The sequence below is a fragment of the Prunus mume genome, linkage group LG8, assembly GCF_029339155.1.
Source record: "Prunus mume cultivar Tortuosa linkage group LG8, ASM2933915v1, whole genome shotgun sequence".
Lineage (NCBI taxonomy): Eukaryota > Viridiplantae > Streptophyta > Magnoliopsida > Rosales > Rosaceae > Prunus > Prunus mume.
Window position 1 is genome coordinate 17,236,225 of NC_142705.1, and position 143,418 is coordinate 17,379,642.

The 143,418-nt window shown below is 37.3% G+C and overlaps 9 protein-coding genes, 2 long non-coding RNA genes and 3 pseudogenes across 15 annotated transcripts in view; 7 read left to right on the plus strand and 7 right to left on the minus strand.

The window, feature by feature from the left end:
* Nucleotides 1-1,987, minus strand: part of LOC148914883 (putative disease resistance protein At1g51480) — a 5,012-nt gene extending 3,025 nt beyond the window's left edge. The window contains 1 exon segment of the mRNA XM_089043325.1: nucleotides 1-1,987. This exon segment is cut by the window's left edge and continues 818 nt beyond it. Coding sequence (XP_088899451.1) covers nucleotides 1-1,939 — 1,939 coding nt within the window. The 5' untranslated portion in view covers nucleotides 1,940-1,987.
* An 11,483-nt stretch (nucleotides 1,988-13,470) lies between these two features.
* LOC103339203 (gamma-tubulin complex component 2) lies at nucleotides 13,471-22,138 on the minus strand. 2 transcript variants are annotated; one of them, XM_089042503.1, is made up of 21 exons: nucleotides 21,696-22,138; nucleotides 21,559-21,617; nucleotides 21,411-21,456; nucleotides 21,185-21,319; nucleotides 20,969-21,100; nucleotides 20,587-20,670; nucleotides 20,402-20,500; nucleotides 20,144-20,235; nucleotides 18,729-18,801; nucleotides 18,501-18,653; nucleotides 18,267-18,386; nucleotides 18,051-18,104; nucleotides 16,909-16,992; nucleotides 16,738-16,812; nucleotides 16,520-16,651; nucleotides 15,994-16,119; nucleotides 15,801-15,908; nucleotides 15,092-15,154; nucleotides 14,848-14,922; nucleotides 13,996-14,195; nucleotides 13,471-13,901 (listed from the first exon to the last, which is right to left on the minus strand). In XM_089042503.1, exons 1-21 carry the CDS (start codon nucleotides 21,777-21,779, stop codon nucleotides 13,775-13,777), a joined length of 2,121 nt encoding a protein of 706 aa, XP_088898629.1. In that variant the 5' UTR covers nucleotides 21,780-22,138; the 3' UTR covers nucleotides 13,471-13,774. The 2 variants fall into 2 exon arrangements, with proteins under 2 accessions (XP_088898629.1, XP_088898630.1); XM_089042504.1 differs by lacking the exon at nucleotides 20,969-21,100.
* Nucleotides 22,139-39,246: 17,108 nt separating this feature from the next.
* LOC103339202 (Peptide chain release factor 1) lies at nucleotides 39,247-42,688 on the minus strand. 2 transcript variants are annotated; one of them, XM_008242483.2, is made up of 12 exons: nucleotides 42,467-42,688; nucleotides 42,162-42,274; nucleotides 41,973-42,073; nucleotides 41,738-41,836; nucleotides 41,460-41,643; nucleotides 41,298-41,346; nucleotides 41,135-41,213; nucleotides 40,898-40,972; nucleotides 40,750-40,827; nucleotides 40,386-40,544; nucleotides 39,625-39,720; nucleotides 39,247-39,538 (listed from the first exon to the last, which is right to left on the minus strand). In XM_008242483.2, exons 2-12 carry the CDS (start codon nucleotides 42,247-42,249, stop codon nucleotides 39,347-39,349), a joined length of 1,200 nt encoding a protein of 399 aa, XP_008240705.2. In that variant the 5' UTR covers nucleotides 42,250-42,274; nucleotides 42,467-42,688; the 3' UTR covers nucleotides 39,247-39,346. The 2 variants fall into 2 exon arrangements, with proteins under 2 accessions (XP_008240705.2, XP_016651670.2); XM_016796184.2 differs by having other exon boundaries at nucleotides 41,973-42,079.
* LOC103330946 (Pentatricopeptide repeat (PPR) superfamily protein) lies at nucleotides 42,678-48,565 on the plus strand. The gene is made up of 5 exons (XM_089043030.1): nucleotides 42,678-42,792; nucleotides 42,883-42,903; nucleotides 43,557-47,055; nucleotides 47,129-47,324; nucleotides 48,327-48,565. Exon 3 carries the CDS (start codon nucleotides 43,765-43,767, stop codon nucleotides 45,919-45,921), a length of 2,157 nt encoding a protein of 718 aa, XP_088899156.1. The 5' UTR covers nucleotides 42,678-42,792; nucleotides 42,883-42,903; nucleotides 43,557-43,764; the 3' UTR covers nucleotides 45,922-47,055; nucleotides 47,129-47,324; nucleotides 48,327-48,565.
* On the minus strand, nucleotides 48,167-49,788 carry LOC103339217 (polygalacturonase-like). Its single transcript, XM_008242497.2, has 4 exons — nucleotides 49,324-49,788; nucleotides 48,904-49,193; nucleotides 48,570-48,798; nucleotides 48,167-48,460 (listed from the first exon to the last, which is right to left on the minus strand). Exons 1-4 carry the CDS (start codon nucleotides 49,786-49,788, stop codon nucleotides 48,242-48,244), a joined length of 1,203 nt encoding a protein of 400 aa, XP_008240719.2. The 3' UTR covers nucleotides 48,167-48,241.
* Nucleotides 49,789-52,431: 2,643 nt separating this feature from the next.
* Nucleotides 52,432-57,386, plus strand: LOC148914884 (uncharacterized). 3 transcript variants are annotated; one of them, XR_016122507.1, is made up of 3 exons: nucleotides 52,432-52,649; nucleotides 56,578-56,630; nucleotides 56,955-57,386. It is a non-coding gene; the product is annotated as an uncharacterized LOC148914884 (long non-coding RNA). The 3 variants fall into 3 exon arrangements; XR_016122506.1 differs by lacking the exon at nucleotides 52,432-52,649 and adding an exon at nucleotides 53,412-56,312; XR_016122508.1 differs by lacking the exons at nucleotides 52,432-52,649; nucleotides 56,578-56,630 and adding an exon at nucleotides 53,412-56,312.
* Nucleotides 57,387-58,559: 1,173 nt separating this feature from the next.
* LOC148914885 (polygalacturonase pseudogene) lies at nucleotides 58,560-59,196 on the minus strand (annotated as a pseudogene).
* A 7,427-nt stretch (nucleotides 59,197-66,623) lies between these two features.
* Nucleotides 66,624-79,817, minus strand: LOC103339215 (polygalacturonase-like; annotated as a pseudogene).
* A 2,869-nt stretch (nucleotides 79,818-82,686) lies between these two features.
* On the plus strand, nucleotides 82,687-84,265 carry LOC103339200 (large ribosomal subunit protein eL38z/eL38y-like). The gene is made up of 3 exons (XM_008242482.3): nucleotides 82,687-82,843; nucleotides 83,582-83,765; nucleotides 83,966-84,265. The coding sequence occupies exons 1-3, from the start codon at nucleotides 82,841-82,843 to the stop codon at nucleotides 83,986-83,988; spliced, it is 210 nt and encodes a 69-aa protein (XP_008240704.1). The 5' UTR covers nucleotides 82,687-82,840; the 3' UTR covers nucleotides 83,989-84,265.
* Nucleotides 84,266-86,553: 2,288 nt separating this feature from the next.
* On the plus strand, nucleotides 86,554-89,384 carry LOC103339214 (putative Peroxidase 48). The gene is made up of 4 exons (XM_016796019.2): nucleotides 86,554-86,940; nucleotides 87,670-87,867; nucleotides 88,225-88,390; nucleotides 88,519-89,384. Exons 1-4 carry the CDS (start codon nucleotides 86,599-86,601, stop codon nucleotides 89,073-89,075), a joined length of 1,263 nt encoding a protein of 420 aa, XP_016651505.2. The 5' UTR covers nucleotides 86,554-86,598; the 3' UTR covers nucleotides 89,076-89,384.
* A 2,432-nt stretch (nucleotides 89,385-91,816) lies between these two features.
* On the minus strand, nucleotides 91,817-100,371 carry LOC103339198 (protein kinase family protein / protein phosphatase 2C (PP2C) family protein). The gene is made up of 12 exons (XM_008242481.3): nucleotides 100,034-100,371; nucleotides 99,752-99,869; nucleotides 99,459-99,625; nucleotides 98,752-98,819; nucleotides 98,432-98,655; nucleotides 96,932-96,983; nucleotides 95,338-95,881; nucleotides 95,136-95,205; nucleotides 94,817-95,036; nucleotides 94,626-94,730; nucleotides 93,035-93,130; nucleotides 91,817-92,213 (listed from the first exon to the last, which is right to left on the minus strand). The coding sequence occupies exons 1-12, from the start codon at nucleotides 100,146-100,148 to the stop codon at nucleotides 92,019-92,021; spliced, it is 1,974 nt and encodes a 657-aa protein (XP_008240703.2). The 5' UTR covers nucleotides 100,149-100,371; the 3' UTR covers nucleotides 91,817-92,018.
* Nucleotides 100,372-105,914: 5,543 nt separating this feature from the next.
* LOC148914886 (uncharacterized) lies at nucleotides 105,915-108,434 on the plus strand. The gene is made up of 2 exons (XR_016122773.1): nucleotides 105,915-106,050; nucleotides 107,983-108,434. It is a non-coding gene; the product is annotated as an uncharacterized LOC148914886 (long non-coding RNA).
* Nucleotides 108,435-115,733: 7,299 nt separating this feature from the next.
* Nucleotides 115,734-122,032, plus strand: LOC103339213 (disease resistance protein At4g27190-like). The gene is made up of 5 exons (XM_089042183.1): nucleotides 115,734-118,546; nucleotides 119,231-120,001; nucleotides 120,091-120,731; nucleotides 120,841-120,894; nucleotides 121,771-122,032. Exons 1-4 carry the CDS (start codon nucleotides 115,787-115,789, stop codon nucleotides 120,878-120,880), a joined length of 4,212 nt encoding a protein of 1,403 aa, XP_088898309.1. The 5' UTR covers nucleotides 115,734-115,786; the 3' UTR covers nucleotides 120,881-120,894; nucleotides 121,771-122,032.
* A 2,080-nt stretch (nucleotides 122,033-124,112) lies between these two features.
* On the plus strand, nucleotides 124,113-129,053 carry LOC148914887 (uncharacterized; annotated as a pseudogene).
* The last annotated feature ends 14,365 nt before the right edge of the window (nucleotides 129,054-143,418 follow it).

Here is a 143,418-nt window from a genome sequence, read left to right on the forward strand (position 1 = left end):
TGCGAAAACTATTTTCCATATACAACTCTTCAAGACTAGATAAGCTCGATAAGAGACCATGTGGAATCTTCTCAAGACGATCACAATTCGTGATATCTAACAACCTTAAATGTTTAAGAAGTCCAATTTCCTTCGGCAACTCTAAGATTCTAGAGCATTTACGAAAGCTGAGGATCTCTAAATTTTCCAATCTTCCAATAGCATCAGATATATCTGTTAAATCATAACAACCATTTAGGGACAAGGTTCGAAGGCTCTTCAGTAGTCCTAGTGACCTTGGCAAGGCTGATATCCCACCCATGTCTACCACTGCTAAAACCTTCAGCTCTTTCATCCCTTTACACATGATTTCCAAGCTATTTTCCGAATAACGTTCGCCTTCTAAGTGTAGAAGCTCAAGTTTTGGACACTCCAGGCCAACTGGGATCTCATCAATATTAATTGGTATCAGTGAGATTGTTGTGCAATGGTCGTATATCTTTGGCCACCCTTTCTTTTCAGCATCGCATCTTATTAGAAATCTATGTGGATCTCTTGAGGCAATTGATATGGCAACATCACGAACTATGTCATGCATCTTGGTATGGTATCCCCATTTGCTCTCTAGCAACAAAAACCTTCTTTGAAGTTTGTCAACCAAAGAATGCACTCTATTTCTTGCTTCTTCCACTGAATCAATGTTACTAAAATACCCTCGACCCCATCCATATCTAACCAAATATTCAATTGGAATATCATAATCTTCAGGAAATAAACAACAAAGCAAAAGGCATGACTTCGCTTCATCACTCTCCAATCTATCATAACTCCATTGTATGCTTGAATAAACTTTGTCATTCATCGAAGAGATGCTTCCAGGAGCTGAACTTTGTAGCTGTTTGAGGGCATCATCCCATTCATACTTCCTCTTATTTTCTAGTGCTTTCGCAACAGTTAAAATAGCAATAGGTAAACCTGCACACTCATTTGTGACTCGTTTAGCCAAATCAGGATGGTCCAAGGGTTTACCTATGATTTCACGGAAGAGTTCCCATGATTCCTCTGGTGTTAAAACTGGGATTGTAAAAATTTCTTGACTTCCCATTGCATTGCACACTTCCGAGTTTCGCGAGGTCAACAGAACTTTGCACCCTTTATGAGAAAGTTGAGAAGGAAGTCCTATAGCCTCAAAATCAAGCTCTGTCCACACATCATCTAATACAATTAGGATGCTATTTATTTCCATGAGTCTTCTGTAGAGCCTTCGTGCTCTTCCACTTTCGGTATTCTCGTCATATTTAAACCCCAGCTCCTCTGCAATTTCTGATTGAATCTTCTGAATGCTTGGGCTTTGGGACACAACTGCCATCACAATATTATCGAATGCTTTCAATCCTTCCAGCCTTTTGATGATTTCTTTCACCATTGTGGTTTTACCCACACCCCCCATACCACAAATCCCAATCATTCTAACGTCTTCATTCTTCAAAACCTCTATCACCCTATTCACATGTGTCATTCTGGATTTAAAATCCTTAAAACCTTCTTTGAATGTTGACCATATCATCGGTGGAGGTGCAGGATGGGCAACATTATTGAATGTTCCTTCTTTTTGGAGATAAAGAACATCTTGTGTAATCTTAGTGGCTTTCCTACTTATGTTCCACCGGTACAAGCATCGCCTTTTCATGCTGACTTCTTCCTCAAAATGCGACACATTTTTAATTAACTCGTTAACACTTGTTAGCCAACTTTGAACATCAGAGTTGATAACTTCACCATTCCTTTTGGCAGCATTAACCAATTCTTGCACCCCATCTTTCTTCTCAAAAAGCTTTTTAAGTTGATTCTTTAGATCTTTCATGTTGGTATCATAGTAAATCAAATAGCCAGATTCTCTGCCTATTGGTCTCACCAAGGACTCTGCAATTTTGGACGCAATTGAAATAACAATATCCATTTCCTTGTGAGATCAAAGACACGTAGATGAAATGGTTATCTCTGTATCTTGTCTCCCAATCTGTACAAAGTCCAATGAAAAATAGATCAATATAAAAATAATTTGCACACTTTGTACGATTTTACCATTATCAACGAAATTTTTATTTATTCCTATAAAAAAAATGAAATTTTTATTGCCTTAAATGTCACATCTTCTGACAATTGTTTACTTTCACACCTTTCCGAATATTATGTTTTCTTTAAAGGGATTAAAATTTTATTTTATTTGACTACGCCTTTTTTTTATTATTAGCTGGCCTCCATTGGAACCAAAAGGAATAAGTTTTATATAGGCTGTGTCTTAGCTATATTAAATTAACAAGTTAATTTGTTAATCTCGTTTTCCTATTCTTACTAAGATTTGGTTGAATTTCTAGTTTTATTGGTTTTTAATTTCCTTTGCCAATTAGGTTTTCTTAAGAAACCAAGGGATAAGATTGCTAGGCTGCTTTACTCTTGTATAAATATAATTCTAGACTTTAGTCGCTACAAATTCTTTTAGGAAATTTGACCTAGAACTCAATTATTTTCGTTCTAACTTCTATTTTATAGCTTTATCCTTTTATTCTATGTATTTTGGGATTGTTTGGTTCATTGGACAACTACTTATAGATGCTACCCTGCATCAAATTGGTACCAGAGGCTAGGAAAATCCTTCCTCCCCATCATGGTTGGTCATGGTAGAGGTTGTGGACAAGAAAACCAAGCCTAACACACATAGATGACTGAGATACGGCGTATAATAGAAGATATGTCTAGAGGGATGCACACCCTCCAAAGACAGGAATTCATCATGGATGCCTATATGGAGATTCTGGAATGCAACCATGGTGATGGTAATCAAGGTGGAGTGGAAGAGCTGTTGGTTCGTGCATTGGGTTTGAATGGTGGAGGAATTCCAATTGAAGTTGCTGATTTTTATGGAAATATGTATGTAGAAGATTATTTAGATTCATAGGCAAGTCTAGAGAATGGAAACCTATGGAAGAAGTGTAAGACATTACATTGTCTCAAACCACATTAGAATGATCTTCTAATCACATAAGGAGTTGCAATTTAGTATTAATTAAGAAACAAAACTCAAGCATATCTATAGTTCTAGTTTAAAGTGCAATTTAATTAGAAAACTAGAGCTTTGAGGATTCCTATTCTTACATGGATTAAAACATTCTATTCTAGTGCAATCAGAATTTGTTTAAGTGTTCTTCGATGGGCAAAATACTTAAGCAATGCTTATATATAGAGGTCCCTTTCCTAGTAGTCAAGAGAGACTCATATTGACATCTCACCCCATCTAGAGGGAGTTTATGGACTACATAGGAGAAGAAGATTTCTATACCTTCACCACAATCATGTCAGACCAAGGTTAGTGTCGGGTTAGTCTGGGGAGAAGCATTGAAAACGGAAAATTATATATTGAATAGAGTACCTACTAAAAGCGTAAATGCTATCCCTTATGAAGTTTGGGTTAAAAGAAAACCGAGTTTGAATCATCTCATAGTGTGGGGCCGTAGAGCTGAAGCAAAATTATACAATCCTATGGAAAAGAAGTCGGATTCAAGAACAAGCAGTGGCTATTTTGTTGGCTATCCAGAATGAACTAAAGGCTATAGATTTTACTGCCCTCAAAATACAACCAGATTTATAGAAACTCAAATAGCAGTGTTTATATAATATAAAAAATGATGCAACAGAAGAAGAAAATTTCAATTTTTATGAAGTTATAATAGAAAATGGAGACACAATGAATTATAATGTTACCTAGCTTTGACTTGCGTAGCATCCAATCTGTAAGGAAGATGAAATAGTTGGAGATCCAATGATACTTGAACAAGAAATTCAAGAACAACAAGTTCTGCCACCAGAAACACAAATAAAAATCAACCAGCAGAACAAAACCATGAACAAATGGACATAGAGTTGAGAAGATCACAAAGACAAAGGAAAAGAGCACTACATGATGACTACTACATATATTTACAAGAATTTGAGCATGATGTGAATGTAATTGAAGATCCCATGAACTATAAGCAAGAAATGTCCAATGAGAGAAATGAAAAATGGTGGGGAGCTATGAAATCAGAATTAAGCTCTACAAAGAAAAGTGGTGTGTAGGAAGTAGTGAACCTGCCACAAAATTGCAAACCTATAGGTTGCAAATGGGTTTTCAAAACCAAGAGAAACCCTAAGGGACAAAATAATAGATATAAGGCAAGACTAGTTGCCAAGGGATACACACAGTAAGAAGGGATAGATTACATTAAAACTTATTCACCAGTTTCAACCAAAGACTCATTTAGAGTAATCATGGCATTGGTATCACGTTTTGATTTACACTTCATCAAATGGATGTAAAGACTGCATTCTTGACTAGAAATCTAGAAGAGGAAATATATATGAAACAACTAGAAGGTTTCATTCAAGAGAAGGGAGAAAATCTAGTATGTAAACTGTGTAAATCGATTTATGGTCTTAATCAAGCTTCTAGACAGTGGTATATCAAATTTGATGAAGTTGTTAAGCATTATGGTTTTTACATAATATTCATTGGATGAATGCATTTACATGAAGAAGAGTGGGAGGAATTTCATCATATTGGTATTATATGTGGATGACATCTTATTGGCATGCACAGATTTATCAATGTAACATAGTTGTAAAGAATTCATGTCTAAAATTTTGAAATGATAGATCTTGGTGAAGCATCCTATGTTTTCGGAATTGAAATTAGCAAGAAGGAATTTCATCATATTGGTATTATATGTGGATGACATCTTATTGGCATGCACAGATTTATCAATGTAACATAGTTGTAAAGAATTCATGTCTAAAATTTTGAAATGATAGATCTTGGTGAAGCATCCTATGTTTTCGGAATTGAAATTAGCAAGAATCAATAGAAAGGGGTTCTTGGATTATCACAGAGGAATTATATAGAAAAGGTACCTGTAGAGATTCAATATGCAAGGATGTGGTGGAACTGAAATGCCTATTTCAAAAGCAAATAAGTTGAGCAAGGAACCGGCACCAAGGACTGAACAAGAGAAAATTTAGATAATGACAAACCTTATGCCTCCTTAGTAGGCAGTCTTATGTATGCACAAGTCTGCACTAGACTTGACATAGCCTTTCCTACTAGAAGGTGTGGAGATATTTACAGAGAACTAAAGATTACAAATTGGTTTTCAGAAGAAGCAACAATTTGAAATTAGAAGCTTTTGCGTATGCTAATTTTGCAGGTTGTAAGGATGATCTCTGATCAACATCGAGGTATGTGTTCATATTTGTAGGTGCTTACCATTGGTGATGGCATGGGGGCGGGTGTGATCCGTCTGTTCAACCTAGAAGATGCTTGACAACATGCCTTAATGGAAGAAAAAAAGGTATCATGTTGTGGCAGTATGCGATAAATTGGGTTGGCAAAGAATATAGTTGCTCTTCATAGTGTCCAAAGTGATCATGAAACCAATCCAAGTACCAAGTGTAGGAAGTTGGTAGGTGCTGATAAGAGTAAAAATGGGAGAAAATAGCACAATTTTATCCTCAAAACAATGCTGGTGTCAAAAATTACAAGGATGGGAGTATTTCACAAGTTTGATATTTCACTTGTGGAGAGGCATGGCATTTATCTTACACTTGCCAACAACGAAGAGTAAACTTGGCATAGGTTAAAGGTGATAAGATGAATTTTTAAAACCCATTTATGTCATAGGAAGTTAGTGATCTTTTACTGGTTGGAGGAGAATATTTGGTGGTAAGGCGAGTGATGACAACTCCAAAAATTGAGGTCTTCGGCATCCACATAATATATATTTTGAACCGCCTTTGTGTCAGAAATATGTGCAATGTGATTCTTGATAAAGGAAGTAGTGAAAACATTATCTTGAAGGAGGCAATAAAAAAAAATAAAGTTGCCAATTGAGAAGCATCTTAATCCTTACAAGGTTGCATGGTTTCGAAAAGGCAACGAGATACCAGTCACTTCAACGTGTTTGGTAAGTTCACTATGGGTAATACTATTAAGGATGAAGCTTGGTGTGATGTTGTCCCATGGATGCATGTCATATCCTATTAAGAAGACCATGGTTGTTTGACAAAGACATGATACATTCTACTAAAGCACACACCTATTCATTATATAAGGATGGGAGAAAAGTGGAATTTGCAGCCATGTGAAGGAAGATTCTGCAATGCTCCCAAATATGCCAAGGTTAATGGTCATTTGAGAGCCCATTAGTTGGAATTTGTGAGCAAGGAGGTGGGACAATTGTTGCTAAGAAGGATGTTGAGGGAACTTCGAATAAATTGGAAGATGACAATCTCATAATTTTAGAACCCTACTGTGTTTGACTGTTGTTTGGAAGAAGATTGTGAAGTTTGTTTGAGAGTTGGTAAAGCTTTTGACAGGGTATTTGGTGAGACTAAACAAGTTGAATTTAGTGTAATCTTTAAGGCAATGGACCAGAGGGGAAGTTGGATTTGAACTTTTTGCTTTTTAATTTCCTTTGTCAATTAGATTTTCTTAATAAACCATGGATAGGAATGCTAGGCTACTTTACTCGTGTAAATAGGCTATTAAAAGACTCTTGTATTTAAAAATTTATTAATATAATTCCAAACTTTAGTTAATAGAGTTGCTTTTGGGATTTTTGACCTTTAGAACTCAATTATCTTCAATTCAAACTTCTATTATATAGCTTTATCCTTCTATGCTCTGTATTTTGGGACTGTTTGGGACACTGGACAACAACTTGTTGCCACTGTGTTGCATCACAAGTGATGATTTGATATGATGTTGATTGGTGTATCTTTTCTTGATATTTTCTTGAGTGTGTAAAATAGAATTGCTTCATTGGCACATTACATAATTTATTCTCTTAGCGGTGGTTTGATCATCCCTCACCCTTTAAAATTTGTTTTTTTTTCCAAATGAATTAGTGGTAGAGACAATGACTAAACCAGTTCAGGTTGGATTATATGAGAATGATAAATCTTTATCTACTTATGGTATTTTTGAAAGATTTTGGAGTTATTTTATAAGAGATATTTATTCTAACCATAATTGATGTCCTTTTAATTTATATTTTATTTATCACACACTCAGCTCCAGATTTCTACTTTGGTCTACCCCAGATTTGGAGCGTGCCACATTAATTAATGAATTTATTAAATTTTTCTTTAACTAGACAAGTCTCATAAATATTTAATTTTTTTGTATAACCTGCTGATTTGTTGGAGGAACAAGAGCTTATTTGAGTAAAATTTTCACCAACCTACTGATACTAAGTAATCATTATTTGTTTTTATATTGGAGAGAGTCTACGACTTCATACTGTCAGTGTCATCCACGCATCATGCATGGATTTCTAAATTTAGAGATGAATTATAGCATGGATGCTGTGGTGTTGGCATAAGGAATAAGGGACAATTTGGTTCAAGTTTTAGGAGCTTGAGAATGCAATTATGGACATATTGGATGGACTTCTGTGTAGGGGGGAAAGTTCATACCCTTGATTGAACTTGGGATATTTTTTCCCCCGACTTGACAAAGCATTTAATGCAAATCTTTGGGACTAATCTACCCATGCTATAATTTGGAAATACCACTCCTTACCCTTAAAAAAACTCTTCATATTTCTTTTTTTTTAATTGTTTATTTTGTTTTAACCTACATACGCAAATTGTTTTTCATAAATCATGATGATCTTTTGAATTTAGATCATGAATATTGATATGGAATTTTAGATAATGGATGATGCTACAATTGGCTTAAACAGGAAGTTGCAACTTTTTTATATATGATTGTAATCTTTTTCTTTTGTGGTTTTGTTTTCATGGGTGTGCTTTCTTTGTGGGCTCTTTTGGCTTTGTTGCTGGCAGCCTGGCTGTATATGAATTGCACATATACAAGAGGTTGGGGCTGCTCTTTTGACTTGTCGATTGCTTCATATGAATTGCACATATACAAGAGTAAGGCAATTCAATGTTCATGACATTGGTCAATGTTTGTTTTTTGGTTAACGGAGTTTTGCTGCTAAGGTTTCTTTTGGATTGAATCTATTTTTTTTCTTCCAGGTATTTTAGGAGAAAACATTTGTTTAAAGTATTAATAATTTTTACTAAATTCAAGGGTATTGTTGAAAAACTGAACATTTTGTCATTCCTAATACAACACCTTATGTCAGTTTTTTCACATGAAATTCTAAGGTATGAAGAAGACAATGAAAAATATATATCTCACGAGATCGATATACTATTTGCATTTATATACATATATCAAATTATCTAATTGTGTGTGTGTGTGTTTTTCAACGGATCAGAGTAAAACCAACAACCATATAGTGCAAATTTAAGACAGAAAGTTTCCAAGATGTACTTACCTCTAATATCCTTGCATAAGTGTAGTTTCTCTCCACCAACTGTTATGAGAAACGTAACGTTGAATGAAAAATCACGAGGATGAGGCAATCAAGGAGAAGGCAATACAAACGACTGAATTATGAGAAATATGAAAGCAATGCATAAGCAGAGAACTCAAATGGAAAAACCACTATGAGTTTTCGTACGCTATAAATAGACAAGGGAAAGACAACGAACCAGGCATTGCTTCAAGAGAAGGTAATTCCAAGCAAATGGAATTTCCTAGAAGCATCTGATCCAAAGCTTAATTACATACGAAGTTTGCTTGTTATATATATAGAAGCATCTCATCCCCAAAAGCCCAAAAAACAAGCCTCTATGCCAAGGCAACGAAAAGTGAAGGACAAAGTGAAAAAGAATTGGATGCATTGCTTACAAATATGGACAAGAGGGGAAGACTAAGAAAGCGATGAAATTATGGAATTTGGGGTTATGGAGAAATCCTTGACCTCTTTTAAGTGGGATTTATGGAGGAAACCCTTTACTATAAATCGATTGAGATTTTACACTGGAGTCTAATCCAACTGAGTTCTTCACAGAACTAAACGATGAAGGACGTAATCTTTTCCATATCACATTAATAATATCTTTGATGAGCTTGGTTTGGAACCTGCAACATATTAGAAACTATATCAATCATTTTAATTGTGTGGACATAAAGATTCAAAGTTCAGATATGTTTTCTCTAGTTTTTAGAATATAGGATCTGACTTAAACTAATTAATTTAATCTTGATCTTTGAATAAAGTTAATTAATCTCAGCCATTTGTCTAATTAAATTTTGTGTGCTTGTGCATCTGAATGACGTTAAACGATTGCCTCGGATTTAATTAATCCTAAACTTTTCTTTTGGTACAGAATTAATCGTGACCATGTTTTAATTTCATAATCTTAATTTATATGCATAGATGAATCGTAGGGATTTTTAGTTAACTTATAAATTATATTTTTATTAAGGGTTCATAAGAGATTAACTACTCATGCATATATAACATCATCCACATTCTATATATAAACGTAGGGGTGACATTTTAAACTGAAAAACCGCAAAAACCAACCGACAATTTACTGCAATAAAACCACAATCGCGGTAAACCGAACCGCATTTGCGGTATTAAGAACCGAACCGCTTTGCGGTTGCGGTTCGATATTTGATTTTCAAAACTTGCGGTTACCGCAAACCGCAAAGTATAGCCGCACGGATGATGAGGTTGAATTATACAAGGAAATGGAACATATGACAACTTGTAAGTAATTAGTTTATTTATGCTAATGTTATTTATACTTCTTCTTATAATAAAATGTACTAAACTATGTTGTTTTATTTGTAGATAACATTGGTGCTCAAACAACACAACGGGATTCTTCAAATCCACTCACCACCAACACTTGAGTTTGTAACTTTAGTTTGTAACATTGGTGCATTGCATTTTCCTTTTAGTTTGTAACTTTAATTAACTTTGAATTGAATTTTTCTTTTTGGTTGTAACTTTAATTCATTTTGCTTTGCATTTTCCTTTTGGTTTATAACTTTAAAGGATTTGAAATTGGAATGCTTGAGAAGTTTAACTTTAATTGGAATGCTTGGAATTGTAACTTTAATTTTCTTAAGTTGTGAAGTTGAGGAGATTGTGAATTTATATATGTTTGAGAAATTGAGGTTGTGTATTTATTTATTTAGGTTGTGAATTTATATTTTTGTGAATGCTTGACAATCATTGGGTTTTAAACCGCAAGAATCGATCGCATTTTGCGATTTATCGAAATGCGTAAAGCAAACGCATCGGTTTGCGGTTTCAAAATCACCAAACCGCAAATAGTCGGTCGGTTTGCGGTTTGAGTAAAAATTGCATTACCAACCGCAACCACCCCTATATAAACGAACCCTAAAAAATTATGAACTTTCTAGGGGAAAATAATAGAAGTTTAATGTATACCAATCCTTAGCATTTCACCTAGAGAAATCTGCCACTTTTGCCAACAAGGGCGGAACCACAATAAGGGCTACAGTGGGCTATAGCATAGTGTGGTTTTTAAGAATAAAAATATAAACCCTATATATTTGACTTATTTTCAACATTAAATGTCATTGTCATTGTACTTTTATTTATTTTTATATTACTTCATTTTTATAGTACCCTCCATTTGGATTCAAATAAAAATACTAGAAAATTAAATTCTCACCAAATCAAAATATGAAAAATTAGTTTTAGTGCAAAATACGATTTAGACTAAAAATGATGGCTCATTAACTTAATATATACTTCATACTAAAATCCCATAAAATCAAGTTTTTTTATTCGATGTGTGAGGAATAAAAGCCGTTAAAAATTATCTTGAGAAAATGATTCTCCGAAAACCCATTTTTCATACTTAGTCAATATTTTTACATAAAACAACTTTTCATGTATAATATGAATGCATGAAGGAATCTAAGGTCAATCTAGATAAAAAGCCTTAGATGTTCAATCCACTATGGTGTTAAACCCTATTTGGTTTATGTTAAAATTTATTGAAAATTATTCTATGGAGTTATGAACTAGCTTAATTTATATGATTTAATTTACTTTTATTTCTAAAAGGACTATAGAAATTGTAAGTACCAAAAAAAATAATCATTAAATTTTAAGCTAATAACTTTAGCTAGCCCACCTGTTGAAAAATTTCTGATTCCACCCTTGGTCACCACCCAACCTCAGCCAGCCACTACCTCCCTGGAACCCAACCACCAATCGAGCCACCCAAGCCCACCCCATCCCCAAACAACCAAATCGCTTAAGAACCAAACCAAACTCAACAACTTGACTTCACACCAAACCGTTGCCGTCGGCGAACAAACCGAAGAGAAAACAAACCTAGACTTCACAGCAAACCAGATTAACCCCTCTCCCAACTTGGATCCAGCCACTTCTCAACAAACCAGATTAACCCCTCCCCCACCGCCGACCTGACCTCTCCCCATGACAAAACCACCTGACATGTAACCCAATTCCAAAGATCTGGTTATTTTATTTTTTATTTTGTTTGTAAGCTACTCAAACACCAAGCAAGATCTCACCCCCAGCCTATGATTTTGATGAAAGGGATGTCATAGACCCAAGGAACTTTGGCTCTTCCAACTCCAGTAGCCTATGCTTTTGGTTAGAGAAATATGACTAGACCCAAAAAGTTTGGTTGTTCAGGGCGATTTGGTTGGTTGGGGATGGGGCGGGCTTGGGTAGCTGCAGTGGTGGTGGTTGGGTTATATGGAGGCGGTGGCTGGCTGGGGTTGGGTGCAGACTGTTGGTTTGTGTAGGTTTGAGAGGAGAAGGGAAGGGAGAGGTTTCATTTTTATTTCAAAACTATTTTTATACAAATTTATATTTGTATTGTTTAATTTTAAAAGGAATGAAATTTGTAATAATTTGTGGACTGAATTGCCCCTCCATAAGTAACAAAGTTAAAAAATTGATAGAAATTGAGTATTGTCCTTGAATTACTTCAAATTGAAACCACAGGGACAAAATTGTCCTTGAATTACTTCGGATCTCTCTTTTCCTAATATTACTTGTATAAAAAAAAACAGTACAAAACATAACCATCAGTGTTAGACTAAGCTAAAACAAAATATTCAAGGTTCGAACAACTTGTTCCTACATTTGCATTTCCATGAGAGGAGATAATAGCCCTCATCTCCCTGATTTGTATTTGTTGCCTTGAGATTATTATTCTTATCAGGTGGAGAAACAACCTGAGTGGGCGTGCAAGGTATGCAACCCACGCACCTGTTAACACACCCAGGAGGCTTTGAACCCATGACCATCTTCATCTGCTTTTCTAACCGCTGATGATCTCCATCGCTTACTGCCATTGAATTAGCTTCTGAAACGGAAGAAAAGAGTGTGAGAGAAAAGATGATCACAATGATAGCAATCGTTAGCCCGTTCGGATATTTTCTTGAGGAAGAAGCCATCATGTGTCTTGTCTTGGAGTTGAAAAGAACGGAACAAGAGATGAGAAGCTACGCTATGGCGTCCAATATGATGGGGAAATAGAACAGGTTGATATTTCATCACACAATGTGCCCTATATATACTAGATTCCTAGAATTTCAAGGAAATCTAAATCCCTTTAATAACTGGGAAGTAAGAAGAAAAGGAACAAATTTCATTCTTGACTTCACCGGTTTACCTACTTACACATAAGTTTTTTGAATCCTACTTCAAAATTTATAATCTAATACAAGCATCCTCATTATTTGCTGTTCTCTTTTTTGTTTAACTGTCAGTGTGTCTGAGGATTATGTTTACTTTATAGGTTTCTTTCGGTTTGAATTACTGAAGTTACAACTTTTTTTTTTTTCATCTTTTTCTGCATGAATATTGACTTTTCCAACAGAACAGCTAAGACCCCAACAGTCTAAGAAACAAAAAACAACCACCGAAAGAAACAAACTAGGACCAAGAACTACCATCCCCATAATCGCAACAATTTCGGGGAGGACAAGGCAAACCGCCTCGGGATAGAATGAAAATCAGGGAGGTTGGAGGTTGAATGACCCAAGCCTCAGCGCACAACCCCCCTCCTTTTAACACTCGAAGCTACCCAATCTGCAGCTTGGTTTGCTTCCCTAAGGACCCATGACCATCGGAGGTAGGAGAAGGAAGTCTTTAGAACTCTGATTTCACAGTGGATAGGAAATAAAGACCACTTCGAGCATGACAGGTCCTCCTTAACAGTCGATAAGCATGCCTTCGAATCCACTTCAACAATGATATTCCTTAAGCCACGGGCCTTAGCCAACCTCAACCCATCAAGAAATACAACACAACTACTTCCCCCAACGCTTCCAACTCTCTCTCACATGAGCTGAGAACAGAGGTGGGTCCAACATATGGGAGAGAGAGAATTGGACTTTAAAGCCATGCCACTTGTGTTCCTCATCCCATTTGTGGCAGCAAATTTTGTTGCTGCTTTCCCAAATATTTCGCGTTTGTAATGGTTCTATTCTTTAATATTCACTGAATTGTTCTTCACTTGTTGCGACAAGTTTCTGTGACCCTTGTTTACCAAACAAGTTGACACTTCAACTGATGATACAGATGATGAAATTAAAATTCAGGGGATTACATTGTATATCATGGTTAATCTTTGCCAGAAATTAACAATGAATCTAAACACCCACCGGCCACCCGCAAAACAAAAATCAACAGAACAAAAAACCAAAAAAACAGAATTTCCCCAGTACACAGCACCAACTCAAAATTCTCTAACAAGTACCTAAACTTTAGACATTCTTGGCATGCTACGAACCACAAGCCTAGCACAACAGCAGGAAAACATTTTCACAAACCGTGACCTCTTGAAACCAAAGTAACAGAAAAGAAGCCAGAATTCATTGTTCGTTTCCAATGCCTAAGATGCACTTCGAAAGATGAGTCAAATATGGTTCTGCTTTGGAGCTACTGTTCAATATTGGTCCCAGGCTCTGAAGCTCTGCATTGAACTCCCTCTCGAATTTGCTGTAATATAAATGAGTCAGAGAGAGAGAGAGCGAGATAGAGGTGTATTTGTGTGTGTAATTATGTACGTACTCCATAGCCATTTCAAACTTACAGAATAGAATCAGCAACAGTTTTATTGCTGGAGCTTAATTTTAATGGCTGATATGGACGCCGTGATTTCGATTGCCTGGGTTTTTCTGACACAAGTGAACCATCAGACTCGACAAGGCTGGGAACATCAATAGAAGATGATATCAACCACTGAGTTGCAGCTGCATATTGTAGGCAAAGTGATTTCAGCCTCTCCACCTTCTGCATTCAGAGAACTCACTATTGAGGAAAATCACAAAGTCTACCCAAGAACTCCAGAACTTATGTTCTAAACATATGATCCCAAAGAGATATGATCCCATTTCAACATGTCCTGATCCACTGTTCCATAATAAATGCAACTTAGACGTATATTAAGTTCATTGTTATTCTCTATGTTGCATAATCAATTTATAGGTCTCATGACGAGCGTCTTTACTAGCATGTTAAAGTGTATTAATTGAAAGGAAATTTATTGAAGAATGTTAAAGTTAATACTGAAAGAATTTAAGTTCTCATGCTTGTGTGAGAGACGTGATTTGATTTGGAGCGAGTCCAAGATCTATAATGCTGAAGGCTGAGTGATACCTGAATTTTTCTAATATCTTACTAGGGCCTACATCAAACATGGAGGCTATCATCATCCTCACAGAAACATTCTACACTAGCATATCTCCCTGGCCTCAAGCATACCTAGTATGTTGCACATCCTTCCATTTTCCCTTATTAAAGTTTTTCTCTCTTTCAAATGGAAGAGATCTTCTCTCCAACCTCTTCTATATTTATTACATCCCTCTATTTCTAGTTACCTCTTCTACTATATATCCCTTTATGTCTAGTTATGCATGTATGCTTGGATGTAGTAAGAACAAACCTTGAGAAATTCAGGCAAAAGAAGCAAGCATCCCCTCAAACACTTGTCAAGGAAAAATTCATGGTGTTGGATAACCTGTATCACGAAGAGCCTTGAAAGTCAAACATGAGGTACTTCTACATAAAATAAATACTGCTGCCTCTATCAGAATGTCCAATAAGTGGCATTCTTCTTTTCAGCCAAACATTTCTTTTTTTCTTTGTTTCAAATGAAGACGAGAATTTCTATACGAGGAAGACCATACCTCATCTATGCTCTTTGCAGTTTGAAGTCTATTATGCATCACGTGCCAATTAGGCTCAATAACCTGTAAACAAGTTCTGTTGTCAATAAACATAAGGCCAGTTATTTTTTCAACATTGCTAGGAAAATATATTTCAGGAATGTAGAACTTGAATTGGATTTCTTAAGGTCGGACAGTATTTTATTATGTTTCCCTTGCGATCAACAGGACAGAATGAACCCCAGCCCCGTCAGACCTAGCCAGTTATTCTCTAAAGAACCTGAAAGGTCGGACATAACTTTGTAGATGTACATTATTTCTCAAGTACAAGCTAACATTACATACAGTGATTTGCAACGGGAGGCATGCAACAAGGATCATACATCAAAAAATAAAAATAAAAATTGTACACAATGCATATATAAGCCTGCACCACACAAGGGTGTTTAGGTGTCGAATGCAAGCATTCCCAGCATAAGATTCAACCATTCCCAGAAAAAATTTCAGTATTTGGAAGTGTCCGATGGAATGTACCATGCTGTGTTGTATCGACAACAGCCAAATAAAGAGAAAGGAAGTAAACCAATAAAAACCAAAACCATGAGAAAAGAAAAAAGAACTAAAGGAGTAAAAGTACTTAAATATAGGAAAAAACAAGCACATCACAAGCTACAACTATAGCATGGCAAAAGCATCTGGCGAAAAAGAAATTTGGTAAGGTAAAACCTGCCTCAAATGTTAGATAGTGTAGAAGGCTATTAATAAATTTCAGCATGCTACGACAGAGCAGAGATGATCTGGAGATAGCAGTTCCACGCATGTTGAGGGCACGAACTCCCTGCAAATATATATTTCCATTTAATTAAACAGGGAAATGAGGCTATTGGCCTGGCTAGATGAAAAAACAAAACAGAAACCCATACTTGATGTGCTTGCCATGCCCCACAAAGTTGGCGATCCACGTGCTTACAGTGGAAAAGAAAGCGGAAAATCAACTGGTACTTTGTTAAGGAATGTTTAGAGATAACAATAGACAATGGCCACCGAATCTGAAAAAGAACCAAATAGTCAGCAAATCAAAGAAAAATTGTTTGATCATGATGCAGGATGAGATCAAAATGGCATCATATGAAAATTCTCACGAGCTAGATCCATTTAAGAAAACTCAAACCAAGAACATTCACCAAATATGCATCTTGTTAAGTAATTTATACTATCTTTTTACTGCAGTAGTTGAGAGAAAGAGTCTCATTGAATCCCTACAAATACAAAACCGGGGAGGGAGGAGGGAGAAGGATTTGGATGATGAAGTCTTCGGTATAAATTATGCTATTTTGTGTTTTTTTTTTTTTTGGGTGCAGGTGCTGTTTTGGGTAAACACGTCAATCGTGTAGTTTGAACAAAGAAAATGAAAACAGTACTGAGGAAATCACTGTTTTTCTAACAAACCTTATAATTCAAAGAAAATGTCTCAAGTCCTGTTATGCTCACTGGCTCCTCTAGATCATTATCATCAGGAACATTCCTGCTCCTTTCACCATCTGTAAGTGTCCCCAATTTTTTAAGCAAAGAAGATGTTTCCTGAAGAAAAACGGTGAAACTATTTAATTGATGCAAAATCAATTCAGAAATTTTTCATATGCAAGAAAAAGAAGAGAGTTGCTTACCACGCAACATGTTAAGTCCTCATGGCAAGGATCTGTTGCAGCTGCTGTGGTACGCAAAGCAAGGTCTAGAAGAGACTATTTAGCAAAACAAAAGCTTAAACATCTCAGTTATTTCGAACTGTGAAAACATAGAGAAGTATTTGCCTGTAAGGGACTATGAAGAGTGAAGACCTGCAGCTTCTCCACAGAAATCTCATCAAGCTTTTTCGTAAGCTCATCTCGAGCAATATCCATGAAATGAACTAAAAAATCACCCTGTACAGACACCATCAGCTACTTGATTTTGAATAACACTATTTTTTTATATAAAATTGAACAAAAAGAAAAAGAAACAAGCTTTTTCCATGCATAATGTGATTGATCTTTTCTTAACCAGATCCAAAAAAATGGTACAAATATTTAACCATCAGCATGCCCTTCATGCATCCTAACCAAGATTTGCATAAGTACAATCATTTCTTCTTTCTCCAAAAAAAACCTATGTTTTTCTCACAAAAATAGATAAATAAGTACCAAATGTGTAATACAAATTACTGTGGTAAATCTTCTGGTAACTGAAATTAAAAAAGTAAACCTTGAATAACATAAATCATGAACATCTCATGTTCTAGCACCTTCTTTTAAGGAGTTTTTTTATATTTCAAGTAGCAGTAGTATACATTACTCTTGATTTTTGGGACCTAAAAAATTGGATCATAACACTCTAATGGTTTCTACTTCCTAAATCAAAAAGGAGGATTTTGATTTTTTTTGAAATACTCACTACAAATTAAACCAAATTCTTACATATGCATGTAGAAGAGAGATTATTATAAAGGCCTCTTCAAAAAGTCATCTATTCTCATAGAACCAACCTTACAGGCAAATTTGCTAGATTGAAAAGGTAATACTTTGACATGCACATAACTGTAGAGAAATCACCAAGTACTTCTGGAGGTACCAAGACTTAGAACTGTAAACCAAACATGCTCCTTCCTAGGGCTTGAAGAAATTAATGCGACCTTACACAATTACATTTACATGGTTGAAGAGGCAAAATGTGCACACACTTCCACTAAGTGTTGAAAGCATCAACACATAAACCATTACCATCGTAACCTTAGACAGAAAGATATGTATGTCCACTATGCTCATAGTATTATAAGGGACAGCTGAGCTAGCATAACCTAACGCCTCCTCGAACTCCACCTGGTATGGATGGTTCAACAATTTCTAGTCCCAATTGCAGATTAAACATGGTATCTCCATATTACAATGTATTATATAATTGATCTATTTCCAAGTTCACTGGTCACAAAACAATATACATATACCTGATCAAGAAGAAGATAGTGCTTTATAGATCGTAACTTTCCCATCAGATCATACTACACAAGAAAACAGAGAAGGATGGCTAACATAAACGAATTGCAATGAAGATAATGCAGCATGAATGTAAGCATTTTTTGGTTTTTTTTAAAAAAAAAAAAAACCAAAAAGCAAAGAAGAAAATTCAGGGGAAAACCAAATACTGACAAACTGAACCTCACCTTTTCTTTGATGAGATTTAAGAGCTCACTGCTGGCAAAGTCATAAGCAGATTTTATACACTCAAGATAGCGATGATTTGAGCCAAAGCTCATCAATTTTGAATTTTCTGATTGAGGGACCTATTCGTACAATCCAGTCAATGACATGTACTAACACAACCATATTGATGCAAAGGGATATTATAATGGATGATTATAATATAAGAACCATTGTAATGGATAATTAACCAGAACCTGAACATGGTGCCCGCATTCTCTCATGACATTTAGATATTTTCCAGTGGTCAAAATTGTCCCAGAAATATTTGCAAGGAAGCTAGGGATTCCATCCTTGAGGCTGTAACGTTGCGTCCAATACTTGGCATCATAATCATGAGTCAGGCTTTCCTGTAAGATTTTACAAACTGTAACATAATAAGCATAAATTTGATGCACTCATAATTGCGAACTCACAAAATATACCTTTTGAAGATATTTGTTCTCAGCAATGAAAAATTCACCATAAGGATCATCAATGACTCCTTCATAAACCCACCTAAAAGTAAGTTTTGATTCCGTACATAGGGTCAATCAGAACGAGTAATAAAGTATTGAACAAATGATACCTAAATCCACCACTGCCCAAGGAAAAGAAACAAAACAACTTAATCTGTCTTTCCACATTATAATAGATTTAAAATAAGAAATCCATGTCAAAACTATTAGAGGATTGAATATATATAGAAACAAGGGGCATAATACTATTCCTCCAAGAAAATGCACATGAACATAGAAAAACAATATCTTTATACACATAATTATTTCATAGAGAAGACAGCACAATAAATACAGGGTTAAGCAGGATGGGAAGGCAACAGGCATAACATCTTTAAAACGACCTGACATGACACAACACTATCAATGTTTGTTCCGCCGTGCACAACTTGTCCAACGGGTCATGCTGGGCACAACACATCATGGACCCAACCCATTTGACACCTACTGTAAAGAAAGATGATAAAACCTTGACATGCCGCACAGAAATTTCTTTTCTTTTATATAAAAAGAAAAAAAAGGGTAACTTTTATGTAAATAACACTTTAATTTCATATTTAGTGGGTAACTTTTATGTAAATAACACTTTAACAGGTCATGCTGGGCACAAGATTGAGGGGTTGAAACACGACCACATCCTCATTGGTTAGAGATTATATATTTTTTAACTATAATTTTGTAATTATAAAAATCCCATATGTCAAGTGGCATTTGGATGAGGTAAGTACGTAGTAGGACCTAAGTTCAAGTTAAGGTTAAGCAATAATAGGAACTTTCAATTAAACAGAATTCTTAAGAAAAGCTTGGGCCTCTATTTTCATGTACAGGTAGGGCTATGCCAGAAAACTTTGCCCAGGCCCTACCGAAGGCTCCCTGGTCCAAAAAGCTCATCAGGTTCAGACTATTTTTGCAAGACTAAGGTCTCCTAGCTTCTAATCCCTCTCCCAAGAATACACTAAAGTGTCAAATATGTGCCCATGGTAACCTTGGGTCTAAAACACGTCTTAGTACAGGACAATTTCCCAAATAAGCCTAAGTTGGCCATTCTAATAGACTTTTTTGGAACCTGCCCTTCCACCCTCCCCCAACACAAAATAAAATGAGATAACCGAGTGGAAATTAAGTTAGGCAGGGAGAATAAGGAATTACAGTTTACAATATTAAAAGAAAATGGAAGAAACTTTGTAGAAGGGAATAAAACTCTCTGTATCTTTGTAGCATATTATGCTTATGTAATTAGCTTTTCATGTTCAACTAGAGATGTATAACAAGTTGGCAGAGGAAGTTGCAATTTTAACACAAAATTATGGTTGCAACTTGACAGCACGCTTGCAAAAGAGTACCTCTCCAATATTCCAAGGTATGCATTGCTCGCACATTCTGCCATCTTTTCTAGCAATGACCTTACACCATTATCACCAGCCATGGCCTTAGCCTGGATATTTCAAAGAGCCATGGTATGCAGCAATGGCAACAGGACAAAAGGTAAGAATGAGAAACATGCAGTGAGAACAGTTATTACTTCCAAAGGGACCAACCAGAGGTTATGTAATTCCTGTTATCTCCAAAAAATACAGAGTGACTCAGACATAAGGATTAACCTGGCTCTGCAAGAGGTTAAGAACTGCAGAACCTGCAAAATTATTAGCTGAAGCCCTCTGTATTACGTTAGATAGTGCTTGCATGGACCCCATCATTGGCTGCAACGCAGATTAGAGAGCCCATTTAGGTAAATAAAAGAAAACCCCTAAAAAATAGCTAAAATTTGTCTGAGAGAACCTCAAACCTGACAGTAAAACCACAAGCCTTGTAGGGACAGTCTTCCAAGTCGAAACTGGTGTTCCAATTGTGCCACCATGGCCTGGTAATCCTAATACAGAAAAACCAGAAGGAGGTGTTCAATGGGGGAGATCACTTCATCCTTTTTTATATCCATACTTAATACTTTTCTTCGTCCATTAACCTTAGGTCTAGATGAAAGAAATGGAGTTGCCATCGAGTAACTTTTATGTTAAAATAAGAAACTCAAACTGAAAACAGATTTCAGTAGGAGAAAGAAATACACATCTTGAAGAGCGAAAAAATACCAAATATTCCAATCACAGGTTAGTGAAACAAACATAACATGCACAAAAAGGGCTTAAAACAGGGAGGGGAGGGAACCCTACTAGAAGGAGAGCCCTGAGTGCAGCAGCAAAGGCATGATTCACCAGACCATTCTTGAATTGAGATCTTGATTCAACAAACTGGTTAATGAGCATAAAGCTCTCACACAGAGGAAATACCCGTTTCGCCAATTCCTGAAGCATTTCAGTACCCAATAAAAAGTGATAAATATTAAAGTGCCAAGTCTAAAACAACAGAGAGATTGCGCCAATCCACACCTGGAGAGCTAAATCCATGGATGCATCAACTTGAAAGGTGAAATTATCCTCTTTTCCGTGGGCCCTTTTGATCGAAATGTAGCGTCCTTGGATCCCAACCATTGCAGACAAGAGGTCATCGATGACCACAAGTTCCTACTTGTGCAACAACCATCATAAGCACGACTACCTTTCATCCAAAATTGTAAAGTTCCATATTCAAATTCAAATTCAAATTCAAACTCACCTGAACAGCAGCATTGTAACAACCAATGGCCTTTTCGGATCCCAAGCTGCAAAATTCAAAAATTGTTTTTCTTTTTCAATTAAAAAGACAAAAAGAAGAAGAGTATGACCAGAAATGTAAATGGATGAAGATGTGACATGATGTTTACCCAAGGGAATCACCGGAATAGCCCTTGGTGTCGAAGAAACGCGACGTCGTTTTGGTTTCCTGAAACAAAAATGAAAATTTTGAACTGGCATTCGCAAATCTCAGAGAGAAAAATGAAGTGAAGAACATTAGAGGAACCTGATGAAAGCGGCCAGTGAGGAATGGCCTCTCGGAGTTCCAGCGAGGAGTTGAAGGACATGATATTGCTGAACTAGTCTCCATTGGAGTTGGGAAACTCACAAAACCCACAGCTCAGTCTGAATAATGAATCAAACCCAAAAAAAAAAAAAAAAAAAGCTTAGCCAGCCGATATTCAAGTTTCTCTCACTCTCTCTCCGTCTCTGGTTGATCCTGGTTGTGGGTTAGTGCTTGCTTCCCATGGAAATTTGACGTCTTGATCACTATTTGGTTAGATTTTGCAACATTGGAATTTGCAGTTGGTATGGTTCAGAGATTGATTGAGAGAGAAGGGGAGAAAGAAAATGGTGGCTGTGGTTGTTTTGGTGAGGGTGGTGGGAGGTTGAGAACGGGGAGCTGCCGAGAGTGAAGAAAGGGGGAGAAGCGGGGATGGGTCTTTTACTAAGAGCACTTCCACCAGTTGAGCATCTCCAGCGCATGGCCCAGCCCGGGGGAAAGGCTGCCAGAGGGAGCCTGAGGCAACTCAGCGCAGGGCCCGTAGCCCGGTTTGAGTGGGTCCCACCAGCCCGACGGCCCGGGCGAAATCTTGCCGGGCTGAAGCCGGGTTGGATGGCGTCGCTGGCGTCACGCCACGATAGCGATCATTTTTACGGTTGGCGCGTGAATTTGAGTCAAATTACACGCGCCAAGAAAAATTTGATTGGCGTCGGCGTGTGGCCAGCGTCATCCACCGACAACTCAACGGTTGTTTGCCACGTAGCGCGACGAGGGCTCTCAGATGACTTTTTCCGTAATCCGCGGTCCTAGTTTTTGGCTAAAAATTGAAAACAAATCGAAAAATTCTGAAATTTTTTAAAAAATACCCAAAAATTCTGTATTTTTTCTCTATAAATACCTAACCATTTTATTTACTTTCCACACTAAATCTTCATACAATTTCTTCTCCATCCAATATTTTTTACTCTTTACTCACATTTCTAAAACATTCCACACCAATTCTTCATACAAACTTTTCTCCTTCCAATATTTTTTTATCTCCACTCACATTTTTCACTTCCACACCAATTCTCCATACAAACTCTTCTCCTTCCAATATTTTTTACTCTCTACTCACATTTTTCTACTACTTTCCATTTGTATAAAAAAAAACGAATGACATCTTCTATTGAAGTCGGAGGCTCGTGGTCAACGAATGAAGATATTGCATTGTGTCAATCTTGGGTGAACATTAGTCATGACCCTATCACGGGCAATGAGATGAAGTTTCATCACATGTGGAGCAAAATTCATGGAGAATTTTGTCAAAGATCGGGTTCCTCGGACCGAAATGGCGTTGTCTAGTAGATGGAAACTTTTGAATAAAGAGTTAGGAAAATGGAGAAATGCCTTGACAAAAGCAAAGGCGAACATTCAAAGCGGTCAAAATTTGACCGATGAGGTAAAATATTTATAATTGCCATTTTAATCAATTCAATGTCACTTTTTTTTTTATTGCATATTCTATTTGTTTTTCTTGCATTTTTTTTTTCTTGGTGCACCTTTAATTTGTCTATATTTTCTTGCATAATCAATTTTATTTTTGCATTTCAAAGTAGTTTATATTTTCTTGCATAATAATTTTTGTTCCTTGCACTTCCAATTATTTATTTTTAATAGATGATACAAGCACAAATGTGGTACGGTGCCATGGGGCAAGGCAAAAAAAGTTTCGTGCATTTCCATTGTTGGGAAATTGTGAAGGATTGTTCGAGATTCAAAATTATTCCCACCGGTCCGCCGATTGTGATGAATGAGACGCCACTCCACGATTCTCCATCAACCGATTCTCCATTGGACTCTCCAATGGAAACGGAGTCACCATTTGTGCCACGTCCGCCAAGACCTATTGGGAGAAAGGCGGCAAAGGCCAAGAGAGGGGGCACTTCGACCAATGAATGTGTACAATTATTGGAGCAAATAGCTAAGAGCACCTCACTAAGAATGGAGAGAGACTTGAAAAGAGATGAAATGGACATGGCACGAGAGGAAGCATTTGTTCTGCAACAACAAATGGCACAAGAAAAAGACATAGAAGATAGAGAGATGAAAATCATGGCCATGGATACGAGCCATATGTCTCCCGAAACAAAAGCCTATTGGAAGCTACGACGAAGAGATGTGATGAGAAAAAAACTTTTCAATGACGACGGACCTAGCAATACGGATTGGTTAAATGATGAAAACCATTAGGTTGTATTGAAACACCTTTGCCATATGTTGTATTGTTGTATTATCCTTTAATTTGTTGTATTGTTTCCTTTTTATTCAATAAAAAAAGCATTAAATAAAATGACTATTTATTAAAAATATTTGAGCATCAAAACAAAAGTTAATTTAAAAAAACCTTCATTTATTGCAAACAACACACAAAACAAACCATACATAAAAGCATAATAATAAAAAGCATAATTCCAAAAAAAAAACCACACACAAAATAAAACATAATTAAAAACAAAGCATAATTCCAAACAAAGCACTAATCTTGACTTCATCCATTGTGATTGCCTTTCATCTCCCACAAGTGCTCGACCAAGTCACCTTGACGTATCTCGTGAACATATGAAAATTGCATTTCTTGATACCGATCAATCATGGGGTTGTTGAATTGACCATCCCGAAGTATGGGTTCAGGCTCTAGTGGTAGTCCATTTGGTCCAATCGGCCTTTCATATATTCTTGTCAACGATGTGTTCATTGGATCGGGTTCAAACACCTCTTGAGCATCATAGTCATACTCATCCTCCATAATCATGTTGTGAAGGATGATGCAAGTCATCATAATACTCCATGTACCTCCTCATCTAGCATCCGAGCAGCACCTCTAATAATTGCCCAACGAGCTTGCAAGATACCGAAACACCTCTCCACGTCTTTCCTGTAACCTTCTTGAAAGGAAGCAAAGTTTCTTTCCTTCTCGGATTGGGGATTCGGAATTGTTTTCACGAATGTCGTCCACCTAGGATAAATTCCGTCGGAAAGGTAGTACGCACCAGAGTAAACGGTATTGTTGATTTGGTACGTGACTTGGGGAATGACCTCGCAATACCTCATCGAACAGGATTGACCAAGGACATTGAGGTCATTCTGAGAACCGGCAACCCCAAGAAGGCATGCCAAACCCAACAATCGAATGAAGCTACGGCCTCCAAAATTATACTTTTTTGGCCCTTCCGATTCCCGTACTCCCCTTGCCAAGAGGATTCTTCCACTTGCCAGTGCATACAATCGATGCTTCCAATCATTCCTGAAACCTCGAGCCTCGCCTTTTTGTAGAAGCCGTTCCCAAGTCTCTTGGCGTTGGTTTCTGAAGGTACTCCCTCGTGTACAAATTTTCCACTGCATCACAGAATCTCACCAAGCACTCTAGGACAGTAGATTTTCCCATCCTTGCAATCTCATCCACCTGCTCTGCAGATGCCCCATAAGCAAGCATCCGCAGCATTTTTGCTCCGGATAAGACCTAAAGCTCCAACAGCATCATGCTTTTGAATGAAGTATGTGTCGTAATTACAAATATCATGCATGATTTTTTGGAACAAATGTGGTTGCATTCTATATCTTTCTCGAAACTTAGAAGCAGGATATAACGGATTTGGGATAAAATAATCCTCCATGAGATTCTTACCCCGAGACTCCCTACGATAAAATCTGTCATTTGTTCTACATCAGACGTGGCACAATTTTAGAGGGTGAAAATCTTATCCGAAAATTTAATTACAAAAGATTATCAAAATTAATGGTTTAAACTATAAAAAAATAGAAAATAAAGTACAATAAATAGTAATTGTCCTAGACTTGCCCTAGACTTTGCCCTTGTGGGTGGAACCACAAATGCAAAGGCTGACACTATTCATGTGAATAGTGGCAGCCCTTGCTTGCCCATACCTTAGACTTAGCCCTTGTGGGTGGAGATGCTCTTAGCCCTTGCCACGGCAAGGGGAGCCCTAAGGCGGGTACTATTCACGTAAATAGTGCCTGCCTAGGGCCAAAAAAAAATTGTGTTTCCAGCAATGCAAGGCTTGCCATGGCAAATACTATTCATTTTTTTTTTTTTCACAACTTTGTTTACTTAAACAATTAATTTGGATAATATTTTCAAATAAGAATTTTTGGGTTCCTATGTGTCAATACTATTCATATCGGATCAGATTTTCGGTTTCAAATTTCAGATAAATTTCAAATTTCAGATACATTTCAAAATTCAAATTTCAGATAAATTCAAAATGTCAAATTTCAGATACATTTCAAAATTCAAATTCCAGATAAATTTCAAATTTCAAATTTCATGTGAATTTCAAATTTCAGATAAGATTTTCACCCTCTAAAATTGCGCCACGTGTCATCTCTATCTGCCTAAATTTTTCTATAAATGCAGAGGCTTAGCTCATACCTCTCACACCATATCTTCTCTACATCTTCATTTCTCATATTTTAGATTTCATTTCTCATATTTTAGATTTCATTCTCTATTCTCAATGTCAGACGACATGGAAGAGGTTTTGGAGAGGCAAGAGCGAGAAAGGCGAGCAAGAATGCGTAGAAGAGCTGCAAGCAAAAGGGTGCAGAGAGAACTAGATGAGCAACTTGGTGTGGCCATTGCTTTGCTGGAGGAAGAAAACCAGAGCCGCCGTGGTTCACGAGAAGGCCGGGCACCGAATGTGGACAGACATAGACATTCTTGGGGTAAGAATCTTATGGAAGATTATTTTATCCCACAATCTCTGTACTCTGATGTTCATTTTCGAGCAAGATATAGAATGCAACCCCATCTGTTCAATAAAGTCATGCATGATATTGTAGGGGACTTTTTCTTCCTGCAGCTAACGGCTGCTTTGCAAAAGGCGGATTGAGGAGGTTGCCCTTTTGTTCAGGTTCGAAAATTTGCCCCTTTTGTGCAAAAGGCGGATTAGGAGATATTTTGGATAATCTTCACCAATGAGAATAATAGTGACTTGCAGATAGTTTTGGCATGCTTACAGATGGTTTTCAGCTCAGCATGAGTGGCATGAGGCATAGGGAGCAAAACCAACATGGGTTTAGCACTAAGAGAGAAATTAGGCTGGGTTTATGAGAAATGAAAGTGTTTAAGTAAGGAATGAGGTGTTTTGTGAGGAATTTTGACTAGAGAAAGAGAAAAAGAAAGGCGAGGTTTTTCCTGCAGAAAAACAAATCGGAGAAGAAGATGAGCAGTGCAGTCTGAGTTTAAGATAGAGAGAAATGCTTGCTCTCTGCAGGTTGTGAGTTGAGTTTGTTGGGTAGGGGAAGGCTCAATTTATAGCTGCCGAAATCACCATTTTTCAAGAAACCCTAATGGCTTCTACTTACTTTGGCTGAGCTTTTCTCCCTTTCTCCTCCCCTTCTCTGACTTCCCTTTCTTGGCAAAGATTGCTTCATCTATCTTCATGAATTGGGATTTGGGGCTCAACATCCCCCTTTCCCGCGGCTGTGCAATGAGAGCTTCCAATCTTGGTTTGCTGTTTTTCTTCTTTTCTTTCCTCTTCCTTGGCTGAATCTGATGAAGGAAAAGAGGTGCAAATGTATGCTGGTCCAAGGGATGCTTCTGACAGCATGCGGGATGGTATTCATCGGTTCTTTGGATGTCTTTGGCTTGGGACTGGTTTCAGCAGCTTTGCTTAAGGAGCCTGCCATCTTCACGTGTTCTCTGTTTTAAAAAGGCTGAAGCTCTTGTGGGATATTTTGGTTTTTTTCTAAGGGCCAAGATGGCTTTCTAAGCAAATGGGCTTGTTGGGCTTCTTGATTTGGGCTTATTATTTTTTGGTTGGGTTATCTCTTGGCTAGGTTATTTTGCTTGGGCTTTTGGGCTATTTTTTCTCTCTTGTGCTTACCCACATGTTTGGGCCTAAGAAATGGGCTTGAGTCTCGAGGCTCCCAAGCAACCCGAGACTTTCCATTTCTTGGTCCATCAATGGGCCTCATGTTGATTTATCACCATCCATGCCACAACCCACTCAAGCAAGCCCCGGGTTTTTTGAGTGGCTTGGGCCCACCTAGGCTTGTAGCGTGGTTGGATGCGAGATAATGGCATGGCATGTTGCTTGGCATATTTTAATTTATCGCCCTTGGGAAGAATTGTTTTAATCTTAGCATGAGTTAATCATATTTTATCGCGAATCATAGCATGATAATTTGTTTGTTTAGCGTGGCATGTGGATTATAACTCGCATGCGATAGATCCTTTTTTCCTTTTCCCTTGTGGAAATATTGTATTGGGCTGATAGTTGCTTGGGCCCGATCCATGGATTTTTTGGGCCTCAACAGATATTTGCAATTATGATGACTACTTTGTTCAAAAGAAAAATTGTGCTGGAGATTTGGGGCTGCTTCCCGAGCAAAGCTCACATGTGATACGAATGTTGGCGTATGGGTCATCTGCTGATCAGGTGGATGAGATTGCCCGGATGGGGAAGTCCACTATTTTGGAGAGCTTGGTGCGATTTTGTGATGCAGTGGAAAATCTGTACACCAGGACTACCTCCGCAGACCTCGCCAAAGACATTGGTCGCATGGATTGGCAATGGAAAAATTGTCCATCTGCTTGGCAAGGGGATTATGGGAATCGGAAAGGGCAGAAAAGCATCATCCTCGAAGCAGTTGCTGGTTTTGATACATGGGTTTGACACGCCTTCTTTGGAGTTGCCGGCTCTCAAAATGATTTGAACTTCCTGGGTCAATCCCCGGTGTTCAATGATGTTTTGAGAGGTGAAGGCCCAACTATTACATATCAAATTAATAATACCGTCTACCAGAACGGGTATTATCTAGCTGATGGTATCTACCCGAGGTGGACAACATTTGTGAAAACAATTCCACATCCCCGATCCCACAAGGAAATTTTTTTTGCTGCCTATCAAGAGGGGTACAGAAGCGATGTGGAGAGGTGCTTTGGTATTCTTCAAGCCCGATGGGCAATTATCAGGGGAGCGGCACGTCTATTTGATGAGGAGGTGCTTAGGAGTATAATGATGACTTGTATCATCCTCCACAATATGATTGTGGAAGATGAGTATGATTACGATGCTGCTGAAGATGAGTATGAACCAGATCCAATGAACACCGCCTTAACACGAATTTATGAAAAACCTATGGGGCCAAATGGAGAACCAGTGCAGCATGATTCGTTAGTTAGAGACGATAATTTCATGCATCGGATGATTGAGCGCTACACGGAGATGCAATCGTCATATATTCATGAACACCGTCAAATGGACTTGATGGAGCATTTGTGGGCGGTGAAAGGCAATGAAGGACAATAAAGTAAAGTGATGATGTGTTTTTAATGTATTATGTTTATGTTGTATTTTTAGTTATGCTTTGTTGTTTTTTTATGCTTTAGTTGTGGTTGGTTTATTTGTTATGCTTTGATTGTGGTTTGTTTATTTTTTATGCTTTGGTTGTGGGTTGCTATTTATGTATGGAATGTTTTGAATAAAAAGGAATGTTGTTGAATATTTTCTTCATTCACTAAAAGAAAATGAATACAACTCATAAAATAAAATACATGAATTCCAACTACTTTTTTAAACAAAACAAAAAATACAATGAAATGAAAGGCAAGCAAACTAACTTAATGGTTTTGATCATTTAACCAATCCGTGTTGCTAGGTCCATCGTCACGAAAAAGTCTTCGTCTCATAACATCCATTCGTTCTAACTTCCAATATTGTTTTGTTTCGGGGGACATATGGGTTGTATCCATAGCCATGGTTTCCCGATCATTTTTTTCAATCTTTCCTTGGCGTACATACTCCCTTTCTTTTGCATATTCTACTTCCATTGCTATATCGTGCTCTTGTTGTTTCATATCCATTTCAATTCTCATGGCTTGCATCTTTGAAAGCTCCTCCAAATATTTAGATGTATTCTTGGTAGAATTACTCCCTCTCTTCGCCTTTGCTGCCTTCCTCCCAATAGGCCTTGGCTCTTTTTCCATAGGTGAATCCGATGTCGGTGTCTCATGGAGTGGCATCTCGTTCAACACTATCGTTGGACCCGTTAGAATAATTTGGAATCTCTTACAATTCTTCACCACCTCCCAACATAGGGTATGGTTGAAACTGTTTTTTCCCTTGCCCAGTAGCACCAAAAAACATTTGTGCTTGCATAATCTATATATATAAAAAAAAAAGGTAAGGCAATAAACTTTATAAAATATCAAGAATGCAACAAGTATAACAAAAAATTAATGGAAACACAAGAAACTTTAAAAAATATTGGCAATGCAACAAGTATAACAAAAAAATAATGGAAACACAAGAAACTTTAAAAAATATTGGCAATGCAACAAGTATAAAAATAAAAATAAAAAAAGGAAATACAAGAAACTAAAAAAAATATTAGCAATGCAACAAGTATTAAAAAAATTAATGGAAACGCAAGAAACTTTAACCATTTATTAGAAATGCAAAACAAAATATAAATATTGCAAGAAACATTCATATTAATATTGGAAATACAAGAAATATTAACATAATATATAAATTGCAAGAAACATTTAAATAAAATATAATATGACATAGAAATTAATAAAGAAAAAAATTACAAATAATTTACCTCACTGCTAAGGTTTTGCCCGCTTCTATGGTTGTTCATCGCTTTTGTCAAGGCATCTCTCCACTTTCCCAACTCTTTATTAAGAATTTTCCACCTACTAGATAATGCTTGATCCGTACGGGTCGAACCAATTACCCTTTCACAAAATTCCTGATAAATTTTTTTCCACATATGACAGAATTTGATCTCATTGCCCGTTACGGGACAATGACTAACTTGGAGCCAAGCCTCACACAAGCTAATATCTTCCGTCATGCTCCATGCTCCTTCACCGGTTTCACTAGAAGAACCCATAACTTGAAAGAGAAAAAAACAACTTGAAAGTGAAAAAAATTTGACTACAAAGTGAAAAATAGTAGAATGAGAAGAAAATGTATGAAGAGTTGGTGTTAAAAGTGAAGAGTATTGGTTGGTATTTATAGAAAAAAATTCAGTATTTTTTTCGTATTTTTAAAAAATTTCCGATTTTTGGCCAAAAATTGCCCGTTGGATTCTTTGGAAAAAACCAATCGGGCGCCAGGAGCTTCCACGTGGCATAGAGCCGTTGGGGTTACTGTTTCGTTTTTATTCGCGAAAAATGGCTGCCGTTGGATAAGTTTAAAAGCGGTCGGATGGCCCGATGCGACACGTGTAATCATACCGTTGGCGGGTATCGTAGCGTCAAATAAAACCGGCGCGTGTATTGCACGCGCCAGCTTTAAAAAATTTAAACAACTGCGTTGACGTCATCGTCGGGCCAGCCTTCCTCGGGCTTGCCCAGGTTCGTGAGCCCCATTTGCCAGCGATTGTTGTTCTTTGGAAACCTATTTTTGGGTTTGCCCCCAACCCTTCCCTTGGGCCCTCTAGTGGCAATGCTCTAAAGGCTTATTAGTGTTTCACCACTGAAACCGACACGGTTCTCATTTTACCCCTTAAACTAAAATTTTCTCACTTAATTCTCTGAATTTCTAAAAAATACTGAAATTTTCTCACTACTTCCCTCCATTTTCATTTACAAAACCATTAAAGTATGCTGACATGGCATGGACATTCTAGTAATTTTAGCTTGTATTATTTAATTACTCGGCTATTTTATACGAGTTAGGCTTTTAATACTCTCCTTATCTGACTAACTAATACAACACACACACCTCAATTTAGATAATACACGCTTAATTATAAAGTTAGGAAAAAAGAACATGCATTCTACGAAAAAAATCAGACACTCTTTTCATCTTCTTCTCCCTAGGGTTCTTCTCTACTATCTTCTCCACAGGTTATTTTCATCACTCTTCTCTAGGTATCCATCTCTCACTCTCTCTTTTTCGTACTCTCTCCAATATGCTTCTTCTTACTTCTTCTCTATTCTTTATATATTTCAATTTTTTTATTAAATTTTTGTGGAAATTAGTTTATGATTTTTTTATTTATTTTTTTGACATTTTTTTTAATCGAATGTTTTCTATGTATGTGATATAGTGATTCAACGTTGTGGAAATATTTAGATTGTTGGTATTAAACATAGTAGTGCTAGTTCTCTTCAATATGCTTCTTCTGACTTCTTCTCTATTCTTTATATATTTTAATTTTTTTATTAAATTTTTGTGGAAATTAGGTTATAAATTTTTCTTTTTTGACATTTTTTTAATCGAATGTTTTCTTTGTATATGATATAGTGATTCAACGTTGTGGAAATATTTAGATTGTTGGTATTAAATGTAAGAATATTTTATAAATATTCTGTGTGGCCCACATGAAGTGACCTATGTGGTAAATAAATTGTTTAATTGGTTTAATAAATATTATTCAGAATAATTATATTGGTCAAATAAAGAGAAGTAGTTTCCTATTTTATTACTGTGATGGGTGGTAATTGATCATGAGCTTTACTAGGAAACGGGTCCTCTCTCTGCCTATAATAGTGAACATACCCATCTTATGTTTACACTGATGAAGACACATATTAGGGTTTTTTCTAAACGTGCAAAAGGCTAGAGAGAGAAATATATTTCATCCACACTGACGGCTCGCCTACGGATCGCTCAAGACAAATATCTTGATATGGTAGAAGACATTCAAGGTATGTGTGCAATTTAAATCTAATTGAATTTCCGCCTAATGCTATTGTGAAAATCATGAAGTTCAAGATCTTGGGTCATAGATTGGGTTCTTATGGTTTTACCCAATATTAAGTTTACATTAAATAGAGTAGTGCTAGTTTTCGTCCAAAAACAAACAACTATGCTAGTGTTGGTAGTTTAGTTGAATACATACATACCTAACGACCAGGAGAGCAAAATTACAAAATTAAAATGGTATAAACCAGAATTCTAGGAACCATTTTATTTTTTTGTCAATCGCTATTAGAAAAAGCAATTCAGTGAGTAGTACTAGCGGAGAAAAGGCTAATATAGCCCAACTCAAGCCCTACAAAAGTGCTCAAAGAGAAGATATGGACTTCCGGGTGACCATGGTCCCTTTCTTATGTTTTTCTATTGAACCATTTTCATGATTGATAAATTTTCTCTTTTCCTTTTCTTTTTACGATTCCCAAGCTTATGGCCTTGGCTCTATTGATTGCAATGCTTCTGTTTTACTACTGCTTATCACCTTAGTATGTGATCACTTTGAATTATATATTATTTGGTACTAATTTTATTAACGTATGCGAGTATGTTGGAATTTTTATGAGATACTACAATTATGATAATGGGTTATATGAAAAAAAAAAATCTTGGCATATGAATCTTACCAAAAAAAAATTTCGTGTCATTTGAATCTCAATTTCCATTAAAATTATCAAAGATTTTTTTAATTTTTAAAATAGTCTGATATGATGTTATCTAGAACATCACCCAACACAGTATAACTTAGTCAGACTATTTATCCGGAACAACACCAAACGTCTTATAATATTATGGATAAACAGTCAGATACTCTCCAGAATATATTAATACTATTTGATGGAAATTAGCCAGTACAATCCGACATACCAAATGAGCCCTTAACAGTTTTGTGGATGGAAATGGACAAAATTGGTAAAGTGAGAAAATTTTAGCAATTTTTAGAAATTCAGGGGGTGAAGTGAGAAATTTTCAGTTCAAGAGAGTAAAGTGAGACTAAGCTTTCGTTTTAGGGGGGTGAAACAGTAAATAAGTCTTCACTTAATTTTAATTTTGCAAAGAGTCATTTTAGGTGCCTCTAGTTTGCCCGTCAATGACTTTTGTCTTTGTATTTTTAATTTTGTCAATTGTATTATTGTAATCTTCAATTTGGAAAAATTTATAACACATCTCTTTTTCTGTCAATTATTTTGATCCATTCGAGCCAAATTCCTCACAATTCACCCAAATATTAACACAAATATGCAATTTTTTCAAAACTCTAAGTCCAAAAATTAGACCTAAAGTGAATGGAAAAAACTTCAACTTATGTTTTACCATTAGATGGTTTGAATTAAAGAAATACTTTGAGTGCATTTCTAGCGTCTGGGCCCAAGAATCTCATTTTTGGGTTAATTGACTTACCACGTAAATTAGATAGAGTTGTACTTAATCTTTTATGTTAGGGAACTTTTTTTTTTTTTTGGAATAGAATGTAACTTAGATAGTATGTAGGTGGTTATATTAGAAAATATATATTAGTAAACTAGTTTTTGAAGAAGGGTCTCCACAAATATTCATTGGATGTCTGGGGGTTTCGAATCTCTGTCCACATGAGTGGAGGTAGAGGAGCTCAACCAATTGAACTATACCCTACTGGCAGTAAATTAGTTGTTAGTCTTAGGTAAAGGTAGCAACGCTATGTTGAATGAGAAAGCCAGATCCCTCATTGGTGTACTTTTATGGATGTTTGGGGTGTTAGATATAGAGTAAAACCGTGTTATTAATTAGGGGTGGTTAGGGTTTAGTTTAGATTTGTGTTAAAATTACATTAAATCAATGACTATGTAACATATTGATTTGGTTCGATTTTAACTAAAACTATGTGTAAAAGAAAACCAAATCAAACCATTGTTGTGGGGTTTGGTGTGGTTTGATTTGGGCGTAAACTCGATCCTTTTTTTTATTTCGCATTTTTACTTGTTGATTAGCCTAATTCTAAAGCATGCTAATTATTCTTTTCACTTTGCAGTGCAAAGACACATTCTTTTCTAATTTCTAAATCTCTAAAACATCCTAAAATTCATCGTAACATCAAAGTAATAAAGTAACGATTTTCATATAAATACAAATGAAGTTTAACACTCAAATTTTGCAAGGAAGTACAAACAAAAGATGACATGTGAAGAAATAATAAAATAAGAAATGAACAATTTAGTTCGATCTAGAGCGGTTTATAGAGGACTAAAACTGTCACAGATTCACACTGTAATGGGTGGTTTGGTTCCATTTTGAGACGGTTTGACTTTTTAATGGTTAAAATTTGCAATGTGAGTGAGATTGGTTTCTGCGGTTCATGGGGGGATCGAGTAAGGAAATATTTTTACTCAGCACTTCAAACTCAAGGTGTACTTTCACTATCATTCTCAACACTCGACATGTGCCCATTAACATAACCATAGTTAACTATTTACTTTGTATTTGTGTAACTATGGTTATACCCATGGACACATGTCAAGTATTGAGAAAGGTAGTGAGGCATACATAGGGTTAAAGTGGTGAGCAAAAATGCGCTAAATCAAACAATACTGGGAAAATAACTATGAAATACCACTTTATTTCATTTTCCATGTTTAGTTTGTGTAGGAATGTAAAATAAAGTTTGATTAATTTTTTAATTATATCAATATTAGATAAAAATAAGAAAAAATAATATATTTAATGCTATATGGTAATTCTAAATTGTTAATGGGGACAACGTGATCATTAAATATGTGCATTTAATGTTGGCTTTAGTTTCCCAAGGGAAGGGAAAATGAAACCTGTTGAGGCCCAAAAAATCCACGGCTTGGCCCAAATGAATTATCGGCCCAGTGCAATACCTTGTTGAGAAAAAATCCGACTTGGAGCACACAAAAGTCCGCCATGCATGAGTCACACTCCACGCACCATGCCAAATAAATAATCCGTCATGCTAAGAATCGAGATTAAGATTATAAAATGCATTATCTTTGCAAATCCATGCTAATTATCCCGTCAAGTATAATAGTTAAAAGCATGCCAAGCGATATGCCATGCCAAGCAGGAAATCATTATTATACACTCAACCACGCTACAAGCCTAAGTGGGCCCAAGCCACTCGAATGCCCAAGGCTTGCTTGAGTGGCTTGTGGTATGGATGGTAATAAATTATCATGAGGCCTATTGATGGACCGAGAAGTGGAGGTTCCTGGTTGCTTGGGAGCCTCATAACCCAAGCCTATTTCTTAGGCCCAAACATATGGGTGAGCACAAAATGGGAAAATAGTCCAACCAAAATAGCCCAACCAAAATGATCCACTAAAACTAACCTCAATAGCCCAATATTTGATAGGGGTGGCCCATTTGTTTAGAGGGTTGACTTCTTATCCTAGAAAACCCATACAAATAGAGGTAGCAAACAAACCCTATCTATTGGCTGAAGGATAAAATCATGAAGAAGTCATGGAAGACCACGTTGGTTAACAGGAAGGAAGAAACAAGTTTCAAAGCAAAAGAAACATGCAAGGACCCAAGGGATATTAGCATGTAAGCTGCCAGGAAGAGAAGCACCCTTCGGACCAAGCATGTGCACCTATTTGCTTTCCTTCAGCAGATCTGACTAGGGAAGAAGGAAGGAAAGAAGAAGAAAGATGGCTGGGAATGAAAATCTCCCCTTGAAACAACAGCGGGAAAGAGGCCTTGAGCTCCAAAATATCTCTGATTTTGTGCAAATAGGCAGAGGAAATGTTACCAAGATAAGGAAAGTCAAGGAAGGAGATGAGAAAGGAAGGGAAAAACTTGGCCAAAATGGGTAGAAGCCATTAGGGTTTCTTGGGAAGTGATGGTTTCCAGCGCCTATAAAATAAGGCCTCTTCTACCTAACAAAAACAACCCACGCCTAGAGAGCAAGCTTCCTCTCTTACCAGCAATCTCGTGCGCTATTCACCCTCCTTCCCCATTTTCTTCTTCTGGCAAGCTGCAGTAAGAACATAGTTTTTTCTTTTCCTCTTCTCAGCCACATTTGCTTGCAAACCTCTTCTTTCTCACCTTAAATACTCATCTTTCTCCCTAGGAAGCCATATTTCCTTTTTGGTAGTCAACTCATGCTAATTTTGCTTCCATGCCACATGCCTCTCATGCCAAGCTCAAAAGTTTATCTGTAAGCATGCATAAATTACCTGTAAGTTGCTATTGTTTTGGCTGGTGAAGGTAACCAAAATACTTCCTAAGGCTCTGCTGCCCTTTCAAAGTATTGTTGGGGCTTAATTTTTGAACTCAGACAAAGGAGGCAATTTCATCGATCTGCCCTTTATGGCAGCCCGACCCGTTCTGACTGCCGGAAGAAAAAGTCCTACAAAACCCAACAGGCAAGGAGGCTTTCATTTTCCTCCTATTTTCCCATGCCCCAAGCCCCATTTCTCATGAACCAAACGCCCCTAAGGAGAACAAAGATGACTGTAACGAACGAGGATCAAGCAACTGTAAATACTATGAACATAAATCAAGGCAATTAGCAATCGAGCAATTTAAAAAAAAAAAATCATTGAACTGTTCGCGCATATCATATGCGTTTGAGCAAAATTCCGCACGAGCAATATTTGAGGGTTGATTCCTTGATCTTCAATCTTCCTTCTCTCTCTTCTTGGATCCCTACGAAATAAATATGAGTAAATATACCACACTTGGGGGTGTTGGCCAAAGGCCCTCTGATGCTTAAATTAGTTTGATTAGATCTTGATAAAGATACGACAATAGCTAAAGTGGATGAAGTTTTCTCTCACCGGGAGAACCGGGTGGCCTAAGCTGTGTGGGGGCGACGACAAGAGAGAGAGAGAGAGAGAGAGAGAGAGAGAGGGTTTTAGTAGGATTTTGGAATTTAGAGAGGAATTTAGAATTACCTTGAATGTCTTCTATAACAACGTATTTATAGTCTCCTTATGTGCTAGGATTTTGGGAGAATAATTCTTATTTGCTTAGAATTATTCTTCCCCAAAAAGATGATAGGAATTACTCCAAGAGATTTGGTAGAAATTGGTTCATTGATTTAGGAAGATATTCCTATCTTAAATCAAAGATACTTTCCCTAATTAAATATAATTTAATTAGGGTAATTAGTTTGACTTAAGGAATATTCCTTTTTTACGTGTCGTCTTCTTATTGTCCGGCGAAATATATGTTCCCACAATATGATTAACATGTTACACGTATCAGCATATGTCCATTAAGAAAGAGTGCTGCTATTTCCCACTTACTATGTAAATTTGAAAAAAATACAATCCTATCTTTACACTCACAATTATTCATAGAATACTATTTAATTATTAATTCAAGCAAAACTAGAAATGAAGCAAAAATTAAAAAAGATAACCCAGACAAACCCAACAACCTCATTCTATCCTTCTTCAACTTCTTATCCTTTTGAATTACGTTGTCAAAGGGAAGCTCTTTCCTTCTCTTCACGGCAGCACTCATTGGCCCATGTAAATCAAAACTCTTGCCCCATAAGGCGATTTTTTGGGTAGTATCTTTGAAAGTGATAAATGGGTTTTTGTAACTTGTTTGGGCTGTAGAAGAAACAGAGATTTGTATAAGAGAAAAAAAGGGATGAGGTGGGTTACGCGAGTTGAGATTTTTTTCTCTAAGTCCTTAGAAGTCATTTTACAAAAGGGTGAATTTGTCTTTAAAATTTTGAAGATAAGGTAGGTTGGAAAATAGAACAAGGGGGTAGAAATAACAACACCCATTAAGAAAATAACATGGGAATCATTTATGGTGTGTTTACTTATTAAGGACTTAAAATTCGAATCAGGAATTGAATTCCAATTGCGGAGGATTCCTATGTTTACTTCACATTAAGGAATTAAAAAAATAAATGGAGCCGACACAATATTAGAAATTGAATTCATGATTTTGAAGGAATTCAATTCTTGAGTGGGAGGTGGTATTCTAATTCAAAGAGAACTAACCCATTAGGAATTCATATTTTTACCCGTTATATCCTCACACAATTTTCAAAATTCCAAATTTATCATATACTTTAGCCTAACAACAATGACATTTTAGTAACTAGAATCACTTCTCCTCCAATTCCATATGATTTAGTAAAAAACTTCAATAGGAATATGAAATCTAACTCCTCTCAATCTATATGTTTAGTAAACAACTTCAATAGGAATTCAGAATCTAATTCTCCTCAATTCAATTCCCTCTAATCCAATTACGGATTAAAACATGAACTCCTCCTTAATTCAATTCCTCCTAATCCAATTACCGTAGTAAACATGCCATTATGGGTACCAAATTTAAATAGTATACAAGTCCACTAATAATAGTGTTAGATTCTTTATATGCATGTTATGGATCTTACACACAATCTATAATACGTATAAAGATGTGATGACGTACCTAGAGCCATCTTCCTTGAATACACAGCTTCTGAATTCATCCTATGCGTAGCAACAATAATCCCAGCAACAACGAGAACGGCTCAAGACTTCTGCTCTCTCTCAGAAACTGTTTCAGCTCTCTCTTTATGATGAGAATAGGTTTAGAGAACGTGTCTGACAAGAGTAGGGTCTTTAGCTTATATATGGCTAAGTCAAGTCGTCTCTACTCATCACCGAGGGCCGACTTGACTTATTTTTCAAGCCCACTTAATTGGTTCACGCAAAAAACAAACAAAATAGAACTCCTTAATTAGGCTCCAAAACCCTTCCTTATTCCACAAGGCTTTGGGCCTCAAGGCATAACTTAATTAAACTCTTATTAAACCTGATATGACTTAGTATCTACTACACCGATCTAAATAGGAAAACATAACAAATAGAGCATAAAAAAAATAGACTAAATGATGTAACTGCATAAAAGATGATAGCCACAACAACATTACATTATCAACACAAATGCAACGGTATACTATTGTTAGTCATCCTAGTTTCACTAGGAAGAACTAAAAGAAGCAATCGCATCCATCTCCTCCTGCAAAAGAAGTGCATCGATAAATACATCCAGATTCTCTCCTTGCATCACATCATTTATTGAATGATGAGTGATGCCAACACGATGATCAGTTACACGCCCTTGAGGAAAGTTGTATGTACGGATGCGTTCGGATCTATCCCCACTACCAATCTGTTCAAGGTGATGAAAGTCCATATCAATCCTGAAAACAGAGCAACCAATTGTATCAACTAAAATTTACCAAGTAATAGTCATACCTGTTGTGATCTAAGTTTTGACCGACTGCTCTGGATTCTAGACCTCTCTATCTCATAAAGCTTTGCACACAGCACCTTAAGCCCCTTGGCCTTGTTCTACAAAGGAACCCAAAAATTGGAAAAGAGAAAGGTGAAGAAAAGGAAGAGAACAAGACAAGAACAAGAACCAAAAGGAATACCAAAAAGAGAAAAAAGAAAAAGAAAAGATAACTAGAGTGGTCTACAATCATACACTTTATATCAGAGATATTTAGAAATAATACGAAGAATGCTAGGGTGATTTTCATAACCACTAAATCATACATAATACAACTAAAAACTTTGCCCTTGCCTACTTTGACCAGTAAAAACTTCTCACATCCTACAAGCACGAGTGATTCAAATTAGGCGGGACATGTTGAGAATCCAAAGAAGTTTGGGAGAACAAGTCGTAAAGATTTGAAGTTTAAGACTAAGTTGACTTTGAGTTGAGAAGACAAGGACAAGAGAATGGCATACGAATCAGTGAATTATCCTAATTTTAAAAAAAAAAAAAAAATGACCAACAGTATTTACAACACAGTGCCATTGCCAGTTAAAAGCACGATGCAGAATCGGTTCATATACATTAATACATAGATCAGGAAAATGGACCTTTTGTTGTTTTTCTGTATCAGGAAAATTATCAACTCCAAATAACAAAAGAAAAAGGTAAAGTTCTGATCCTAAGCTCGATGATGCGAAAATTGCAATTTAGTTTCGCAAAAATAGGCATTATATACCATATGTTGGGATCGCTCATCTTGTATGGCTACAGTCAGGCCAGTTGGAATATGAGTTATTCTAACAGCACTGTTGGTGGTATTTGCATGCTGACCACCTGAACCACCAGATCTATAAGTATCAATTCTCAAATCCTCGTTCCTCAGGTGGACATCTACCTGCAGCAGGCCCAAATAAACATGGTCAAAGAAAAAAATAAGAGACCACAACTGACAAAAGAACAAAAAATAACCACAAAGTTTTGTACGAATTCAAACATAACAGAGTGAATAAAAGGAACTTCTGTCCGTTAGGCTTAGATCCATTTTTATAAAGCATAAAATCACAGAATGTGAATTAAATTCAGAATCAACAGGTTAGCACCTCATCAGCTTGAGGGAGGATAGCAACAGAAACAGCACTAGTGTGAATACGTCCAGACTTCTCTGTCACAGGAACTCGCTGCAAAAATGAAAGTCAGCAATTTGTGAGGGCAACTATAAGTAATGTGTTGAACAGGCAGGAAGGAAACCTGAACTCTGTGAATCCCACTCTCAAATTTCAGTTTCCCATAAACATCAGCTCCTGAGATTGCTGCACTAGCTTCCTGAAAAGAAGTTATAATCAAAACATGTTATCACATACTAGGCACTGGCACTTAGCAGGTGGTGAATCCTGTAATACATTATCTGTTAAAAGGACCAGGCTTATTGGGTCCGTTAAAATGTGCGTGTTAGATTGAAAAGAGGAAGGAAATCACACACCAGACCTTATATCCTTTAAGATCAGACTCGGTAATATCCACCACTTCAAACTTCCAGCCTTTCTTGTGCGAGAATCTATCATACCTATGGCAATTTGTTATCCACACAAGGTAAGACTCTCGGAAGAAAACACATACGAAGAATTTACAAGTACTGATGCTAACTCACATTTTGAATATGTCCATTGCAAATAAAGAAGCCTCCTCCCCTCCAGTTCCTAAGGAAATCTTTTGTCAAACAAAAGAAACAGAAGACACATGCAATGGAATGAAAAATATTGTTGGTATGCGCATCTACAGGTGTTTCTGGGAGAGGGCGGACGCTCAATACCTGCTCTAACCTCCAGTATGCAATCCCTCTCATCAGCATCATCCTTAGGAAGCAGGGACTTAAGTAACGAAGCATGCAATCTTCTTTCTTTGTCAATGGCCTGACCCAATTCATTGTTTGCCATATCAATCATGTCTTTATCTTGAGAACATTCATCCATGAGAGACCTCAAACCATCAATCTCCTGCAGAGCAGCAAACACATGATTCATTTTGCTCTGTACTTTCTAGGTACAACTGTAACAGTTTCAATTGAAGTTTTTGTTCTAATTTCAGTACCTTTCTGTTGGATCTTAATTGATTTATAAGGTCCAAGGAAGCGCTGAGTTTCCGAAGCTCCTTGTTAGCCCTCACATAATCTTCAGCCGAGGCATCAGGCTGTCTTCAACCAAAAGGTCCAACACCATTTCAATTCCAAATTTTTTGTTTTTCCAAAACCATATCAAATTCCAACATAATTTTCATTCCTATAACAATTACCAAGCAAGCACATAGAATCACAAACATAGAGAACCTGGTTTATGAGATTTTGAAGACAAGCACTCCTCTGCTCGATAAGCGACAGCCTCTGCTCCATGATCTTTACGAGCTTTGGGGACAGTTGAGGCTCCAATTCTGCTCCTTTTCATATGCATAAAGTAAAATTAAACTAAATAAATAAAACCCAAATGCATGAAGAAGAAGAAGAAAACAACATACGAACCCGTTGAGTAAGAACGAAGAATTCGAAGAGGGCAGGAAAAGGCTGCCATTGCTGGTCGAATCAAACTACGCCAAGTCTCACTTCTCATTCTTACACTCTCAGAAGCCAAATCCCTTTCGTAATGCAAGCCCAAATTTACAGAAATTCAAGCGTGAGCTTTTTATAAATAAGCAAAAAAGAAAAAGAAAAAGCTTCAGAGTAGACTGAAACAAAAAGCTTGAAATGCAAGTTTACAAGAAATTAGAAAATTTCCATTAAAGTAAACAAAGAAAAATTACAAGGTTAAAATTCTAGAGAAGCAGTACCTTTTGGTCCTCTGGTAGTTGAGACTTGAGAGCAAATCAAGAAAATTGAAGGAAGAAGCAGCAGCAAAGCGAGAGGAAGGGCTTGAAAATATGCGGGTATTTTAATAGCCGTCCGATGAAATCACACGGTTAAATTTTAACCGGGTTAAAATTACCCATTTACAAAAACCATAACCCGAGAGCTCTCTCTCTCTCATTCTCTTTTCGTTGTATCACAAAACAAAAACCAGTTAGAATTATTTGAGAAATCTTCAGAGGAGAGGGAAAAGAAGAAAATTCGAGCTTTGAACAGCTTCCGGTTCTCTTCTTCATCTCCAACTACAATGGTAAGTCAAACACTCCAAATCCACTTCTCTTCGTTTCTCTGTTTCACTGATTTTGCTTTTAAAGTTTTCCATTTTTTTTTCTCTGAACAGGTGCGGCAGCCAAAATCTGAGGTACCCTTTTCTTTGTTTAGATTAGTTTTTCAGCCAAAACTGCTTGTAGTGTATAATATCAAAATCTACTGGCTGATTTCTGCTTTCTTTTTTCCGTAATCCATAAAATGTGGGTAAATTCCAAACTTAGATTCCCTTTCAAAGAACTCTGCCTATGCTACATGTACTTTTTATTTTACATTTTCAGTTTGCTGTTCTGTTTTCTTTTCCCTGTGTGCAAATACATTAGTTTGATGTATGTAGTGAGGCTTTACTAGACATGAATTACAGTGTCTTCGTAAAGTTTAATTGAAAAACTGGCTGTAATATTTAGTTAAGTTTGTAATTTTTGATGATGCATATTTGAGAACAAGAAAAATATGTAGTAATGTTTGAAATGATTATTTTCATAGTTTAGAATTATAGTCCTGTCCTGAATTGTTCCAAACATAGGATACTATCCAGCCCCTTAGTCCTGTGCCCGTTCAAACATAGGACAGAACTTAGTCCAAGCCAAGCCTATCCTAGATGTATGACTAAAACCAGTTTTGTCATACCTAGTTGGCTATCGATTGTAGTCATTGTGATATGAATACCTGGCTGGCTTTGGTTTTAGATTATTTTCTCACGTGTGTTACTTTGTGCCTTTTGATTCAGTCAGTTTCTATTTGCAGATATTATTACTAGTTGGGCATGTGGGCATAAGGAGATCATGCTGGATCCTCAAAGAATTGTCTTAGCAAATATTGGTTACTGTTTATGGCTTACATAAGTGAATATGCAATTGGTGCATGTTTTTTCACCTAGGCCAAAGTTTAGCAGTGGTTTGTCACGGTGATTATCCTTTCTCGGTGTTTTTTTCATTGTTATAATGAAATATTTATGGCACTAATAGTGACAAAAGAGTTTCTAATGCTTAACCACTTCATCAAGAGGCGTCCTTTGTGTTTTTGTGTGGCTTCAGCTATTCGGAGGACTATCTTCATATCAAATTATGACAGAGAATCAGTTCTGAGTAGAAAATTTGAAAAGCCTGTGGTTTCAAGTGTAAGATATGAACAGCATCAAATTTCATCTACCCGAGATTTTTGCGCTAGCGTTCAGCCGGAAGGGCTATGCTGGGAAGGTTCCTCTCATGCAATTATGTTGAAAAGGCTCAAAAAAGCCTTGAAGGAACACCAAGTTAATGAAGCATGGGAGTCCTTTATTGATTTTAAAAGGTTGCATGGCTTTCCTGAGGATTTTGTTATCCGTAAGCTAATCACTGAACTGTGCTATTCGTCTGACCCTCACTGGCTACTAAAAGCATGTGATATAGTCTTGGTTATTTTGAAAGAGCGATCAGACTTACTACAGTCTGATATCCTGGCAAAGCTCTCCCTCTCCTTAGCGCGAAGTCAAATGCCTAAACCTGCTACAATGATTCTTAGAATACTACTGGAGAAAGAGAACTTGCCCCCCATGAATGTATTGTGCTTGGTTGTTCTGCATATGGTAAAGACTGAGGTTGGGACACACCTTGCATCCAATTTCTTAGTTCAGATTTGTCATTGTTTCCAACGCTCCAGTGTAAACAAGAGCATCCATGCAAAGCTGGTGAAGCCTAATACAATGATTTTTAACCTTGTCCTTGATGCTTGTGTGAGGTTTAAATTATCATTCAAAGGCCAACAAATTATGGAATTGATGCCTCAAACAGGAGTTGTTGCTGATGCACACTCTATTATCATTATTGCCCAGATCCATGAGCTGAATGGCCAGAGAGACGAGATCCAGAAATATAAAAGTCACATTGATCAAGTTTCAGCTCCGTTTATGCAACATTATCGGCATTTCTATGATAGTTTGTTGAGCTTACATTTCAAGTTTAATGACATTGAGGCGGCCATTGAGCTTGTTTTACAAATGTGTAACTACCATGAGTCTCTTCCTATTCAAAGAGACAGAAAGATTTCACAGAATTCTTATCTTGTTCCAATTGGATCTCATAATCTCAAGTCTGGGTTGAATATGCAGATTTTGCCTGAGCTGCTGCTGTGCGATTCTGTCCTCAAAATAGAGGGTAAGCAAGAGCTTGTTCTTTATTGGAATGGGAAACTTGCCCTTAGTAACAGGGCTCTAGCCAAGCTCATAAATGGATACAGAAGGGGCAGGGATACTTGCAAGCTTTCAGAAATTTTACTTAAAATGCAAAAGGAGTTATGTTCATTAAGAGGATCTCGTTTGTGTTCTGATGTGATTGATGCTTGCATTAATTTAGGTTGGCTAGAAACTGCTCATGACCTTTTGGATGACATGGATGCAGCTGGGGCTCCCATGGGCCTTACTGCTTTTATGTCACTCTTGGAAGCCTATTACAGAGGAAAGATGTTTCGGGAAGCAAAAGCTTTGCTTAAACAAATGAGGAAGGCTGGTTTTCTTTCAAGTATACCTGATGAGATGATTGTCTCAAAATGTCAACCAATACTAGATACAAGTTCCACATGTACAAATGTTTCAAGCGCGACCAGTAAATCAGATCTGGCAAATGCTTTGGTTCAGGAAATGAGAGATGAGAAGGATGCTTCTGTGGTTTACCAGTTCAATTCTTCCATCAACTTTTTCTGCAAGGCCAAAATGATGGATGATGCTTTGAAGACATACAGAAGAATGCAAGAGATGAAAATTCAACCCACTGAGCAAACATTTACCTATCTGTTATATGGGTATTCTTCTCTGGGAATGATTCGTACTATCACGATCTTGTGGGGGGACATTAAGAGGAATATGGAGAGTGGAAATTTGGTGGTAAGCAGAGATCTCTATGAGTACTTGCTACTGAACTTTCTTCGTGGTGGCTACTTTGAGAGAGTGATGGAGGTCATTGACTTTATGAAGGAGCATGGCATGTACACTGACAAGTGGTTGTACAGGAGTGAGTTTGTAAAACTTCATAAGAATCTATATAGGAATTTAAAGGCATCAGAAGCCAGAACTGAGGCTCAAAGAAAAAGACTTAAATATGTTGAGAAATTTAGAAAATGGGCGGGAGTTGATTGAAGTTCCAAGAGAAGTTCAATATGAACTGGGATGATTTACTGCAAGATTCTTGCTGCTCTGACGTTGATGATTTTAAGGGCAATGTTAAAGTAAATAGAGGAGAGTTAAGAAGTGAATATGGGGGTAAATTAGATTCACTAATGTATCTGCACATAGAAAAGAAAAGCCATTTATGGTGCGTTGTGACTCTCTTTGACCTAAACCAATTACCTTCTACAGCTCCAAGTTTCCTATTTGAAGGTTTTGCAACAGCCAATATGGAAGATGCATTGTGGTGGTGAAACCAAACTCTTACTCCATTTGTAATGTCTGAATGAAGTCTTATGATAATGGAAAGAGTTATTCTGGAGGTTAATTGATCTATGAGGAGATATGTGAAGACAATTGTTTTTCTATTGGCATCACAACAATTTTGCTAACGCTTTTAGGTTATGTTTTCCAATTGCTGCTCTGCAACTACTTCACAATATCAGTACCCAGTGAGTTAGTGAGGATCAAAAGTTTGGAGGTGGTTTCACATTGTTGTTCAATTACAATTGAAATAGTATCCGTTTCTTTTTCATGCTGACAAATTACCCATCTTTCTTGGTATTGTCCAGCAATGCATACAGTGTTAATCATATGTTATTTGTTTTGATGGCAGAAATTTCTTTCACAGTTAACTAGGTGACGTATATTTTTTGATTGATAACCTGATGAGCTAGAAAGCTTCAAATAGTTTATGTCTATGTTGCCCAAACTCATAGAGGTTGTATGATGGAGTGAGCAGTTCTTCTATCTGTCTGAGTTTGTATCATGGAGCTAAGATTATTCTCTGAGTTGGTATGGTTAAATAATGAAAAAACTAAGCACGCCAGTGGACAGGCCCTCAATATGTTGATGAATTGGTGGTAATCTCAATCCAAGGTTACCGGAAACATTACTTCATGTATATTTATTTATTGACTGTATTAATGATTGCAGGATATTAGAGAACTTTTTTTCAACGTTAACTTAGTTTGGTGGAGCTGAATATTATGCTGGAATGAGTTGAGGCTCATCATCCGATTATTGGGAAGAAAATATACAGGTGGGGACCCAGAACTGACGCCAATCCATAAAGCTTGTTTTCCTGCTGCTGCTCATCAAGGGAAGGTTGGTTAAGGTTGTTGTGTATGGTTTTGGACAGGTTCGGTTTGATGGTTATTATAATTGTTTCATATGACAGGACATTGTTGGTGCTGTGGAAACAGGGGCTGGGAAGAAACTAGCCTTTGGTTTGCCCATTTTGCAATTCTTGTTGGAGGGAGGAGAAAACACTATGTAGATGCTTGAAGAAAAGGGGAAGGTAGAAGAAAACGTTTGCTCCAAAAGGAATTTTATAGGCACTTATTATTACTCCCACAAGAGAGCTTTCACTTCAGGTAATATAATTGCATTCCAAGTTGCTTCTCTTCGTGTGATTATTAGTTGGATGTGTGCTGCTGGAGGTTGTCTAGTTTGAGTTAAGGGGTTGGTAAGAAGTAAACCAAAGATAGATGGAAAACAACAGTTTGCCTTTTTCGAAAATCTTATTAATTAATGCCTTTGGTTTTAATCTCTAACCCTCAAAAGTATGAAAGCTCTGTTTTTGTAATCGGAAGTCAAGTACTTTCCTTAATAGTGGACAAATCATTTGAAAGAGGACTTATAAAATCGGGTGCACTTTTCAAAAAAATTATGATATGTTTACTTAGAATCAAAATGAGTAGGAATCAGAATAAAAGGAATGGCAATGGGAAGTAATCAAAACAAGGCATTTCAACTAATCTGAATGAGGGATTGCTTGAGAATGATTCCCATTCCATGTAAGCAAGCATAAAATTACAAACATTATTTTAATCAGACTCAAACTCTATTGTTTGTTTGAAACTTAGAATTAGGGTCTGACTTAATGATTAATTCTATAACATAGAATGAGGTTGGTTTTCTTGTACAGTGATTTTCAGTTATTGTTTTCATTTTCATTTTATGACTTAGATGAGGGGATTTTGAGGAGTGTCGACCATCTTTTGCAAACAAGTTTAAACCAAATAGTTAATCTAAGTAGATTAATGCTTCCGTATTATAGATGACGGGAATAAATGAAGTGATTTCCAATGTATTGAATTCATTTCAGAGGAATATAATTGAGTTATTATTAACTTACTAATGTATAAAAAGAATTATATTTATGTACAGACTCTTAGTGGCAATATTAATAGAATGCATACAACAAAAAGAATATTAATGCACCTATAATCACTAGAATTATTTGTCTGGACTATGTACATGTATTTCATGCCTAATCTCATCTTCAGTATTACAAACAATTGTTTGGTTGAACAGTGCCAACAATCTTTCCATTTGCATTGGCACAATGTGACTGAACCTCTTGATTCCTGCAGGTCAAACTCACGTTTTCGAGTCTTATCCCACTGCATGGATTTGTTGCGCTACAATCAAATTTTATTGCGATGGCCGTAGCCGATGTTCCTTGAATGTTCTGATACACGACATCACTGACTTTCACACCTGATACCTATATAATATTGAAACAAAATGAAATGTGCATTAGACATTTAGTCAAGACATACATTTATGAATGAGTACATGCTCAATTAATACATTCTTATTATAATTTTCATTACCTGAGCAGGGCAGTTGATGTTGTGTGGGCAATAGTTTTGGTCTATTACAATAGGATTTTGGACATTAAACATGACGACATCAAGGAATTGAACACCTTGAACAAATCCATTGCTCAGCCTCGCCCAAGACTTAATCCTCAAACCATTTTGAGTACCCTTGAAAATTGCATTTTTAACTGTCACATTTTGGACCCCTTCCTCTTCCAAGTCTTTGGCTAAACTCCCTATGCTGCAATCACCACACCCATGTATGTATAAGCTAACTATAATATTAACTGTTAAGAGGTTTTCATATGGAAGCAATGCAATATTCCTAAGAGCTATAAAATCTGACCTAATGCCATGGCCAGGACCACAAGTTATTTGCTCGATCCACAAGTCCTTTGTTCCGGGGCCAATCGAGACACAATCATCTCCAGTTTTGATAGAGGTATTGAAGATTGCAACATTTCTTGACAATTGGACATGGATACCATCAGTGTTTGGGCTATTTCCAGCTGCATTGACTTTGACCCCTTTGATGCGAACATCTTGGCAGCCGTTTATCACAATGTGGAACATCTGGCTGTTCAATGACATTAGTCCATTGATGTTAATGTTTTTGGAGTTCGTAAAACTCAGACTCTGCGTATCAGTAGGAACAAAAATATCAGAATTTAGGAAACAATAGAACATGAAGAGACTGGTAGGGTAAGGTAGACAACAAATTTAAACAAGATTTCACTTGATCGACAAGAAAGCATAAATTACTAACCGTTGCTCCTCCGTTGGGGCAATCAGTGCTTCCAGCTAACTTGCATGCCCACAAGGAGGTACCTTTAGCGTCAAGGGCACCTCCAATAATGGACACACCGGTAACTCCTTCGAAGCTTAGCCAGTTGTTAGCTTGGCCAAGGACTCGGTAATCAGACGAAGCTATCAATGTTCCATCAATTCGAAAAGTAATATCTGTGCTTTTGCAGTTATCACCTTTGAAAACCATAGCATTGGGAAGCAAATACCTCCCTTTTGGTACACGTATGGTAGTGGAATCAGAGGAGGCACATGCTGCAGTCCATACATCCAGAAAAGCTTGTGTAGAATCTATTACACCGTTAGGCTTGGCTCCAAAGCTTAGGACATTGAAAATTAATGTACTCTTAGCAACACATGATTGGTGTAGGATATATAGGATGAGTAGTGCTACTCTGCTAAAACAACTTGTTGTAACCTCAGCCATTTTCTCCTTTTCTATTTTTCCTTTCTGTTTGTGAGAGAGAGAGAGAGAGAGAGAGAGAGAGAGAGATTAAATTAAACAGATGACGTCGATGGTAACGAATGAAGTTGGGAACTGAGAGGTTGATGGAGAAAACTTGAACATTGTAGGGTACTTATACTCTTGATGATACATGCATGCAGTAAGTAATTAGCATAAGGGATGTTTGTATATGATATTATATATACAGAGAGAGGTGGTGTAGGTTTAAAGAAAATATAGTTATGGATGTATTAAGAAAGCTGCGCCGGCACCAATTTGGTGGCTACTCTTTTGTGTTTTACTGTATATATAAGTAATATGGATGAATAATGAATCATATAATATTATATGAATCGATGATAATTTAATTAAAATATTAGTTTGGATATGATTACTTTTGCCGTTGACAAATTTAATTAAAATATTAGTTTGGATATGATTACTTTTGCCGTTGACTTGTTAATGAATCAATTCATCCCAAGTGGGACACACTTCCTGTACTCAAATCCCTTCATGGCTACTCATTGCTCTCAATGGAGTAACGAGCAGGATAATTTGTAATTTCAGTATTCTAGAGGTAGTAGATAGATATTTGCTAACGAAAATTTTGAAATCACTACTGGTACTGGGTTGTCCTAATGATGGCATTGGCTTATTGTAAAGTCCCACATTGGAAAAATATGCAATAAAACCAGTGCTTATAAGGACTTACATGACATCTTGCAATTACCGAGTCTAGTAACGTGGGCTTGTAACTAAATAGGGCATTAAAGTGGTTGGTTATTTGAGAAAGCCTTGTTAGATGAGGTGTGGTAGTCTTGGACTCTTCACTTTGATGAAGTCGCACACAAGGCACGCCCCTTACCCTCGGGTTAGTAGGGCCGCCCATCCTCAATGGGTGGGTAGCAAACCTCAACTTGATATTAGATTGGGGTGTTAATACTACACCTCACGGGTCAAGAGCCATCACACCCCAGCGTGCTGCCTAGCTTGGCCTCTCATCACACAATCACTTTTTTGAGAAATTGGAATAATGCTGCCAAATCATCCTTCTTATTTATTGTTATTTTCTAGCAATATGTAGACTATGTACAGTATTAATTAATTATATATTCCTATATATTTGGTTTCATGGCAGAAATTTGTTTCACAATTTTTGGTGCAACATAGTTGTTTATAATCTAATGAGCTAAAAATTCAGATAGCTTGCTTGTTGATATTAAAAAAATTATTTATAATAAGTATTTTGCTTCTAAGCTTGAATTAGGGATAATATTATTGAATGTTAACGTTATTTGCTATTCATTGAAAAAAAATGTTATTTTTCGTGTTGGGTGTTACTAGAAAAATATAGATGAGAAAAGACCGGGGGAATAAACATTTAAGCTTTTAATGACATTCGAAATGGATCTGAAATAACTATATCCAAAGAATAATTTTAAATTCATTTGTTTTCTTTATTTCTTTATAGTACTAATCATGTCATTGAAGTCCAGACAAACATGAATGGGTGGTCCCATTTGGTTCGGGAATTAGGGCCACTGTTACCATGCTCGTTCTTTCTATATAATGTTCTATTTTGGTTGAATGCATTACTATTTTCTAAAGAATTAAAAAAACCAAATTAAAAAAACCATATTCATTACACCTTTTTATTTATTTAAGAATTGACGATACATTTCATTTATAAATCAAGCGCAAGCCTTCTAGCCATTTTATGTACATGCTTTTTTTATATTTTTGGGTTTCAAAGGAAGGAAATATATTTTGACCGCCAAAAAAAAAGCAAGAAGGAAAGACATAATTAGGCTCCATTTGGATTGATTGATATGAAAAAAATATTTGGATTTTACAACAATTTGCAACAAGAACAAGAACCCCATCAGATTGAATGTATATGAACTAACTAGATGATCGTTATGAGAACACATATTTCGGCAATCAATCATGAAGCGCCACATAGACAATTGGAATATTCCTTAGGTCAATAATTGTGCTCCATTTAATTGGCCAATTGTTTAGACTTAAGATAGGGATACCACCATAAATTAGGGATTTAATTTTCATTAAATTTCCTTGATTAATCCAATCTCTCCATTTAAGGAAAAAAATAATTCCCTTCCTTATTGGATTTGAAATTGGTAGGTGAAAGGGGTAAATTAAAATCTCAATGGACAAATCTAAGATCATTAGCCATAAGGCCCCGTTTGGTTCATGGAAAAGGAGGCTTGGAAATGGGAATTCAATTGTTTTCCCATGTTTAGTAAGTCCATGCATGGAAAATGGTTGTCTGGCACATGGGAAAGTATGGGGGAAAGTAAATGTAACAACCCGGTCCTTAATTAATATTTAATTATTAATTTATTCTGGTAAAAGACACTTATACCCTTAAAATATTTTATTAGTTTAAAAGTTGACTTTTTGACTGGAAAGGAATTTAGGAATTTCAGTTGTACCGTTGCATAGAGCGCAATGAAACAAGTCCGTAGACATGTAGTGGACTCGAATCGGAGTTGTAACGAAGGAGTTACGATCAAAAGAAGTTCAGTGGCATAACCGTAAATATTTCGAAGTTCAGATTTTATAAACCCAGAATTCTGCATTTCGGGGAGGGGAGCAGCCGACTTCTGGAGGTGTTTTCTCTCAACTCCGACTCCCGATTCGAGCAAGACCAATTTCGTTAGAACCACCACACTTCCCTCTTCCAGTCCCAACCTTTTGCTGCCCCGATCCGCCTTCGTGGTAGTCGGAAACAGCCAATAAACAGGCGGTGTTCGACAGTTGTTTCGTAAACTTTCGCCGGCTCGTTCTCCGTCATCCGGCCACCATTTCCGCTGATCCAGGTATGGAAACTCATCCATTTCTCGAGCCCTAGCTGCTGGTTGGGTAGGATTTCAGAAATTTATAGCGTAGATAACTCGATTTTGGATCCAAAGTTTAGCCGAATTTCGGGTTGAGATTCCGGCCACTTCCGGCCAGTTTTTGGGGTAGGTCCAAGAATAAAAGTGGCTCCAAATAGGGTGTTATACCTAGGGTAGGAGTCTTGAGCCGTGGTTTAGAGTTTTTTCGACGGAGTGTTATCGCTTTAGGCACCACGCGCTGCCGGCGTGTGGCGGCGCGTGGGCAGCAGGGTGGGGACCAGAGTCAGCCCTAAAATAATCTCCTAATCCCCACGAGCACGTAGGATTTCGTGGATCTTAATTCGGATAACGTTTGAACCCCGAACAGATCTCGCCTAGTGTGTGATTTCCGGGTTCAGCAGGTTTGAACCGTTGGATCGTAGTCATGTTCAGGTATGTTGATCTAGGTAATTCCAGGATCGTATACTATTTGACGGATCATAAAACGGAGTCCCGGATACTCCAGGAATGCCAACCCTAGGACTTGGTTTACAGATGCATTCGATTCTGGTCGAATAAGAAAGAACTACGTGTGGCTTGATCCTCGAGAAAGGCGTAGGCGCCTACGATTATCAGTGCAGCCACGAATCGAGTCCCTCGGTTGTATTCTTGTTTTGGACATTTTGGTCATTTACGACCCACGCTTTACAGTGTCAGTTTTAAGCGAGTTTCACCGGTTCCAAAGTGGAAATTGGGTCAGTCGTTTCAGTAAAGCCCTCCTCTTAACTTGAGTTTTGTTTTCCCTCCTTATGGGAAAGTTTGGGAAAATGAGCCAACATTCAATGCACAATTTTCATGACTGTTTTGTCCCTATGAACAATTTATAATTACAATATATCATTAAATGTATTCTTTTTTTATTTGATTTAATATGGGTATAATTAGAAAATTATACAAACTTTGTTTTCCATTCCTACTCAAAACAAACATGGGAAAGGAAACAAAGTGAAATCTCTCAGTTACTTTCCCGACATTACCAAACGTAAGAAAGGAATCTTTCATTCCCATTCTTTGCGAAATGACATGAGAAATGATTTCCCCTTAAATCTATTCCGTGACCAAACAGGGCCTAAGGGTAAATACAAGTGCCCACAAAGGGGTAATACAAATAAGGAAGTTTAGTAACCACATAGGGTTAATCCATACAACAAAGGGCCAGAGAAATTTCGGCATAAAAGCCCCATGCCTGAACAAACTAGACTTGAATCATAGCACCCAAATCTATCAATACAACTACAACTTTTACTCTCACAAGTACAAAATACAAGTAGAGACTAGAAAAAAAAAATCAAACACTCAACTCACAAGGAGTTGATGTAATTATTACAAAATAAAAAATGCAAACAAACATCCAAAAATCAACAAAGCCACTACCGCCGTTGTTGCCACCATCACCACAAATGCCGTCATTGCCTTGGAGACAGAAAACACCACCGAGATTGCAGCGAGTCACCTTATAACTACAACACCAACTAACACAACCACAAATTCAAGCATTTCTAGACACAACTAACCTCCCCACAATTAAACGCCAAATCTAGTAGATGGGAAAATGAAAAATAAGTGGGAAGGTAAGGAAAAGAGAGAGAGGGAGATTAAGAAAAATTATTTTCATTTGATAACTGTTTTTGTTGTACTTCAACAAAAACACTGAATTAATTCTTTAAATATGAATTTCCTTGTTTTGATGCGATATATGAGTGGTGCCAATCAAGGTCTAAAATATCGATGGTATCGAAAATATCGGTAGTCTAAGAACATGGAAGTTTCGATGGAAATATTGGGATATTATCAATATCGATAAAAATTGAATAAAAACTACGGAAATTTTAAGATGAACTTGGAAATTTTTATTGAAACTTTGGACGATATTTATTCAGTCAATTATGTATTAGTTTATTAAAAAAAAATTGAAAGGAAATGCATTACATGATGGGTTAATTGATTTAAATTGATTATGTTGCGAGCTGACAAACACTGTGAGTGCAGAAAATATGTAGTAATTAATGAAAGAAGATTAAACACACCATAATCATTTATATATAATGATTTACTACAATATTTTTACACTTTATACATTGTATGGTAAGATACATGAGTGACTTAGTACTACACAGAGTTCTTATGAGGTTGAAATTTTTCACTATCTTCATCATTTCTATATGTAGGGTAAATGTATTATGAAGAGTAGTCATCAAATGATAAACCCCCAAAAAAGTTTTGCATGTAATTGTTCAAAACAAAACAATAGAAATATACATATTTTAGCATATTATCATAAAAACATAAGCAATATGGTGGTTAAGGTATTGGAGAAGTGAAATGGCAAGGGTTTGAATCCCCTTCGTGTGTGCTTTGAGTTTTTGGTTTTTCCTTTTCTTTCATTACATCGATATTTTCAATATTTGTGCTATTATAGCGATATTATATAGCAATATTTTCGCTATTATAGCGATATTATAGCAATATTTTGACAAAATATTACTGAAGTTTGAGCGAAATTATCGATATTAATATTTTCCGATATCAATATTTATACGATATGTGTATGGATACATTCCGAAATATCCGTGACCTGAAAAATTGATAATATCCTCAATATTTTGTCAATATTATCGATATTTTAGATGATGGTGCCAATTAAGTCTATATGACCTGTCACCCTATTGGTACATGAATTAGGGACTTGAGAATGGATAGGTCACTATTATAATTTTGAAGAGTATTATTATTATTTTTCAAAAATATGAAGTTTTGTTTACACATTCTTTTTTCTAGATTAATCTTGATTGATGTGTACATATTATGCTCGTGGAAGTTTAAATTTGTTTAATTTGTAATAAAAATTACAATATTATATTAGTCAGACTCAAACTCTATTGTTTGTTTGAAACTTGGAATTAAGTTCCACTACTACAAAATAGTTAAACCACGACATGAAATAGACGATGGTGCATCTTAAAATCGTTGTGTTTTAAAAGGCGACGGTTTTTTCAAAACCATCGTGATATCTCATCTTATACACTCTTAGCGTTGGGTTGATTTTTAAAAGACGACGCTTGTCAATAACAAGCGTCCTCTTTTAAAACACGCTAAACACAAAAAAACAAAAAAACAAAAAAACAAAAAAAGCCGCATAAGTGAATTTGCGCACGACCTAAAATTTTCAGATTTCCCATGGGCTTTTGAAAACCTTATTTCTCCCTCCTTGAAACCCTCCTCAACTCTAACACCTCATGAAACTCTCTAAAACACTTCCTGTCACATATCTTGCGCACTCCTCTCCCTACAAAATCATCAGAAAATCGATATGAACAAAGGAGTTAAGAGATTGAGGTCTTCACAGATCCACAAGATGGAGAGGGAGGTTCTGGATATGAGAATCAAAGCTGGTTAGATGCGGTGAAGATCTTGATCTCCAAGTTCTTCAACGAAGATCTCCATCTCAAGCACTCAACTCACTCATTAACCTCAACGAGGCAATAATTTGAATGTTGGTGATATATGTGTCTTTGTGTTGATTGATGACACATACATCACTAACATCAAATTGGTGGCTCGATTGTGAAGAAGAACACAGGCTCATTTAGTACATAGCTCCCATGGGTACGATTTCATATGTCTTGGAATTTTTCAATATTCATTTTACTATGATTTCATTTTATATATCCTTGACCATATTTATTTTCCAGTTGATTTGCATCTATAACTCTTCTCTAGCTATCATCCATTGTAAGCAAGCAAGGCAAGCACTCTGCAAATATGGCTTGCTTGTCTTCTTTCTTTCTCTGCCATCATATTTACCTCTGTATTAGGTTTATGATTAGTTTATGATTAATTTTTGATTGGAGGCTGAAAAATTTATGTGAAGGATGAAGCTCTTATCAGAATACATGGTAGACCATATGACAGTTTGAGAATGAGGTTTTCCTTTTCTTTCCAATCATTAGTCCAGTAAATCCATGTTTATTTGTTTAAGATATTTGAATTAGCAAGCCTAAAAAGTTGCCATGGCATATTCCAGTTATTTGTTTAAGATATTTCCTGTTATTTGTAGCTTTGAAAATTTGCTTGATGTTCTTTTAGGTCTGATGAGCGTATGGAATGTTTCATTTTTTTTGATACCCTGCTCCCAAGAACTGGAGAAGTTTGCTACACACATTCAACAGCACATAAGTTTATACTAGCCTTCTATCTGCATTTTTGTATTAACTGCTCTTATACCTTCCAATTTTTTCTGCAATGTAGGTTGGCATGGGAAGTAAACAAGGGTGTATCAATTCATAGTGTGTAATACTTCCCTCATTTACCACTGTGACAATTGATGTATTTAGTCCTCAAGCTGTTGTCATTCTAAAGCTGCATAGATCTTTTTGCTAAAGTTAGGTTGCTGCTAAACAGGTTTATGTTTCAGAGTATTGGGGTCTCTTTCTTGTAGGTCCCTCTGACACCAACAACTTGAAAAATGTGCTAGAAGGCAGAGCTAAGTCAACCCAAGAACAAATTGATGAAGCTAAAATCAAATTAGTAGAATTCGTGTGAAGTTAAGATCAAATTAGCAGAATTTGTGAGCTCCATTATTTCTAATTATGGGTAGGAAGTATGTATGTAATAGAATAAAGATTGGCTGACTATGTAATAACCATTGAGTCATCAAGTTTTATGAAAGAAATAATTTTTGAGTGTAATATTCGTTAGTAAAGCATTATAATTGGTTTTCTAGTTAAAATCGTTGTATAGAACAAAAAACTAAAATGTAACAGCTTTGAAGCTTATTAGACGACAAATTTAAAGATAATAAGATGATGGTTTTATTGGAAAAACCGTTGTTTGTACATATCATCACTTACTGTTTTTAACACAATACTGTTGTCTTTATATACAATCGACGCCGCTTTTTAGAACAAGACCGACGTCTTTACCCATAAATAACGACGATTCTAATAAAATACCGTCATCTTTTAAACAAAAATCGTCGTCTTTACCAACAAATAACAACGGTTTTCATAAACCGTCGGCTTTATCCATAAACAACAACGGTTTTTAACAAAAGACTATCGTCTTTACAACATAACAACGAAAGAACGAAGATGAAAAGTCGTCGTAATTAAGCATAGAAAGAGGTATGACTTAGATGACGGGATTTTGTGGAGTGTCTACTATCTTTTGCAGACAAAGTTTAAAACAATTAGTTAATCTAAGTAGATTAATCCTTCACTATTAAAAACCAAATAGTTAATCTAAGTAGGTCTGACTCAGATGACGGGAATAAATGAAGTGATTTCCAATGTATTGAATTCCTTCAAAGAAGAATATAATTGAGTTATTATTAACTTACTAATGTATAAAAAGAATGATATTTATGTACTAAAAGAATATTAATGCCCTATACTCGCTAGCATTATTTGTCTAGACTATGTACATGTATTTCATGCCTAATCTCATCTTCAGTATTGCAAACAACTGTTTGGTTGAACAGTGCCAACAATCTTTCCAATTGCATTGGCACAGTGTGACTGAACCTCTTTATTCCTGCAGGTCAAACTCACGTTTCCGAGTCTTATCCCACTACATGGATTTGTTGCGCTACAATCAAAATTTATTGCGACGGTTGTAGCTGATGTTCCTTGAATGTTCCGGTATATGACATCACTGACTTTCACACCTGATACCGATTGAAACAAGATGAAATGTGCATTAGACATTTTGTCAAGACATACGTTTATGAATGAGTACATGCTCAATTACTACATTGTGATTATAATTTTCATAACCTGAGCAGGGCAGTTGATGTTGTGTGGGCAATAGTTTTGATTTATTACAATAGGATTTTGGACATTAATCATTACGACATCAAGGAATTGAACATTTCTTGATAGAGGTGTTGACGATTGCAACATTTCTTGATAATTGGACATGGATGCCATCAGTGTTCGGGCTATTTCCAGCTGCATTGACTTTGACCCCTTTGATGCGAACATCTTGGCAGCCCTTTATCACAATGTGGAACATCTGGCTGTTCAATGACATTATTAGTCCATTGATGTTAATGTTTTTGGAGTTTGTGAAACTCAAGACTCTGCGTATCAGCGGGAACACAAATATCAGAATTTAGGAAATAATAGAACACGAAGAGACCGGTAGGGTAAGGTAGACAACAAATTTAAACAAAGTTTCACTAGATCGACAAGAAAGCATAAATTACAAACCGTAGCTCCTCCGTTGGGGCAATCAGTGCTTCCAGTCAACTTGCATGCCCACAAGGCAGTACCTTTAGCATCAAGGGCACCTCCAATAATGGACACACCGGTAACGCCTTCGAAGCTCAGCCAGTTGAAAGATTGGCCAAGGATCTGGTAATCAGACGAAGCTATCAATGTTCCATCAATTCGAAAAGTAATATCTGTGCTTTTGCAGTTATATCACCTTTGAAAACTATAGCATTGCGAAGCAAATTTCTCCCTTTTGGTACATGCTGCATTCCATACATCCCGAAAATCTTGTGTAGAATCTATTACACCTTTAGGCTTGGCTCCGAAACTTAGGATGTACATGATTGGTGTAGATATATAGGATCATGAGTACTGTATACATAAAAGTAATATGGGTGAATCAATGAATCATATAATATTATATGAATCGATAATAATTTAATTAAAATATTAGTTTGGATATGATTACTTTTGCCGTTGACTTGTTAATGAATCAATTCATCCCAAGGGGAACACACTTCTTGTACTTAAATCCCTTCATGGCTACTCATTCCTCTCAGGTGGAGTAACGCGCAGAATAATTTGTAATTTCAGTATTGTAGAGGTAGTAGATAGGTATTTGCTAATGAACATTTTGAAATCACTACTTGTATTGGGGTGTCCTAATGATGGCATTCGCTTATTGTACAGTCCCACATTGGAAACATACGCAATATTACGAGTGCTTATAAAGACTTATATGACATCTTGTAATTGCCGAGCCTAGTAGCGTGGGCTTGTAACTAAGCAGGGCATTAAAGTGGTTGGTTATTTGAGCAAGTCTTGTTAGGTGAGGTGTGATGATCTTGTATTGTTCACCTTGGTGAAGTCGCACAAAACACGCCCCCTACCCTTAGGTTAGTAGGGCCCGCCATCCTCAATGGGTGGGTAGCAACCTCAACTTGATATTAGATTGGGGTGTTAGGTACGAATACTACACCTCACGGTTCAAGAACCATCACACCCCAGCGTGCTGCCTAGCTTGGCCTCTCATCACACAATCAATTTTTTGAGAAATTGAAAGTGGTCTCTCATTTTTGTTCAATAAAAATTGAAATAATGCTGCCAAATCGTCCTTCTTATTTATTGTTATTTTCCAGCAATACGTAGGCTATGTACAGTATTAATTAATTTTATATTCCTATATTTGGTTCGATATATGACAGAAATTTCTTTCACAAATTTTGGTGCAACATAGTTCTTTATAATCTGATGCTAAAAATTCAAATATCTTGCTTGTTGATAATTAAAAAGTTATTTATAATAAGTATTTTGCTTCTAAGCTTGAATTACGAGTAATATTATTGAATGTTAACGTTATTTGTTATTCGTTGAAAAAAAGTTATTTTTCATCTTGAGTGTTACTAGAAAAATATAGAAGAGAAAAGAAAGGGGGAAATAAACATTTGTCTGCACTATAAGCTTAGTTTGTGAAACATTTGAGCTTTTAATGACGTTTAACCATAGTGATGACACTTTTTTTTTTTTTTTTGTCGAGAACTAACAACATCGATATTGTCCACAACTTAACCACCTGTTTAGCAGGTGTGGGGTTTAATTTTTTAATTTGTGGTTTGTTTGATTTTTGATTCAATTTGGGGTTTTTGTTTGATTTGGGTTTAATCAGGCCCAGTCAACTGACCCGCTCTGATACCATGTTAATATTTCAGAGGGACGGACCCTTGGCCCACCACTAGCAACATCGATATTGTCCCCAACTTAATCACTTGTTTTGCAAGTGTGGGGTTTTATAAAAAAGGCCTCGATGTTATTAGGAGTGGAACCATTTATTATATGAGACTTTCTATTTTGTTAAGTTTCTGATGTGGGACTCGTGTATTCTTCAACAATTTAAGTACGTGCTTTCTTATATTTTTGGGTTTTAAAGAAGGAAAGATATTTCAACAAAAAATGACAGGAAGGAAAGACAGAATTAGGCTCCATTTGGATTGATTGATATGAAAGAGAAGATTTGGATTTCACAACAATTTGCTCCAAAAAAAAAAACCCCATTAGATTAAATGTATATGAACTAACTAGATGATCACATATACTCGAAATGGATCTAAAATCCAAAATATAATTTTAAATGCATTTGTTTTCTTTATTTCTTTATAGTACCAATCATGTCATTGAAGTCCAAATAAACATGAATGGGTGGTCCCATTTGGTTCGGGAATTAGGGCCACCATTAACATGCTCGTTCTTTCCATGTAATGTTCTATTTTGGTTGAATGCATTACTATTTTCTAAATAGTAATAAAAAAACCATGTCACTACACCTTTTTATTTATTTAAGAATTAAGGATACATTGCATTTATAAATTAATCACAAACCTTCTAGCCATTTTATGTACATGCTTTCTTATATTTTTGGGTTTTAAAGGATGGAAATATATTTTAACCAACCAAAAAAAAAAAAGCAAGGAAAGACAGAATTAGGCTCCATTTGGATTGATTGATATGAAAGAAAATATTTGGATTTTACAACAATTTGCTACAAAAACAAGAACCCCATTAGATTAAATGTATGTGAACTAACTAGATGATCGTTATGGGAACACATATTTCGGCAACCAATCATGAAGCGCCACATGGATAATGGGAATATTCCTTCGGTCAATAATTGTGCTCCATTTAATTGGCCAATTGTTTAGACTTATGATAAGGATATCACCATAAATTAGGGATTTAATTTTCATTAAATTTCATTGATTGATCCAATCTCTCTATTTAAGGGAAAAAAAAAATCCCTTCCTTATGGGAATTTGAAAATGGTACTTAGAGCACTTCCACTCATTTTTCATGGAAAATGGTAAAGGCAAGGCAAGGGTTATTACTATTCATGTGAATAGTGGCAGCCCTTGCAAGAAGTAAGGTGTGTTTCCACCCGTTGCCATGGCAAAGGGCAAATACTATTCACTTTTCCTTTTTTTTTTTTTTTTTAAATTTTAATTTTTTATACCTAAACAATTAACTTAGAGAATATTTTTGGATAAGAGTTTTGGGTTCGTACATGTCAATATTTATTATAAAATTCATATCTCATATCTTGATTGAATTTTTCGGATAAGATTTTCGGTTTCAAAATTTCAAATTTCAACTTTCAGATAAGATTTTCACCCTCTAAAATCGCGCCACGTGTTATCTCTATATGCCAAAATCTCTCTATAAAACCAAAGGCTCAGCTGATACCTCTAACACCAGATCTTCTATATATTTTCATTTATTAGATTCTAGATATCATACTCCACTCTCAATGTCAGACATGAGGAGATGCTTGGAGAGGCAAGACTGAGAAATAAAAGAAAAAAGGGGTAGACGAGTTGAAGAGAAAAGAGTGCAATAAGAAGAAGATGAAGCCATTGCCATTGCAGTGGGTTTACTCGAGCAATCAAGCCAAGGTCACAGCCGTGGTTCACAAGTCGGCCGTGGCCTGAACGTGGACAGACATAAGCATTCTCGGGATAAGAATCTTTTGGAAGATTACTTTATCCCAAATTATGTGTACGATGATGTTAAATTTTGAGGGTGATATAGGATGCAACTCCATTTATTCAATAAAGTCACGCATTTGATTTGCAATTACGATGCATACTTCGTTCAGAAGTGTGATGTTGCTGGGATTTTGGGGCTTCGTCGGAGTAAAACTTACGGCTGTTATATGAATGCTGACGTATGGTTCATCTGCTGATCAGGTGGATAAGATTGCTAGTCTCTACAGTAGGGACTACCTCCGCAAATTTATGCCTAGGGACCTCCAAAGACTTCTACAGAAAGCCGAAGCTCAAGATTTCCAAGCATGATTGGAAGCATCGACTGTATGCATTCGCAACGGAAGAATTACCCAACTACCTGGCAACAAGATTATGGAAATATGAAAGGGCAAAAAAATATCATCCTCAAAGCTGTTGCTAGATTCAATACATGGGTTTGGCATGCTTTCTTCGGAGTTGCCGGATCGCAAAACGACTCGAACGTGTTGGGTCAATCACCGGTATTCAACGATGTCTTGAGAGGTGAAGCCTCGAATATCTCCTATGAAATCAACAATATCGTCTACTGGAATGGCTATTATCTAGCATACATCCCTACCTGAGGTAGACTATATTTGTCAAATCAATCCCGCATCCCCGATCCGAGAAGGAAAACTTATTTTCTGCCTATTAGGAGGATTATAGGAAAGATGTCGAAAGGTGCTTTGGTAACCCCGAAGCTCCTTGGGCTATTATTAGGGTGTTGCGCGTATGTTTGATGAGGAGGTCTTGAGGAGCATCATGATGACTTGCATCATCCTCCATAACATGATTATGGAGGATGAGTATGATTATGATGCTCTAGAAGTGTTCGAATCGGATTCCATGAACACGCCCTTGACAAGAATTTATGAAAAGTTCATGGGTCCAAATGGACAACCAATGGAGTACGAACCGTTGGTTAGGAATGGTCATTTGATGAACTGAATGACTGATGGATATACAGAGATGCAATCGTCTTATATTCATGAAGGACGTCAAGTTGACTTAATGGAGCATTTGTGGGCTGTGAGAGGCAATGCAAGTGAATGAAGTTAAGTGAAGATGCTTTCTTGAAGTTTTATTTATAATTATGCTTTGGTTGTGGTTTATTTTTATTTATGCTTTGGTTGTGATTTATTTGTATTTATGTTTTGGTTGTGGTTTATTTTTATTTATGCTTTGGTTGTGGTTTATTATTATTATTTTTTTATGCTTTGGTTGTGGTTTATTATTATTTTTTATGCTTTGGTTGTAGTTTTTGCTATTTATGCTTCAGTTGTGGTTTATGTTTTGTTTGATGTATGCAATGTGTTGAATAAAAGTATTTTTTGGAATGATTTCTTTATTGACTTAAAGAAAAGCAATACAACTAATTAAGAATTACTACTAATTAAATAAAAGACAAGAAATAGAACCACTTTAATACAAAGCATTAAAATACAATTAAATAAAAGACAAAAATTAGAACTACTTTAATACAAAGCATTAAAATACAATTAAATAAAAGACAAGCAAACTAACTTAATGGTTTTGATCATTTAACCAATCGGTGTTGCTAGGTCTATTGTCACAAAAAAGTCTCCTTCTCATAACATTCCTTCGTTCTAGCTTCCAAAATTGTTTTGTTTTAGGGGACATATGACTCGTATCTATGGCTACGGTATCTCGATCCTTCTTCTCAATGTCTGGTTTGCATACATACTCCCTTTCTCTTGCATATTCTTCATTCATTACCGTCTTGTCTGCATCTTTTTTCATGTCTAATTTAATTCTCATGGTGACATTCCTTGCAATTTGCTCCAAATATTTTGCAGTATCATTGCTTGATGTACTCCCTATGTAGGCCTTTGCCGCCTTTCTTCCAATAGGCTCGACCCCTTTTGTATTAGTGAGTCTTGACTCATCGGGGAATCCAAAGGCGAATCTGATGGAGTTGAATCATGGAGTGGCGTCTCGTTCAACACAACATGCAGACCCTTTGGAATAATTTTGAATCTAAAACAATTCTTCACCACCTCCCAACATTGGTCATGGATTAAAGATTTTTTGCCTTGTCCAGTGGCACCGAACCACATTTGTACTTGCATAATCTATTACAAAAAAAATATTAGAAATGCAAGAAACATGAAATAAATATTAGAAATGCTAGAAATATTAACAAAATATTAGAAATGCAAGAAACAAAATATTGGAAATGCAAGAAACATTAACAAAATATTAGAAATGCAAGGAACATTAACAAAATATTAGAAATGCAAGAAACATGAAATAAATATTGTAAATGCAAGAAACATTAAAAAAATATTGGAATTGCAAGAAATATTAAAAAAATATTGAAAATGCAAGAAACTTAACAAAATATTGGAAATGCAATAAACAATAAATAAATAAAAATTAGGACATTCAAATTAATAAAATGAAAATTACAAATACTTTACCTCATTGCTAAGATTTTCCCTGCTTCTATGGTTGTCCCTCGCTTTTGCCAATATATCTCTCTATTTCCCCAACTCTTTATTCAAAAAATTCCATCTACTAGACAAGGCCATTTCCGTACAAGCTGAACCTAATCTTTCACAAAATTCGGCATGAATTTTTCTCCACATATGAGAAAATTTCATCTCATTGCTCGTGACTGGACAATGACTAATTTGGACCCAATACTCACATAATAGAACATCTTCAACGGTGCTCCACGCCCCTCCGATTTCAATGGAAGATGTCATAAGTTGATGAATAAAAATGAAATTTGAAAGTGAATAAAATGTTGAGTATAAAGTGAATAATAATAGAAGGAGAAGAAAATGTATGAGGATTTGGGTGTTGAAAGTGAAGAGTATTGGTAGGTATTTATAAATAAATAAATTACAGAATTTTTGGGTATTTTTTAAATATTTTTTAGAATTTTTTTTCATAATTTTGTTGCAAAAAAAAAAGGGAAGCCATTGCATTGGATGAGAAAATCCGATTAGAGCGCCCAGAGGCCGCCACATGGATTCTAGCCGTTGGCGAAAAGGAAGGGCTAACACCAGGTGACATTAGTGCACGGAAGTCAAATTTTTTACCTGTAAAAATTTAAACCCGCTTGACATCAGTGGTGACAGCCATGACGTCAGCTCGCCCTCGGGCTCATTCCACCTTCGAGCCAGCCCGGTCGATCTTGTGGGACCCATAGCTAGCTCGAGTAAAAAAAGCCAACTCTAACGCATGTTGGAGCTTGGGCCTCCTTACCCTTGCTTGGGCTCAACGGTGGAAAAGCTCTTAGGTGAAGGGGGTAAATTAAAACCTCAATGGCCAGATCTAAGACCATCAGCCACAAGGGTAAAACAAGCACCCACAAAGGGGTAATACAAATATGGGAGCATAGTAACCACATCACCATCCATACCGCAAAAGGCCAGAGAAATTTTGGCATAAAAGCCTCATGGTTGAACAAACCGGACATGAATCATAGCACCCAAATCTGTCAATACAACTACAACTTTTACTCTTACAAGTACAAAATACAAGTAGAGACGAGAAAAAAAAAAAATCAAACACTCAACTCACAAGGAGTTCATGCAATTATTACAAAATAAGAAAACTGCAAACAAATAACCAAAAATCAACAGAGCCACTACTGCTGTTGTTGCCACCACCACCACAAACGCCATCATTGCCTTGGAGACAAAGAACACCATTGAGATTGCAGCGAGTCACCTTACAACTACAACACCAACTAACACAACCACAAATCTAAGCATATCTAGACACAAGTAACCTCCCCATAATTAAACCCCAAATCCAGTAGATAGGGAAATGGAAAATAAGTCAGAAGGTAAGGAGAACAGAGAGAGGGAGATTAAGAAAAATTATTTTCATTTGATAACTGTTTTTGTTGAACTTCAGCAAAAAAACTGAATTAATTCTTTAAATATGAATTTCCCTGTTTTGATGCGATATATGATTGGACCAATTAAGTCCATATGACTCGTCACCCTATTGGTTCGCGAATTAGGGACTTGAGAACGGATTGGTCACTATTATAATTTTTAAGAGTACCGTCCTCTTTTAAAACATGCTAAACAATAAAATAAAATAAAAATACCGCTTAAGTAAATTCGGGTTGGACCTAAAATTTTCAGATTTCCCTCGTGTCATTGAAAACCTTATTTCTCCCATCTTGAAACCCTCCTCAACTCTAACACCCTCATGAAACTCTCTAAAACACTTCCTCTCACATATCTTGAGCACTCATCTCCCTACAAAATCATCAGAAAATCGATATCAATGAAAGAGTTGAGAGATTGAGGTCTTCACAAATCCACAATGACAAGACTCGACCCAAAGTGGGCAATAGTTTTGGCCTATTACAATAGGATTTTGGACATTAAACATTGTGACATCAAGGAATTGAACACCCTGAACAAATCCGTTGCTTGGCCTTCCCAAGACTTAATCCTCAAACCATTTTGAGTACCCTTGAAAATTGTATTTTTAACTGTCACATTTTGGACCCCTTCCTCCTCCAAGTCTTTGGCTAAATTCCCTATGCTGGAATCACCACACCCATGTATGTATAAGCTAACTACAATATTAACCGTTAAGAGGTTTTCATATGCAAGCCAAGCAATCCAAGAGCTATAAAATCTGACCTAATGCCATGCCCGAGACCACAAGTTACTTGCTCGATCCATAAGTCCTTTGCTCCGGGGCCAATCGAGACATAATCATCTCTAGTTTTGATAGAGGTGTTGAAGATTGCAACATTTCTTGATAATTGGACATGGATGCTGTCGCTGCTCTTTTTCGAAGAGGGACAACTTAGAGAGAAGTGGATTGTCTTCAGCAATGGAGAAGGTGAGGACCTTCGGTAAGGGGCTAGCCTACAAAAGACAAAGTATGAGAAGCAGTCGTTAAGCTTCGGACACGGTGTGGTGCCGGCCGAAGGCTTTCCGATACTTAAGTCAGATTAAGAGTAGTAACTTTAGCAAAGTAACAGTAAAAGTAAGAAAGTAGTTACCCTTTTTACTAGGTACTGTTCCCTATTTATAGGGAAGTGAAAGTGGGAGGTCTGTGTAGAATTTCGATGTGGGACTTTGTGCAAGTCGCTGTGGTGGTGACACATGTCATGGAGATTAGGTTATGCAGTTTGAGAGCTTCGGCAGTCAGGAGCTTGTAGGTGTCCGGCACCTTGGAGGAGTGTCTTCCTTCGGCAGGGGAGAAGGTGTGGCTGCCTTGGTGTTAGTTGGTTTGAGGGTGGATATGCTCGGTTGATTATGGTGTAAACAGTAGTCCCCCAAGTTCGCGGTCAAGAAGTAACTTATGGGTTTGGAACTTGTGAAATTTTTGTGTAATCATGACCGAGCAATCCACGTTCAGTGGGAGCCATAGGGCATTCCCTAGTCCCCCAAGTTGGCAAGCTAGAAGTTGCGTCAACACTTGGAAGGTGTGATAAAAGCTATGTGAGCTTCTGGAACTATTTGGTAGCTGGGTACTCGAGTGTTTGGCAGGGAGGCCGGGTCTAGGCTCTGTGGAGCTAAGCGTCTGTAGGAGCCAGAGCCTTGAAGCTTCGGCAAGAATACTTTGGTGAGCAAGAATTGTATGTGAGCTTCGGGAATGTGATTCCTGTCTTTTTCTTCTTTTTTCCTTTTTTGTACCTTGGGGGTCACGGTAGCTTTGGCATGGTCCTTGCCGTTTGGCAAAGGACCAAGGTAGGCCTAGGCTGACATTGAGCTCCCGGCTTCTGGTCCTTGTGGGCTTCAATTTGTTGTGGCCCGGTGTTTACCATTCAGTAAGAAGGTCAAGGGGGCTCGTGCTTCGGCAAGACAAACTCGAACCAGGCCTTTGTGAGCCTTCTCCTTCTAGGGAACAAGTGCCCGGATCCACCTGGCTTCGGCATGAGGCCACAAAGAATAGGGAATAAAACCGGGTTTGATGGGGAGGTGTAAGTCCCTCAGTTTTTACAGAACCTGCCGTTCGGCACCCTTGGAAGAATGGGTCTATACTCGGGTGTATCAGGGTCGTGTTGGGAATATTATAGTCTTTGGTTCGGCAGGGTATAAGGAGGGAGGAGATTTTGCAAGGGCTTTGCCATTTTTCAGCTAAGTTGCCGATCGGCAAGGAGTGGAGCAAGGTCAATTTGGCAAGGGGTTTTCCTTTGCCTTTGCGTAAGGTCAGTCAAGGTACTTGGAGCTGGGAATTTCGTAGGCCTCTTGACAATTCTGCACGGCCCTTGTCGTTTGGCAAGGGTGGCTGGTGCTTGTTTTTGGTTTCATGTAGGCTTGGGTTAGAGCTGGAGCTGCGTTTTCGATGCTTAAAAGGTCTTGGCATTTCACTTGTGTAGGCAGGGTTTGGAGTACTTTCAACAAGGTATCGAGCTAGTCTTTCAACAAAGTGTTGTTTTGAGTCCCCAATTGCTTTTCATGGGTCTTGTCGATCGGCAAGGCCTTTTTGAGCTTATTTCATGGTGGTGCAAACAAGGTTAGACCTTATTTCTCTTGAATTTGTGAATTGAAATGTCATTTTATGTATGAACATATTGAAGACTAGGATGAACACCTTGAATATTGGTATGAACATAATTAACACCTTGAACATTGATATAAACTTGTTGAATGTTGTTCGTAGATCAAAGAGCATATAGGTGTGCCCTTCTTTTTGTGTTCTTGTGCTTTCGATCCTCCTTGCATGTGCATTAGTTCCCTTTCCTTGTTTTTGCAAATTGTAGATGTCTAAAAGTTCATATAGAGAAAGTCATGACCCCCCTGCCTTTGGTGGGGAAGATACTGAGAGTGAAGAGCCCAGTGAATATGTTTGTTTTGAAGGTGAGAGTTCTTAGACAGAGGGTCTGGTAGAAGGTATCATAGAAAGTAGGATGGTAGTTCATGATGGTGAGATATATGAGCCATCAGTAGATTCCCAGGAGGCCGAATACAGAGAGATGCAGAGGAATTACAAAGTGTTAAAGGTTGTGGCTAATCGGGTTCTAGCCTTGCCTCATACACCAAAGGTGGGCTCGAGCAATCAGGCATCACCATCAGGGTCTGTGGGTATAGCCGTGGCTTGGCTTCAGAGGGTGGACATCCGGGTTGGTGTCCCTTTAGCTGGGCGGAATATTCTTACATAAGTAAAGTTGGCTGAGCTTCGGACAAATTATAGTGTTCCACCCTATGTGGGTTTGAGGTTACCCACTGCAGCTGATGTGGTCAGATACCCTCTGGAGGGTTCAGTAATGATTTTTACGGATATGTATCAGCACGTCTTGGACTACTGTTGCATCCTTGAGTGCATATGATGTTGGCCAAGCTGGGGTATGCGTCGGGGCAATATAATCCCAACTTTTGGCTTCTTCTTCATGGGGTGTATATTGTTTGGTGGTTGGTTGGGTTGGGGGAACCGACGTTTGAGCAGTTTATGTATCTCTACTCGATCTCAAGCAACAGGGAAGTTTTGGCTGGGTACAAGCCAATTGCCGAAAGGCAAAGGAGAGGGGTTACTTCATTGGTCACAAGCCTTCTACTCAGAGGTCTTGGAGAAACAGGTGGTGTTTGGCTTATGGTAATTGGGAGTGTCTGCCAGGGAAGACCGTCTCCAGACATGTTCCAACCCACTTCCAGTCTATAGGTCGTTAGCCCCATCCTTTAAGACTTATTATTATTTTGTAGAGTGTTTATGTGCTTTGACTCTTGGTTCTTCCACTTTTGCTGTGCAAGTGTAAGTGGCTGAGTAGCATCTAACCTTATATGCCGGTTCGGTGAAGTGGGGGCCGATCTCCAAGGAGCAAGAAGACGAGGATGAGAGGGTGAGGTCACTGCTGTCAGAGACCAAGCGTGAGTGTAAAAACCTAGTAACTCAGAAGAATCTTCTTGAGTTCGACCTTTTGCAAGGGAGCAAGTACTTGGGTCACCTTTGTTGTTTGTCTTCCAATTCCCATTTTGTAGTTGTGACTAACTTAGCTTTTGATGTGCAGTGGTAGGTATCATAAAGGGAAGCACGAAGGTGGCTGTGGATCTGGATGATGCCGAGATGCGAAAGCACTTAGGAGTCTCGGCGCAAATGGTGGGAAGGGGTTGCAGCAAGCAAGGGAAGCGTCCTAGAGATGACGATGAAGGCCTGGTTGCGATGTCTGGGAAAGAAAAGAGCGCTGGAGGAAGCTCACGAGTGTGACTGCGCAGCGCCATCGAAGCTCCTTGGGCATGAAGGACGCGTTTATGCCGAGGGGTAGAGAAGATGGACTTCTCCAGGCTGCATCGGCAGAAGAAGGAGGTGAACCTGTCCATGCATCGGTAGGAGGTTCCCTTGGTGAACGTCTTCCTGGAAGGCGTGAAGTGTGACCCTGAGGTTCTGGCGAGGACACGGGCCACTTCCTATGCAGATCGGGCCTATAAGACATTTCTTATCCATGCCTATGTAAGTTGTCTTGCTTTATGAATTTGTTCTTATCATTCTAGGTTGCCTTTGAGTGATAGTGCTTTATGTTGTAGGCCTATGGCGAGATGTACGTGAACATGGCCAAGGCAGATAAAGAGATCCAGATGTTGAAAAGGCACAATGAGATGGCCAATGACAAGATAGCGAAGGCGCAGGAGGCCATCCGGGAGAAGAACGCCTTCTTTGTTGCAAAAGCGCTAGCCAAAGTGGTGGAGAAGCTGAAGCGGTCGAGGGTAGAGGAGGTAGCTGCTGCCCGCGCGAAATGGAGCAAAAGGAGGTCGAAGAGATAGGTGCTGCCTGAGCCAAATCGATCGAGTCATTTCGAAGTTCAGGATGAGCTGAAGAGCTACATCATGGATCGGATGGTGGCGATGCAGCTGCGTTGGGAGGAGAGGTTGGCGAGGTTTAATCCTTCGGTAGAGATTAACTTTGATACGAGGGGCGAGCCTCCTTCGCCTAGTCCTAGCACCGATGCTGCTCTAGATCCAGAGCCAGAGCCAAAGCCAGAGCCAACTACTACGGATGCCCCTTCCACCGAGTCTTGAAGGCGTTGCCTTCTTTATGTACTATAGTTATGTTTTTGAAACATTTGATGTTTATTTCTATTATGTATGAACATTTTGCCTTGCCTAGGGCAATGCTATTTTGATTTGCTATGATATTAGACTTGTTGTCATTTGATATCAGTGGTGCTTAGCAAAATGGTAATCATATGATTGATGAGAAATAGCCAGGGTCAGACATTTCATTAAATAAGTTCCGAAAGGCAGAAGATACAAGAGATGGTTGAGGCAAGGCTCAAGACCAAAGTCTAAGAAAACATAATGTCCTAGGGTCTAGGTATGTTTACTTATAGTAGTACTTTAGGTTATCAGCATTCCAAGGATGAGGCAAGGTCTTGCCCTTGGGATCACAAAGCTGATAAGCATCGGGGCAACAAACTTTGGTAATCTCATATTGACCTTCCCATGTTGGGCCCAAGGTACCTTCAGTTGGGTTCTTGGTGGCCAAGGAAACCTTGCGCATGACCCAGTCCCCAATCTTGAAAGCACGGGTTTGACCCGAGAGTCATAGTACTTGGCGATCGTTGTTTGTACGTGATGTTGCGTATGTTAGATTGGTCACGGCTCGTCAATGAAGTTGAGGTTCAGGGCTAACTGCTCGTCATTGGCTTCGGCCTCATAAGTAGAGGTTCGGTATGTGGGCTGACCAATCTCCACTGGTTACATGGCTTCAGTACCAAAGGAAAGAGAGAACGGTGTCTCTCCCGTTGAGGTACGAAAGGTGGTGCGATAAGACCAGAGAACCTCTGGGAGTAGCTCGGCCAGCAGCCCTTAGCTTTGTCAAGCTTGGTCTTTAGAGTTTTCTTGATGATTTTGTTCACAGCTTCAACCTGGCCATTGGAGTGAGGATGGGCTGGGGAGGCGAAGCAAAGACAAATCTTGAGGTTTGAATAAAATTGTTTGAACTTGGCATTGTCAAATTGCCAGCCATTGTCTGTGACGATGGTGTTGGGGATGCCGAAGTGACATACGATATTTTTCCAAACAAAAGTTTCAATGCGGGCTGCAGTGATGGTGGCTAAGGCTTCAACTTCAGCCCATTTGGTGAAATAGTCTACAGCCACAACTGCATACTTGACTTGGCCCTTGCCCTCAGGCATAGGTCCAATGAGGTCAAGTCCCCATTGGGCAAATGGCCAAGGGCTGACCATGGCTGTCAATGGTTCAGCTGGAATTTGTGGGATGTTGGCAAATCGCTAACACTTATCGCACTTCTAGGTGAAGGTCTGGGCATCAATGTAAAGGGAGGGCCAGAAGTATCCTTGCCTAATGGTTTTATCGCTAGTGATGAGCGCTGAGTGATTGTTGCAGATGCCTTCATGGATTTCCCGGAGGACATAATTACCTTCCTCTGGTGTCAGGTACTGAAGGTAGGGGAGGCTAAAGCCACGCTTGTAGAGGGCACCATTAATGATTAGGTATCGGGCGGAGCTATAGCGAACACGCCGTGCTTTAGCAGGATCAGTAGTTAGGGTTTGATTTTGAAAGAATTGAATGATGGGGTCCATCAATGTAGGGCTGTGATCAATGGTACATATGAGTGGTGCCTGTGTGTTGGGCTGATCCAAGAACTCAAGGTGGATGTTGCGATCTATGCCCTGCTCCAAGGCGGGGCTAGCCCGCGCATCAACATGGCTGTTCTCTGAGCGTGGCACCGGCTTATAAGATGAGCGTCAAAAGTTCCAAGCAAGTGGCGGGTATGCTGGAGGTAGGCTGTCATAGAGATGTCCTTAGTCGTGAAGTCCTGGTTGACTTAATGCACAACGAGCTGTGAGTCGCTGAATATCTGAATTTGCTTTATGCTTATCTCCTTGGCTAGCCGAAAGCCAACTAAGAGTGCTTCGTATTCGACCTCATTGTTAGAGGCGTGGAATTTGAAGCGGAGGGCGTACTCAAGGACAACCTTGTGGGGAGATAAGAACGAGGCCGGCCCCACATCCTTGGGCATTGGATGAGCCATCCACATAAAAGGTCCACAAGGGCTGGGTCAAGTCGAGTTTGCCTTTGCTAGAGACGTGGAGCTGGCCCAAAGGAAGATTGGGTTGGTTACGATCTGGGTAGTGGCCGAAGCCTGGGGTTCTGTGAATTCTGATTGGAAGTCGAACAGCTTGACCCTTTGTAGCTGGGCGGGGTTTGTAGTGGATATCAAACTCACCAAATTCAATGGCCCATTTAACCAAACTACTAGAAGTCTCTAGTTTCTGCAATACTTGCCTTAGTGGCTGGTTGGTTAAGACATAGATGGTGTGAGCTTGGAAGTATGGTTTGAGGCGTTTAGCTGAAACTACCAGGGCGAATGCCAATTTCTCAATGTCTGGGTACTGACCCTCCGCATCTTACAATCCCTTGCTCACATAGTGCACCAGATATTCAGCACCTTCGTGTGGTCGATGAGTACTGAGCTAACCACCGTGGCTGAGACGGAGAGATAGATGGTGAGGACGTCCCCAGGCTCAGGAGTTGACAATAAAGGGGCTCGGCTCATGTACTCCTTAAGCTCGCTGATAGCCTTGTCACATTCGGCAGTCCATGTGATGTTTCGCTTGTTGCCCTTAGGTGCCTTGAAGAATGGGGCGCAAGGATCAGTGGCCTTAGAAATGAACCTGGTAAGAGCTACGACGCGCCCTATAAGGTTCTAGATGTCCTTGACCGTCTTAGGTATCTTCATGTCTAAGATGGTCAGATAAATCTCTGGGTCAGCTTCAATACCTCTTCGGCTGATCATGAAGCCAAGGAATTTGTCTGAAGCCACCCAAAATGCACACTTGGTGGGGTTGAGCCTCATCCTATACTACTTCAAAATGGTGAACATGGCAGAGAGGTTGGGGATGTGCTGGTCAGCAGTGCGACTCTTGACTAGCATGTCATCAACATAAACCTCCATGGTGTTGCCAATCTGTGGAGCGAAGATACTGTTCACGACGCTGATACATAGCCCCGTCGTTCTAGAGGCCGAAGGGCATGACTTTGTAGCAATAAAGGCCACGGTCAGTGATGAAGAATGTATGGGCTTAGTCCTCATGGTGCATGAAAATCTAGTTGTACCCTGAGTAAGCATCCATAAAGCTGAGGAAGGCGTGGCCAGCTGTGGCGTCAACGAGCTGGTCAATGCGGGGTAGGGGGAAGCTATCCTTTAGGCAGGCCCGGTTGAGATTAATGTAGTCCACGCACATACGCCAGCCCTTTAGTGGTTTACGTACCATCCCCACATTGGCTAGCTAGGTCATAGGCACAACACTTCGCCAAACGAGTCGAGCAGCGGGATTAATGCTTAGCTTGAAGAGATGATGTCGGTGATATGCCAAGCATGTCATTGTAGACCAGGCGAAGACCTCGAATTAAGGCGGAGGAAGAAGACGAGATCAAAGCGAAGCTCTGGTGGGAAAGAGGTGCCGATCCAAACCTGTAGATCCAGGATGTCTTTGTGGAGAGTGACTAGCTCAAGGTCTTCCACATGTCCGGCCTGTTAGGTGACAAATTCCTCCTTGGAATCTTCAGGTCGTTCGGTGCCAACTCGAGGAGGGGCTGGGACATAGGTTATTGTAAGGGCCTTACCCCTATATTGGCAATTGGTTGATTTCACTTCTGAAGCATAACGAGTGCCAAGTTGATCGTCGCGTACCGTGCTTGTGCCATGGGTCGTAGGGAATTTTAGCAGTAGCATATGTGTGGAAATGAAAACCTTTATTTGGGCCATGGCAGGGCGCCCAAGGATGACATTATAGGCTGTGGGGTAGTCAATAATGAGGAAGGGAGTGGTGACCGTCGCCCGTTGGAGTGCTACTCTAATAGAGATAGGAAGATGGATGCTTCCAATGGGCTGGACAACATCACCAGAGAAGCTTACCAGGGGTGTGACGCGGTCGAGTAAGTAAGGCGAGACACGGAGCTCGTTAAGCATCGACAAACATTACACTAACCGAGCTGCCAGTGTCCACCAAAATACGCCCAACATCGAAGTTAGAAATGTCTGCGTGGATAATGATTGGGTCATCATGGGGGAGAATAACACCACGCTCCTCCTCCTCGCAGAAGGTAATTGGGGCCCAGCCTGATTTTTGCATCTTCGACAGGCGTCCCTGCTCAGTCTGAAGACCTGGTGCACATAAGTGAAATGGACATAATGTTTGATAGAGTTGTTGGAGGTTCCAGCGAAGGTAGGACCACTACTGATGGTTGAGATCATGTTGATCTGCCGTTGGTGAGGGTTAGGTGGAGGGGGTGGGAGATGGTGCACACATTTGTCCAACTTGCCCTCACGGATGAGGCCTTCAATGATGTTGTGCAAGGAAACACAAGATTCGGTATCGCGGCCACCGAACTGATGAAAGCGGCACAGAGGACACCTGTGTTGGGCATAGGCTTGCTGCCTGGTCTCCAGGAAGGAGGCTTGGGTATGATAGGTGCCTCGTGCACTAGGACATTCTTGTAGGTGGTGTTGAGGGTGGTGAAGACCTCGAACCTAGGCTTGGGTGTGAAGGGGAGTGGCGCTCGATCACCTGTCTTGGGAGGGTTGCTTCCACTAGACTGGTGGTGGTGGCCATGCTGACAACGCTTGCTATTGCTGAAGGTATGCTGGTAGCTATCCTTCCTTTTTGGTTGTGGGGTACCACAGGGTACTCGGGCGGGAGTAGAATCTTGAAGTGGGGTGGTAGTCTTGAAGCGGGTGGGGATCGTGAAAGTGTTACGTGCGGGTGGCTGGACCACGCTTAGAATTGAAGTACTTAGCCTTGGCGTGAACTGTTGCATGCTTCATTAGCTCAGATATGTGTTTCAAGGGTTCTGTGGACCAGTACGGAAGTTGGACTCGCGGAGGCCATTCTTGAAAGCATCAAAGCGCAGCGTCATCGATCTCTAGGCGAGAGGAGTATTCGTGGCTGAACTCGGCTGCATACTCTCGAAGGGCTCATCCTCCCCGCCAAGCATGTACAGGTTGCCGGGAGTACAAGCGGTCGGTTTGGATCATGAAATGGTCCAAGAAGGCTGCTTCAGACTATCAAATGAGTTGATAGTGTGGGGTTCAGGTGTAGAACCAATTCAGGGCCGCGCCACTGAGGGTGGAAGGGAAGATGAGGCACATGCCTTCGTCAGTGAGGCCCTTGCACCCTAGGGCAGACTGGAAAGAATGTATGTGGGTAAGAGGATCCTCCGTGCCAGTGTAGAAGGTGATGCAGAGTGGCTAGATGTCCGTCTCCTAGTGGTAATTAAGGATGCGTTCGGTAAAGGGCCCAGTCGTGGCTTCGCCCAAAGGGGTTGGTGGCTGTGGTGCTGCTCGTTCTCCAAACGCCGAACCTTCTTGAAGAGAATCCTCAAGGCTGGGTCGGCATGAGGGAGGGTCTCGGGTCTGAAGGCCTTAGGTGCGGGTGGCCAGGGGCTGGGTAAGTTCCATGTTCTTCAAACGCCTCAGTGTGATAAGATTCATAGTCTTCTAAATAGTACTGCCCTTTTGAGTCACTGCACCTTCTCTAGGGTAGGTGGGTGGGCTTTGGTGGGGCCTAGGTGTGTTACTTTTGGGTCTTGGAGATTAACGGGGATAGGAATAGGGTCTGTCTGACGGTCCAAGATACGGTCCCTACAATCCCTGTAGACTTTCATTGGTTCATGGGGCTGGTTATTTGGCCGAGAGATGCGAAGGAGCCGCGACTTGGTCGTCTCCGGATGGAGGGGGCCTTTACCCTTGCTAGGCCTAGGCTGGATTGGGGCATTGTGGTGAGAGGGCACTGGCTGGTCTGGCTGAGTGTGGTCAATATCCTAGGTAAACTTATGTTGAGAGCCTGGGACCCGTGACTTCTCCCAGTTACGCTTCAGGGTGCGGTAGTCATGCTTAAGCTCAACGTTCTTAGTATGAAGATGGTCGTATTTCTCGAACATCTTGGTGACACTGGCGCAGAGGAGCTCCACCTCAACCTGGAGATTGACCTCTGCCAAAGGTTTCGGGAGGTACCCTCACGGGGGGTATGGTGCTGAGTATCATGACTATCCTCGATCGGCGTAGTATAATGTGGAGTGAAGAAGAGGCGACAAGGCCAGATAGAAGAAGGAGCTAGCTAGGCTAGTAGAGAAAAATGGGATTCAAGTATCGATTCCCACAGATGGCACCAAATTGTTGATGCTCTTTTTCGGAGAAGGTCAACTTAGAGAGAAGTGGATTGTCTTTAGTAATGGAGAAGGTGAGGACCTTCGCTAAGGGGCTAGCCTACAGAAGACAAAGTAGGAGAAGCAGATCGTTAAGCTTCGGACACGGTGTGGTGCCGACCGAAGGCTCTCCGATGCTTAAGTCAGCTAAGAATAATAACTTTAGCAGAGTAATAGTAAAAGTAAGAAAGTAGTTACCCTTTTTACTAGGGTATTGTTCCCTATTTATAGGGAAGTGAAAGTGGGAGATTTGTGTAGAATTTCGATGTGGGATTTTGTGCAAGTTGTTATGGTGGTGACACGTGTCATGGAGATTATGTTCGGCAGTTTGAGAGCGTCGTAGTCGGGAGCTTGGCGGTGTCGCACCTTGGAAGAGTGTCTTCCTTCGGCAGGGGAGAAAGCGTGACTGCCTTGGTGCTAGTTGTTTTGAGGCTGGATATGCTCGGTTGATTATGGTGTAAATAGATGCCATCAGTGTTTGGGCTATTTCCAGCTGCATTGACTTTGACTCCTTTGATGCAAACATCTTGGCAGCTGTTTATCACAATGTGGAACATGTGGCTGTTCAATGACATTAGTCCATTGATGTTCATGTTTTTGGAGTTTGTAAAACTCAGACTCTGCGTATCATTGGGAACAAAAATATCAAAATTTAGGAAACAATAGAACAGGAAGAGACTAGTAGGGTAAGGTAGACAACAAATTTAAACAAGATTTCACTTGATCGATAAGAAAGCATAAATTACCAACCGTGGCTCCTCCGTTGGGGCAATCAGTGCTTCCAAACTTGCATGCCCACATGGAGGTACCTTTAGCATCAAGTCAAGGGCACTTCTGATAATGGACAACCGGTAACTCCTTCAAAGCTTAGCTAGTTGTTAGCTTGGCCAAGGATTCGGTAATCAGACGAAGCTATCAATGTTCCATCAATTCGAAAAGTAATATCAATGCTTTTGCAGTTATCACATTGAAAACCATAGCATTGCGAAGCAAATACCTTCCTTTTGGTACATGCAGGGGCGGCCCTGGGGTGGTGCAAGTGGCGCCACCGCACAAGGCCCCCGATTCTTAAGGGCCCCCAAAAAAAAATTCTTTATATTATATATATATATATATATATATATATTGTAGGAGTTGTATATATACTATAACGTGCTAGACATTTGCAAAAAGGCGTCTTTGGTGGAGTTGGCTCCAGCGCTTCTTCATTTAACGAAGCGCCAAAGTTCGAATCTTGTTGAAGGCGGTCTATTTCCTATTTTTATTTTATTTTTGCATTATAACTAAAAACTTTACATAATTATTAAATAAATTATAAAAACAATTATATAAAAAAAAAAAAAAAAAAAAAAAAAACAGAAAGCCTTGAAATAAAAGGAAACATCGAAGCTAACCACAGGAGGAGTGCATATATCCCCCAAACACTTTCTACTCCTTACGTGTCAATTGTTCTTAAAATATAAAATTTAAAATAAAAAAAGCTTCATGGCTTCTTCTTTCTCTTAAACTCTGATTTTTTGGTAAGTAATCATCATCATTCATCAATCTCTCTTTGGTTCTTTTTCCAATCCTTTGACAATTTTTGTTATTCTTTCAATTTCAGAAATTTCAACACCAAAAAGAGAAAACCCTAATTCCTAAATTCATAAAGACCACTCAAAATCAAATAGTCATATTCAAATTTCAGGAATTTGTGTGCAACTACTCTTTAATTTGTGATTGCCAATTGTTTTCCTATTAAACACAAATTGCTTATTGGAAGCAGTAAGGGACCTTGTAGGGGCACAATGAGCTTATTTTTGTACCAAACATTTAATTTTATCAAATAGAAACATTTAAATTTTTATGAATTTGATTTCTAATTGTCATTACATATTTATTCATGGTGACTTTTAGTTATAAAAAAAAAAAATTATGACATTAAGTTATGGCAAATTTTTATTTATTGTATTTTCATATTAGATGTGAGGCCCCAATTTAAGTTTCACACAGGGCCCTCAAAATCTCAGGGACGGCCCTCGGTACATGTATAGTAGTGGATTCAGAGGAGGCACATGCTGTAGTCCATACATCCAGAAAAGCTTGTGTAGAATCTATTACACCGTTAGGCTTGGCTCCGAAGCTTAGGACATTGAAAACTAATGTACTCTCAGCAACACATGATTGGTGTAGGATATATACGATCATGAGTAGTGCTACTCTGCTAAAACAACTACTTGTAACCTCAGCCATTTTCTCCTTTTCTATTTTTCCTTTCTATTTGAGAGAGAGAGAGAGAGAGAGAGAGAGAGAGAGAGATTAAATTAAACCGACGACGTCGATGGCAAGTTGGTAAGGAATGAAGTTGGGAACTGAGAGGTTGATGGAGAAAACTTGAACATTATTGTAGAGTACTTATAATCTTTATGATACATGCATGCAGTAAGTAATTAGGTTGATATAAGGGATGTTTGTATATGATATTATAAAGCATATATGTATTAAGAAAGCTGCGCCGGCACAAATTTGGTAGCTACTCTTTTGTGTTTTACTGTATATATAAGTAATATGGATGTGAATCAATGAATCAATGAATCATATAATATTATATGAATCGATAATAATTTAATTAAAATATTAGTTTATAATTACTTTTGCCGTTGACGTGTTAATGAATCAATTCATCCTAAGTGGGACACACTTCCTGTACTTAAATCCCTTCGTGGCTACTCAAGTAGCATTTTGAAATCACTACTGGGGTGTCCTAATGATGGCATTAGCTTGTTGAACAGTCCCACATTGGAAAAATACGCAATATTACAAGTGCTTATAAAGACTTATATGATATTTTGTACTTGCCGAGTCTAGTAGCGTGGGCTTGTAACTAAGCAGGGCATTAAAGTGGTTGGTTATTTGAGCAAGCCTTGTTAGGTGAGATGTGATGGTCTTGGACTGTTCACCTTGGTGAAGTCACACAAAGCACGCCCCCACCCTCGGGTTAGTAGGGCCCGCCATCCTCAATGGGTGGGTAGCAACCTCAACTTGATATTAGATTGGGGTGTTAGGCACGAATACCACACCTCACGGGTCAAGAACCATCACACCCCAGCGTGCTGCCTAGCTTGGCCTCTCATCACACAATCATTTTTTTGTTCAATTGGAAGTGGTCTCTCATTTTTGTTCAATTAACAAAAATTGAAATAATGTCTATTTCTTTATTAATGCTGCCAAATCATCCTTCTTATTTATTGTTATTTTCCAGCAATATGTAGACTGTGTACAGTATTAATTAATTATATATTCCTGTATTTGGTTCAATGACATAAATTTCTTACACAATTAACTCGGTGACTTGTACATTTTTGGTGCGACATAATTATTTATAATCTGAAGAGCTAAAAATTCAAATAGCTTGCTTGTTGATAATAAAAAAGTTATTTATAATAAGTATTTTGCTTCTAATAAGCTGGAATTATGGATAATATTGTTGAATGTTAACGTTATTTGCTCTTCATTGAGGGTTTAGGGTTGAATGCGTTACCATTTTCTCAAAAATAAAAAAAATAAAAAAACCCAACTTGGACCTGGAACCAACCATTGCACCTTAGCGTTCTGCTTGGCGAGGTTTAATAATGGTTACTCGAGCAATAACTTTTTCGCTACAAACGAATGAAAGCAGTAGTAGAAAACTGCATAACTACGGTAAGGAAGAAAGAAAGACGAGAAGAAGAGAGAAAGAGAAAGAAAAAGGGAGAGATTTTCAGGGTCATCTCTCGAATTGGAATGACATTATTCAATTGATGATTTTTGAAACTTTTGTATAAATATGTATATATGTACAAGGGCTTTCGCTAGCAATAGAATTGATGATTTCTCTATCCTTCTGTTTGGATAAAGGAATTGAAAATTACATAGAATTCTAAACGATGGAATTTAGATTTCCATCATTTTAATTTCTGGCAATTGAAGATTTCAGTGTTTGAAATTATGTACGTTGAATTTTGTACACAAGTGTTTTTTATAGCATTTGACTACCTAAACATCCAAGGGAATGCACTTATACTAAGCAAATTTCTAAAGTCCCACATCGATAAACAGTTAATGCTTATAAGGGCTTACCACTTGTTATCATCACACAATGCTTACAAGAGAACCTTTTTTTTTTCTTCTCTTGTTTAAATCTCACTGTTTTGATGTTGATTATTTTTATGGGAGCTTGTTGGTATGGCTGAAGCAGAGAAAAGTTGGATGAAATTAACAAATATTTAGATCTGAATTTCCCTGATTTGATGAGATGTATGGGTGGTGCCAATTCCATATGAACCCTCTCAGCCTGATCTTGATTTGATGAGATATTACTTCATTTGCAAGTTGCAACCATTGCACTAATGATTGTGCACAGATTCTGCTATTGGAATAAATGCAAATTAAGCAAGCCTCTTTGTTATACCAACAGAAGTTCAGGAATTAATTATATAAATATACATATATCTGGATGCATATTCATAGAAATCATATTAAGAAATCTGCGCCACGCTTTTGTGTTTGACTTACTCTCTAAGGTATTTTTACTGTTTTATACGGGGAGGAGTGGAAGGGGAGGTGATAATGCTTCAAGGTTGAGTGACGGTAAGGACAGGATACTTTCTAAAGAATGATGTTTGCCAACATCCCACATTCGAGAAACACGCAATCATACGAATGCTTATAAGGACTAACGTAACAATTTACATTGCCGAGCTTAGTAACGTGAGCTTATAACTAAGTAGGGCATTAAAGTGATTGGTTGTTTGAGTTAAGCCTTGTCAGGTGAGGTATGGTGCTCTTGGGCTGTTCACTTCGGTGAAGTCGCACAAAGCATGCTCCCTACCCTCGGGTTAGTAGGGCCACCCAATCTCGATGCTTGGGTAGCAACCCATATTTAAGGATTTGATTGGGGGTGTTTAGGTGCCAAACCTGGAGCCCCCACAGATCAAGAGTTATCACACCTCAGCGTGCTGCCTGGCGCTTGGCCTCTCATCACACAATCACTTTTTGTCTCTCTTATTTGAGCCACAAGTAGCGCATAATGTAAAATGGGCTTCGGAACCCTAGACCCATCAAAGCCCTAAGGACAAATCGGTAATAAAAAAAGTTTTAAAATTAGGGTTTCAACTTTCGGGGAATATAGACAGATTAGATATAGCCTCCTCTCTCTCGAAGATATCCAATTCCTCCGGCTGCAGCTTCAGGTAGAGCATCGCCAGCCTCAAGATCAAACAAGAAGAAGAAGCAAAATGGTACGTTTTCTTTTATTTTGTTGCATTTTCCTTTTCACTAGTTTCATCGCACAGCCATTTCAGTAGTCTCGGTTTAGGGCTAAGTTTCGAATAACCCAGAACAATCTGTTCCTTTTGTCTCTCCATGGCTCTGATTCTTGATTCTCAGTGAATTTGAGAAAAAAATTTGAATCCGACGACCCCTTGGAGTTGCCAATCAATTGCTCAGTGAAAAGCTCCAAAGAGCTGCGTAGCAACCTTCCTCCACCCTCCTTTCCTCTCTCTCTCTCTCTCTCTCTCTCTCTCTCTCTGTGTATCAATTTATCTATTTATTCTTTCTTTCTTTCTTTTTTTGGTGATTTATTGAATGGGTATTTGTTTGGGTAGAGATTGATCCAAAAAGAGATGGGGTTGTGGCTGTTGGTGATGCTCTGTTTTCTTGGTTGCTGCTGAAGTAGCAGAAGCATTTGGGTAGAAATACGAGCTCTGTTTTCTTGGTTCAGAGAAAGTGAGTGGTGTGGCTGAGTTCGGGGATTGCGAGGAGTTGTTCTGGGTCAGTGAGATGAGGGGCTGGCTATGGTGGGAAGGGGGTAGCTGGGGGTGAGAAGGGGTTAATCCCTTTTTTTAATTATATATTTTTTTATGTTTTTAATTATATTTTAACTGAAGTTTGGATGAAATGTGAACATACAAGCCTTTTGGTTTTAAATTTGAGAATGTTTAAAGTTATAATGCTGTACTCTGTCTCTGTACCAACAGCCTAAGCAAATCCATGAGATTAAGGATTTCCTTCTAACTGCAAGAAGGAAGGATGCACGCTCTGTCAAAATCAAGAGGAGCAAAGATGCAGTCAAGTTTAAGGTTCGATGCTCCAAGTACCTTTACACACTCTGTGTGTTTGATACCGAGAAGGCCGACAAGTTGAAGCAATCCCTTCCTCCAGGTATAGCTCTTTCGTTTTCAATCCCATAATTTATTTTCATTTGCAACTCTTATATGGTGGTTTTGGCTACCGCCATCTTTCAATTTAGGTGCATGAAAGCATGTTCATCTATGGTTTCTATCACTGAGGGGATAGAAACCAACATGTTTGTAAAGCTCAATTTTATAACTAACATGTTTGTTATGATTTTGTATGTGTAGGTTTGAGCGTGCAGGACCTGTGAAGACGGGATCCGGATAGCTTCACAAAATCGAATGGGATTTGTTTTGTCTTAAAGTTTTGAAGAATTTATGGATTGATGTTAACGTTGTTGGTGTTAGATGTTATGCCCTGATTTTATGTGTGGACTTGAGTTATATTTTGTTGGTTTTATGTTCCTCTCGAGATGATCTTTAGCCGTAGTGTTACAACTTCCTATTTTTGCAGCATTACTTGATCATATGTACAAGTACTTCATGCCTAATCTCTTGTTGAATGTTACAAACAACTATTTGGTTGAACAGTCTTTCCATTGGCATTGGCACATGTTACTGAACCACTTGATTCCAGCAGTTCGAATAAGATTCGAGTCTTATTCCACTGCATGGATTTTTTGCGCAACAATGAAATTTTATTGTGACTGCTGAAGCTGATGTTGCTTGAATGTTCCGGCACACGACATTAGATACCTGTAATTGAAACAAGATGAAATGTGCACTAGACATTTAGTCAAAACATACGGTTATGAGAGTAGTAGATGCTCAATTTCTTCAGTGGAATAAACCTCAAGAAGATTAAGAAATTATTTTCATTTGAAAAGCTGTTGTACTTGAGAAAAAACTGACACGGTTGAGAGAATGTTTTTCTTCTCTTCTTTAAATCTGAATTTCTGTGTGTTAATTCCGTCATGGGAGATGCCAATAAAGCCTATCTGAATTTATATTTCTCTTCTTACTCGTCGCAAAGAGCATGGATGCATACTGGCTTCACTATGCACAATTGTTTGGGGTAGCTGAAAACAATGACAACCTTTCCAATCCCAAACCCACGAACTCCTGCCTGGTCATGTACAACCATAGTACAAATGATTGATTGTGCTCTGATTCCGCTTTAGAAGGTTAAATTTACTAAACAAAGCCAAATTTACAAAGAAATACTTGAGGTAGAAAGATAATTTACTAGTTAGGATTTTGAAATCACTATTGGGGAAAAATCCCACATTGGAAAAACACTCAAGAATACAAAAGCTTATAAGGGCTTAAATGACACTTTGATATTGCCGAGCCTAGTAGCGTGGGCTTGTAACTAAGTAGGGTATTAAAGTGATTGGTTGTTTGAGCTAAGCCTTATCAGGTGAGGTATGGTGGTCTTGGACTGTTCACCTTGGTGAAGTCGAACAAAACACGCCCCCTACCCTCGGGTTAGTAAGGCCCTCCAACCTAAATGGGTGGATAGCAAACCTCAATTTGTGGTATGATTGGGGTGTTAGGTATGAATGCTAAACCCCACGGATCAAGAATCATCACTCCTCAGCGTGTTGCCTGGCTTGGGCTCTCATCACACAATCACTTTTTAGTCTCTTCCTTATCCTCTCTCTTTGAAGGCTAACTTCACTATTTTAGGAAACGGTTTACTTTTGTATAAATAAATAAATAATGATAAGAAACATTGTATAAATAAATGGGAGATTCAAATTATAAAAATACCATATATAAAATAGACTTTAGAAACACATCCAAAGCTCATTTACAACATAACAAATAAACTTTTAACTTCTTATAAATTACAAAACTGTCATCGATTTCTTAAAATAAGCCAAACCCCAAAACCTCATAATAAAAAATATCCAAAACACTCAATAGAGCATCAAAGTAATTTAATAATCAAAATTAAATTAAATAGAGCCACATGTTATTTTTTGGGTTATTTTTGGGTTTGTTTATAGAAATTAAATGGTGTATGATTTATTTATATTTTTTGTGTCAATAATGGGTATATAACTAAATATCTATAAAAGAGGCAACCTTCCCGCATCACCATCAACAGCTATATTTTAGTAAAAAGTGGGACCCACTTGTGCCACGTTTGCCTTTTATTATTATTATTATTTTATTATTTTACACACTTGACGTTGATGAGGTAAAGTGAGATGGAAAATATCAGTTAAGGGCCAAGGTGGGTCACTTCTACTTCCGAAGGCAGCGTGAGATTTGACTATATAGTTTCGAAGGGCACTCATGTAAATAAGCATTAAAAAATTGTCCCTTAACAAAATGAAGATATCATCTTGTAATTTTTGGAAGCGTGAGGGAAAATTTGAATATATGTTAAACTTGAACAGACGACCTCATTATCTTTAAAAAGTGGTCTCATTCCAAATGGAAAAACTCATTCAGTTATTCATTTACCACCTTTATTCTTTCGCGCTTGCACACACATCATTAGTATAACCTTGCTTAAAATTAATTATGAAAAAATGCAATAATAAACAACTTTAATTTAAATTAAGCGTGTGCCATTTGAGTTATTTCATTTATTATTATTATTTTTATATTAGTAATTCAATTTAAAACAAAAGAAAAAGAAAATGTGTGTAATTGTGTCCCATGAAAATGAGGTAATCTTTATTTAAAACAAAATTGTCCCTCTAAATAAAATGAAAGTATGGCCTTAAAAGAAATATATCTGTAATTTTCCCAAGTCTTGGGGGTTAAATTGAAAATATGCTAAACCCGAATTAACGAACTCGCCTTTAAAGAGGGGTCTCGGCCCAAACGGTAAAGCTCATTCATGTATTCATTTCCCGCTCTCTCACACACTCAGAAGAAGAGTGAGCGAGAGAAGTAGAAAGAAGATGATGACTGCAACGAAAGGGTGGGCCTTTGCTCTGGTGGTGATCTTCTCTGTGCTTCTGTCATGGAGCATCCCAAGAGGCGAGTCAGAGAGAGCCTTTATCTCTTTCTCCTCCCATGAACCACTGGTCAAAGCGGTTTCTCTGGCTTCTGCTGATGGAGGCCAAGATTTCTTCATGGAGATGACAGATTCTGTTGCAATGAACATCGAGTACGATTTCTACCGAGATACATGCCCTGAAGCTGAGACCATTGTAAGTTCTACGATGGCTCAGATTTACTCCCAGCACAAGAATGTCTCTGCTCAGCTTCTTCGCCTCTTTTTCCATGATTGCTTCATTCAGGTATACCAAGATTCTTCTTTTATTCATCTTTGGAGCTTTTTATCAAGTAGGTTTCGTTCTGATTAATCTGGGTTCTCTGCTTTTAATCTTGATTGTAGTTTTCTGCATCTGTGTGGGTTTTGTTTTGATTGCTCTTGATTTCCTGCTTCTAGTCTTGATGGTTCTTTTCTTCATCTATGAATGGGTATTGTTTGGATAGCTCTGGGGTTTCTGCGTTTAATCTTGGTCGTCCTTTTCTTCGCCTGTGTGGGTTTCTCTCAAATGGGTTTTGCTTGCTCAGGGCATTGGAATCTGTGAATCTTAAAACTTTGTGATTTTCAATTTATGTTGGTGAGGTATATGATTCTTTTGAGTGTTTCTCAATTTGATGTTGTTATTGGTTCCTATGAGTCTTGAAACACTGGGTTGTTCAATCTGACGTAAAAGTTTGGCTTTCTGGTTCGAGTTGTTCTTTTATGATTTTTAACACTTGAGAATCTGAAAATTCTTATCTGGGAATGTTAAAGCTAATGCTGGACATTTAGTTTACGATGATTTGGACATGATATTTATGACTTTTTCTGAAATTGGTTTTCGTTTCTTCGAGTCTTTTGGCTCTAACCTTAGTTGGGCTACAATATTCCCTTTCTTCTTGTAAGGTGGTTTCTTTCTTTTTAATCAAGCATGTATTAATTGGATTTCTGTCTAATTCCATCCGTCTTTCTTAATGTTGTGGGGTTTTTGAATCAGGGTTGCGATGCTTCAGTCCTCTTGGATGACAGCAATGGGAATAAAAACCATTCCATAGAGAAGCAGGCTGTGCCAAATAAGAGCTTGAAAGGATTTGATAAAATTGATCAGATCAAGGAGGTGCTCGAAAATGTTTGCCCTGGGGTGGTATCTTGTGCTGACATACTTGCTCTTGCCACCAGAGATGGCGTTGTTCTGGTATGTTTTACTGCTCCTCCGAGTCTTGACGTATTCTTTCCTGTTTTGATTTTCAGAGTTCGATCGTTACTGGGCAATGTATATATGTATCTAAAACAACCTCTAAGGCAAAAATTTCCAGTTTCTTTCGCTTTCCATCTAATTACCATTAGAAAACCGAACTAAAAGAGAGAAGTAAGAAACCAAAACTATCACACATTAGTTGTTCAACCTTGTCAACATTTAGTAGTTCCTCCTCAGTACTTAAGTGGAAAAGCTACAGAGCACTTCACCAGACTATCTGTTTGCTTGTTTCAGTATTTCCCTGCACTTTTAGCTGTCCTGTTCCCTGAGTGTTTGTCCTATCTAAAATGACAGGCTGGTGGTCCCTTTTATCCACTTTTCACTGGTAGAAGAGATAGTGCCCGCTCCTACTATGATGAAGCCACGGCTGAGATTCCAAAACCTGATGATAATATCACTCAGACACTTCATCTGTTCTCACTCAGAGGTTTTACTGACAGAGAAACCGTCAGTCTTCTAGGTACTCAACTAACAAATTCTGTTCCTTCTTTTTCTTCATTTTTATGTTTGGAGCTGAAATAGAGTAATCAGTCTTGACATATTCTTCCCTTCTGATTTTTTTGTTTTTGTTTTGTTTCATATCTGTAGGAGGGCACAACATTGGGAAGATTGGATGTGAGTTCATTCAGTCTCGCCTTCACAACTTCAAGGGGACAGGGAAACCAGACCCAACTGTTTCTCCTAGTTTCCTCAATGAGATGAGAGTTTTCTGTGAAGACAATGGTAACGAGAAGAGTAGCCAAGGATCACCCATGGCAGCTACCATGGCGTCTCCCATGGCATTCCCCACGGCAGGCCCCATGGCAGCAACCATGGCATCATCCCCAATGGCATCAAGGGGCATGAGTGAGAAGCCTGCGCGGAGGGGGATGCCATACTTTCAGCAACTGTCATCATCTGTATCGTCTGGGGCAGGCTTTGACACTCATTACTACCAGAGCTTGTTGAGAGGCAGAGGACTTCTCTTTGCTGATCAGCAATTGATGGCTAATGAGAGGACAGCCAGATTGGTGAGAGCTTATGCTTCAGATGATGGATCAACCTTCCGGATGGACTTTGCCCGGGCAATGATGAAGATGTCTAACCTTAATCCACTCACTGGATCTCAAGGTCAGGTCCGATTAGAATGCACTCTAGCTAGCTAGCTAGTTCTTACCTGACAGAATCCGACTGGAGGCCATGATGGAGATTGAAGAAAACTTCTGTTCAAATATTTGTTCCCTCTGGTTGTACAGTAGAGAAACTTTTAGCCATGTTAGACCACATTCATTCCCTTAGCCATCTTTATTAGTCATGTTCATTTGTGAATTGTTAGTACCTGCAGATATATAGCAGCAAGCAAAGAAAGTTTAACTAGAGAATGTTAATCCCCTTCCCGCCTATGTAGAGTTGAATTTTTCTGATTGTGAATAACTCAAGGACTAGTGTGATTGTTTTCTCTTTGCCATAAACAAGATGGGATTTTCTTTTATCTTTTTCTTTTTAAAAAATCCATGTCCATGTCCGAGACTTCATAATGATGGAACTCAACTATGGAGGCATTACAATCAGAACAAGGACGAGTGTGATTAATAACTCAAAATGACTAAGTTTGGTCATGTGGTTCTATAGGTTTGGCAAAATCAAATTGAATAATTCAAGGGCCAGTGTAATTGTTTTCTTCTTGCCATACAAGATTAGAGTTCATATATTTATATACATATATATATATATATAATTTCCTCTTCCCCAAGGTTCTGATAGTTTTTTTTCCTTTCTTTTAGAAGAAAATTCCATGTCCAAGTTTTACAAGGAGAGGAAAGAGATAGGAATAGAATTTCACAGCTGTAATACTACTTCATAGTTCTCTAAAAAAAATTACTTTCATAGTTCTCTAAATTTTTTTTTGGAAAAAAATTACCATTTGAATAAATTACCCTAAAAAAACGACTTCATACTGATCTCACCAAATTACACCCAAAATATAAAACCAGTTTTCATTTTAAAAGTTATCAAACCAAACATGCATGGATATATCTAAATTATATAAAATGGATTATGATGGAAATTATCCAACCAAAAAAGAAAAAGAAAACCAGTTTTCATTATAAAAGTTATCAAACCAAACAGGTAGGATATGGTATGTATATCATCATCGGATAATTCAACAAAATCAACTTCATTACGCATCTCTGTTTTCATTCTTTAATATTGAGTACTTTTTTTTTCTTTCTAAATTTTTTGTTATTGAATATTAGAAATTATTTTTTGGGCCTAAAAGCTAGGAAGCAAAGAAGTCCAACTTAAGTTGTGCTTAAGTCGGTTTCCCAAGTCTATATAACTAGACAGAACCTTCAAACCTTTTCACAAAAATAGAAAGAAAACAATCGTTGGAGCAGTTACATTCGAGACTTCTCACCCTAGTAACATAAGTCGATGTTCATTGCAACACTTTCTTTTTTCTTTGAGATCAAAGTTAGGAGAAGGGGTTGCACCGAATTTCGAGTTAAGTTACTTTCGGTGAATTTCAACTTCATTTCAACTTTCCGCGACAAGAAGCATAGCTAAGGTATGCACAACAATACTGAGTGTTTCTTATTGCATGATTCTCAATTTGATGTTGCTATTGGTTTCTATGAATCTTGAAACTCTGGGGTTTTCATTCTGAGGTAACAGTTTTGTTTTGGTTTTTTTTTCTGGTTCAAGTTGTTCTTTCATGGTTTTTAACGCTTCGGAATCTGTAAACTCTTTATCTGGGAATTTTAAGAAGCTACCCTGCTGCTCATTTAGGTACATGATATTTATGAGTTTTCTCAAATTGGTCTTGATTTCTTTGAGTCTGTCAAAATGATTAGATTTGGTCTCGTGGTTCCATAGGTTTAGCAAAATCAAACTGAATAACTCAAGAACTACTGTGATTGTTTTCTTTTTGTCATACACGATTAGGGTTCATACATCATTTCTTCTTCCGCAAGGATTAATTCTTATGGTTTTTATCTCACCAACAGACCCAAAATATAAATAAAAAAGCCAGTTTTCATCTAAATGAAAATGGGACTTGCAAACAAAAATGGTGTACTAGCCATTTTTGAAAATGTAAATTATGTGTCAACCTTCCACTTTTGTTCTTCTTTTTTCTTTTTTTCTTTTTAATTTTTTTTTAAAGTCGGATAAATACAACATTTAAATTAGATCAACAACAATCTTCTCATTTAAATTATCCAAACCAAAATATACAAAAACCAGTTTTCATTTTAAAAGTTATCCAACCAAAAATATTCTATTTTCTATTATTTTCATTATTTTAATATTTTCTATTTTTAAATATTCTCTTTTCCAATTTCTCTTTTTATTGAATATTTGAGTAGACATTGTTTAAGTTTCCGATTTTTTATCAGACATTGCTTTTTAGGTATAACATGAACAAGGAGGGGTGATGAGCTTTCATTTAAAGCTGTTTTCTTGCATCCAACTTCTTGTTTAGATAACTCACAACTTACATTCAACCGAAACAAAACAAAAGAAAAACCAAAGAAAGGCAACTGCCAATGGAAGCCCAAAACAAAGATGAGATAATCATATTTCCATAAACATAATCAAGCAAATATAGCGATGGCTTAACTGCCACTCGCCAACTGTAATTAAATTATCGTTTCTATACCTCCTCCTACTTAATCCGTTGGCTGTCCACCGATTGATGAGTAAATTTTTTCCACATTTGCTAGATTTCATTCCAAATTGCAGTTCAACATATTTAACATTGAAATGATATTCAACAACTTATTCCTTAACTGGACTCTATTTCTACTCTAGTAATATCATCTACAATGGTTTCCAGACTTCCCCTCACTTAATTCTTTTCAGCCCCACAGGCAAAAGGAGAAGGACTGCATTCAGAATGTCTGAATTGGCGAAAATAAATACATGGTATAAATCAATGTTATGAAACTATTACATGCAAGAAGCATTCACTAATTTGGATGCAAATTTCACATACATTGTCAGTATCGTACAACTACAATTTTTATTACCCAGGTTCATCATATCTTCCGACATTTGATTGTTTAACCCGACTATTCGCATTCAGAAGCAGGAAACTATCAACCAACCTAGTAAATTCTCTCAGCTGTGGAGACGGGACGAAGGAAGACAACAATGACTGTGATGTTGTCTTTGCTGCCACGCTCTGCTGCTTCTGTCGCCAATCTCTTGGAGCACATTCCAGGCTCTTTCACAGTGTCCTTGATTATGCTTACAACCTCTGCATTGCTCACAACATCCCACAATCCATCACTTGCCATTACCTGACAAACAAAAATGTTTTTTTCTCAAAAAAGTAAGAATAACAAAAAACAGTAATTGTAATTTAGATTGAATATCTTAAGCAATCAGATTATTTGTTTTTAGACAGAAAACTCAATGTGGGTTATGTTGCCTGCCAGCATGAAATGTCATTGTCAAAAATAAATAATATACAAATAAATAATTTTCCAGTATTTTTAACTTCATGGAACATTTTGACTCATAACAGAGCTCTGAGATTTTTTAAACAGCATCCAGCAACATTGAAGACCAGCACTATCAGAAGATGCTAAGTTTATGACATAGAACTTCCCAGTCAATATTAGCAATTTAGTAATCTATGGACAACTGCTTACATGTGTATGGCCTCCAAGATTCCATCATGGTATCACACATAAACTTACAAATGAACAACAGTCTTATTCTTACCCTGTATTTAAGGTGAAAAAATGATTATCACTGACAAGATGCCAGAAAAGCCCTTATGACAAACATAGAATTATAGATAACTGGACAGGAAGACGTGCAATATTTTGTGGTGTCCGAGCAGTAAACAGGATGAAAGATGATTACAGTGATAATTGTAGAGGGGAATATTCAAGAAGCATGTATGCCTATAATTAAATCATAGAGAAAGAAAGCTTCAAATGTTGATCACAAAGTAAAATATACTTGAAGCTCTACATGCAAGAAGCATACTCAGAAGAGGTTCTTTCCTCATTCATGTTATATTCTTTCCAAAACCTAACCATTAGTTTTAAAAAATCAATTCATATATCTGTCATCAAACTTAATATCTATTTATCAAAATCTTATTTCTTACCAAATACTCATCCTCTGCAGAAAGAATAGTTTCAGTTATCTCAGGTTCGGCGGTTACAGCAGGCTTTAGATCATCATCCCCTATGGAACGAGTGACCTGTTGAAAGAAATAATGTAAAACATGCACATATACAGCATTTTAGTAAGGTATCACCCGTTCACTGCCATGATGCCTTCTTCAGGTGGCAAAGGGAATAATCCAAATACATGTTACTGTTAGGCCAAAAATTTACACGTAATACAGGTCATAAGTTTCTGAAGCATATCTTTCCAAGAGAGGAGGGAAAAAAAAGCTGATTTGATGCAGTACACCAGAATTTTATTCACAAGTTCCTTCAAAAAGGAAAACCCATAAATGTGGCCTGATTAAAACTTATAAGAAGCCATCTTCCTAAATAGCAGCAGAATTAACAGTACTGGCACAACCAACCTAAAGATCTACCCTTATACAAATCGTCATGTAAAAAAGAGATGTCAGTGTCGTCAAACAGCTCAAGATCAAGAAAACTCATATCAAGCATTACTTTTATATTCTTATAAAACCCACATCAATAGTCAACGGACCCCATGTTGTAGGCAACTTACATCATTGGTCAAAAAAGCTAGCAGTTTAGCACATATATTTGTAGAAACAAATCATTCATAATCTCACACCAAATTATAAATCGGAGTTCAATGAACGATTTTTCATAAACATAGAAGACCTGTCAGTCTAATTTTTTATTAACTCTGCTACAAAACCTTTCCTCTTCTGAAAAGTGAACTTTCTTTTGTAAAAGTCAGCAAGAACTCCTCTGTCATAGAAGATCAACCTAAAACGTTGGTTTCAAATTTTATTTTCCATTTTCTTAGAAGAAAAACCAACATGATAACAAGTTGTATTGCAAAACTGTACAAGTCTCAACAAAGTTGCAATTATTTTATTTCAAAATTAGAATTGTACAGAACGGATTAATTTCTTTGGTAGCCGTTTATGTATGAATAACAATTTACAAGGTCTATCTAAGTGGCACATATGTGCCTTCAAAGAAAATCTTACTTCGACATTACAATGGAAGATGATTATTTTTGCTTTTCCTCTCAGCCAGATTTTATGAAATGTCTAATTTTTTTATAACTCATTATAAAAGTTTTACCAATTAACTCGAAAAATAGGTTCATGTGCAAAACCAACATGACAACAAGTTGCGTCGCAAAACTGTACAAGTCTCAACAAAGTTGCAATTATTTCCAAATTAGGATTGTACAGAACTGATTAATTTCTCTTTGGTAGCTGTTCATGTATAAAATAATATATGAGCTCTATCTAAGTGGCACATATGTGCCTTTACTTTGACATTACAATGGAAGATGATTATATTTGCTTTTCCTCTCAGCCAGATTTTATGAATTGTCTATTTTTTTCTGAACTGATTCTAAAAGTTCTACCAATTAACTCAGAAAAAAGGTTTGTGTGCGAGCTTTCCATTTGGAAAATAATACTAACCTGCTCAAGTAAATTGCAGCATACAGTCCATTAAATCAGCAAACAAAAAGAAAACATTTTTGGAAGACAACATTACAAAACTATCATGATATCTAAAGAGACAAACCTGAAGAGCAGCAAGACCCACCCGCCAATTATCTACTTGCCATCTAACTTGTTCCCCAGCACTAATAACCCGCTCCCTCTCCTCAAGACAGCTTGCAACATGATCCTAATATTTCATCCATTATACTGAGAAAAATAACACCTTGTACTAAACCAGAACAACCAAACAGGAATGTAAGAAGTTCCGGTCACCTTGCTTAGAACAAAGGGATGGCCAGCCCGACACAATATGGTCCTGCAATCACCAGCATTAGCCACAAAAAGCTTGTTTCCAACAATAAGAGCAGCTGCTGCAGTGCAACCGGGATGCCAGTCCTTCTGGATAACTCTCTTGGATTTACGAGAAAAATCCAGCTCAGCTCTAAACGCAATATCTGTCTTAATGAATGCTTCGAATAATGCACCACTTGGACTGCATCAAAGGATAAAATCAATTATGGTCAAATAACACACACACACACACACACACATATATGCATAATGTTGAAAACGAAATGGAAACGGAAGAAACCTGCTAGTTGAACTTAAAGCTTGCAAGAATCCTGGAAACGCTCGAGCTGAAAATTCGGCAGCTGCTGCACCTGCATTTGGTAAATCCTTGTAGCATAACATTGGAATTTGGATGCGTTAAGAATTAGTAGGACTGAATCAACCGTGACACCAGTAAAAATCCTAAATACACAATTAGAATTAGATATATCACCGAATATCACCTCTATGACCATCAAAGATACCAAAAGCATGTATGTCCCCTTGATGAAACATTTGGGGCAAAAGGAAATGAGTGTCCTCCATGGTCTCCCGTCTCCCACATGTAGCAAAGGATCCCCAAGAAAGTATTGGATTATATGCCAAGGGATCATTTGATGCAAGCCAGATTGCTGTACCAGGTTTAGGTAGACAAGCTCTTGTGATGAAATTTTCTCCCTGAGAAAACCAGTTAATACCCTCTTGGTAAGCTTGAAGGCTGCTAGCAACATAAACCGGCTGATCACCAAGAGAATTAGAAGATTTGGGAAAGACAATATCTGATTCTTTCATATTTTCTCCCTGTTCCAAAATTGTACCAAGTTCTGCAACTATGTCATCAAAAGAAGGTCTGTTTTGAGAATTTGCATCCCAACACCTCTCTATCAGTGACAACAAAGTAGATGGTGCACCAGATTCAGGACCAGCAAGAACAGGTCGCAATCCATCAGACACCACAGCTGCTGTTAGTTGCTGCTCAGTGTAGTTCATCTCCAGTACAGTGTGTGCCTGCCAGCAACACAAATATTACGCATCAGTCAGCTACCATGATCTTAAACAGTGATAAATTTGAAGAGTCAAATCCATAAAATAAAAGACCTATTCATATTAAGCTTCAAAATTTATGTTGTATAACAAACACAATTCCATCAAAAGATGCCACTCTGAAACCCAAGAAAATAGTATTGTCAGAACATATACATGAATCCATCGATAGATGATAAGGAATTTTACTAAATATAAAGGACGACTGTCAAACAAAAATATGTCATAGGATAGAAGCAAAGGCTTGACCAATGGATAGGAAGAAATTTTCAGGCACAGTAATGGATTGTTGGGCAGTTAGCAATACTCTTCCGTGTTGAAGTCAATATATAGAACATAAAGGCACCAGGACCAAATGGCTTAAAGGTATTTAAATAACTAAATAGCTAATTAGACATAGGTCTGTTATTAACATTTTTTTCTACAGAAGTACTGCATGTTTTCAGTATCCGATCCTTGAACTAGTTCATTAATAAAATAATAGAAAATAGAAGTCCTTAAATGCTTCTCACTATGATTAAATGGAATTTCAACTATCCAGTAACTTAAATTCCAAATACTAGTACAAATCATTAACAGTTATTATGCTCAAATGTCGTTTGTAAAAATCTTAACTCAATACACCTAGAGTTTCTACCTCCACCAAATTCCTTTAAATTCTACTAAATTCTAGATTGAAACTTTTCATCCACGAATAATGTGCCACATTTGCAACTGGAACATATAATGCGCCTTGCGGTGCCTCGTCGACAAGAAAAATATTTTAACCTTTCTGAATCTGGATGAAAGCTATTTCTAACCAATATTTGATTTCTACAATATTATTATTTCTGCATTTAACCATACTGAAAGCCAAAAAATAAACCGGAATTTTCAATACAATTCCCTCTTTTTATACGTAAAAATGCAAACATGTGTATTAGCAACAAGAATCATATGACACATCAATCAAACAATATATCAGCATCGTAAATCATAACACAAGTAAGCCAAATACAATTGAGAAAGGCTAACCTGGGCTTCCGCACGAAGATCAGTATATGGAACAACACCAGTAAGAAGCTCACTGCAAGAGGATCATCGTCAAATCACAAATTCATGGGAAAAAGGGCACAAAAACTGTAAACTGCATATTTTTCTATACAACAGTAGCATCAATAATGAATTACCAGTATAAATAGCATTTATCACAATGTTACTATTCACTATGATTCAACTACATCTATAATTCTAATTTTGCAGTACTATATTATAGTATCTTGCAAGAATGATCCTTGACTGTGAATTTATATATATTTACCATAATTATTCAAACGAAGTCTATTCGCACACGTCCAGACATGCATGCACCTAGTGAGACTCATGGGTGGAGTTGTATATCGGATCCTAAGTATGCTCCAGGTAAATGGTTATTACTTTCTACCAACTATTGGCACCTAGATGTTGAACGAGATACACACGCAAACAGGTTCTATTATAGACAAAAGGTCGAGTTCTGGAAATTGTAATTTCGTAGGAGGAAATATGGTTACATAGCGTAGCAAGAATTGGTCAGTGCAGAGACAGAATTTAGAGCCATAGCTCAAGAATCTGTGACAGCAGAGGGGCTTGATGAGCGAATCTTTCTTGAGAAACCAATGAAACTCTTCTGCGACAACAGATTAACATTGAACACAATCTGGTTAAAAATGAAAATACTAAGCATGTTGAGGTGGAGATACTTTATAAAGGAAAAATTGACATAAGAGATTATTTGCACTCATTCATGAAAACCGAAGATCAACTCATAGTCTAACAGATATCTTAACTAAGGCAGTGTCTAATAATGTTTTTCTATTCTACACTGAACAAGTTGGAAATAAAGATATCTTTGCACCAATTTGCGAGGAAGTGTAAATCCCTCCAATATTGGACAAAAAAAGACAGAAATTCATCCCCAAATTACTCTCTGAAGGAATCCTACTTCTGCAAAAAGGACTCTCCCTCTCCAATATATAGACAGCTCTTCACCTCAAGAAGAAAATCTAGCAAAGACCATTCAACATTATGATATCAATTTTACCTCTATTGAGATGTCTCAATTATACTCATTTTATTCACAGTAAGAGAGTGACTTGGGTTTAATTGGGATAGTATTGAAAGTGATTTAAAATAATTAATACCACAGCTACCCTGGTTCTAGGATTGCATGATCTTATTTTTCTTATTTCGATGTTGATCCAATCTTTAGCATCAACATACTTTATCAGCAACGTCAAAAGTCTGATTAGCATCTCCCCACAAGTTAAAGGTGCTAAGGTTAGGTACAAATACCATATAGAAACTTTGTCCATTAAAAATATTTAGGTTCCCTGAAAGGTCTTAAAGGTTCTAAGGCTCAATTCAAAAATCTATAACAAACAGCAAATAGCGTCACTTGAAAGAACACAACTTCAGTTACATTTGTCTTGTAGGCATAGATCTAGTAGAATAAAATTTGCTAGTTTTTAGCATAATCAAATCTTAAATCCTTACTTAATTGATATACCAAAGCTGTAGACATCTGATTTTTCTGTATGTATTTCCTTCTTTAGTATTTCAGGTGCCATGTAAATGAGAGTTCCAACCATGTTTTTTTTGTGGAAACCACCAGTAGGTTTTCCAGATGACCTCCAATTCCCAATAGAAACTCCTTTAAGATCTTTCTTGTACTCAGCCAAACCAAAGTCTGCTAAGTGTGGATAAAGATCTTCGTCCAGCTGCATCGTAAGGGTATAATATAAGTTAAATTCATCCAAAACAAGTCAAAAGAGGATTTCTGTTTGCTACAGAATAAGATAAAGGAAGGCATTTACAAGAATATTTGACGGTTTCACATCCCTATGTACAATCCCGAGGTGATGCAGATATTGCAAAGCCTTTGCTGGAAAAGGAAAACAATGTAAACTCATGCAACTAAATAATTTTAGAAACCTCGAAATGAAAATAGTAGTAAAAATAAAATGCCTGTTTCCGGCAATAAGCTGTTATAGCAAACTCATCAACATAACACAAGTTCGATCTATACATGATGTTACAGTACAACATCTTGCTGAACCATCATCAATTTATCCTATAGACCATCTTGCGGTTATCCTCCATTCTTAATTTCTATGGCCCCAAAACTAAAAATCCTAGCTCAACCCCTGCTGACACACACATACACATGCATGCACACCCAGAGTTATTTTAAGAAATATTCAGACACCCTTTGTGGTGAGGCTAGAAACCATAGACCTCTCAGAGGCTTAACATATACATGTGTATGTATGTTTATATGTATAAATCTGTATGTGTGTGTGTGTGTGTGTGTATTTATTGTGATACTTGATACCCAGGTGGTTCAATAAAGAGGGTAAAATGACAGAGCCCATTAAATCATAAAATCAAAATCACAATTATAACTTGCCCTTCCTACAAAATTAGTTCACACATTTCCTCTGTTAATGGTAGGGCTAAATACTAAGATGATCTGAACTCATAAAAACACTCAGAGAAAAACACAGAAGCAACTAAGTCATACCTAATTGGACAGCAACCGCAAGCACCTGATTGATATTCGGACTCCATTCTTCCATGTGTAATTTCTCAGATAAGTTCGGAGGCTCAAAGAATTCGAAGAAATACATGTAATTGGGTGGCTTGGCATGTGCGGCAACCAGTTTTGCTATTCCCGGATGATCAAGCTTACTTCAATGTTCATATATACTCGAATCATACACATAAATAGATTCATATGCATACATACATATACAGAACTATATCCTCACAGCATTGAAACATGTAATGTGAATTATACATGAACCCAAAACATACCATAGCAATTGCAACTCCTTGTGGAACTTATCAAGATCCTCAGAAGTAGACAAGATGGGTTTCTTCACAGCCACTTTCTTTCCATCCAAAATTGCTTCATATACAACACTCTCAGCCCCTACACACACAATCAGCACCAAAAAGCATACCGGAAAATAACCAATTAATCAATTAATTAGAAATATCGAAAATAAAAGGCAAGTGGCGATAGGCATTAGGCATTAGCCAAACAGAGCCTTAGCTAGAGCCTGGACTGGAAAGAGGAAAAGGAGTGTGAGTTACCTCGGGCAATTGGTTTGAGGAGAGTGTAAGAGGAAGGTGGAAGATGGAGAGGAATGGAATTGCTGCTGCAGCAACCTCTAATGCACGCGTTTGGTTCCACAATTTCAAGCCCCATCTCTCCAAAACACACACACACACACTCTCTCTCTCTCTGGCGTTGTAAGTCGGTGTGGCGAAGAAGAAAGAAAGCAGCAGCAATTAAATTACGAAAAGGGAGTGTACGGGTGTTTTTTCTGTGGGAGGTCTGCTGTTAGGAATTTTCGCTCTGCTATCGTATGAAATTCAATAGTACAAATTCAACCTGCGATATTTTGTTTTGTTTGAGTAGTGAGTTCTATGCATAAAGTTTATTTTCGTATCACTTTAATACATTCGTTAGTCCCACTATTATGTTTTTCTTTAAATGTGATGTTATCATGTGAACTAACCCATATTTTGGCACGTGGATTAAATAATGAAAATATATTTATTTAATTAATTAAATATTTACAAAATCTAAAAAATCTTTTTTTTATTTACACTTTCTGAATGCACCTCCCATCTATGTGGTTGAGGTCTCAGCGGGAAACTGGAGGTGGTAAATTTTTTTATTTTAAAAAATATATATTTTAGGTTGAATTTGAAATTTTATAAAAAAGAAAGATTTAACAGAATTGACCGCATTAAGAAACATATACAAACACAAGGAGGAAATGACCCAAACCTTTTTTTTCATTTTTAAAAAATAATTTAGTTTTCAATGGTAATAATTAAAGAAAAACTCAAATAGGATGAAACTAAATTATGAAATTTGGTCTTTCGATGTGAAAGGAAGAGACAAAAAGTGATTGTGTGATGAGAGTGCAAGCCAGGCAGCACACTAAGGTATAGTGGCTCTTGATCTGTGGGGTCTAGGCATGGAACCCAACACCCCAATCATATCCATTTTTTTGGTTTGCAACCCAACCATTAAGGTTGGGGGACCTACTAACCCGAGGGTAGGGGTGTGCTTAATGCGACTTCACACAAGGTTTAGCTCACCTAACAAGGCTTAGCTCAAACAATCAATCACTTTAATGCTCAGCTTAGTTACAAGCCCACGCTACTAGACTCGACAATATCTTAATGTTATGTAACCCTTTATAAGCATTTGTATTATTGAGTCTTTTTCCAATGTGGGACTTTACGATAATCATCATTATGACACCCTAATAGTGATTTCAAAATCCACACTAGCAAATTCTCCAATATGAAATGGAGTGTTTCTTCTTAACAGTTGCTTTATTAATCATTAAATTGTCTATATAATTAATTAGTCGATGAATTGCAATAATTTATGTTTCAAAATTTCCATTATATCGTTTTGTGTCGGTGGAGTTAAGTTATGCGAACTTAACTCTGTGTGTGCAATGAAAACGGGCATCACAAAGAGGATTGCTTCCTTCCAAAAGCAAAACATTTGTATTCAAAAAGGCTTCAGGAGTTTGTGGTTTTGGGATTGGAAGAGCTGTAATAATTTTCAGCACACCCGAACTTTTGTATTCAAAAAAATAAAGTATTCTTCAAAATTATAATAGGGTTAGTTTAGCCGTACCCGTATAATTAAGAGGTAATTATTCTCAAATTCCTCATTTTGGTAGGAATATAATTCATATATACGGATTTTTTATGTACGACATGTCGTCGCCAATAAGCAAATAAAAATAATCAACATCAAAACAGAGAAATTCAGATTTAAACAAGAGAAAAAAATAAAAAATTCTCTTATAAGCATTGTATGATGATAACAAAGTAGTAAGTCATTATAAGCATTGATTGAGTGTTTTTTGACATGGGATTCTAAAAATTTTCTTCGACTGTGATAGTGCATCACCCTTCGATCTTAGGTAGCCCAACCCTATAAAATAACATCTAAAGAACTTATGCGCAAAAGCACTTCCATGTTGGTGAGTCACCAAGTGATTTTGCTAAAATCACTTCTATGGAAACAATCACAAAACCAGCTCTTGACACAGCTCCGTTCTCCTCCTTCCTTCAACTGGTCGATGTGGAACAATGGGTCAATACCCTGTCTTGAAGAAATCTGTGCTGTCTTTGTGCTTCAGTGCAAGTACATCTAAATCCTCTCCGCAGCCTTCTGATCATCATAGGTATAATTCATCCAATAATTATAAAGTAAATAAAATTAGAAACTGAACCAATTTGTTGATTTATTAATAAGTTGCAACAAATGAAAGAACATAATATATATATATATATATATATATAGTTGTTTTGGAAGTTGGGAGAGAAAGGAAGAGAAAGTGATTGTGTGATGAGACGCCAAGGCAGGCAGCACACTGAGGTGTAATGGCTCTTGATGTGTGGTTGAGGTCCAGGTTTTTCTTCTTCTTCTTTTTCTTCTTCCTTTTTTTTTTTTTTTTCTCTGGTACCCGACAACCCCAATCAAATTTTCATAGAGTTTTGCGTTTGCTACCCACCAGTTTCGGTTGGGTGGCCCTACTTACCCAAGGGTAGAGGGCGTATTTTGTGCGACTTCACCGTAGTGAATGGTCCAAGAGCATCACACCTCATTTGACAAGGCTTTGTTCAAACAAACAATCTCTTTAATGCCCTGCTTACAGACCCACGCTACTAAGCTTGGCATAACAAATTATTACTTAAGTCATTATAAGCATTTATTATTGTGTGTTATTCCAGTGTGGGACTTTACCCCAATAGCAATATCAAAATCCTGACTAGAAAATTATCTTTCTAGTCTAGCTCGAGTATCTCTTCATTGAGAAAATTCCGTCAACCGGAAAATTCTCGAAACACCCGATAATACCTATATACTTATACCTACCACAATAGATAACCAAATAGTAATCATAAACTCTTCAAGTTGCTTCATAACTTAATTGTTGTGTATTTAGGCAAGCAAAAGAGAAGCATTAATTTTACGAAGACATTAAAGCTTGACTATGATGTTTAAGTTGTCTGTACATGTGTGGACATCTATCAAAATGGACTCAGAGAAAAAAAAAATTGAAAATATCAGGAAAAAAAATAAAAATAAATGACATATCCTCAACCAATGGCATCTCATATCGTGCACATATACATTACCAAATATAATTAGCTGCTCTTTTTGGCTGAAATTAGTGTAGAGAAAATTTGAACTCAATTGTGCAAAATATATGACTCCAAACAATCTCATTTCCTCAAAGCTATTTTTATTAGCTTCAAAATTAATATAAAATCATAACTATTACAGTGGAACATATTAATACATCCACTTGGAGGTTAAAATATAAACATAATAATAGCAAGAGAGCCAACAATAGCATGTATTTTCCCAAATATTTATTCATAGTATAGAAAATAAACTCTCAAGCACATATTCCAAAAAACTAAAAAACAATTCAAATAGCAATCAAAACTTGTTTACACTTAATTTCCATAAAATACTAATACCATAATTAGAATAATAGACTTTCGTAAATAACCCGATCTCATCCAATCCATATACTTTAATAATAATCATAATAATACTAAATAATGATAAATAATAACCCTTAGAAATCCCATCTATATCCTCATTAACCCATATTAAATAAATTTTCAATCAAAACTCATTATGCAAGAAATTCCATATTAGAAGAACGAAGTAAAGTTAAAAACAAACGTCCACTGATTTATTAAATAATCATAGCCGAGACCCAAGACTCAACTTTACAACCCATCGATCAAGTATCCCATGCTCATCTATTCCATAACTTCAATTATCAAATTAATATCTAAGAATTCCATAAGATACTATAAAACAATCTCGTAATCCCAACATAATCAACATAACTCAAATAACAATCAATACTCGTTAATAAGGTCGTTCTAAGACTCCTCGAAGGGTGAAACTATCTCAAAAGGCTCATGGTCAACCGAGGGGTTAAACTGGCTTCAACCGGGCCCGCGGGGCCCATGACCTCCGATTTCCGATCCGAAAGTTCCTACGGGTTCAACAGGGTTTAACATACCTGTCCTGCAAGTTTGGTCTGAATCGAACGGTCGGATCACTCGTGATTACACGATTGGACGGTTACTATTTAACCTAATCTTTGAATTATTGTACCGAAGCATCCGGGGCTCCAATTCAAGATCCGCGAATTCCTACACGATCCTAGAGGTGCCTAGATCAACATATATGAAAATGGAGTCGATCCAATGGTCTGAACATATCGAACCTAGATAAAGCCTAATATGAGTAATCCGATTGACGATCAAATAATAACCAAAATCAAATCCGAGTATACTGTTGTGCTCAGGATGACATGAGGATCATTTTAGGACCAAATGGGTCACCCAAAAAGTGCCGACGCATCGGCAAGCGTGGGTGTCTAGAGAAATTCCGGTGACTGGAAAATCTCCAAACCACCAGTCAAGACCTATACTTACATAATTAGGACAATGAGTGGAGCAATTTTTGTTCTTGCCCCATAGCCAAAAAGTGACTGGAACTTGCCGGAAACACGAGCCGAAAACCGGCCAAACTTTAAGCGATAATTTGAGTTCCAAAATGCAAAAATTGATCATAATCAACCCAATCATCAGCTATAACACATTGAAAAGAATGAAAAAGCAAACCTAGATCGAAGAAATTGGTGTCCAGAATTGCCGGAACGAGTGTCGGAATTTTTAAGTAAAAATCGGTCGGTTTTGACTTTTCGAGCAACAGTCTGACGGATAGCGGTGAGAAGGATGGGGTCAAAATATGGCTGCAAAACTGGGGGCAGTTGTTGCACAATGGGAGCTCAGAGAGAGAGAGAGAGAGAGAGAGAGCAAAAATCAGATTTTTAAAACCCTATTTTGAAATATTTACGATTATGCCACTAGGCTTCTGTTGCTCGTAACTTCTTCGTTACTACTCCGATTTGAGCCCACTACATGTGTCCGGACTCAGATCGATGTGATCTACGTCATAATTCCATTCTTTTCCTCAAAATATTTCTGAAGTAAAAAGTGACCAAAATAACCCTATCTCCGAGGGCAAAATTGTAAATTTCCAATTCATTAAATTAAATGAATTTATGAAGATTAATTAATTGATTAAAATTGGGTCGGGATGTTACAAGAGAAATCCATCATCATGAAAGAGACTACAGACACTCCAATGAAAATGCATATTTTTCTTTTCTTTCTAGTTTAGAAGAATGGTAATGACGAAAAGTTATTAATTTTCCCAACCCAGATAATGCAGAGCCATTTGGGATCTTTCTAGAATGAATATCTATAGCTGGTTCTAAATGGAAATCTTTCATATTTTCTTATTTCTTGGCAGTCCCAAAGAAGGTACTTGTTCCAATGATGAAAGCGTAACAGCATGAATCATGATCAAAGCATTTGGGATTACTAGTATCGGATTTGAACATAATCTCCAGTAAATTGCCACAGATAAGTAATTAACTTGTATTATTTTCCCCTGGAAAGGGTTGTAAAGGGTTAAGGATTTATTGTAAAGGGTTCCTCCATAAATCCCACTTAAAAGAGGTCAAGGATTCCTCCATAACCCCAAATTCCATAGTTTCATCGCTTTCTTAGTCTTCCCCTCTTGTCCATATTTGTAAGCAATGCATCCAATTCTTTTTCACTTTGTCCATTGCGTCAAGCTCTCACTTTTCGTTGCCTTGGCATAGAGGCTTGTATTTTTTTTTTTTTTTTTGGCTTTTGGGGATGAGATGCTTCTATTTATATAACAAGCAAACATCGTATGTTATTAAGCTTTGGATCAGGTGCTTCTAGGAAATTCGGGTTTGCTTGGAATTACCTTCTCTTGAAGCAATGCTGGTTCGTTATCTTTTCCCTTGTCTATTTATAGCGTATGAAAACTCATAGTGGCTTTTCCATTTGAGTTCTCTGCTTATGCATTGCTTTCATATTTCTCATAATTCAGTTCTTTGTATTGCCTTCTCCTTGATTGCCCCATCCTCGTGATTTTTCATTCAACGTTACATTTCTCATAACAGTTGGTGGAGAAACTTACACTTACAAGGATATTAGAGGTACGTACATCTTGGAAAATTTCTGTCTTTGCACTATACGGTTGTTGGTTTTCCTCTGATACATTGAAAAAAGCACACACACACAAATTAGATAATTTGATATATGTATATAGATGCAAATAGTATATCGATATTGTGAAATATATATTTTTCATTGTCTTCGTACCTAAGAATTTCATGTGAAAAAACTAAAATAAGGTGTAGTATTAGGGTTCAGTTTTCCAACAATACCCTTGAATTTTTTAGTAAAAATTATTAATACTTTAAACAAATTTTTTCTCTTACAATACCTGGAAGAAAAAAATTAGATTCAATCCGAAGAAACCTTAGCAGCAAAACTCCGATGACCAAAAAACAAACATTGATAAAAGATTCATTTGCCTTGCATCATATAATTTCCATCGATTATTATTATTATTATTATTATTTTTGGAGCTATTTAAAAACACTAACAAAGTATACCCTTCACAACCATCAACGCCTAGTCAAAAAAATTTCCATCAATTATTTTTCATGACAATTTTTTATAAATATTACAAATAGGAAATTTAGTTCTCTGTGTGAGTTTCCACGGATTGCTTAGGGCTTTTCCACCCATGAGCCTAGCCCAAGGCTAGGGGGAAAAAAAAAAAAATTGTGTTCGGAGCGACCAGGACCGGGGGTGTGGGACCCACCAACTCGGGCCGGGCGGCCGAGGTCCAAAACTCGGCTGCGTCATCGCTCTGATACCGATTGCCGCTCTGATTGCTACAGATACCCCAGATTTATTTTTCCCTGTTGCCACGTGGCGTCATCCGGCTCTCCGATCCGATTTTTTCCTCCAATCCAACGGCAGCCAATTTTTTTGCAATAAAATCTGGAAAAAATTCGAAATTTTTTAAAAATACCTAAAAATTAATGAATTTTTTTCTATAAATACCAGCCAATTTTTTTTAATTTATTTGAAATTTGAAATTGAAAATTTTATCCGATTTGAGATATGAATAGTATTGACATGTAGGAACCCTAAAATCTAGTCCTAAAATATTATCCAAATTAATTATTGAGGTAAAAAAAATTGTGAATAAAACAAAAAATGAATAATGCCCTTAGCAAGGGCAACGGGTGAAACACAAAATTCGGATTTTGCAAGGGCAACTACTATTCACGTGAATAGTAGCTGCCCTAGCTCCCCTTGTCATGGCTAAGGGCAAATGGGTGGAGTTGCTCTTAAGGTGATCCTCAGCTAATTTGAACTGGGCAAAAATAAACCACGGCTTTCACTATTGCCCGACGAAAGTCTATATTACCCCTAAAAGATAAACCATATACTAGGCAAAAATAAATAATTTAACAATAAAATGACTAAAATGCCACGTGTGAAGGAATTTAAGGATACATAATTTAATAATTTAATAATAATTGAATCCATGTATAATTAAATAATTTAATGAAGTTTGATAATTAACCCTAGTTAATTAACAACAACCTGATTTTTTTTTTTTTGGATTGTTCTTCTTTGACTTGAAAATGTTATGTCGTTGTCTTCAAAAAATAAAATAAAATAAAATAAAATAAAAAGATAAATGAATCTTTTATATGATAAATTCATTAATTAATGTGTCACGCTCTGAATCTGGAGAAATTATAGAATGGTACGGGATCACCACATCAGCTGGTGATACTACCATTCAAAATCTAACACTTGTCTATTTTTATTTTTAAAAGTTAAAACTAATTACAGTTGGACATGAAATTATACTTTTACCCTTTCAAATAAAATCTACAAAAAGCAAAAAGAAAAAAAAAAGAGGAGAGAGAACAAGTTACCCAAACTATCTCCCTCCGCCGCCGAACCCTACTCTTTCACTCTCTCTCTCTTCTTCCCTACATCTCTCTCTCCTCTCTCGATAACATATGAGAAAACTTGAGACTTTTTAATTGAATATGCAGATCTTATTCAATTGAATATGACTTGCCCAAAAGCTGACTTGGGATCAATTGGAATAAGCATATCTCATTCTTCTAAATGAGAGAGAGAAACTGAGAGAGCAGGGGCGATCGCCAGGGGAGGCAAAGCTGAGTGCGGTGGTTGGCGTACAATATTCTAGTTTTTCAATTTTTAATTCTTTTCATTTTGAGGGAGATGAATAAATAGGCAAAATTTCAATGCGGAAATAAACAACAAATGTAAGATAAAGTAGTTGCTGGTACAGTAGAGAGAGATGGAAGGAGGATTAGAAACTCAGAGAGAGGAGGCGGTGAACAGGAACTGGTAATTTCAGTCGGGTGGGAGTCTGGTGCAATTTTCTTCTTTGTGGTTTTTCTTTTATTAATTTTATTGTAAAGGGTAAAATTGGATGTGAAAGTCCAGCTGTATAAAAAAATGTAGTTTTCTTTAAAAAGTGACAAGTGGCAGTTTTGGAGTAGAAGTATCACTATCTGATGTGGTGATACCGTATCATTCTATAATTTCTCCTGAATCTGGGGTAGACTAGAGTATAAATCTATAGCCAAGTGTGTGATAAATAAAAGATAAATTAAAAGGGCATAAATTATGGATCATAATAAATTTCTCTTATAAAATAACTCCAAAATCTTACAAAAATACCATAAATAAGTAAAGATTTATCATTCTCATATAATTCAACCTTAATTGGTTTAGTCATTGACTCTACCACTAATTCATCTAGGAAAAGAATTAAAAGGGTGAGGGATGATCAAACCACCGCTCAGAGAATAGATTATGTAATGTGCCAGTCAAGCAACGTTGTTTTACACACACTCAAAAAAAATTCATGAAAAGATACACCAATCAACATCATGTCAAATAATCACTTCTGATGCAGCGAAGCAGCAACAAGTTGTTGTCCAGCATCCCAAACAGTCCCAAAATATAGAGCATAGAAGGATAAAGCTATATAATAGAAGTTGGAACGAAGATAATTGAGTTCTAGAGGTCAAAAATCCCAAAAGCAACTCTATAGACTAAAGTTTGGAATTATATTCATAAAAATTTAAATACAAGAGTCTCTAAATAGCCTATTTACACGAGTAAAGCAGCCTAGCATTCCTATCCATGGTTTATTAAGAAAATCTAATTGACAAAGGAAATTAAACCAAATCCTACTAAGAATAGGAAAATGATTAACAAAGTAACTTATTAATTTGATATAGCTAAAACTTAGCCTTATTGGATGGTGAGCCCACTTAGATTAGGAAAGTCTAAAAGATGCTCTTTCATCAACTCGACTAAGTTGGGAAGAATTTGTCTTCGAATTCCAATATTTTGGTGAAAAATGCCCAAAGATAACCTCCGCTTAGATAAGTTGTCCATAGAACTTTGGCCGTGACATTGAACCTTCCCATTCCAAATAGATAGATATTTAGAATATTAGATCCTTCCTAGAACAGTACCAGTTATCTTCTGCAACCAATCTCTCAACCCAAAAACATTTCAATCCAAAAATCCAAAGGGTTGAGAAAGTCAACGAAGTTCTTAGCAATCTATAAATTAAAAGAATCAACACCAAGAAAATCAACATACTCAGAAGTATCTCCTTCTAAGGAATTCATCTCACCTCCAACAATTCCTCACGAATTTCTTGAATCAGTTTTCCTTCGAACGTGTGTTGATTGTGTTGCTTCAAAAGTTCAAATCCAACTTCCCCTTTGGTCCCTTGCCTTAAAGATAACACTAAATTCAACTTGTTTAGTCTCACCAAATACCTTGTCGAAAGCTTTCCCAACTCTCAAACAAACTTCTCAATCTTCTTCCAAACAACAGTCAAACATAGGAGGGTTATCTAAATTTAGGAGATAGTCAAACATAGGTCTCACCTCCTTGCTCTCAAATACCAACTAATGGGCTCTCAAATGACCATTAACCTTGGCATCTTTGGGAGCATTGCATAATCCTCCTTGACCCAGCTGCAAAGTACACTTTCTCCCATCCTTATATAACGAATAAGTGTTAGCTTTAGTAGAATGCATCATCTCTTTGTCAAACAACCATGGTCTTCCTAATAGGATATGACATGCATCCATGGGACAACATCACACTAATCTTCATCCTTAACAGTATTGAAGTGACTGGTATCTTGTTTCCTTTTCGAAATCATGCAACCTTGTAAGGGTTAGGATGCTTCTCAATTGTAACTTTAGTTTTTTTATTGCCTCCTTCGAGATAACATTTTCACTACTTCCTCCATCAAGAATCACGTTGCACACATTTCTACCACAAAGGCGGTTCAGAATATATATGATGTGGACGCTAAAGACCCTCAATTTTTGGAGTTGTCATCACCCGCCTTACCATCAAAGATTCACCTCCAACCGGCAAAAGATTACTAACTTCCTCTTCATTGCCTTAAACATCATAAGTGGTTTTTAAAAACTGAACTTATCATCTTTAACCTCTGCCAAGTTTACTCTTCTTTGTAGGCAAGTGTAAGATAAATGCCTTGCCTCTCCACAATTGAAATATCAAACTTCTGAAGTACTCTCAGCCTTGAAATTTTTGACACCAGCGTTGTTTTGAGGATAAAATTGTGCTATTTTCTCCCCTTTTTCACTCTTATTAGTACCCACCAACTTCCTACACCTTATTTTGGTACTTGGATTGGTTTTGTGATCACTTTGGACACTATGAAGAGCAGTTGTATTCTTTGCCAACCCATATTATTGCCTATTGCCACAACATGATACCTTTTTTTCTTCCATTAATACATGTTGTCGAGCATCTTCTAGGTTGAACAAACGGAACACACCCGCCCCCATGTCATCGCTAATGGTCTTATTCAAACCTGAACGATAATGACATGTGTCCTCTTTTGATTACTATCTTTCAAACCAACTCGAATTGAGAGATTACCAAACTCTGATTTACATTCTTCAACGAACGTATCTCGTTGTTTTAAGCTATGAAACCTTTCATATAACTCCATAGTGTAATCAGCCATTAAAAACTTCTTTCGTAACATTGCTTTTACATGTGTTGATATTCTACTTCCCTTTTCAAGCATGTTGCTCTACACCTTATGATCTTCTTGTAAATTCTTTATTGTCTTTGAACTTAAACAGTAACCTTGGTCAGACATGGTTGTGGTGAAGGTATAGTAATCTTCTTTTCCTATGCAGTCCTTTAGCTCTCTCTAGATGAGGTGAGATATCAATATGAGTGTGTCTTGATTGCTAGGGAAGAGACCTCTCTCTATATGTATGCATTGCTTAAGTATTTGGCCTATCAAAGAACACTTAAACAAATCCTGATTGCACTATGATAGAATGTTTTAATCCATGTAGGACTAGGAATCCTCAAAGCCCTAGTTTTCTAATTAAACTGCACTTTAAACTAGAATTGCAGATATGCTCGAGTTCTGTTTCTTGATGAATACTAAACTGCAACTCCTTATGTGATTAGAAGACAATTCCAATATGGTTTAAGACAATGTAATGTCTTACAGTCTCCTACTTGGTCAAATAATCACAACAGTTAATTGCATTACACACTTTAAGGCATAACTGAGCAAAATCCCTACTAAGCCACTGTCAATCAAGAACAACAAAGAATTATTGAAACTACTTGAACATCTATTAATTCAAAGTTCCTATAATTACATTTGAGATTCTTCAAAACCACATAAGGCTTTGATCAAGATTAAAACTGTTGAATGTTCATGACTAACCTGTCTGTGCTAATAGATATGTCATGCTCATTCATAGTCCCCTAAATGACTGCTAATGTCTAGTTAAAATTGAACAAATGCCATGAATATACTGTACCATCGCAGCTACATCAATTGCTGGCTTTACTGCCTTATATGTATATTCAAGTATCAAACGTAAGCAGTAAAATAACTGAACAAAATTCCACTTTATGAATCCTCAAACTTTTTGAATATCCATCGAAACCTTTACTAGTTAATCAAAATATAAATGATAAAACTCTAGTTAAAACAGAAACACTCCCACTGAAACTCCCACTAATTCAGCCACTCATATTTTCTGTCAATCCCATACTTTGAACATGAATATGAAAAACTGCAATTACCAGTCCTTTAGTAAGAGGATCTGCAGTCATATCTGTTGTATTGATGTGTTCCAAACCAGTGTACCCATCTCTTATCTTTTTCTGGAAGCATTTGTCCTTTTGTTCCCTTTTGCAAACAAAATTGCTACACTGTTGTCATTCCATAGTTGTATAGGTCTATGTTAAGACTTAGCTACACTCAATCTAGTGATAAAATTCTTTAACCACATAGCTTGAGAAATAGCCTCATAAGAGGCGAAGAATTCTGCTAACATTGTAGATGCAACTGTGAGAGGCTGCTTGATACTTCTCCATGATACAGCAGCACATGCAAATATGAACACATACCATGATGTTGATTTGAGATCATCCTTATAACCAAAATAAAATATTAACAAAATATACTAAGCACTCATGCAAAAACCCTCTAATTTCAAATTATTGCTTCTTCTTAAAACCAAATTGTAATCTTTGGTTCTCTGTAAATATCTCAACATTTTCTTGCCTGCAATCCTATGATCTTGTCCAGGATTAGATTGAAATCTACCTTCCACTCTAATAGGAAAGGCTATGTCAAGTCTAGTGCAGACTAGTGCATACATAAGACTGCCTACTAAGGAGGCATAAGGTTTGTCATTCGTCTAAATTTTCCCTTATTCAGTCCTTGCTCAAATTGTCTACTTTTGAAATAGGCATATCAGTTCCACCACATCCTTGCATATTGAATCTCTGCAGTACCTTTTCTATATAATTCTTCTGTGATAATCCAAGAACCCATTTCGCTCGATTCCTGCTAATTTCAATTCCCAAAACATAAGATGCTTCACCAAGATTTGTCATTTCAAAATGTTTAGACAGGAATTCTTTATAGTTATGTAACATTGATAAATCTGTGCATGCCAATAAGATGTCATCCACATACAATACCAATATGATGAAATTTCTCCCACTCTTCTTCATGTAATTGCATTCATCCAATGAATTTTCTGTAAAAACCATATTGATTAACAAATTTGTCAAATTTGATATACCACTATCTAGAACTTGCTTAAGACCATCAATCGATTTACACAGTTTACATACTAGATTTTCTCCCTTCTCTTGAATGAAACCTTCAGGTTGTTTCATATATATTCCCTCTTGTAGATTTCCATTCAAGAATGCAGTCTTTACATCTATTCAATGTAAGTGTAAATCGAAATGTGCTACCATTGCCATGATTACTCTAAATGAGTCTTTAGTTGAAATTGGTGAATAGATTTCATTGTAATCTATCCCTTCTTGTCGTGTGGATCCTTTGGCAACTAGTCTTGCCTTATATCCATCAATTTGTCCGTTAGGGTTTCTCTTGGTTTTGAAAACCCATTTGCAGGCTATAGGTTTGCAATTTTGTGGCAGGTTCACTAGTTCCCACACACCATCTTTCTCTATAGAGTTAATTATGATTTCATAGCTCCCCACCAATTTTCACTTTTCTCATTGGACATTGCTTGCATATAGTTCATGGGATCTTCAATTTCATGCACATCATGCTCAGATTCTTGTAAATATACATAGTAGTCATCAGGTAGTGCTCTTTTCCTTGGTCTTTGTGATCTTCCCAACTCTTTGTCCATTTGTTCATGGTTTTGTTCGGCTGGTTGATTTTCATTTGTTTTTTCTAGTGGCAGAACTTGCTGTTCTTGAGTTTCTTGGTCAAGTATCATTGGATCTCCAACTATTTCATATTCCTGTACAGATTGCGTGCTACTCAAGTCAAAGCTAGGTAACACTTGAATTTTGTTATCTGCATTAGAATTCATTGTGTCTCCATTTTCTATTATAACTTCATAAAAATTGAAATTCTCTTGTTCTGTTGCCTCATTTTTAGATTTTATAAGCACTGCTCTTTGAGTTTCTACAAATCTGGTTGTATTTTGAGGGCAGTAAAATCTGTAGCCTTTAGTTCTCTTTAGATAGCCAACAAAATAGCCACTGGCTGTTCTTGAATCCAACTTCTTTTCCATAGGATTGTATGATTTTGCTTCAACTTTACAGCCCCACACTCTGAGGTAATTCAAACTTGGTTTTCTTTTAACTCAAACTTCATAAGGGATAGCATTTACACGTTTAGTAGGTACTGTATTCAATATAAAATTTTCCATTTTCAATGCTTCTCCTCATAATAACCTAACACTAACTTTGGTAAAAAATGGCTGTGGTGAAGGTGTAGAAATATTCTTCTCCTATGCAGCCCTTTAATTTTCTCTAGATGGGGGTGGGATAACAATATGAGTGTGTCTTGACTGATACGGAAGGGACCTCTATATAAATATATGCATTGCTTAAGTATTTTGCCCATAGAAGAACACTTAAACAAATCCTGATTGCACTAGGATAGAATGTTTTAATCCATGTGGGATTAGGAATCCTCAAAGCTCTAGTTTTCTAATTAAACTGCACTTTAAACTAGAATTGCAGATATTCTTGAGTTATGTTTCTTGATTAATACTAAACTGCAACTGCTTATGTGATTAGAAGACCATTCTAATATGGTTTATTACAATGTAATGTCTTACACTTCTACCATAGGTTTCCATTCTCTAGACTTGCCTTTGAATCTAAATAATCTCTGCATGCATATTTCCATAAAAATCAGCAACTTCAATTTTATTTCCTCCACCATTCAAACCCAATGCATGAACCAACTGCTCTTCCAATCCACCTCGATCACCATCACCATGGTTGCATTCCAGAATCTCCATATAGGCATCTGTGAAATTCTGTCTTTGGAGGGCTTGCACCACTCTCGACATATCTTCCATTATACGTTGCATCTCAGTCATCTATCTGTGTTGGGCTTAGTTCCCTTGTCTACAACCTCTACCATGACCAATCATGGTGTGGAGGAAGGATTTTCCTAGCCTCTGGTACCAATTTGATGCAGGGTAGGGTCTATAAGTTGTTGTCTAGTGAACCAACCAGTCCCAAAATACATATAATAAAATGATAAAGCTATAGAATAGAAGTTAGAATGTAGATAATTGAGTCCTAGGTAAAATATCCTAAAAGAAACTGTAGAGACTAAAGTCCGGAATTACATGCATAAAAAATTGAATACACGAGTCTCGTAATAACGTATTTATACTAGAGTAAAGCAGCCTAGCAATCTTATCCCTTGGTTTCATAAGAAAACCTAATTGGCAAAGGAAATTAAAAACCAATAAAACTAGAAATTCAATATAGCTAAATCGTAGTAAGAATAGGAAAACGATTAACAAATTAACTTGTTAATTTAATATAGCCAAGACTTAGCCTATAAAACTTATTCCTTTTGGTTCCAATGGAGGCTAATAATAAAAAAAGGCATAGTCAAATAAAATAAAATTTTAATAGAAGTAATATAATCAACCTATGTATTTAATTTTCACATAATCAAAACCTTAATCCCTTTAAAGAAACATAATCTTCAGAAAGGCAATAAAAATTTAAGTACAAAATATGTCTTTCATTTTGTTGTTTTTTAAGTACAAGAGATGTCACATTTAAGGTAGTAAAAATTTCGTTGATAATGGTAAAATTGTACAAAGTGTTCAAATAAATATAAAATATATGCAACATAAAATTTTGCCAAAAACAGCCAATCCTATTTTTATATTGATCTATTTTTCATTGGACTTTGTACAGATTGGGAGACAAGATACAGAGATAAGCATTTCATCCACGTGTCTTTGATCTCACAAGGAAATGGAGATTGTTATTTCAATTGCGTCCAAAATTGCAGAGTCCTTGGTGACACCAATAGGCAGAGAATTTGGCTATTTGATTTACTATGATACCAACATGAAAGATCTAAAGGATGAACTTAAACAGCTTTTTGAGATGAAAGATGGGGTGCAAGAATTGGTTAACGCTGCCAAAAGGAATGGTGAAGTTATCAACTCTGATGTTCAAAGTTGGCTAACAAGTGTTGACAAGTTAATTCAGAAAGTGTTGCATTTTGAGGAAGAAGTCAGCATGAAAAGGCGATGCTTGTACCGGTGGAACATAAGTAGGAAAGCCACTAAGATTACACAAGATGTTCGTCATCTCCAAAAACAAAGAACATTCAATAATAAAGTTGCCCATCCTGCACCTCCACCGATGATATGGTCAACATTCAAAGAAGGTTTTAAGGATTTTAAATCCAGAATGACATGTGTGAATAGCGTGATAGAGGTTTTGAAGAATGAAGACGTTAGAATGATTGGGATTTGTGGTATGGGGGGTGTGGGTAAAACCACAATGGTGAAAGAAATCATCAAAAGGCTGGAAGGATTGAAAGCATTCGATAATATTGTGATGGCAGTTGTGTCCCAAAGCCCAAGCATTCGGAAGATTCAATCAGAAATTGCAGACCAGCTGCGATTTACATATGACGGGGAGGATAGCGAAACTGGAAGAGCACTACAGCTCTACGGAAGACTCATGGAAATAAAAAGGATCCTGATTGTATTAGATGATGTGTGGACAGAGCTCGATTTTGAGGCTATTGGACTTCCTTATGGACCTCATAAAGGGTGCAAAGTTCTATTGACCTCGCGAAACTTGGAAGTGTGCAATGCAATGGGAAGTCAAGAAATTTTTACAATCCCAGTTTTAACACCAGAGGAATCATGGGAACTCTTCCGTGAAATCATAGGTAAACCCTTGGACTATCCTGATTTGGCAAAACGAGTCACGAATGAGTGTGCAGGTTTACCTATTGCAATTTTAACTGTTGCGAAAGCACTAGAAAATAAGAGGAGGCATGTATGGGATGATGCGCTCAAACAGCTACAAAGTTCAGCCCTTGGAAGCATCTCTTCGATGAATGACAAAGTTTATTCAAGCATACAATGGAGTTATGATAGATTGGAGAGTGATGAAGAGAAATCATGTCTTTTGCTTTGTTGTTTATTTCCTGAAGATTATGATATTCCAATTGAGTATTTGGTTAGATATGGGTGGGGTCGAGGGTATTTTAGTAACACGGATTCGGTGGAAGAAGCAAGAAATAGAGTGCATTCTTTGGTTGACAAACTTCAAAGAAGGTTTTTGTTGCTAGATGGCAAATGGGGAGAGCATACCAAGATGCATGACATAGTTCGTGATGTTGCCATACAAATTGCCTCAAGAGATCCACATAGATTTCTAATAAGATGTGATGCTGAAAAAACAGGGTGGCCAAAGATATACGACCATTACACAACAATCTCACTGATACCAATTAATATTGATGAGATCCCAGTTGGCCTGGAGTGTCCAAAACTTGAGCTTCTACACTTAGAAGGCGAACGTTATTCGGAAAATAGCATGGACATCATATGTAAAGGGATGAAAGAGCTGAAGGTTTTAGCATTGGTAAACGTGGGTGGGATATCAACATTGTCAAGTTCACTAGGACTATTGAAGAGCCTTCGAACCTTGTCCCTAAATGGTTGTCGTTATTTAACAGATATATCTGATGTTATTGGAAGATTGGAAAATTTAGAGATCCTCAGCTTTCGTAAATGCTCTAGTATCTTAGAGTTGCCGAGAGAAATTGGACTTCTTAAACATTTAAGGTTGTTAGATATCACGGGTTGTGATCGTCTTGAGAAGATTCCACATGGTCTCTTATCGAGCTTATCTAGTCTTGAAGAGTTGTACATGAAAAATAGTTTTCACAAATGGGAACAATCAGCAGCAGAAAGCGAAGATAAGAGGATGGCAAGCCTTGTTGAGGTGATGTCTTTATTGTCTAATCATTTGAAGGTTTTAGTCATAGAGATACCTGATTTCAACTTCTTTCCAAAAGACTTGTACTTGACAATCCAGACAACAATAAGATTCCACATATCCAACTCACTTGGACGATCGTCGGTTAGAGTTCGATCAACAAGTCATGATTGTTATGCATTCGAAAATGAGTTGGATATTGTTGAAAGTGATGCAACGGAATTCATGGGGATTCAAGTTGTTCGACTCTTATTTAAGAAATGTGAAGATTTAATCTTGGACAAGATTAAGAATTTAAAGTATGTCCTCAATGAATTAGACCAAGAGGGATTGCAAAACTTAAAAGTTTTAAGAATTTGGGATTGCCCTGAGATAGAATACCTTGTAAATGGAGCAAGTTGGACTCAACAAACAGCCTTCCCTCTCATCCGATCAATCCAACTCACGAGGATGCCCAAGCTAAAAGCAATATGCCACGACCAACTTCCACAGAGATCTTTTATCAACTTAAGATCTCTTGAATTATATGATTGCCCTGTTTTAAAATATGTATTTTCTCTATCAGTAGCAAGCAACTTGGTTCAACTCCAAAGCTTAAATGTTGTCATGTGTCCCCAAATGAAAGAAATCGTCTCAAAGGAGTGGAGGGAACATGAGACGGCATCGGACGTCATAGTTTTCCCTAAATTAACAAAGTTGACACTCGAATATCTATCTGATGAATTCGTTGGTTTCTACGAAGCCAACAAGCTATACTCCAACAATGAGGTATAATTGTTTTGTTAATTGTTTGTGCCTCAAATTTTTTATTTTTTTTTGGTTTACTTGCCATGAGGTCTGAATTTAGTTTGACTATTATTTACTCATTTTCTTCCTAAAAACTGAAAATATTCTCATTCTGATAAATGAGGAATTTAGTTCACTTGCCTTTAAAATAAATAAATAAATAAATAATTGAGCATGTGCAGACCACAAAGAAAATCATCATATATCCATTTCATATATTTATTTGTAAAAATTTTGGACTCATTTTTGTTAATGGTCTCATTACATAATATATTTAGAAATCTCAAACTATCTAAAGAAGCAAAGAAATTTAAGTTCACATATATTTTTGTTTGCACGTGGGCTGCCTTACCTGAATTGCTTGTATTCGAGAAATCAAAGCTATAAACTACCGGTCTTAATTGCCACGCTCCAAATTATTTACTGAAAAATTCTTGCCACGTGATTATTATTCAGCAAAGCAGAGGAGAGGTTTTGTCTGAACAGCATCAGCATAAAGAATCTAGAAACTGACTTGTCCTCCGATTAAAACTTGGTTTTATTAATATTTTAATATGAAGTCATATTGAAGTAATTTAAATAATAATAATTGAGCTTGTTATTAATTTCATTTTTGAATATACAAAATGTTTCTTTAAATATTTATTAATTAATGAATCTTTTCAGGTAACGGATGGGCCTAAGGATCAAAATGTGGTAGGAACTTCATATGATGAGCATCAATCTTCTAGAAGCTTTGAAAGAGTGGTATTTCCATCAAAGTGCATTTTATGGTTACAAAATCTAGAAGAAGTGAAACTACTACGGGCCAATGTAGATGTGTTACTTGATCTGAAAGGCCATATGGTTAGGGATGGGCAGGCAGTTCCAGCATTTTCTCATTTACAAAATTTGTTCATATGGGCTTCTCCATGTCAACACCTTTGGAAGAACATTCCGCGTGGATTCCAGGGCTTCCAAAACTTAAGATGTTTAAGAATAGATTATGGTCGTGATCTCCAATATGTGTTCCCACATTCAATTGCCAGGCTACTTGTGAATCTTGAAGAGCTCGACATAGCGGACTGCAAAAAAATGGAAACTATAGTCAGATCCGCTGATGAAAATGAAAAAGAGGATCAGACGAGCATGACTTTGTTTCCCAAACTAAATAGTTTTGATCTGGTGGGGCTTCCGAGTCTTGAGAGTCTTTGTCCTGATGCTTCTACTTCTTTATGGTCAGTCGCCAAAGTTATGTATGTGAAAAGGTGCGACAAACTGAAGACATTGGCTTCAGTAATTCCACAAATAAAAAAGTTGGAGAAAGATTCAACAACTCATCACGAAGACGAAGGTATTTCATCATGTGGATGTACACCTTATTCATGTGGCCCAATGACCAAACCTACTTCAAGAAGAAATATTGTTCAAATATTGCCACGTCCAGTCAATCAAGAGGTAAGCTACAATTGAGAATGAAAATGACATTGCCATATTGAAATTATATAAATTATATACAATTGCTCAATTCATGTTTGATTTTCTAGGTTGCACCAACAAATCTTGATCAAGACTCAAATGATTACGATAATCTAGAACATCTTTTTATACTATCTTGTGAGTCATTGGAAGTTGTTTTCCAACTCAAGGGACCAAAGGCTGTGGAAAGCCACAATGTTCAAGCATTCAATAAGTTGTGTTACTTGTCGTTATACGAATTGCCAAGTCTAATGCACGTATGGGAAACGGGCGGTTCACATCATATCACAGGCTTCGGAAACTTGACATTCTTAAGTGTATCCGACTGTGGCAGTTTGCGATATTTGTTCATGTCAACTGTGGCCAAGCTCCTTGTCAGTTTAAAGGACTTAGAAGTTGGGAATTGTGAGAAGATTGAACACGTTATTGCAGAAGCAGACACTGAATGTGCTGATCAGGAAATTACATTTCCTCGACTGAATTCCATGATGCTTGAAGATCTACCAAACCTTATCTGTTTTTCGACTGAAGCTTATACTTTGAAGTTGCCATCTTTGATGGAATTGAGGGTTATAAATTGTCCAGATTTAAGAACATTTGCTTCTAAGGTTGTCAACACACATTCTGTAATTCAAGTGTACACAGAGTTGGGAAAGTCTGAGTGGATGGGGGACCTCAATAGCACTATAGGGAACATTCACGAAAAAAGGTATGCTCCTGAATGCTCACTGGTGTTTAGTCACTAATATAACAATTAAAGTGTTTCTTTTTCAAACCTGATTGCATCTCAATGATACACATTCTTTTCTTTTGAATAGGAGACCGAATTCTAATGAGATAGTAGAGATATGGTGTTAACACAGAGTGCAGAGGTGAGTATATATATGTTGCCATCTCCAACTTCTATATTAAGTAAATCTTATTACTAAAAACAATATGCCATATTATGTCATATTAAGGAAAGAATTCAATTGAGTTAGCATGATCAAATTAGATTCTAATGATATAAACAAAAAAAACAAAAAAAAAAAAAAATTACGTGTGAAGATTGTTTAAGGTTCGATTTGACAAGAATTTACAATGTATTTCATGTGTGTTTGAGGTTTTTTTTTAAAATTCAAGTGTTCTATCATTGCGATATAGTAGACGAAAACAACAAAAAAAACCTAATTCTGATGTGTTATCTCGTTAGAACATCTCCAATGGGCTCCTCCCTAAATGAGATTCTAAGTTAAAATTTAGAGTGAATGTCAAGAACCCAACTCCAAGTATCTCAAAATATGAAGCTCTACAGTTTCTTCAGTAAAAAAAAAAGGGAGTTTCACTAAAACACTCAAAATGGGGGTTGAAATTATAAAAATACCTAAGCACTATTTAAACATATAAACACACCCAAAACCCATCATTACACACACTCAAACCCCATTTATAAACACACCCAAAAAGTTGACTTTGGGGTTGATTTTGGGTGTGTTTCTATGTTTAAATAGTGCTTGGGTTTTTTTATAAATACATGTCTAGGATTGGGTTTATTTATAAATTTGTATATAAAAAAATGCCTAGGCAGAGTTTTTAGAGCCTTTTGAAATTTGAATTTTGTAGATTAGTCTAGAGATTTCTGAATGTTGATGATTATCAAAAACACTCCGAGGCTCGTTTTAAGTCCCAAGTTGACGATTCTCACATTTAGTGCATTGGATGAACACTTTCATTATTTTTCTAGTTTAATATTGTTTACCTCTTTTCAGCACATTCATGAGGAGGTTTGAGTTCTGTTCTGAAGAAATTTTTGAGGATGTGCATACAGACTCTACAGAGTGAGTTCTTGAAGTTTGGAATAGCAAGTTGCAACTCCACATCTCTAACCTCATCAATTCTTGAGAAACAATCCCATTTCAATTCCAAGTGTTAAAGTGTATTATAATTCATGTACTGGATTTCATTTGTATGTTGCAAGAATACAAGGTAATTGTAGTATAAATGCTCATGCAAGGTCGTTGTCCTCAAAAATTGTTTGACTAATTTGTAATTAAACTAACTCTTAATTAATAACTAAAATATATTTTATCAAAGATTTGAAGTTTATGAATTTGAAAAGATTAAACTAACAGTAAAAGAAATCTGAAAGTTGGGAAATAATAACAGCAAAGAAGAAAAACGATTTCTTTTTAAAGACTAACAATTTAGAGAAAACTAGGGTTTAGCCAACACCGTCGCAATCCTATGCAATTCTATCAATTACTTATGAATTTCCACATATATGCTTTGAAGGTTAGGTTTTCCTAATGCATATTTTCCTTGTGATGTTCAAGCGAAAACGTATATCTAACATGCAATCCGTCTGTGATGTTCAGATCAAATATAAACATGCAAGACTCATTAAGCTTTGTGAAAACCCTTTGAAAAACCATGCAACCCTTAAGAGTGTGATGTTCGCCTTAAGTGAATTTACAATTACTAATCACAAGAAGCCCTCCTCAATTGCCAGGGTGATGCATCAAATTACTTGTCTACATATCCTAATGGTGATCAATCATTAAAATAGATAGATAGTTTTAAACACAGTGATTAATAATTCAAAGCAAACATGCATCCATTCATAAGCAAATTAATAAAACTACATATTCATGCTAAGGCTTACGGCCTCGCCCTAGCAAAAGGAATTAGTTACACATAATCATAATTGAAATCCAAGAAAATGTCATTCAAATGAATAAGAATGAAAACACCTGAAAGTAGCGAAAATCCAAAACCTTAGCAATTGCTCTCAAAGCCAAAAAGAAGTCAAAAGGAAGTCCACTAAATTTCTATGAAAAGGAGCTTAAATATCTCCTAAAACCTAGCCACCCAATCCCCACAAGGAAACTAAGCTAAAATAAAGTAATATTAGGAGATGAAATCCAAGTTGGATTAGGAGAATCTGCCAATAATCTGATCAGCCACGTTTTGGCCTCAAATATCCTCCAAATCTGACCCAAGATAGCTTATTTTAAAGATAAAAATATTCTGAACACTTCTCCAGAGGGTCACGAACCGATACGAGGTCATCTTGGGCTCCAAAAACGCAATAAAAGCCCAAAACGTCACTATTTCAGCACCGTACACTGCTCCTTTATTTTATCACCAGAAAATAATCGCTTGGTAGAAAAGTCTGAAATTTCGATACAATCAAGCCAAGTGACTCACGAACGTCCTCCAACTGGAATTACTCCAAAATTCGTCCATTTGATTATGTTTTGCTCCAAAGAAAGTCGTAAGTCCTATATTGGAAATATAATTCAAAGTATCAAAATTCTTCCAAAATATTAACCAAAATATACAAAGAATGAGGTTAAATATATAATATAAAATCGACTCATCAAAGTACCCCCAAACTTAGCTTTTTGCTTGTCCTCAAGCAAAACAAGACTCAAACAAAAATAAGAACTTAACAAACTGGACACCTAACCAGGACAAAATTTCCACCTTCCAGTTGCAATCCATAGCAAATTTTAAAAACTAGAACATCTTTTCAATAGATCCAACTAATTCCACCACAGAGTCTAAGCTATTTAGAATCAATTAGAAAAGAATTCACAAACTTCCTTCGGTGTAAAGTGAACCATCATGGTTAAGGAGACTCGACTAAAACCCTTACCTCTTATCCCTTTTATTCAAACTTCACATATTTATATAATCGTTCTTTTTTATTTTATTTATTTTAATTTTTTGTAATTTTTTTTCCAGATGTGAGTGGTTGTGCAATGTCGGTTCCTTATGACAGGACTGACCCAAATTCCGCTTTGGAATCAGCGAACCACTGTTTGTGATCGACACCGGTGGTTGCGAACACAATTGACTTGGTTGCCCTTTTGATTAAAATTTAATTCCTTAAATCTTGACTTCTACCGAAAATTCGCAGAGTCTCCTAAATTGAGCGTTCCCAAAATTTACACTGTCAACAAGTACTTAAATATATACACCAACTGCCAGTATACAAAAGTAAGTAAGTTCCAACAGATTAAAGATGTTCCAGGGCAATTTCAGAGCATCTATACAGGTTTAATTACAAAGGAGGTAACCGTGGTGAACCAAGGAACCCTACGTCAAAATGGGGAAGAACGGGAAGCGGGGAATGCCCTGTGGTGGCTCTCGGATGCACGTCTACACTGGGCGCAAAACATCAAAAAGGTGAGTGGACCCCAAAAACAAAGTTTAGAAAAATAAGTAAGAACATACTAACCCCACAGTAAAAATACAATTATACAAAACTAACTTATTTTCTTTATCGTACACATGCTGAAATCAATGTATTCATGCTTTATATACCAAACACAATCATGGTTAACATTAATCTTGTAAAGCATTAAAATCCGTTTAAAACTACCACTTAGGTGTACCCCTCTATTTCCGTCAATTCCTGGTTTGCCATCAATTCCGATATCCATCAATTCCTGGCGGTCTCGGTGACCGCGAGTCAACCCGAGCCGCAAGGCAGGATTCGGGGACCGTAGTCAACCTGATCCGCATTCACGGCTCCGCACGAGTCCGGGTACCAAGGAACTCGTGGGGCAATCAAGCATGCTTGACTAAATGCGAAGGCAATGATAAAATCCAAAGGCAACCTGGATGTCCGTAGACATCATCATATCCGAAGGCAACATCTGTATATCTGGGTACCTAAGGTGGCTTAGAAAATAATAATAATAGTAATAAGCAAAGTTTGTTGAAAAATCTGATAAATAACTGAATTTCTGTTAAGGCTGGACTCTGCTGCCATTTATCTGATGTTTAGCTAAAATTCTCTTTTTCTGTATCTCTAAAGGATATTCCACTCGGCAGCATGCAAATCATAATATTTAAAAGCATGTCTCACTTATAAAACACTATTCTTTGAATAAAACTTATTCAAGATCAAATACTGAAACTAAATTGAATAAATTCATTTATGAAAACAAAGAGTCCACTCACAGTTGGTCCGAGCTCGCTGGACCTTTGGAAGGTCCCTCCTGCGGCCGGAAAAACTCCAAACCGCCTGCCCAAACTCCTAACTTAGATAAAACACCCAATTTGGAACCACTTTTGTTCTTGGACCTACCCCAAAAAGTGGCCGGAAGTGGCCGGAATCTTACCCTCAAAACCGGCTGAAACTTAATTTGTAAAACGAACGCTCTACGCTTAAAATTTCTGAAATCTAACCCAACCAGCAGCTAAGTTACGAAAAATAGCTGGAAAACCATACCTCACTCGTCCAATTTGGTGAAGAATCGAGGGAGAACGTAAGCTTGGAAAATTCTGTCAAAACCGGCAACTTCCTTCGAGTTTTCCGGTGGATTCGCTGCGGTTGGCGTCGGAGCTGAGCTGGGTTACGTAGAGGACAACGACACGAAACTTTTGCAACAAATTTCACTCAAAACGGACCTCGGATGGCGACGAAATCGGTGCTTGAAGATGACTATGTGCGGAGAGAGAGAGAGAACCAGAAAAATCTGGTCTCTCTCGCGAGGAAGAAGGAGAAATAGACCCGGTTACTGTAGCAACACTGTAGCACCGACAATTTTAAAATTCCCATTACGTCCTTTTAGTTTATAGACCTTTCCTCATTCGTTACAGCTCGGAATCGAGCGTGCCGCATGTCTACGAACTCGTTTCGTCGTGCTCTACGCAACGGTGCAAACAAAATTTCCAAAATCCTCTCCGGTCAAAAAGTCAACTTCTCAATTACTAAAATAGTCTAAGGGCAAAAGTGTCATTTTTCCTTAATAAAGTAATAGCTAAATATTAATTAAAGTTTGGGTTATTACACCTTAAGCTTTCGATCCAACCCATGTAGCGAGCTTTAGGTCAATGACTCCCAAACCACTAAGGCTTTAGGGCACCGGGTGTTGAACACCCCTAAGGACTTATTAACTCAAGCTGAAACGGCTACGAAACCAACTAACCACTCTGCCCCATGCCAAAACTCTACCGTTTGTCTCGAGAATCGCTGCTGATTAGGCAGGACTGGCCCGGCTGCTAGCAAAGCTTTAGGTGAGGCAATTATTACTTGATAATACATACTAACTTTATTTATTATTTTTTTGCAAACAGAAATTAAAACACACTGGGACAAACAGTAAGTATTTCAATTTCACTCCCCACAAACCATGTTGGTATGATGTGCAAATTTCAAAGTATAATTCATGAATTAGTATCCAAGCAATAATAAATAGAAAAGACTCTACTGTGGGATTAATCTTCACCATGTCCATTTGTTCTAATGTTTAAAATAATCTATGGATATGAACTCAAAAACGAAAATTTGAAAGAGCGGTATTTCCATCAAAGTGCATTTAATGGTTACAAAATCTAGAAGAAGTGGAAATACAAGAGGCCAATGTAGATGTGTTATTTGATCTGAAAGGCCATATGGTTACGGATGGGCCAGCATTTTCTCATTTACGAAAATTGGAGATTTCTTTAAGGGATTTTGCATGTCAACACCTTTGGAAGAAATTCCGCGTGGATTCCAGGGCTTCCAAAACTTAAGATATTTAAAAATAGAAGATGGTCGTGATCTCCAATGTGTGTTCCCACATTCAATTGCCAGGCTACTTGTGAATCTTGAAGAGCTCAACGTAGCGAAATGCTGGAAAATAAAAACTATAGTCAGATCCGCAGATGAAAATGAAAAAGAGGATCAGACGGGCATGACTTTGTTTCCCAAACTAAATAGTTTTTTTCTACACAAGCTTCCGAGTCTTGAGAGTCTTTGTCCTGATGCTTCTTCTTCTTTATGGTCAGCCGCCAAAGTTATGTCTGTGGAAGGATGCGACAAACTGAAGACATTGGCTTCAGTAATTCCACAAATAAAAACGTTGGAAAAAGATTCAACAGCTCATCACAAAGACGAAGACGAAGGTATTTCATCAGGAACTTGTGGATGTATACCTTATTCATGTGGCCCAATGACCAAACCTACTTCAAGAAGAAATATTGTTCAAATATTGCCACGTCCAGTCAATCAAGAGGTAAGCATTTCAATTTATTTCTATGAACCTCTACCCTAGAGCTACAATTGAGAATGACAATGATATTGCCATATATTGAAATTATATAAATTATATACGGTTGCTCAATTGATGTTTGATTTTCTAGGTTGCACCAACAAATCTTGGTCAAGACTCAAATGATTACAATAATCTAGAACGTCTTTTTATACTATCTTGTGAGTCATTGGAAGTTGTTTCCAACTCAAGGGACCAAAGGCTGTGGAAAGCCACAATGTTCAAGCATTCAATAAGTTGTTGTTAAACAAATTGCCAAGTTTAATGCACGTATGGGAAACGGCGGTTCACATCATATCACAGGCTTCGGAAACTTGACATTCTTAAGTGTATCCTACTGTGGCAGTTTGCGATATTTGTTCTTGTCAACTGTAGCCAAGCTCCTTGTCAGTTTAAAGGACTTAGAAGTTGGGGATTGTGAGAAGATTGAACATGTTATTGCAAAAGCAGACACTGAATGTGCTGATCAGGAAATTACATTTCCTCGATGAATTCCATGACGCTTGAAGATCTACCAAACCTTGTCTGTTTCTCTACTGAAGCTTATACCTTGAAGTTGCCATCTTTGATGGAATTGAAGGTTAAAAGATGTCCATATTTAAGAACATTTGCTTCGAAGGTTGTCAACACACATTCTGTAATTCAAGTGTACACAGAGTTGGGAAAGTCTGAGTGGATGGGGGACCTCAATAGCACTATAGGGAACATTCATGAAAAAAGGTATGCTCCTGAATGTTTACTAGTCAATAATATAACAATTAAATTGTTTCTTTTTCAAACCTGATTGCATCTCAATAATACACATTCTTTTCTTTTGAATACAGGGAAACACAGAGAAGTGCAGAGGTGAGTATATATATGTTGCCATCTCCAACTTCTATATTAAGGAAACACTGATGTTTGCAAATCTTACTAAAAAAAAATACGCCATATTATGCCATATTGAGGAAAGAATTAAATTGAGTTAGCAAGATCAAATTACGGTTCTAATTATATAAACAAAAAAAATTACATGTGAGATTGTTTAAGCTTTGATTTGACAATAAATTACAATGTATTTCGTGTGTGTTTGAGGTTGTTTTAATTCAAGTGTTCTATCATTGCGATATAGTAGACTAAAACAAAACAAACAACCTAATTTTGAAGTGGTATCTCATTAGAACATCTCCAATGGGCTCCTCCCTAGATGAGATTCTAAGTTAAAATTTAGAAGGAATGTCAGGAACCTAACTCCAAATATGCTCCTGTCTTGATCCTAAAATAAGGAGACCCCTGGGTGCTTTAAAATCTGAGGGAGAAATGTACACTTATATTTGTACATCGTTCTCTTCACACCCTCTCTCTTGTTGAATAAAATACTTCTTCTTGCAAGCAAATCACAGAAAGGAAATCAATAAGACTGGATTTCTAGACGGCTAGCATTTACGTTAATTGGGTTTTTGATAGATTTCTTTAATGTATTTTGCATCTCCATCTGATGATATATAGAAATTGAAGGAACTTTTCTGTCTTTAGTGATATGATCATGCTTTTGTTTTGTTAAATTATACTGATAGGAATACTGGTCAGCATGGTCACATTCTTTATGGATTTGTGGGACTCAGTGATGATAGCATAATTCAATTTTCCCTAGCTAGTTTCTAATCTAAGTATCTCAAAATATGAAGTTCTATAGTTTCTTCAGTTAAAAAAAATTCCTAGCAGAGTATTTGGAGCCTTCTGAAATTTGAAGCCTAGTCTAGAGATTTCTGAATGTTGTGGCTTTCTGCATCATTATCAAAAACACTCTGAGGCTCGTTTTAAGTCCCAAGTTGACGATTCTCACATTTAGTGCATTGGATGAACACTTTCAATTTGGTGTAACTTATTTTGTTTATTCGATTTTAGTATAAGCTGATGAGTATTATTTTTCTAGTTTAATATTGTTTCCCTCCTTTCAGCTGAGTTCTGTTTTGAAGGTTGAGTTTTGTTCTGAAGAATTTTATGACGATGTGCATACAAAGTGAGTTCTTGAAGTTTGGAATAGCAAGTTGCAATTCCACATCTCTAACCTCATCAATTCTTGAGAAACAGTCCCAATATCAATTCCAAGTGTTGAAGTGTATTATAATTCATGTACTGGATTTCATTTATATATCATTCAAATATTAGAGCAGATCTGATGGTTAAAGCATAAGTTCATGTATTTTTTAGAGTTATCAAGGATTGATGTTAAATTCTCTCTTCAAATAAATAGTTCCTGAAGATCCCTTTGCTGCAATTTTTTCGACTTTGTTAGCCGAATACAACATCAAAATTTCATAACCTCTCCTATATATCTTTCATTTTCCAACACATCAAACCATCATTGAGTTCAATGTGCCATCAAATTTCAAAGTTCAACAACCAAATTTTGACAGGCCTACTTACCAGCCTGCATTAAAGTTTTTACAGTTCAAATAAATAGATAGTTCTTGATGATCTCTCTGCTGCAATTTTTACAGTTCTTGACGTCCAGTTAATTTTTCCATAACACACAAGATTTCAAAGAGACAGGCTAGCAGCCCACACTCAGTATGTGTGGAGTTTTATTACAAAAGATATGGGTACTATTAATAGTAGAACCACTTAATATATATTTTATTTTATTTTGTCAAGATTCCAATGTGGGATTTTTTACATTCTTCAACACTTGGGAACATTTATCTCAAATCTTGCCAGTATAAATACAAGCAGACCGGCATGGTTTCTATGAGAAACCCATTGCCCATGCGGGCTTCATGCTCAATTGTCATGACAACGACTATTCTATGCTTATACAATATTAAGATTCAATCAGCCCTAGGGAAGCCAAACTCGCATACCCACCCCCATTGTTCGATTCACTTGCCATCAATATAAAAAGGAAATTAATTATCTAGTGATTTTTGAGGATTTAACATTGCAAATCACACATCTTCCAAAACACTTTTATTTTGGAAGCCAAGTGAGAATAAAATAGCAAATACGGTGTCCAAGGCAACCTTGTGATAATTGGATTTAGGACAATAAAAACAATTACTTTATAAAAAGGCAAAACATTACTTTTGGTTCTTGTGGTTTATCACCTTTACCATTAAGGTCCCTGTGGTTTCAATTTGAACAGTTTCGTCCTTGTGGTTTCAATTTCAAGTAATTTAAGGACAACTCTCAATTTCTATTCAATTTTTTTTTAACTTCTGTTACTTGTCAAGGGGTGATTTGGTCAAATTATTAAAAACTTCATTTCTTTTCAAAATAACAAATACAAAATGAAAAAATTAATAATAAATAACAAAAATTCATTCCTTTTTTAACTCTCGTGCTCTCCCCCTCTCTCTCACGTGCCCTCCCCCTCCCACCATAACCACCATCTAACAAGTCACTGCCCAATATCACCCACCCAGCAACCAACCCTTATCACCCTCCCAACAGAAAACTTCTCAAGACAAGACAACCCACCTATCTCTCTGTCTCAAGTCCAGCCCAAAAAATTCAGTGCAAGCAAAAGACCACATTGCTCAAAATTTATTACAATATAGCCAATAGATCTACAAAAATAAAAAATAAAAAATTATAAAACTCTCTCGCTATCTCTTTCTCTTCTTCAAAATATCTAGGATTGCTTCACAGATAAGCATTTCATCGGTACTCTCTACCTCCATACAAGAAAAGGTGCCATTTGTAGCAAGTGAAAATAATCATTCACATAATTTATATAGAGATGTTGCCAATTTCTCATAGGTTTTTTAGTGACTTATTGGTCTGATTCGTGAAGCAAATATAGTGGGAATGGTGTTGTGGAGAGATTTCTAAAAACTCTACAACCAAACTTTGAGAGTATAAATCACCTAGCAAGCCATATCTAATATGAAATCAAAGTAAGAGTGAAAGCATTAAATAAACTAGGGATTTATGCAAGTCTCATTTGGTCCCAATCTTTATAAGTCTATGAAAGTGTGCACCAAAGACTCTCTAAATCCTATTTGAGAGAAAGATAAGATGTTCATACCCTTGGAGCAAATCTTGAAACCAAGAATGGTGTTCAAGTAGAGGGAGTGGTTCCTTTGTCGTTGGCTCTCCCTTTGATCTTGATTCTCCACCTTATAGCTCTCCAAATAGGTACAAAGTTATGCACCTCCCCAAAGATCTTCACCAAGGATTGAATGGGATGAGAGAATGAGTAGACAACAAGTACAGAGTGGTGCTAGCACCTCACTTGATGTGATAGATTGAAGGGGTTAGGGAGAGAGAGCTTGTTGTTTTCTCTCTTCCAATTTCACCAACCTGAAAACCCTAGGATGACAGAATTCCATAGCTACACACTTATAGGATCAAAAATGTCATTAGAGTGACCAAAATGCCCCCAAACCCTAGTGTAGCCACACCCCCCCTTTGTGTGTCATCTTTTGCTATCTTGATCTAACACATTAATCTTATAATCTGTCACTAATTTGCCTAAGTCCATATGGTCAAATTCTTTTTGAATTTCCAAGTCACATGGGACCTGTAATTAAAGTTTCATAACTTTAATTGAATAATTAAATTAATCTAATCAATTTAATTACTTTAGTGACTTGACTAATTCAAGCACTCACTTGTCTAATGAGTGTTGGTCCCGGTCATCCTTAGTTGACCATGTCAAGTGTTGGATCAACTGTTTGACCTTTGACCTTTGACTTTTGCATTGACTTTGACCAAGTCACAAAATCATTCACTCTCTTTATAATTTCCTAATTGATTCTTTTTCAATGTGCGATCTTATAGGTTCTAATTAGCAAGGCAGTAGGTATGAATGATTCACTCTAAATCAAGTGTGAATTGTATCCATCCATACAATTCTCCCTATTGGCGAAGGCTAATTATAATTAGTCATTATAGGGCTTCCCCAAGCCATGAGTGACACCTAACAGTATGGCATGGCTATCCAAGCTAAAAAAAATTCATTTAGAGAACCTAGTCAGTTTGTGATTACAATGCAATTCGATCCTTTTCTAATTCAATACTATATGTCATATTCTCAGGATATGGTAAACTTGTGTCAAAATTCCTAATATCACATCTCTAGATTATATGATTCAATTTGATGACATTGCAAACGTTCTTGTTTCAATTTTCATCTAATACTTTGGCCAAAGATTCACGAATCATATCTTTAGAGTATTCTCTCTTCTTACTAAGTGCAAAGATTCATTGTTGTACATTCACGTGTCTTTGCGTACACACTAAGAATCCTGAAGAACAATTTTAAGTCATATCATTTTGATACGACCATATAGTGCCCTCAAAGAGAAACAACATATACACAAGACAACTGTGATGTCTCAAGTATAAGGATTAATTTTCATTATCACAACTTAGAATTTTTTGTTTCACACTTGTGAGTAAGACTTCCATACAAGAATTCTAGAGTTGATCGTGTTCAGTGGAATCCATCTTCTATAGAGCACCTATACATCTGTCTCAGTGTCTCTACACGAATTACTTAAGTCTAGTCATCCTCCCAATTGAGCAGACATAATGTGTACTAGTCTTTGTGGGTCACCATTGTCCAATTGGTGATCCTATGACAAGGAATATTTTAGGATACAATATTTTTATGTATAGAAAGGTCTCGTGCATTTAACTTCTTTAGACTACTTTCCATTTATATCTTAATCCATGGACGTGTTACTTTGTGTACATTATGTATCTAAAGCAATGTTCTTGCCCTTTTGATTATTATATATTATTTTCTTAGAAATATCCATTTTATATTGGTTTCTGTGGCATATCTCTAGCACAAAGAGCCCTGAGCTTGTCCACCACGGCACCAAGTGCTTCATCAGGCTTTCTCAAACCTCCAATAATCTGCTTGCCTTTTGCACTTGTAAGGTTAACAGCACTCTCAAACTTAGGCCCAGAAGCACTAGGCACGCTTGATTCTGGAAAAACAGGAAGCCTCCTCCCAACAACACGCCCTTCAACAGTTGCATTTGGGCCCGATTGCGGCTCAAAAGATGGAAGATCTTCCCCCTCGTCTAGCTTTATAGTCTTCACCTTCAAATGAATCTGTTGGAACCTTCTGTCCCTGGTAGAAGGTCCCAAAGCTATTTCTTTCCCTGGTCTCTGTAAAGATGAGCACTTATTGTTAGAAAATACAAGGAAAAGAGGGAACTCTTTTTTAAGCATAGGGTTCAAGACAAACCCGAGTCACTGGCGCAACACCCATCTCGGGCATTCTCTCATCCCTAAAAGGTGAATCCCTCATTGATCTTTTTTCACAAGTTTCTGAAATTGCAAAGATATACATGTTAATCCTCAGGAACCTCCTCCGAATACTGAACGAAATAGGCCTGAAAGGAGAATTCTACCATCTTCAAGGGCCGATTCAGGATTGACATATGGAGTTAGGGGAGCAGAGGCTCTTTGGTTTCTCTGAAGTGGTACCTCTTCTTCATCATCATCATCCTTTATCAGATGAGCCTTCCCTTTATCTTTGGGAGTCGGATTTGAAGCAGAAGGTCGAGAAGGGATGGGTGAAGCTAAAGTTCTTTCTATTCTCTCCTCTTCCAGAAGAATGCCACCAGAAGATGGAGCATTGCCTCGACGTGTGAACAGGAGAAATAGAATCAGCTTCTTTCAAATAAAAAGGAATCAAAATTTTGGTAAGAACCTTACCAACATCCTCAAGGCCACTCGGTCCACCTAAGAAGGTTTCTATTAAACACCAAAAACAATCCAAATTGTTAGAATATGGTATACCATATTTAAGCCAATGGTCAATTGTTGAGGTTTAGAAAGTTACCTATCACCTCCATTCCTTGAAGACGTTTTAACTTCCTCATCATATATGCCTCTTCCTATTTTGTCATCAATCTGGCAAAAGGACAATCCTTGAAAGCCAAAGTGTAAAAAAGTTTGGCAGATTCAGGGAGCTAAAAGAACAGCTAGTTTTCCAAGAAATCATGAAAGGCTGGGGTACAGAGAGGTGATGGATCGTAGGGAGGCATCCTCACATTATTGCTCATGTTCCTCTAGGACTTTCTTACAGCCTTAATATCTTAAGGAGTCATGCTCAGATTCCACCAAGAACTCCCCTTATTCACAGAATTATACTTCAATTCTGGAATAGCCTGAACAAGCCCAAACTTTCTACTGAAAAATTGAGGATTGTACGCCTCCACTCCATACTCACACCTCTTGTTAGTATGAACCCCACCAAAGAAGCGATCCTAGCTAGATAAACAAGAAAAGCTAATACCAGCGTGAATTTTGGCTCTGAAATCAGTCAACTTTTTCCAATGCCAGGGAGCTTGATGAAGCCTTCTCTTTACAAACCAAGGCATATCGTAGGATAGTGAACGGAGCCATGTTTCTTTCTCCCTCTACCTACAATCTCTATAGAAAATGAAGCACTCCTCAGTACTATCCAACCTTTGGAGTTGATAGCTGTTGAGGCCCAAAAAATTCACGGTTGGGCCCGAATAAATTCTTAGCCCAATACGACACATCATTGAGAAAAGACCCAATTTGGAGCACGCAAAAGTCCGTCATGCATCATGTTAGGAATCGAGATTAAGATTATAAAATGCATTAACTCTGCAAATCCATGTTAATTATCTCGTCAAGCATCATAATTAAAAGCATGTCAAGCGACATGTCATGCCAAGCAGGAAATCATTATTGCACACCCAACCACGCAACAAGCCTAATGGGCCCAAGCCACTCGAATGCCCGGGGCTTGCTTGAGTGGATTGTGGTATGGATGGTAATAAGTTGTCATGAGGCCCATTAATGGGCCGAGAAATGGAGGTTCCGAGTTGCTTGGGAGCCTCGGAACTCAAGCCCATTTCTTAGGCCCAAACATGTGGGTGAGCACAAAGGAGAAGATAGCCCATTACCTTAGCCAAAACAGCCCATTAACTTAACCAAAATAGCCTAACCCTTGATAAGGTTAGCCCATTTGTTTGATGAATTAACTTGTTGTCTTAGAAGCAGCAAAAGCCCCAGCACATGGCTGAAAAACAAAGCCACATAGGGAGCTTGGGGGTCCACATACGCAGAGTTGTTGGAAAGCTCCAGCACATGGGAAAGAACAAGTTTCAAGCAAAAAACATCTGAAGGACTAAAGGATTTTAATGCGCAGGCTACCAGGAGGAGAGGCACCCTTCAAACCAACATGTATACCTATTTTCTTTCCTTCATCAGATCTAGCCATGAAAGGAGGAAGGAAAGAAAAAGGGAAATAGCTGAGAATGGGAGTCTCCCACTGAGACAGCTGAGAGAAAGGGCCTTGAAAACCCAAAAATTCCTAATTTTGTGCAAATGGGCAGAGAATATTTCACCAAGATGGGAAAAGTCAAGGGAGGAGAGGGGAAATGAATGGAAAGATTTGGCCAAATTGGATAGAAACCAAGAGGGGTTCTTGGGAAGGAGGAGCTTCCAGCGGCTATAAATGAAGCACCTCCTACTCAACAACCATCAACCACATCCAGAGAACAAGCTTCCTCTCTTAGCTCCAAAACCCAGCAATTTCGTGCTCAGTTCATCCTTCTCCCCCTTGTTTTTCCTCTTGGCAGATCGTTCTGATATTTGAGAACCTTTGTCGAGCTGCCGGAAAAACACTTAAGCCACCCATTGCCTAGCCTCTCTCCTCTTCTCAGACAAAACCTCTGATAATCCTTTCCTCCTTTTCCTTAGAACCCTTGTTTTTCATAGAAACTCACAGCTCTTTCCTTTTAAGGCTAAACTCATGACAACTTTGCTCCCATGCCACAAGCCTCTCATGCCAAGCTAAGATTCTACCTGTAAGCACTAAAAATTCATCTATAAGCTGTTGTTATTTTGTTGGTTAAGAAAATCACAACAACAACAAAAAACACACATTCTTCCTAATTTTTATTTGGTCTTCCAACTTTTTTTTCCATATATTTGTTTTGTTGTTGTTGTGTTTTTTGTTATAAACTTGGCTAATTGTTCCAAATTTCTATGGGGGTACAATAAGGGTTTAGGCAGCTTATCAATTTCTGGTTTTGTAAAAGTAATGTCACATGCTCACCTTTATAGGATAATTTTTGAGATATTTAGTGGCTGTTTGACATTGTTTATTTAGGGTGATAAGTGATTTTTAAAAAAATTTAGGAAGCCCAGCCCCTTCGGTACTATGAGAAAATTACTTATTGTTAAAAAAATGTTTGTTAAACTGCTTTCTCTCACAACAAATCTAACAACGATTATTTTTACAGCACAACAATGTCAAACTAGCCCTTGGTCATATACCTATTGTAACCACCCAAACCTAAAATTAATATTTAACTATTAATTTATTAGAGGAAAAGACTAAAATGCCCTTAGAATAATTTATTGAGGAAAAGATTGACTTTTTGACCGAGAAAGAATTTGACCGTTTCACTTATACCGTTGCGTAGAGCGCGACGAAACGAGTCCGTAGACACGTAGTGGACTCGAATCGGAATTATAACGAAGAAAATACGGTCAAAATACACTCAAGGGCAAAAAGGTAATTTTGTAAAACTAGATTTTTTTAAAAAACCCTCAGTTTCTCTCTCTCTCTCTCGGGCACCCGAGCCACCCCCGATTTTTCCGGCGAGGCGTTATCGCTTTAGGCACCAAGCGCCGCGTGTGGCGGCGTGGCAACGAGGTGGGGATCACTGCATTTTAGAATGACCTCCTAGCCCTCACGAGCGCGTAGGATTGTGAACTTAATTCGGATATCGTTTAGACCCCGAACGGATCTCGCCTAGTATGCGATTTCCGGGTTCAATACATTTGAACCGTTGGATTGTAGTTAATTCCAAGTATGTTAATCTAGACTTTCCTGAATCGTATGGTATTTGAAAGATCGTAAAATGGAGTCGGATACTCCAGAAATGTCAGCCCTAGAGTGAGGTTTACTGATAAAACAAACCAGATTCTGGTCCGAGCAGAGGAAAGAACTACGTGTGGCTTGATCCCTCGAAAGGGTACGTGGCACCTACGATTACAGTGCAGCCACGAATCGAGTCCCTCGGTTGTATTCTTTTTCAGGACTTTTTGGTTATTTTTGACCCACAATCACAGTGTCGATTTTAAGCGAGTTTCAACCGGATTCCAAAGTGTAAATGGGATCGGGTCGTTTCAATTGGTATCAGAGCATTAGGTTAACTTCCTGTAGACACTGCATTACTTATGCATCCGTATTTTCAGAATTGTTGGACAATGGTTAGGTTGTGTTTTTCCAATGGTTATTTTCAATTGTTATTTTATTTTATTGCATTGGTGTGACTGAGAAAACAGATATCCAGAAGGATTTGAAAAATTTGTTGAGGTTTTCATATAAAAATTTTGTTATATATGTTATTGTATATACACACCTATGTCGAGAATTGAAGTTAGCAAAGTGAGTAGTTAATTATCTGTTCTTTATCCCCTATTTATATTTGTTCGGGTAATTTATTGTGTTGTCAGAGTATACAGTAGTTGATGCATATATTCAGGAGTTGAAAAGGAAGAAATTTAATTTTTGGTTTTCATCAGATTTTGGTACATATAAATATATGTATATATTGTTGCATATATGAATATCTTTTAAGTTCAGTTGAAAACCAATTTATCGAAAGTTTGTGTAAATAGCAGATTATGGTTTTCAAACCCACCGTGACGGTACCCCCTAGTTGCCTTGAGGCGATCGATTATTTTGCTCCACGAGTTCGAGGGCGCTGAACCATGTGATGCCGATGTCTGATCGGTTATTTTGCCCCACGAGTTCGGGGCGCTTTGACCGTGTAGTGCGAGTTGCGGCTCGGATTGAGAGGTTGTCTCGAGACACGCCACTATGGATCAGCCGACTACGGTCCCGAGTCACGCGATTCGCGGCTCGGGTTGACTTTGTGTCACCGAGACTGCGGAATTGACGGATATCGATTGCGGCTCGGGTTGATTTTGTATCCTCGAGACCTGCCAGGGAATTGACGGTTATCGAGGAATTGATGGATATCGAGGAATTGGGATCGATTATGGGGTATGCCTAGGTGGAAGAATTTCAGTTTTGAGATACTTTTAAACTAAATTAAGGATTTAATACTGATTACCACTATTTGCTTCAGATATCACAATTGTTTTACAAACATATATATATATATATACACATATATGTTTATTTATAAATCTTAAGTGAGGTCGATATAAAGATATTCAGAGCTTGCCTATTTTCTCTTAATCCAGTTTGTTTTAATTTATCTATAATTTTAATTGTTATTATTGGATATGGTATTAAATATGTTGCCCCACGAATCTTACAGTTATCCGACCGTGGGAGCGAATTGCGGATCAAAGTTGACGGATGTCTCCGAGTCGGCCAGTACAGAACATGATGAGTTATACATTCAGTATTTTGGTAGAATTATTATTTGATAAGCCATGCATGAATAAGAATGCACAAGTTAGCATGTTGAATTGCCAGAGTATCTTTGTTGATCAAGAAGTTGAGATGAATTTTATTAGCAGATTGATTTATTGGAATTGTTGTGGCCTGAGGCCAAAATATTATGATGCTTGATTATTTGGATATGATTTAATGCATGCTGGCAGATGAGTTATATAAATATATATATCCTTGTTTTGAGCGAATATTTTTAGGAATGCTCTTTACATGGGAGACTACTGCGAATTTTGAGAAATCGCACTTGCATTTGATTAATTACGATTAAGAAGGGTAAATTAGTCTTTTGTGCCCAACATTAGCAGTGTCGATACTCGGAGGAAAAAAAAAGGGGGTTTTAGTTGATTATCAGTTAAAAGCGAGTTTTAAGTCTAATGAAATTGATAAATTAGCAGATCTTTTGAGTTTTATATTTCCTTAAGCCAGCTCAGGTATTCAGATATAAATGTATGACCCTCAGATTTTATTGATTACCCTATAGATACAGTTATTGAGATGCAAGTTGTGAGTACAGTACTAGAGGGACAGGCTTGAGAACCAGGAAGCAGTAGGCTTAGTACCCTTACCCCCTCCGTTAGAGGGAAAGTAAATTTCGAGGACGAAATTTTATAAGGGGGGAAGATTGTAACAACCCAAACCTAAAATTAATATTTAACTATTAATTTATTAGAGGAAAAGACTAAAATGCCCTTAGAATAATTTATTGAGGAAAAGATTGACTTTTTGACTGAGAAAGAATTTGACCGTTTCACTTATACCGTTGCGTAGAGCGCGACGAAACGAGTCCGTAGACACGTAGTGGACTCGAATCGGAATTATAACGAAGAAAATACGGTCAAAATACACTCAAGGGCAAAAAGGTAATTTTGGAAAACTAGATTTTTTTAAAACCCTCGTTTCTCTCTCTCTCTCGGGGCACCCGAGCCACCCCGGATATTTCTCTCCGCGGTGGCTTCACCAAGCCACCGCCGTGCCTCCGACCGCAGTCACGAGATCGGTCACAAAATGGCCGCCTAGCTCGCCATCACGCCCGAGTCTTGTTCCGCCGTCGATGCGACGTCGGAAAACCATGTTTTCCGACCGGTTTTGACAGAACTTTGGCTAGCGGTTTCTCCCTCCTCCGGCCACCAATCCAGTCGTGTGAGGTATGAATTTCTAGCTATTTTTCATGATCTAGCTGATGGTTGAGTAGGATTTGAGGAATTTCTAGCGTGAGAGGGTTAATTTCGAACCTAGGATTCGGCCGATTTTGAGATCACGGTTTCAGCCACTTCCGGCCACTTTTTGGGGTAGGTCCAAGAACAAAAGTGGTTCCAAATAGGGTGTTTTACCTAGGATAGGAGTCTTGAGCCGAGATGTTGAGTTTTTCCGGCGAGGCGTTATCGCTTTAGGCACCACGCTGCCAGCGCGTGTGGCGCCCGTGGGCAACGAGGTGGGGATCACAGACAGTTTTAGAATGACCTCCTAGCCCTCACGAGCGCGTAGGATTTCGCGGAACTTAATTCGGATATCGTTTAGACCCCGAACGGATCTCGCCTAGTATGCGATTTCCGGGTTCAATACATTTGAACCGTTGGATTGTAGTTAATTCCAAGTATGTTAATCTAGACTTTCCCAGGATCGTATGGTATTTGACAGATCGTAAAATGGAGTCCCGGATACTCCAGAAATGTCAGCCCTAGAGTGAGGTTTACAGATAAAACAAACGATTCTGGTCGGAGCAGAGGAAAGAACTACGTGTGGCTTGATCCTCGAGAAAGTGCGTAGGCAGCCTACGATTGCAGTGCAGCCACGAATCGAGTCCCTCGCCAGTTGTATTCTTTTTGGACTTTTTGGTTATTTTTGACCCACACCAGTGTCGATTTTAAGTTTCAACCCGGATTCCAAAGTGGAAATGGGATCGGGTCGTTTCACCTATTCTTTTTTTTCTTATTTTTTTGGTCAAATAGTCATATACCTATTCTTAGCACTAATAATGTAGATAAACCCTACACCATTTAATGTCTATAAACAAACCAACAAAAAAAAGCTCAAAAAATGACAGTTGGACCTATTGAATTTAATTTTGATTATTAAATTACTTAGATGCCCTATTGAGTTTTTTAAGTTTTTTTTTAATGAGGTTTTGGGGTTAGGTTTGTTTTAAGAAATCGAGGGTATTTTTGTAATTTATAAGAAGTTAAAAGTCTCTTTGTTATGTTGTAAATTTTTTTTATATAATTTGGCCCCTATATTGGGAATAATATTGAATCTCCCCTCCCCCCCCCCCCTCTCAACTAAATAAAGGTAAAGAACAAGGATTTCTTGGTGTTTTATTATCTTGTTTCCTTTTTTATTGACGCTGTAAATACTTTTTTATTCGCGGTATAAATAGGATTTCTTGTCAAGCAAGACTGACTTATAGAGCACTCTTGTAATCTCTGTAAATTGCTTTGATAATCTTGGGTTTAGGAAAAATTCAAATATTTTTCAGTGATCATGCCGTATCTTGTTCGTGAGAATCTATTCCTCGGCAACATCGGGCGATGCTGGCAGAGGTTATCGAAATGGCAGCAAAAGATCACACATATTCTCGTGCAATTCCACAAAGGAAATCAAGAAGGTCTATCTTGGCGTCATTGGTGGGTCAACTTCACATTGGTGATGGGTCGAAAACTTATTTGCTTTCCGATAAGATTTATACTCGTTGGAACGTCAGGCAAGGATTTGAAGTTTGGAGAGGATGGGGTTCCGCTAAGATATATGGACGATGAGAATTTATTGGATTATTTGGATGCGTGTGTGGATTTTATTGATAAGGGTAGGAAAAGGGTTCTTTTGGTGCATTGCTTTGCTTTGGTGTTTCGGAAGGTACATATTGCTTTCTCAGTTCATGATTTTTAGTTTTTAGAATAACAAGAGTCTACTAATAATGTCGAAATTATTCGAACAGGCTTACATTCGATAGCTTTTTCAGTTTTCTGAATTGTCAAGTTTAAAGTGTTTACACCCTTGTTTGCATTTGTTTGTTGCAGTGCATCTATCATTACAGCATATCTGATGAGAACAGAGCATTTATCACAAGAAGGTGTGAACAAATCATTGCTTTTTAAGTATCGCTAATATAACTACAAGTTATATTTTGGAATCCAAATAGCTGCTTTTGTTTCTTGATTCAGATAAAAATTAGTTTCACAAGCTTGTATGACTTTAAAATGGAAGATAATTTTGACACTCCAAATGACTACTTTACTCTCACAAGAGGAGTGTGAAACTCATATGGTCCTCTTGTGTGAGATAGTAGAGGCGTGTGGGAGGTGATAGTTAGTGCCAAAATCATCACCCTTTAAAATATATGACTTCTGAGAAATTGAATTGAAGAAAAGGCAGAGTTGCAAATGCTTAACTGCTTTAGTCTTTATCTTCCTCCTATGCAATCCTACAGATGCACTAGGATCCCTGAGGCAAAGCTGTGAGTTTGTTTGCCCCAATGATGGTTTTCTAGATCAGGGTGATTCAAGGCACTCTTATGTAGCATCTTGTACAAGGTTATATTACTTTCTGCTAAGCCAGCCCATAATGAATTTTACTCTTTTCTTTTCTCGTGTTGCAGCTCAAAATGTACGAGAAATGGGCTTCAAGGTTGATCGTATATATAAGTCTTTTCACCTGAAAGTATTGTCGTTTTTTTCTTCTCCCCCCCACCCGCCGTGTCTAAATTTATTGGTATTGATTGAACATCTTGCATTCATGTTTTGGTAGAATACAAGATGATGAAAGTGCTCCATGGGACATGGAGACTAGGCTATAATTCACTAGAAATTGTTGTACGCAGGCTTTTCTTGGGTCTCATGATATTAGAGGCAACAACTCTTATCCCAGCTTTTTAATACCACACATAAGGCCATCGTAGTGTGAAGGATCCTAAAATATAGGCATGTGGAGATGGAAAAATTTAGCCTACACTATTCTTTAAAAAATTAATATTTTGGGGGGCTAAATTTTTAGCACTACATTTAGCCCTATGGCTGGAGATGGCCTAATATGGTAGTCGCTTGCTGTTTGTAAATAAATGAGGCTCAAATTTAAACAAATGAAGTACTAACACATCAGTTTGTATATGAGTTGGTGTGCCTAGGATTACATGTAAAATTCATTGATAGGAAGGTATTAAGGAGCTATTGGTTACCAAATTGGTTGTATATCATTGAAGTAGGATGTGAGATGGTTGGTTCAGCTTTTGGTGGGTTATTGCCTCAAAGAATGTTATTTTGAGAAGCGAGAGGGTTTGGATTGAGCATGAAGACACTGCTGGATTATGAGAAATCCCTAAGCGAAGCTTCCAACATTCTGAAAGGAACTCAAAAATGCCAAAGGTTTAGAATTCCAAAAACAAGATTGTCTCAATTTAGTTCACTCCATTTATACATGACAGAATCTCGAGAAAACCCTATAGAGTTAAATTGTAGCCCTCAGAATAAAAATAATCTCACTTGTCAAATTAGCTTGGGGAAACTAGCACAAAAAAAATTGCTACAATGCTGCTACGGTATCCATGAACTGTACCTCCCAATCTGTTTTTTAAATTGTTTGTCATTCTCCTCTACCTTACATAACATTTTAGCAGAAGAGAAAAAGAAAAAGAAAAAGAAATGCTTACCAGACAACCACCGGCGGATCTGTTAAGGAGCAAGGAGGTGCAGCTGCACCTCCGCTGAAAACCATTGTAGGTGTTTGAAATTGCCCCTTTGCTTAGCTGGTGGTGGTGTACAGATTACCTTATTTCCATCATTTAAGTAAATGTCTTTGTCCTTTTACTTTCATTTATTTTTATATTATTCCATTTACTTAAGTTTACAATGTAAATAAGGAAGTACCCCCCATTTGGATTCAAATAAAAATACTAGAAAATCAAATTCCCCCCAAATCAAAATTTGAAAAATCGGTTTTAGTGCAAAATACGATTTAGGCTA

What these genes read in the sequence shown, in the direction of transcription:
- LOC103339203 (XM_089042503.1), bottom strand. Translation starts at nt 21,779, where the DNA reads ATGGAGACTAGTTCAGCAATATCATGTCCTTCAACTCCTCGCTGGAAC. An exon ending in CTGCAAAGAGCATAGATGAG is followed by an intron (nt 14,923 to 15,091) that starts GTATGGTCTTCC and finishes TTCGTGATACAG; the next exon opens with GTTATCCAACACCATGAATT. An exon ending in TTTTGCCTGAATTTCTCAAG is followed by an intron (nt 14,196 to 14,847) that starts GTTTGTTCTTAC and finishes CTCTGAATGCAG; the next exon opens with AAGGTGGAGAGGCTGAAATC.
- LOC103330946 (XM_089043030.1), top strand. Translation starts at nt 43,765, where the DNA reads ATGGCACTAATAGTGACAAAAGAGTTTCTAATGCTTAACCACTTCATC.
- LOC103339198 (XM_008242481.3), bottom strand. Translation starts at nt 100,148, where the DNA reads ATGGGGCTTGAAATTGTGGAACCAAACGCGTGCATTAGAGGTTGCTGC. An exon ending in AAGGAGTTGCAATTGCTATG is followed by an intron (nt 99,626 to 99,751) that starts GTATGTTTTGGG and finishes TGAACATTGAAG; the next exon opens with TAAGCTTGATCATCCGGGAA. An exon ending in TGCGGTTGCTGTCCAATTAG is followed by an intron (nt 98,820 to 99,458) that starts GTATGACTTAGT and finishes TTCCTTTTCCAG; the next exon opens with CAAAGGCTTTGCAATATCTG.
- LOC103339202 (XM_016796184.2), bottom strand. Translation starts at nt 42,249, where the DNA reads ATGAGAAGTGAGACTTGGCGTAGTTTGATTCGACCAGCAATGGCAGCC. An exon ending in TCTTCGTTCTTACTCAACGG is followed by an intron (nt 42,080 to 42,161) that starts GTTCGTATGTTG and finishes GCATATGAAAAG; the next exon opens with GAGCAGAATTGGAGCCTCAA. An exon ending in GTGGGATTCACAGAGTTCAG is followed by an intron (nt 40,828 to 40,897) that starts GTTTCCTTCCTG and finishes TCATTTTTGCAG; the next exon opens with CGAGTTCCTGTGACAGAGAA.
- LOC103339200 (XM_008242482.3), top strand. An exon ending in GAAGCAATCCCTTCCTCCAG is followed by an intron (nt 83,766 to 83,965) that starts GTATAGCTCTTT and finishes TTGTATGTGTAG; the next exon opens with GTTTGAGCGTGCAGGACCTG.
- LOC103339217 (XM_008242497.2), bottom strand. Translation starts at nt 49,788, where the DNA reads ATGGCTGAGGTTACAACAAGTTGTTTTAGCAGAGTAGCACTACTCATC. An exon ending in GCCCCAACGGAGGAGCAACG is followed by an intron (nt 49,194 to 49,323) that starts GTTAGTAATTTA and finishes ACTGATACGCAG; the next exon opens with AGTCTGAGTTTTACGAACTC. An exon ending in ACATCAACTGCCCTGCTCAG is followed by an intron (nt 48,461 to 48,569) that starts GTAATGAAAATT and finishes AATATTATATAG; the next exon opens with GTATCAGGTGTGAAAGTCAG.
- LOC103339214 (XM_016796019.2), top strand. Translation starts at nt 86,599, where the DNA reads ATGATGACTGCAACGAAAGGGTGGGCCTTTGCTCTGGTGGTGATCTTC. An exon ending in TCCATGATTGCTTCATTCAG is followed by an intron (nt 86,941 to 87,669) that starts GTATACCAAGAT and finishes TTTTTGAATCAG; the next exon opens with GGTTGCGATGCTTCAGTCCT. An exon ending in AGAAACCGTCAGTCTTCTAG is followed by an intron (nt 88,391 to 88,518) that starts GTACTCAACTAA and finishes TCATATCTGTAG; the next exon opens with GAGGGCACAACATTGGGAAG.
- LOC103339213 (XM_089042183.1), top strand. Translation starts at nt 115,787, where the DNA reads ATGGAGATTGTTATTTCAATTGCGTCCAAAATTGCAGAGTCCTTGGTG. An exon ending in AGCTATACTCCAACAATGAG is followed by an intron (nt 118,547 to 119,230) that starts GTATAATTGTTT and finishes GAATCTTTTCAG; the next exon opens with GTAACGGATGGGCCTAAGGA. An exon ending in GGGAACATTCACGAAAAAAG is followed by an intron (nt 120,732 to 120,840) that starts GTATGCTCCTGA and finishes TCTTTTGAATAG; the next exon opens with GAGACCGAATTCTAATGAGA.